The sequence below is a fragment of the Bos taurus genome, chromosome 28, assembly GCF_002263795.3.
Source record: "Bos taurus isolate L1 Dominette 01449 registration number 42190680 breed Hereford chromosome 28, ARS-UCD2.0, whole genome shotgun sequence".
Lineage (NCBI taxonomy): Eukaryota > Metazoa > Chordata > Mammalia > Artiodactyla > Bovidae > Bos > Bos taurus.
Window position 1 is genome coordinate 44,524,056 of NC_037355.1, and position 142,820 is coordinate 44,666,875.

General features: G+C 47.2%; 4 protein-coding genes and 1 pseudogene across 9 annotated transcripts; 1 reads left to right on the forward strand and 4 right to left on the reverse strand.

Annotated features, from left to right (window-relative positions):
• OR6D27P (olfactory receptor family 6 subfamily D member 27, pseudogene) lies at positions 23,816-24,709 on the reverse strand (annotated as a pseudogene).
• On the reverse strand, positions 55,375-60,444 carry ZNF22 (zinc finger protein 22). 3 transcript variants are annotated; one of them, XM_024986779.2, is made up of 2 exons: positions 60,403-60,444; positions 55,375-57,995 (listed from the first exon to the last, which is right to left on the reverse strand). In XM_024986779.2, the coding sequence occupies exon 2, from the start codon at positions 57,904-57,906 to the stop codon at positions 57,229-57,231; it is 678 nt and encodes a 225-aa protein (XP_024842547.1). In that variant the 5' UTR covers positions 57,907-57,995; positions 60,403-60,444; the 3' UTR covers positions 55,375-57,228.
• A 7,903-nt stretch (positions 60,445-68,347) lies between these two features.
• On the reverse strand, positions 68,348-102,267 carry RASSF4 (Ras association domain family member 4). Of its 4 annotated transcripts, none has more exons than XM_005226560.5 (11): positions 102,187-102,267; positions 91,722-91,812; positions 89,320-89,395; positions 79,945-80,078; positions 78,495-78,586; positions 77,445-77,602; positions 73,055-73,156; positions 72,735-72,786; positions 72,029-72,150; positions 71,108-71,205; positions 68,348-69,876 (listed from the first exon to the last, which is right to left on the reverse strand). In XM_005226560.5, exons 2-11 carry the CDS (start codon positions 91,781-91,783, stop codon positions 69,816-69,818), a joined length of 957 nt encoding a protein of 318 aa, XP_005226617.1. In that variant the 5' UTR covers positions 91,784-91,812; positions 102,187-102,267; the 3' UTR covers positions 68,348-69,815.
• Positions 82,702-84,126, forward strand: DEPP1 (DEPP autophagy regulator 1). Its single transcript, NM_001046515.2, has 2 exons — positions 82,702-82,897; positions 83,441-84,126. Exon 2 carries the CDS (start codon positions 83,468-83,470, stop codon positions 84,092-84,094), a length of 627 nt encoding a protein of 208 aa, NP_001039980.1. The 5' UTR covers positions 82,702-82,897; positions 83,441-83,467; the 3' UTR covers positions 84,095-84,126.
• A 14,423-nt stretch (positions 102,268-116,690) lies between the features above and the next one.
• On the reverse strand, positions 116,691-141,942 carry TMEM72 (transmembrane protein 72). Its single transcript, XM_003588002.6, has 5 exons — positions 141,366-141,942; positions 125,883-125,949; positions 124,113-124,184; positions 122,458-122,597; positions 116,691-121,116 (listed from the first exon to the last, which is right to left on the reverse strand). The coding sequence occupies exons 1-5, from the start codon at positions 141,433-141,435 to the stop codon at positions 120,686-120,688; spliced, it is 780 nt and encodes a 259-aa protein (XP_003588050.2). The 5' UTR covers positions 141,436-141,942; the 3' UTR covers positions 116,691-120,685.
• Between the last annotated feature and the right edge of the window lie 878 nt (positions 141,943-142,820).

A 142,820-nucleotide genomic window follows, 5' to 3' on the forward strand; every position in this document is an offset into this window, starting at 1 on the left:
TCACACCAGTCAGAATGGCTGCAATCGAAAAGTCTACAAGCAATAAATGCTGGAGAGAGTGTGGAGGAAAGGGAACCCTCTTACACTGTTGGTGGGAATGCAAACTAGTACAGCCACTATGGAGAACCGTGTGGAGATTCCTTAAAAAACTGGAAATAGAACTGCCTTATGATCCAGCAATCCCACTGCTGGGCATACACACTGAGGAAACCAGAATTGCAAGAGACACGTGTACCCCAATGTTCATCGCAGCACTGTTTATAATAGCCAGGACATGGAAGCAACCTAGATGTCCATCAGCAGATGAATGGATAAGAAAGCTGTGGTACATATACACAATGGAGTATTACTCAGCCATTAAAAAGAATACATTTGAATCAGTTCTAATGAGGTGGATGAAACTGGAGCCTATTATACAGAATGAAGTAAGCCAGAAAGAAAAACACCAATACAGTATACTAACGCATATATATGGAATTTAGAAAGATGCTAACAATAACCGTGTGTACGAGACAGCAAAAGAGACACTGATGTATAGAACAGTCTTATGGACTCTGTTGCAGAGGGAGAGGGTGGGAAGATTTGGGAGAATGGCATTGAAACATGTAAAATATCATGTATGAAACGAGTTGCCAGTCCAGGTTCGATGCACGATACTGGATGCTTGGGACTAGTGCACTGGGATGACCCAGAGGGATGGTATGGGGAGGGAGGAGGGAGGAGGGTTCAGGATGGGGAACACATGTATACCTGTGGCGGATTCATTTTGATATTTGGCAAAACCAATACAATTTGTAAAGTTTAAAAATAAAAAAAAAAAGAAAGAAAAATTATCCTTCTTCCATTGAACTACTTATATATCTTTGTCAAAAATCAGTTGGGCTTATTGTTAAAGGTCTATTTCTGGCTTATCTATTCTGTTCCACCAAGCTGTGTGTTTTTGTCTCCACCAATATCACACTGTCTTGATTCCTGTACCTACACAATAAAAATTAATACTGAATAGAGTAATCACTCCTATTTTCTTTATTTTTCAAGATTAAAAAACTTATTATATGGCCCAGGCCTTTCAATACAATTTTTAGCCTAAGTTTGTCTATGTCTACACAAACTTTTCTGAGATTTTGTAGAAAACTGCCTAAAACCTGTTGATCAGTTTGGGAAGATCCTACATCATTACTATGTTGAATCTCCCAATTCATAAAGACTGTATGTTTCCTCATTTATTTAGGCTTCTTTGATTTCTTTCGTCACAGCAGTCTGGTTCCCCACACATAGATTATGTGCATATCTCGTTAGACTTCTGCCTCAGTTACCTCAGTATTGTGTTTCCTATGGAGTTATTATAAATGGCAATGTATTTTAATTTGTTTCCACAATTTTATTGCTATTATATAAATACGTGGTTTTTCTTTTGTGTGTTGATCTTGCACCCTGTGACCATGCTGAAATCACTTATTCTAGTAATACTTTTGTAGATTGCTTAGGGTTGTCTGTGTAGATATTCACATAATTTCCCAACAGAAACAGTTTTATTTCTTTCCAGTCTTCATGCATTTTGTTTCTTTTTCTTGCCTTACTGCAGTGGCTAGAACTTCCAGAGTTGTCATGTTTTCTATCTCAGAGAGGAAGCATTTAGTCTTTTAGCATTAAGTATGATGTTACCTCTATCTTTTTCATAGATTTTTTTTGTGTCAAGTTGAGATGGTTTCTCTCTGCCCCTAGCTTGCTGAGAATTTATCTTTGTTTATTTTTTTTATCATGAACATGTGGGGAAGCATAAACCACTGCTCAACCTTGATGAAGAAGGTGCGGTTTTCCAGGTTGGCTTGAGGTTGGAGTAAGACTGGTATTGACAAAAAGTCATTTTCTATTAGGCCACTGTCTTCTCAGTCCTTTGGCTAGGGGGCACAGGCTCTTTTTATTTTTTTTGGAAATATTTTTTAAAATCTACCTACTAGCGATTCTATGCTGGAGGATTCTGCTGCACCCTGTCTGGGAAATACGATAGGCAATAAAGAAACTCAGGGAAAGGACTGACATGCTGTCCCTAGGCAGTCCACTGCCTTCTTCCTACTCTTCCAGAATCTTTCTATGGTTCTTTGTTGTGTTATGTCCAGGGCATTTTAATTACAGAAGGAGGACTTGGGAGAAATGAGTTACTTTACCTTGGTGAAAAAGTCCTTGATGAGCTTCTTATAAATCAGTTTTTCTTTTTAATGTGAAAGACATTCCTCATGCAGAAACCCATGTAAATTTAGATAAAGGATTGATTCACAGAAGAACCTTCATATTATTGTGTGTGTGTATGTGTGTGTGCACGCATGCGTGTGAGTGCTCTGTTGCTCAGCCAAGTCCAACTCTATGTGACCCCCTGGACTGTAGCCTGCCAGGCTCCTCTGTTCATGGCATTTCCCAGGCAAGAGTACTGGAATGGGTTGCCATTCCCTTCTCCAGGGGATCTTCCAGACCCAGGGATGGAACTCCAGTCTCCTGAGTCACCTGCATTGGCACATGGATTCTTTACCACTGAGCCACCAGGAAGCTATATTATTACTATGTACATGGGCGTGCTTGGTTGCACAGATGTGTCTCACCCTTTGTGACCCCATGGACTGTAGTCCACCAGACTCCTCTGTCCATGGGATTTTTCCAGGCAGGAATACTGGAATGGGTTGCCACTCCCTCCTCCAGGGGATCTTCCCAACCCAGGGATCGAACACATGTCTCCTGAGTCTCTTACATTGACTAGCAGATTCTTTATCACTGAGCCACCTGGGAAGCACCTATTATGTATATAAATATGGACAAAAGTTGTGAATTTCTGACTGTACCACATGTTATAATTATTAAAGCTCGGTTTTGAAACCAGAAAAAAAGTTGTGAATTTTTGAAGAAATGAACTAGGTAATAGAAGAAAATTCAGTGTCTGATTTGAATTAGTGAGAAGTAGACCTGTAAGCAAGGACTTGAAGAGGATTAGCTTATTTGCTGGAGAAGGCAATGGCACCCCATGCCAATGCTTTTGCCTGGAGAATCCCATGGGCAGAGGAGCCTGGTGGGCTGCAGTCCATGGGGTCTCGAAGAGTCAGACATGACTGAGCGACTTCCCTTTCACCTTTCACTTTCATGCATTGGAGAAGGAAATGGCAACCCACTCGAGTGTTCTTGTCTGGAGAATCCCAGGGACGGGGGAGCCTGGTGGGCTGCTGTCTACGGGGTCGCATAGAGTCGGACACGACTGAAGCGACTTGGCAGCAGTAGCAGCAGCTTATTTGAATGTTGATTCTATGATACACCAGTCAGGTGGAGAGAAAGTGACATAGTGAGAACTGTGCTTCATCAAGCCAGTTACCATTCTAGGAAACAAATTCAGTCTCACTGTGGCCTTCTGGGTGGTAGTATAGAACACCCTTCAGTGAAGTAGTTAATCTCCAGCATTTCTGGCTTGTCCTGTGCATGAGAAATGTACCCTCACAGCCAGAAGATAGTGCTCTGGCAGAGTCTGCAGGATTTTTGCAGTAAACCATCCGTAGGATGCCAATCAAGTTGAATACCAAGGTAATATTGGCGGGCTTCTACCACGTCTTCACTTCATCCATCACACTACTCATAGTTACTTGCCCGCCACAGTGCAAGTAAGTGTGACCTGCCTATTACCTATTCTTCAGTATGATGGTTGGTCATGTTAAAAAAAATAAACCAGACGTACAGTAGGAAGATAAATGTGTAAACTACATTTCATGCTGCTGTCATTGGTCTCTGGGTCAAATAAATGTTGCATCATGTCTTTCCATGATCATCCATATTAGATTTTTCCTTCATCCTTGGCCAGCACAACTCCTGGCTTAATTTGCTTGCCTTTTAAGTTAACATAGACCTTCATACCTGAGAGCTCCGAGTCCCTACTCACCAAGTCCTTAACAGATCATGAGCATGCCTGCTGTAATTTAATTTACAACATTATTACCATGGAAATAATGAGGAACATCCTAATGAATCCTATTAGTTCCAGATATATTTCTTACTTCCTTTGTTATTTCACAGAAGCCTTGTCTCCTTGGGCTTAAAAGGCCAATTGTTATTGCTTACGTATACTAACTGTTTTTTGCATGCTAGCCTATTCAGGAGATATACAAAGTGAACTGGGTATAGTGGACCTCTTCCTGGGTTCCCTTGTAGAAGCATTCTGCGACTCCCCCATCTAGAGAAATAGAACCTCTGTTACAGTAGAGCTTAAACTTGTGATTTTTGGAGATGCAAAAATCCCCAAGTCAAAATAAGTGGCCCAATCAAAAAATGGGCCAGACATTTGGGCCCCAAAATGGGCCAACTAAACAGACATTTCTCCAAAGAAGACATACATATGGCTAACAAACACATGAAAAGATGCTCAACATCACTCATTATCAGAGAAATGCAAATCAAAACCACAATGAGTTACCATCTCACACCAGTCAGAATGGCTGGGATCCAAAAGTCTACAAGCAATAAATGCTGGAGAGGGTGTGGAGAAAAGGGAACCCTCTTACACTGTTGGTGGGAATGCAAACTAGTACAGCCACTATGGAGAACCGTGTGGAGATACCTTAAAAAACTGGAAATAAAACTGCCTTATGACCCAGCCATCCCACTGCTGGGCATATACACCGAGGAAACCAGAATTGCAAGAGACACGTGTACCCCAATGTTCATCGCAGCACTGTTTATAATAGCCAGGACCTGGAAGCAACCTAGATGTCCATCAGCAGATGAATGGATAAGAAAGCTGTGGTACATATACACAATGGAGTATTACTCAGCCATTAAAAAGAATACATTTGAATCAGTTCTAATGAGGTGGATGAAACTGGAGCCTATTATACAGAATGAAGTAAGCCAGAAAGAAAAACATCAATACAGTATATTAACGCATATATATGGAATTTAGAAAGATGGTAACAATGATCCTGTATGTGAGACAGCAATATGTATATGTAAAGAACAGCCTTTTGGACTCTGGGAGAAGGTGAGGGTGGGATGATTTGAGAGAATAGCATTGAACATGTATATTATCATATGTGAAACAGATCGCCAGTCCAGGTTTGATGCATGAGACAGGGTGCTCAGGGCTGGCGCACTGGGATAACCTTGAGGGATGGAATGGGGAGGGAGGTGGGAGGGGGGTTTAGGATGAGAACACATGTATACCAATGGTTGATTCATGTCAATGTATGGCAAAAACCACTACAATATTGTAAAGTAGTTAGCCTCCAATTAAAATAATTAACTTAAAAAAATCCCCAAGCCAGTAAATTGATGAAATGGTAAGAATGGGCACTGCTTCTACCTCCTCGGTTTCAGATTCACACATTGTACCCTCAAGAGCCAGAATGTTACAGTGGCAAGTGGTTCCAACAGTTGTGTATGCAAGGGAGGCTGTCGTTTCCAAGCTAGCAAATGGCATAGCCTTGATTCAGAACCCGAAGTTCGCATGCTGTATCTCTCCTATTGTGACCTGCTCATATCTTACCTGGTGTTGTCTCCCTAATGCACAGCTTGAGAGTCACGAGTAAAGTGTTATCTGGGTCAAAATGAGGACTGCAGCCCAGGAGACATCATCTCAGATAGCACTGAGAAGCTGCTCCAAAGAGGCAGGGGCAAGGTCAGTATATATGTGATTTTAGTGAAGGGAGAGTACATTCAGTCAAGCACACATTTTCCCAGAAGGTTTTTGCTAGTCTAATGAAGTTTTCTGCTAATCACAGGGAACTGTCATCAGGAATTAATAGCAGGAATTAACACAACAGAGTAAAAAAATTATACTTCAGTGAAAAATCCATTATTGTCAATTAGTGTAAAATCTATGGAGAAGATAGTTATGCATAACAAGGTAAATGTAACTTTGAGAAAACAGAGATTTCATTTTCCTGGGGATGTGTAAACAGAGGTCATATGAGGTTGGCCACACACTCCACCAGGAACCCTATGGACTTCTACATTGGTTGGATGAAAACACATGGTTTTCTGAAAACTTCCACTCTTTCTCTGCCATATGTATCCTTCTCGTGAGTGCAGTATTGTCTTAAAGCAAACTGTACTTTGTTTTTCATTTAGTTTTTGCTGGGAAGGAGGTAGCAGCATTTATTTTCACCCCCTTTTATTCTCTCTTCCAGATTATAGCAGCTGGAATCTGGGGAAAAAGATCTTCATGACCCAGATAATCACAATGGTATGATCACTGACCTAGAGCCAGACATCCTGGAATGTGAAGTCAAGTGGGCCTTAGAAAGCATCACTACGAACAAAGCTAGTGGAGGTGATAGAATTCCAGTTGAGCTATTCCAAATCCTGAAAGATGATGCTGTGAAAGTGCTGCACTCAATATGCCAGCAAATTTGGAAAACTCAGCAGGGGCCACAGGACTGGAAAAGGTCAGTTTTCATTCCAATCCCAAAGAAAGGCAATGCCAAAGAATGCTCAAACTACTGCAGAATTGCACTCATCTCACATGCTAGTAAAGTAATGCTCAAAATTCTCCAAGCCAGGCTTCAGCAATATGTGAACTGTGAACTTCCAGATATTCAAGCTGGTTTTAGAAAAGGCAGAGGAACCAGAGATCAAATTGCCAACATCCGCTGGATCATGGAAAAAGCAAGAGAGTTCCAGAAAAACATCCATTTCTGCTTTATTGACTATGCCAAAGCCTTTGACTGTGTGGATCACAATAAACTGGAAAATTCTTCAAGAGATGGGACTACCAGACCACCTGACCTACCTCTTGAGAAACCTATATGCAGGTCAGGAAGCAACAGTTAGAACTGGACATGGAACAACAGACTGGTTCCAAATAGGAAAAGGAATGTGTCAAGGCTGTATATTGTCACCCTGCTTATTTAACTTCTATGCACAGTACATCATGAGAAACGCTGGGCTGGAAGAAGCACAAGCTGGAATCAAGATTGCTGGAAGAAATATCAATAACCTCAGATATGCAGATGACACCACCCTTTTGGCAGAAAGTGAAGAGGAACTAAAAAGCCTCTTGATGCAAGTGAAAGAGGAGAGTGAAAATGTTGGCTTAAAGCTCAACATTCAGAAAATGAAGATCATGGCATCTGGTCCCATCACTTCATGGGAGATAAGTGGGGAAATATGGAAACAGTGTCATACTTTATTTTGGGGGGCTCCAAAATCACTGCAGATGGTGATTGCAGCCATGAAATTAAAAGGCACTTACTCCTTGGAAGAGAAGTTATGACCAAGCTAGATAGCATATTGAAAAGCAGAGACATTACTTTGCCAACAAAGGTCCATCTAATCAAGGCTATGGTTTTTCCTGTGGCCATGTATGGATGTGAGAGTTGGACTGTGGAGAAAGCTGAGCACCAAAGAATTGATGCTTTTGAACTGTGATGTTGGAGAAGACTCTTGAGAGTCCCTTGGACTGCAAGGAGATCCAACCAGTCCATTCTGAAGATCAGTCCTAGGTGTTCTTTGGAAGGAATGATGCTAAAGCTAAAACTCCAATACTTTGGCCACCTGATGTGAAGAGTTGACTCACTGGAAAAGACTCCGATGCTGGGAGGGATTGGGGGCAGGAGGAAAAGGAGACGGCAGAGGATAAGATGGCTCGATGGCATCACCGACTCGATGGATGTGAGTTTGAGTGAACTCCGGGAGATGGTGATGGACAGGGAGGCCTGGCGTGCTGCGATTCATGAAGTCGCAAAGAGTCGGACACGACTGAGCGACTGAACTAACTATAACTATTTAAGGGCAGCCCTTGACATCAGGGATTTAATTCCTCTAATGAAAGGCATCATGGGATAGCTAGCAAGAAGGAGAAAGAAAAGTAAAGCCATTATTATTCCCACAGAAGTGTTTGGTATGTGGGCAGCAAGGAAAATGGTACCCAAGACTCAAGGCTGAAGCATACTGTGTGCTTGTGATACAACATTTAGCAAAATTATAAATTCCAATTAGGGCTTTCCTGTTGCTCAGCTGGTAAAGAATTTTCCTGCAATGTCGGAGACCTGGGTTTGATCCCTGTGTTGGGAAGATCCCCTTGAGAGTGGAAAGGCTACCCACTCCAGTATTCTTGCTTGGAGAATCCACAGATAGAGGAGCCTGGCGGACTACAGTCCATGGGGTTGCAAAGAGTCCGTTGCGACTTTCACTTGACTTGATAAGCTCCAGGTAATCAGAATGCCACTAAGTCCCCAAATCAGCCACAGTGATTTTGCTAATGTACAGTCATACCATTTCAGTTAAAAAGCATTGCTGTCTTCTAGCGGCCTCAGGTAAACTTATTGATTGGATGGCACACATACATGTCTTGCTATGTACTATACATAACCGATCTAATTCTTCACTTAAAGCTGATGCTCCCTTGTGGGCTTTCTGTTTGTATGATCTACCCAGTAATGTAAATGGGGTATTAAAATGCCCTGCTATTATCATGTTGCTGTCAATTCCTCAATTTAGGTCTGTTAATAATCACTATGTGTATTTTGATGCTCCTGTGTTGGATGCATGTATATACTATAAATGTTATTTCTTTATGGACTGTCCTCTTCATTATTATATATTTTCCATCTTTGTCTCTTGTTACATTCTTTGGCTTGAAGTTTATTATGATATGAGTATGATTATAGCTGCTTTCTTTTGGCTGCTCTTTGCTTGGAGTAGCGTCTTCCATACCTTCAGTTTCAGCCTGTATTTATCTTTAGAGCTGAGAAGAGTCTCCTGGAGGCAATTATCATTGGTTTTATCTTTTAATCCATCGAGCCACTCTGTGTCTTTTGATTGATGAATTAAATCCATTTATGTTTAGGATAATTGAGAACTTAATGCTTCAATTTTGTTTTCTGATTATTCTGACGGCATTGTTTATTTTTCCTTGTGATTCTATTTGCCATTTCAGTTTGATGGTTTCTATGATGCTTTTCTCAGTTTTTTTCTTTTTTCATGTTTAATGACTCTGTTCTTGATTTTTGTCTTGTCATTATCCTATATAAAAAGGTTTCAAAGATAAATTATAATAAGTCACCCACATACCAGTGAGTTCCATTCTAAGAGTGCGTTCAAAAGTCCAATTTGTTCTTAAGTTTAACAAGGTTAACCTAGGTACCCAAGTAACACAATCGGCTATATAATACTGTACTATTATAGGCTTATCAGAGAAGGCAATGGCACCACACTCCAGTACTCTTGCCTGGAGAGTCCCATGGACAGAGGAGCCTGGTAGGCTGCAGTCCATGGGGTCGCGAACAGTCGGACACGACTGAGCGTCTTCACTTTCACTTTTCACTTTCATGCATTGGAGGAGGAAATGGCAACCCACTCCGGTGTTCTTGCCTGGGGAATCCCAGGGACAGAGGAGCCTGGTGGGCTGCCGTCTCTGGGGTCGCACAGAGTCGGACACGACTGAAGCGACTTAGCAGCAGCAGCAGCATAATAGGCTTATAAGGCTTTCTCCACAAATAATACATAACAAACAGACAAGCACAAAAAATAAAGAAAACATTTTTGATCCTAAATTATGGGACCTTGAAAAGTACAGTGGTACAGTATAACAGTTGGCATACAGGAGCTGGCATCGAGTGAAGGGGCAAGAAGAGTTACTGACTGGAGGAGGGAGAGGGGATGGGAGATGGTAGAGCTGAAGGATCATCAGTAATAGGAGATGGAGGGAAAGCTGCAATTTCACTCACGCCTGTCATTGATGGCACAGGTTCTGGTTCCTTGCTGGGTTCAATTGTATCTACCCTTAATCCAGTGATGTCTGGGGAATAGCTCTTTTTTTTCATCATAGATGACCCAGTACCATGAGACTGCATTCTAAGCAGCTGCTGTAACCTTCAAGTACCATTCTAGGCTCGGTTCCTGTGCCCCAGAAACTAGCAGTGCCTCCTCAGATAAAGAAGATCCTCCTGCCATTTCCTGCATGTGACGCTCTTTGGTTCTTCAGTTACTTCTTCTTCCTCTTGTCTCTCTTTGTCCTGTCTTTGGGCTTCCAGTTCCGTCTGGTTTTCATTAGTAAGTGCCACGCTCACATCTTCGGACGTCGCGACTTGAAGCTTCATATGCGGGGGACTTACTGTAGTCCTTTTTCTGCTGGTAACATCTTATCTTCATCTGCCTATGCAGCTTCCGTCCTTTTTCTCCTCCTTTATCCATTTTTTTAGATTGTGAGTTCATTGCAGAGTTGAAGTATCTATTATTTTTAATGCTTTCCCCCTTTGATTTTTATGCTATAATTGTATTTAACAAACTATTCTGATATATATTTGCAATTTTCTGATTCTATCACCTACTCAAAGTTTTGTGTATCTTTGCCTTTTGTAGAAAAGCTCCTTTCAACACTCTTTGTAAGGCAAATCTAATGGCTACAAATTCTCTCATCTTCCGTTTGTCTGGGAAAGTTTTTATACTCCATATCTGAAGAATAACTTTGCTGGATAGAACATACTTGGCTGACAGCTTTTATATTTGCAACATTTTGAATATGTCATTTTTAGATTTCTATTTTTTAATTAATTTATTTTTATTGAAGAATAATTGCTTTACAGAATTTTGTTTTCTGTCAAACCTCAGCATGAATCAGCCATAGGTATACATACATCCCCTCCCTTTTGAACCTCCCTCCCATCTCCCTCACCATCCCACCCCTCTAGGTTGATACAGAGCCCCTGTTTGAGTTCCCTGAGACATACAGCAAATTGCCGTTGGCTATCTATTTTGTATATGGTAATGTAAGTTTCCATGTTACTCTTTCTATACATCTCACCCTCTCCCCTCTCCCCATGTCCATAGATCTATTCTCTATGTCTGTCTCTCCATTGCTGCTCTGTAAATAAATTCTTCAGTACCATTTTTCTAGATTCTGTATATATGCATTAGAATATGATATTTACCTTTCTCTTTCTGACTTACTTCACTCTGTGTAATAGGTTTTAGGTTCATCCGCCTCATTAGAACTGACTCAAATGTGTTCCTTTTTATGGCTAAGTAATATTCCATTATATATATATATATATATATATATATATATCTCTCTCACAACTTCCTTATCCATTCCTCTGTCAATGGACATTTAGGTTGCTTCCATGTTCTAACTATTGTAAATAGTGCTGCAATGAACAATGGGATACATGTGTCTCTTTCAATTTTGCTTTCCTCAGGGTATATGCCTAGGAAAGAAATTGCTAGGTCATATGGTGGTTTTATTCCTAGCTTTTTAAGGAATCCACATACTGACTTCCATAGTGGCTGTATCAATTTACATTCCCACCAACAGTGTAAGAGCATTCCCTTTTCTCCACACCTTTCCAGCATTTATTGTTTGTAGTCTTTTTGATGAGGGCCATTGTGACCAGTGTGAGGTCATTGTAGTTTTGATTTGCATTTCTCTAGTAATGAGCAACGTTTAGCATCTTTTCATGTGTTAGCCATCTGTATGTCTTCGTTGCAGAAATGTCTGTTTAGGTCTTTTCCCCACTTTTTGATTGGGTTGTTTGTTTTCCTGGTATTGAATTGTATGAGCTGCTTGTATATTTTGGAAATTAATCTTTGTCAATTGTTTCATTTGCTATTATTTTCTCCCATTCTGAGGGTTGTCTTTTCACCTTGCTTACAGTTTCCTTTGCTGTACAAAAGCTTTTAAGTTTAATCAGGTCCCACTTGTTTACTTTTGTTTTTATTTCCATGACTCTAGGAGGTGGGTCATAAAGGATCTTGCTTTGATTTATGTTATCGAGTGTTCTGCCTACGGTTTCCTCTAAGAGTTTTATAGTTTCTGGTCTTACATTTAGATCTTTAATCTATTTTGAGTTTATCTTTGTGTGTGGTGTTAGGAAATGTTCTAATTTCATTCTTTTACATGTAGCTGTCCCGTTTTCCCAGCACCATTTATTGAAGAGGTTGTCTTTGCCCCATAGTATAGTATTGCCTCCTTTGTCAAAACTAAGGTACCCATAGGTTCATGGGGTTATTTCTGGGCTTTCTATCTTGTTCCATTGGCCTATATTTCTGTTATTGTGCCAGTACCATACTGTCTTGATGACTGTAGCTTTGTAGTATAACCTGAAGTCAGGAAGCTCGATTCCTCCAGCTCCATTCTTCTTTCTCAAGACTGTTTGGCTATTCAGGGTCTTTTGTGTTTCCATATGAATTGTGAAATTTTTTGTTCTAGTTCTGTGAAAAATACCATTGGTAATTTGATAGGGATCACATTGAATCTGTAGATTGTGTTTAGTAGTATAGTCATTTTCACAATATTGATTCTTCCTACCCAGGAACGTGGACTATCTTTCCACCTGTTTATGTCATCTTTGATTTCTTTCATTAGTGTCTTATAATTATCTGTGTACAGTTTTTTGTCTCCTTAGGTAAGTTTATTCCTACATATTTAATTCTTTTTGTTGCAGTGGTGAATGGGATTGATTCCTTAATTGGTCTTTCTAATTTTTCATTGTTAGTTAATAGAAATACAAGTGATTTCTGTGTATTGATTTTGTATCCTGCAACTTTGCTAAATTCACTGATTAGCTCTAGTAATTTTCTGGTACTATCTTTAGAGTTTTCTATGTACAGTATCATGTCATCTGCAAACAGTGAGAGCTTTACTTATTCTTTTCTGATTCGGATTTATTTTATTTCTTTTCCTACTCTGATTGCTATAGCTAGGACGTCCAGAACTATGTTGAATGATAGTGGTGAAAGTGGACAGGCTCTTCTTGCTCCTGATCTTAGCGGGTGTGCTTTCAGTGTTTCACCATTGAGAATGAGGTTTGCTGTAGGCTTACCATATACGGCCTTTCTTATGTTGAGGTAGGTTCCTTCTATGCCCATTTTTTGAAGAATTTTAGTCATAAATTGGTGTTGAATTTTGTCAAAGGCTTTTTCTCCATCTATTGAGATTATCATATAATTTTTATCTTTCAATTTGTTAATATGGTGTATCACATTGATTGATTTGAGTACATTGAAGAATCCTTCCATCCCTGGAATAAACCCAATTTGATCATGGTGTATGAGCTTTTTGATATGTTGCTGAATTCTATTTGCTAAAATTTTGTTGCAGGTTTTTGAATCTATATTCATCAGTGATATTGGCCTGTAGGTTTTTGTGTATGTGTGTGTGTTGCCTTTATCTTGTTTTGGTATCAGGGTGATGGTGGTCTCGTAGAATGAGTTTGGGAGTGTTCCTTCCTTTGCAATTTTTGGAAAGAGTTTTAGAAGGATAGGCATTAGATCTTCTCTAAATGTTTGATACAATTCTCCTGTGAAGCCATCTTGTCCTGGGCTTTTGTTTTTTGATCCCAGCTTCAATTTCAGTGCTTGTAATTGGGTTGTTCATAATTTCTATTTCTTCCAGATTCAGTTGTGGAAAATTGAACTTTTCTAAGAATCTGTGCATTTCTTCCAGGCTATCCATTTTATTGCCATAAAGTTGTTCATAATAGTCTCTTAGAGTCCTTTGTATTTCTGAATTGTCTGTTTTAACATCTCCTTTTTAATTTCTAATTTTGTTGATTTGATTCTTCTCTCTCTCTTTTTTTTTTTTTTGATGAGTCTGGCTAAATGTTTGTCAATTTTGTTTATCTTCTCAAAGAACCAGCTTTTAGTTTTAGTAATCTTTACTATTGTTTCTTTCATTTCTTTTTCATTTATTTCTGCTCTGATGTTTTTATTTCTTTCCTTCTACTAATTTTTTTTTGTTGTTGTTCTTCTTTTTCCAGTTGTTTTAGATGTAAAGTAAGGTTGTCTATTTGATGTTTTTCTTGTTTCTTGAGGTGGGATTGTACTGCTATAAACTTCCCTCTTAGAACTGCTTTTGCTGCATCCCATAGGTTTTGAGTTGTTGTGTTTTCATTTGTTTCTAGAAGTTTTTTTATTTCTTCAGTAACCTGTTGGTTATTTAGAAACATATTATTTAATCTCCATGTGTTTGTGTTTCTTACAGTTTTTTTTCTTGTAATTGTTATCTAGTTGTTATCTAGTCTCTCAGTGTTGTGGTCAGAGAAGATGTGTGTGAAATTGATACAATTTCAGTTTTCTTAAGTTTACTGAAGTTTGATTTGTGACCCAAGATGTGGTCTGTCCTGGATAATGTTCCATGCGCACTTGAGAAGAAGGTGTATTTTTCTGCATTTGGATGGAATGTCCTGAAGATATCAATGAGATCCATCTCATCTAATGTATCATTTAAGACTCGTGCTTCCTTATTAATTTTCCATTTTGATGATCTGTCCATTGGTGTGAGTGGGGTGGTAAAGTCTCCTACTATTGTTGTGTTACTGTCGATGTCTCCTTTTATGTCTGTTAGTGTTTGCCTTGTGTATTGAGGTGTGCCTATGTTGGGTGCATAGATATTTCCAATTGTTATGTCTTCCTGTTGGATAGATCCCTTATGTGGTGTCCTTCCTTAACTCTTATAATATTCTTTATTTTAAGGTCTATTTTGTCTGATATGATGATTGCTACTCCAGCTTTCTTTTGCTTCCCATTTGCATGGAACATATTTTTCCATCCTCTCACTTTCAGTCTCTTTGTGTCTTTAGGTCTGAAGTGGGTTTCTTATACATATATGGGTCTTGTTTTTGTATCCATTCAGCCAGTCTGTGTCTTTGGGTTGGAGCATTAAATCCATTTACATTTAAAGTAATTATTGATATATATGTTCCTATTGCTGTTTTCTTAATTGTTTGGGGTTGATTTTGTAGATCTTTTTTCTTCTCTTGTATTTCTTGACCACATAAGTCCCTTTCACATTTGCTGTAAAGCTGGTTTGGTGGTACTGCATTCTCTTACCTTTAGCTTGTCTGAAAAGCTTTTTATTTCTCCATCAATTTAATGAGATCCTTGCTGGGTACAGTAATCTTGGTTGTAGATTTTTCCCTTTCAGTACTTTAAATATATCCTGCCATTCCCTTCTGGCCTGCAGAATTTCTGCTGAAAGATCAGCTGTTAAGCATATGGGGTTTCCACTTGTATGTTACTTTTTGCTTTTCCCTTGTGGCTTTTAATATTCTTTCTTTGTGTTTAGTCTTGTTAGTTTGATTAGTATGTATGTTGGCATGTTTCTCTCTCCAAAGAGTATGGGACTCTTTGTGCCTCTTGAACTTGATTGACTATTTCCTTTTCCATTTTGGGGAAAATTTCAACTATAAGCTCTTCAAAATTTTTCTCATACCCTTTCTTTTTCTCTTCTTTTGGGACCCCTATAATTTCCCAGAGGTCTGTGAGTCTATCCTCAGTTCTTTTCATTCTTTTTACTTTATTCTGGTCTGCAGAAGTTATACCCACCATTTTATCTTCCAGCTCACTGATTCATTTTTCTGCTTCAGATATTCTGCTATTGATTCCTTCTAGAGTATTTTTAATTTCAGTAATTGTGTTGTTTGTCTCTGTATGTTTATTCTTTTAATTTACTTTCTTCTGTATGTTTATTCTTTAATTCTTCTTTGTTAATTGATTCTTGCATTTTCTCCATTTTGTTTTCAAGGTTTTTGATCATCTTTACTATCATTATTCTGAATTCTTTTTCAGGTAGTTTGTCTACTTCCTCTTCATTTATTTGGACTTCTGTGTTTCTAGTTTGTTCCTTCATTTGTGTAGTATTTCTCTGCTTTTTCATTATTTTTTTAAACTTATTGTGTTTGAGGTCTCCTTTTCCCAGGCTTCAAGGAAAGTTAAATTCTTTCCTTGAAGAAGTTTGAATTCTTTCTTCCTTTTGGTTTCTGCCCTCCTAAGGTTGGTCCAGTGGTTTGTGTAAGCTTTGTATACGGTCAGATTTTTGCTGAGTTTTTGTTTGTTTGCTTGTTTTTCCTCCAATGGGTAAGGCTGAGTGAGGTGGTAATCTTGTCTGCTGATGATTGGGTTAGTATTTTTGTTTTGTTTGTTGTTTAGATGAGGCATCCTGCACAGGGTGCTACTGGTGGTTGGGTGATGCCTCGTCTTGTATTCAAGTCATTTCCTTTGTGTGAGTTCTCACTATTGATATTCCCTAGGGTTAGTTCTTTGATAGTCTAGGATCTTGGAGTCAGTTCCCCCTCTTCAAAGGCTCAGGGCTTGATCTATGGTCAGGAACAAAGATTCCACAAGTGGTTTGTTATGGCATTAAGTGGGATTGAGACAATATCCAAAAACGAGAAACCAAAGATGAACCCCAGACAAATGGCAGTTACAAAACCAGACAAATAATAATTAAAATAATGGAATATACACATATACATATACACCCATGAACAAAGTCAAAACAGTTCAAAAAAATAAAGTACAGCAAATTAGCCTGGCAGACAAAGGAAATAAAAAATTATATTTTCCAGTTAAGAACAAAACTAATGAAAGCACAAACTGGGAAACAAAACTAAAGCAAGGTGCCAAGTGGGAAATAAAGCAATGAAAACAAAACTAACAAATATTTTGATAGGAAGGAAAGAAAGAAAAGAAAGAAAGAATAGATATGCAAAGTTAAATAGAGATAGATAAAGAAGATTTAGATTTGTTAAATATTAACAGCAAGGGGAAAAGAACAGTAGGAAAAGCAAACAAAGGAATAAATGTAAAAAAAATAATAATAGGTTCAAAAAATTAAAAATTCGAATTAAAAAGAGAGAGAGAGAGAGAGAGAGAAAAAAAAAGGAAAACTCTACAGAACTGCAAAAGTCCAACATAGAGGCAGTGGTTTATAACAATAAAATATGTGACTGAGGAAAAAAACCTCAAAAGCTTAATTTGATTTCATAGTGCAAATAAAATTGACAACTACAACAGAGGGGGGAGGGGAAAGGGAAAAAGAAGAAAAAAAAATCCAAAAGGATCTATAGAACAAGTCAAAACACAAGAATAATAAATGTTTTTCTTGAGTTACTGCTGTTAGAGTCCTTTCCCTTACTGGGAGTCACAGTCCCCCTCACCTCCCTAGGATGCCCTCCAACTTTGTGCTGATCTCTGGACCTGCTGTGGGGGCAGCTCAGATTCTAATCTGATCTTACTCTTCCTGTGTGTTCTTGCCTCCAATGTCCAGAGCTATCAGAACTAGTGCATTTTCTTTTGTGGGAGCTCTCAATGATCTTTTATATAATCTATAGATACAGAGTGGAGAAGGCAATGGCACCCCACTCCAGTACTCTTGCCTGGAAAAATCCCATGGATGGAGGACCCTGGTAGGCTGCAGTCCATGGGGTCACTAAGAGTCGGACATGACTGAGCGACTTCCCTTTCACTTTTCACTTTCATGCATTGAAGAAGGAAATGGCAACCCACTCCAGTGTTCTTGCCTGGAGAATCCCAGGGATGGTGGAGCCTGGTGGGCTGCCATCTATGGGGTCACACAGAGTCGGACACGACTGAAGTGATTTAGCAGTAGCAGTAGATACAGAGTCTTCCTAGTTGATTGTGTGGATTTAATCTGCAGCTTGTACAGGTGGTGGGAAGGTTTGGGGTCTTCTTCCTTAGCCACACTGTGTCTGGGTTTCAACTCAGGGTTGAGACCACCTCTATATGTGGGTTGTCCACTGGGGTTTGCTCCTGAGGCTTCTCTGGAGGAATTGATTTGCCCCTGAGAGGGCCAGGTGTGGAGGTGGAACAGCTGCTTGGGTCAAAGAGGTTCTGGCAGCACCAGGTACTCAGGAGAGTTAGCAGCTAGGGCAGCAGGAAATATAGTGCTCTAGAAGGGTATGGCAACCAGTATTGGCCAATACACTCCAGTATTCTTGCCTGGAGAACCCCTCTCCCTGACAGAGAAGCCTGGCAGGCCACAGTCTACAGGGTTGCAAAGAGTCGGACACGACCAAAGCGACCCTGTGTGCACAGATGCAAGACTTTTTTTGCCTGTGGCAACTCTGCCCCAGTGAGAGTTGAGCGTAAAGGTGGCACACCTGCCTGGCTTGTGGGGACCCTGGTGGTGCCAAGTGCGCAGGGACATGGATTGCCTCTGCCTCAGGAGTTATAGCCCTATCAGAGTTTTTCTTTGAGCCTCTTGTAGCTGGTTATCCGGAGAAGGCAATGGCAGCCCACTCCAGTACTCTTGCCTGGAAAATCCCATGGATGGAGGACCCTGGTAGGCTGCAGTCCATGAGGTCGCCAAGAGTCGGACTCGACTGAGTGACTTCACTTTCACTTTTCACTTTCATGCATTGGAGAAGGAAATGGCAACCCACTCCAGTGTTCTTGCCTGGAGAATCCCAGGGACGGTGGAGCCTGGTGGGCTGCCTTCTATGGGGTTGCAGAGAGTCAGACATGACTGAAGCGATTTAGCCACAGCAGTAGTAGCTGGTGATCAGAATGCCTCTTTAACCAGTCTTTCTCTATTGCTCTGCCCATTCAGGCACTTAGTGGGCTCCCTTGCCTGGGGTCCTTCTCTGTTGTTTGGCACATCAGGCACATAGAAGGCCCCCTGACTGGGGTCCTACTCTGTAGATCAGCATGTCAGGCACTTAAATGGGCACCCTGGCTGGGGTCCTACTCTATATTTCAGTGTGTCAGGCATTTGATGGGCCAGCCTCTCTATTGTTAAGCTGCTGATGCTGGCATGTGGGGAGAGGGAAGCTATGATGATGGCTCCACCCCTACATGTGACTCAGCAGTACCGTTTTGCTTCCATGGCTGCCTGACTTTCCTCCACTGGCATTTCCCACCGGGATCTCCTCCCTCAAATCCCCTCAATCCATCTGTCTGTAATCAAGAGTAGCCCTTGTCCTGGGGTTGCTCCACAATCCCTAAACTGCAGCGCCCAGCCGCTGCGCCTTCCAGGGGACCAGCGTTCCTGTCTGTGATGGTATGGTTGCGGCAAGGACCGTCTGATTCTCATTCCATTTAGGCTGCCACAGATCAGCTGTTTCACTCTCAGTCTTAAATGTTTCTCCTCTGACTCAGACAATTGCCCTGATGTGGGGATCAGACCCCTGCTTCAGTTCCCCCACCCATCAAGGGCTGGTCCAGTCCTACTGACACTCCTGGTTTCCTCCCCTAGTTCCTTCTTCCTCCTGAGTTTTGTGTGCTTCTATATATTCTTTTCCACTGGTCAGGCACTCCTGTCCATTCTCAGCTGGTGTTCTGCATGCACTTTTGTGTCTCAAGGTGTATTCCTGATGTATCCATGGGGAGAAATGTACAGCACATCCACCTACTCCTCCACCATCTTCTAGATTTCTATTTTTGAATTTGCTAATTCTGTCTTCCATATGGTCTGCTCTATTTTCAGAGTTTCCTAATAACTCTTTACCTCATTTATCAAGTTCTTCAGCTCCAGAAACTTTGGCTGTTTTTAGAGTTTCAGTCTCTTTGGTAAGCATTTTCTTCTTTCATTAATTTTATTCCTGAGCTCATTGAACTGCCCTTCTGAGTTTTCTTACAGCTAATTGAATTTTTTATGACCACTATTTTGAATTCTATATCAGTTACATCACAACCTTTCATGACTTTAAGTTTGGTTTCTGAAGAATTGTCATCTTCTTTCTGTGATACTGTGGTACTCTGGTTTTTCATGGTGCTTAATGAGTTGTTCCTCAGCCAGTCCACATCATGCAATGAACATCAGTCTCATTAGGCAAAGATGTGTTTGCTTTGATTCTAACAAGTCAACAGGTTGGGAATTAGAGAGCTTTCTTTTGTTTTTCAGTAGGTGGCATTATAGCACACGTTTTTGGTTTTTCTTACCTGTGCTGCCCCTGGCCATATTTGAGAATCTGCACTTTCTACCTTCCAGTGTCTATGCAGAAGTGTTGCTCATGCCCTCATTGATGCTGCTTGAGCCCCCGGGGTTTCTGGTGCCTTGGAGGGGCAAGCAGCACTGCTGCCACCTGTGTTGGCACTGGGGGCACTGGGTTGGTAACAAGAGACAAAGAAGGCTATTCCATAATGATAAAGGAGTCAATGCGCCAAGATGACATAACAATTGTGTGTGTGTGTATATATATAATGTAAATTCTATATATAACAATTATATATATACACACTACATATGTACCAAACATCAAAGCACCTAAACATATTAAGCAAATACTAACAGAACTGAGGGAGAAATAGACAATAATACAATACAAGTAGTGATTTCAACACCCCACTCTCATCATTGTGATGATCTCATCAAATTCATGCAGACTGAAAATCAACCAGGAAACATGACTTGAACCATATGCTAGATCAAATGAACCTAACATACATTTTAAAAACATTCCATCCATCCAGGCAGCAGCAGCAGAATACATATTATTCTTAAGTGTGCACAGATCATTCTCCAGGATATACCATAGATAAAAAAACAGGTCTTAGCAAAATTAAAGACTGAAATAATATCAAGTATATTTTCTGATCACCATTGTTTGAAACTAGAAATCAAGAACATGAGGAAAATGAGAACATCTACAAATATGTGAGAAACAACCAACATATTCCTGAACACTCATAGTCAAGGAGAAGTCAAAAGAGAAATAAAAAATATTTTGAAACAAATTGAAATGAAAACACATACCAAAACTTATGACATGTTGGGAAGGCAATTCTGAGAGGGAAATGTGTGATGGTGAATGACTATGTTGAAAAAAGAGAAAGATATCAAATAATCAACCTAACTTTACAGCTTAAGAAACTAGAAATGAATAGACTAAGTTGAAAGTCAATAGAAGGAAGGAAATAACAATGATCAAAGCTGAAATAAAGGAAATAAAAAGAATGAAAAAGTTAAGCAAAACTAAGAGCTGGTTTTTTTTTTTTTTTTTTTGGAATGATAAACAAGGGAAGTCTGGCGTGTTTGTAGTCTATGGGGTTGCAAAGAATCAGACATGACTGAGCTACTGAACTGAACTGAAACAAGGGGAAAAGAGAGAACACTCTTCCCAGGTGGCACAGGGCTAAAGAATCTGTCTGCCAATGTAAGAGATGCAGATTTGATCCATGGGTCTGGAAGATACCCTGTAGGAGGAAATGGCAACCCACTCCAGTACTCTTGCCTGGAAAGTTCCATGGGCAGAGGAGCCTGACAGGCTACAATCCATGGGGTTGCGAAGAGTCAGACATGACCGAGCACACACAAGCATGAGCACTTAAGTAAATTTTATTCAGCCTTAAAATAAAAAGAAGACAATCCTGCCATTTGTGACAACATGGATGTACCTGGGGACATTATTCCAAGTAAGATCAGCCAGACATGAGAAGGAGCAACACTGTATGATTTCACGTATATGTGGAGCTTAATCAAATCCATAGAAGCTGAGAATAGAACAGTGATGGTCAGGGCTTGGGTGAGGGAGATAGAGGGAGGTGTTGATCAAAGGATACAAAGATTCAGTTATACGAAATAAATAATTTCTGGAGATACGTGCAACATAGGGCAATCCCAGGGATGGAGGAGCCTGGTGGGCTGCCATCCATGGGGTCGCACAGAGTCGGACACGACTGAAGCGACTTAGCAGCAGCAGCAGGGCCTATGATATATAATACAGTATTGTCTATGAACAAAGATGGCAAGAAGAAGCCTTTGGAGGTGATTTGTTAGTGATGATTTCACAGATGTCTATGTCTCTCCAAACACATCAAATAACATAACATTAAATATCTATATCTTTTCTGTCAGTCATACTTCAATAAAATTATTTTAAATGTTATGAATGGAAATATCTTTGATGCAGAATTAGGTTAGGGGACTTGTCTCAATAAAATGTTGTACAGCACCAGAGTCTGGTGCATTAATCTTCACATTAGAGTTTGTCCCCATTGGGTACCACGTGTAGCTAGCAATGACCAGGCTAGATTCATAAATTAAATTTTGGCTTTCTGGGTTTCATTTTCTATTTATCAAGTTCACCATTCAATCATATCTATCTTAAGTAACATAAAGTACATCTGAATAGTTTAAGCATAATAAATTATAATCAAATCTTGATTAAACCTAAGAAGGCTTCCTGTCATTTCTTGGTTCCTCGACTTATTAATAAAATACTAAACATCAACGATGTCAATACACTTTTCAGTGGCTTATCTCTCAGGTTGGAGCATTATTTCCATGCTTCTACAACATCTTGAGTCATTTTCAAGTTGACTTGAGATTGTCTGGCTCAGTCTCCACATTTAATGGATAACATGACTGAAGTATTTTGGGAAGTTGACCAGTTAGAGGAAGGCAGCACGAGCCTTAGAACTCAGGGCTTCCAATGCAAACTGTTTCAGAATCTACTAGAGGTCCCTTTGCATTCCATTTCTACTGCCAGTTCCTTAAGCCAGCATTCTCTTTCTCTTGATTTCTGCAACAGTCTTTGTATCCACTTTCCTCCTTTGATCTTGGTTTTTCCAATGTCTTTTTCATACAACATGAATTTGTATGAATTTTCATACGGCTATGAATTATAATACACAGCTAATCAGAACATACCTGTGATATTTTTAGAATGCATTTGATACCTCCTCATTGTCAGTAAGATGAAATCTGAAGTTTGTAATATGACCTTCAAGGCCAAGTATGATTCAACCATGGTGTAGGACATATTTCACAAAATTCATTTATGATTATTTAATCTCAGAGTTTGGGTTAAAAAGCAAACAAGAGAGAATAAAAACGGTATTAATCTAGAGGTATTTCCTCTGGAAATGAAACAGACACATTTCTATCCTGGAAATAAGAGCTAAAAGCATGCAAAGGATGAGAATTGAGATAACAGAAATGTTGGTTTTATAAGAAGTTATCGTTTAGAAGATAACCTTGTAGTTGACAACACAAGTCTACCAGAAAAAATTGTTTATTTTCATGAGTAACATGAAGTAAGTTGATAAGCAAATAACTTAGATTTCATTGCCTTGTGACTTTGGAAGCGATCAGACAAATGTGGATTAAGTGCGCCTTTTCACTGATGAGCACCCCCATTCTATAGTAACAATTTTAGGGTAAGAACCAATCATAAGTATACATTTTGAAACTGGTGTTGGAATAAATTATTTAGGAAATAGAAGCATTGATCAGCTGTGGAACGCTGTAGTTAATCCCCCTCCTTAGAGGATGCTCTAAGAGCTAACGCAGTTCTATTTCTTTCAGCATGAAAGTGATTCATACATATGTAGCTAAGCTATCTAAAAACAGCGATTAAGAGCACATCAGGTGCAAGCTATCTACATCCCATTATGAAGGGTACTATAACCCTTATTTCCTTGAGGCATGAAGGGCATGTAGACCTGAGCGCTGGTACTATAGTTATCATTTTCTTTATTGTTTTAATTATATGGATGCTTGGAGGGAGTTGCCATGCCCTTCCCGACCTGAGGATCAAACCCGCGTCTCCTATGTCTCCTGCGTTGCGGGTGAATTCCTTATCCATGCAGAGCCACCTGAGATGCCCCAAATAATTGTAATTCAGTTGAATGAAGTTTATGGTCAGATGGTACATATGTGCTAAGTCGTTTCGGTCGTGTCCAACTCTGCGACACTGTGGACTGTAGCCCAGCAGGCTACTCTGTCCATGGCTTTCTTCAGGCAAGAATACTGGAGTGGATTGCCATTTGGGCCATATGGTAGTAAAATCAAAAGAGTATAAGTTACTAAATTTCAGAAATTTCAAAACATGGTTTATATCAGAGGGAAGAATGAAAATGTAGTAAGGTATTTTACAATCAAAGTAAATGTCATCAGTATGTGGCATATTTAGGGAGAAAATATTCATGCACACCAAGGTGAAAAGTGGCCTTGAGAAAACAGGTCTTCATGATGGGGATGAGTTAACAGAGATCAGGTAAGGTCTGCCACAGACTCCCACGACAGCTCTGGGGACTGCTACAGTGTCTGGAAGGAAGACAAATGGTTTTCTGAAGACTTCCACTCCAAGGCCATATGATTTTTTTTTTATCTTGATATTTTCATCCTGAACATCATTTTTCTCAAAGCCCAGTGGACCTGCTTGTTCCTCAGAGTGTAGGTGACAGGGTTCAGCAGCAGGGTCACCACCGTGTTCACAAGGGCAGCCTCCTTGTTGGAGTCCAGCCTGTCCACCTGCCTTGGTTTCACATAAATAAACACACAGCTGCCGTACATCAGAGAGAGGACAATGAGGTGAGAGGAGCAGGTGGAGAAAGCTTTCTGTCACTCCTTGGCTGATGGGAGTCGCAGGACTGTGGCTACTATGTTGCTTACGCAATGATGGTTGTGGTGAAGGATGTCAAAAGGACCCACAAAGCAAGGATAAAAGCATACATTTCAAGTTTGGTGTCAGAGAGGAGAGATGGATCAGGGGGCCGAGGTCACAGAAGAAGTAAGGGATGACTTGGGGGCTGCAGAAAGATAACTGGGACACCTTCACACCAGACCAGAAAGAACAGCGAACCCCAAAGCACAGCAGGCTGTGAACAGGAGGCAGCAAGTGCTCAGGTTCATGATGGTGGTGGAATACAGAGGCTTGTAAATGGCCAAGTATTGGTCCAAAGATAACGCTGCTATGAGGAGGAAGCCTGCTGCCCCCAGAAATATTAACACAAAGGCTTGTGAGACAGGCGGCAAAGGAAATTGTTTGTTTGCCTAAAAGAAAGATGATCAGCAGTTTAGGAATAACTGTACCTGTGAAGCAACACTCACAGGTGTCTGTAGCCTGGAGTCAGCACAGCTGATGGTGGCTATGAGGGCACTGCCTGCAGCGGACGCCAGGTGTGCCAGCGAGGGCACCAAGAAGAGGACTTTGCCCAGGTGCTGGACAGCAGGGAAGCTCTCCAAGGTGAACTCTTGGACCGTTGTCCCATTTCTCATTACCATCAACATTTCTTTCCACAGCAGTCTCATCTGTGGGTCTTAGCCTACAATAGAGGCATCACAGCAAGAACAAAAGTTTTAGAGGAGCACAGGATCAAGCGCCTTAACCACCCAAGAAGGCAGCTACATGGAGGGCAAAGTAGTCCCATTCGCTGCTTATTGGATCAAAAAGACATGACTTCAACACTAGTTCAGTACTGAGTTCCGATCCCTTGAGAGATTGATGCTTTTGGAAAGTTATTAATGGTTAACATTTGTGAACTTCACTTTAACTCTATGTAAAAAGAAGACAGGATCTACAGTTCACGTACTGGTGAGAATTAAATAAAATGAAGGATGTAATTCACTTGTCATGTGATATCAATGATTCTTATGTGTTCCTCAAGGTCTAATTTTAATATTGAAATCACTAGTGTATTTTTAAATGTGGCATGATGAATAGGCAGTGTTGTTCACATCTGCAAGTTATATATTTTACAGTATTACCAATTTATATTTAAATAAAGACAACAGTAGTATAACAATATTCCCTTTGAATATGCCTTTTACAATATGCAACAAATTCTATGGTTCAGATTATAAACATCATCACTGTTGAAGACTTTACTAATGCTTGGTATTATGCTGGTCACTGAAATGCAGTGTTTCTCCTGCTCTACACAATAATCCTGAGTGTTAGATTTCCCTCACTCCTTCTGCTACACAAAGACAGTTTGAGACATAGAGAAGCTCCAGAGAGGTTAGGTCACACAGCTGGGACTTTAGTGACTTCTGTCCAAAAGCCCTTACTACTTCCAAATGCTATGAAAATAGAAACAAATCTCTTGGTGATGTCCTCTCAACCTTAAGTGAAAGTTTACCTTTATTGATCTTAATTGTTCATCATTCAGTTAACATCACTGATGAATTACTGACCGACAGTATGACAGGTCTTAGTTTAGTATAATCATTTCACAGAACAGATTGGAGACCAGGGATGTTGGGGAACTGCTCAACAACACGGCACAAATTGTCAATCCAGGATCTGCTCTGCCCTTTTAAGTCTCCAGGCTGGCAGGTCAGAGAGCTGGGGAATGACAGCAGCTCACAGAATTAGCATCCTTAGGAAAGTGACCTGGGGACGCGGCACTCACACACTCACTTTCGCATCAAAGCTCATTCCTTCAGTCTGCTCAGTAAATCACTTCTCTCGTGATGATGCTTGGCCCTAGCATCTCAATACTAAGCTAAAGATCTGTTGTTATTCAGTCGCTCAGTCATGTCTGACTCTTTTGTGACCCCATGGACTGTAGCCCATCAGGCTCCTCTGTCCATGAGATTTCCCAGACAAGAATACTGAAGGAAAAAAAAAAAAAAAGGAATACTGCAGTGGGTTGCCATTTCCTTCTCCAGGGGATCTTCCCAATCCAGGGATTGAGTCCATGTCTCCTGCATCGGCAGGCAGATTCTTTACAACTGAGCTACCAGGGGAGCCCAGAGGTCTGTAGCACAGAGTAAATGTTTCTGTCCTACCTAGATAGCATATTCAAAATCAGAGACATTACTTTGCCAATGAAGGTTCATCTAGTCAAGGCTATGGTTTTTCCTGTGGTCATGTATGGATGTGAGAGTTGGACTGTGAAGAAAGCTGAGCACTGAAGAATTGATGCTTTTGAACTGTGGTGTTGGAGAAGACTCTTGAGAGTCCCTTGGACTGCAAAGAGATCCAACCAGTCCATTCTGAAGGAGATCAGCCCTGGGTGTTCTTTGGAAGAAATGATGCTAAAGCTGAAACTCCAGTACTTTGGCCACCTCATGCGAAGAGTTGACTCATTGGAAAAGACTCTGATGCTGGGAGGGATTGGGGGCAGGAGGAGAAGGGGACGACAGAGGATGAGATGGCTGGATGGCATCACTGACTCGATGGACGTGAGTCTGAGTGAACTCCGGGAGTTGGTGATGGACAGGGAGGCCTGGCGTGCTGAGATTCATGGGGTCGCAAAGAGTCGGACACGACTGAGCAACTGAACTGAACTGAGGGGCTAAGTTCTCTTTAGTGATGCTCATGCAACCAAACTGTTTGCTCACTCCAGAGTGACACCGCTCCCAGGGCAGTCTAAAGGTACCCCTGCTTCTGTTCCAGTTATAGTAGCTAGTCCTCAAAGCTACCATGGCCCCTGACCCAGGAACACAGGAGTCACCTCACTGGGGCGGGGGCGTTCCCTCCTCTTACAGTCATTCTTTTTCAAGAAATCAAGAACTTTCTCTGCACTGAGGAAAAAGGAGAGGAAAAGGAAACTTGTCACAGCCTGCTGCTCCAGTGTGGGGGGAGTGTGCCTCCCATGCTCTCTGTGTCCCTGGCTGGCAAAACCCAATTTCTGTAGCCCATAATTTTTTATACCACGACAAGGCTACATGGCAGCCTTGACCACTGAAACCCCAGAAAGGAGCATATGGAATAAAACAATTGCAAATTGCTGCCCCCAATTCCAAGTGAAAGCTTGATTCTAGGACTGCTTAGCATTCTGATGAAAGTTCGGGCTCCGCTTCCCTTAGTTGGTAATTGCCCAGCCTAACATGAAACACTGTCATCCACCTCCTACACCAGCTAATGAGAACAGGCAGCTCCTTTTGAGTCCAGCTCTAGGAGCCGCTGAGACAAGTCTTCTGCTGAAGTACACTGTGGTCCTGGGCACCTCTGCTCCAAGACACCCTCTATTGCCTTACACTGCTCCATGATATCCTCACCTTCCCATGTGAAGAAGCATCCTTGTTCCACTGTCAACAACGAGAAGCTCCAGATGTGCAGGTCTGGGGCTCCTGTGATAGATTTTCCATAAGATTGTATTTGGGATTGTACCAAGCAAGATGGACCCAGTTGGTGAGCAGAGTGCAGGCTCTCAGACCTCATTAGCAGCCAAAGGGACAGGTTCAGAAAGTAAAGGCGGGCTGGTGCCTTGGGGACGGCTGATGGGTCACTGTGGAGAATAGGATTTACTGGCACAGTGCTTATGCTTATCCTTCCATTGTCTGTTGTTACAATGGCTCCCAAATTGTCATGGTGTTCTCTGCCGAGATTTTCAAAGAAATTAAATGACTTAATTTCCCATGGGTTTTTAAAAGCCCAATTTGAATGTTGCTACTTATTCCAGGTAAAAGTCCAGACTACAACTTTCTACATTTTATGTGTACCCTGAAGCCAGATCACAGAGGTTAAAAGAATATATTTTGTCATGAAAAATAGCTGGCTTACTGGCTTTCATCGGGCTTTGGGGAAGATCGTTTCTGAGGAAGGAAATGTGGGGAATCCACTTTCTTCTCTCAGCTATTCGTCAAGCGTCCACCAACGTTTGAATTTTTTTATTGGCTTTATTTGTCTGAAGAATATTTTTGTTGCCCTCCCCAACCCCTTTGAAAAAAAGGGAAGTACGTACTTCTTCTTTAGAGAAAACAAGGAAACTGTGGGTGTTTTCTGTGATATCTCTAAACTGGCCTGCCTCTCTCTTTTTAAAAGAATATATAAAGTGGATCCCTAGATTACTTCTTTTTTTTTTTAATTTTATTTTATTTTTAATCTTTACAATATTGTATTGGTTTTGCCAAATACTGAAATGAATCCGCCACAGGTATGCATGTGTTCCCCATCCTGAACCCTCCTCCCTCCTCCCTCCCCATACCATCCCTCTGGGTCATCCCAGTGCACTAGCCCCAAGCATCCAGTATCGTACATCGAACCTGGACTGGCGACTCGTTTCATACATGATATTATACATGTTTCAATGTCATTCTCCCAAATCTTCCCACCCTCTCCCTCTCCCACAGAGTCCATAAGATTGTTCTATACATATGTGTCTCTTTTGCTGTCTCGTACACAGGGTTATTGTTAGCATCTTTCTAAATTCCATATATATGCGTTAGTATACTGTATTGGTGTTTTTCTCTCTGGCTTACTTCACTCTGTGTAATAGGCTCCAGTTTCATCCACCTCATTAGAACTGATTCAAATGTATTCTTTTTAATGGCTGAGTAATACTCCATTGTGTATATGTACCACAGCTTTCTTATCCATTCATCTGCTGATGGACATCTAGGTTGCTTCCATGTCCTGGCTATTGTAAACAGTGCTGTGATGAACATTGGGGTACACATGTCTCTTTCCCTTCTGGTTTCCTCAGTGTGTATGCCCAGCAGTGGGATTGCTGGATCATAAGGCAGTTCTATTTCCAGTTTTTTAAGGAATCTCCACACTGTTCTCCATAGTGGCTGTACTAGTTTGCATTCCCACCAACAGTGTAAGAGGGTTCCCTTTCCTCCACACCCTCTCCAGCACTTATTGCTTGTAGACTTTTCGATTGCAGCCATTCTGACTGGTGTGAAATGGTACCTCATTGTGGTTTTGATTTGCATTTCTCTGATAATGAGTGATGTTGAGCATCTTTTCATGTGTTTGTTAAAATGCAGAACAGGAAGGAAGAGATGTGAGCCCCATGGTGGAAAAACTATTGCCATAGCAACCACTGGCTTGGAAGGTTGTTTCTCTCCCTCGGCACCCTAGCTGGGTTGCTGTGGCAAGACTGGCCCATTTTTGGTGGCCCCTGGCTTCCTGTTGAAAGCCGAGGAAGGGAACTAAACGCCCACGGTGTATCTGGAGGAAACCCTGAGGTATTCAGTGTCTGTCTGCAGATCTGTTCTGCCTATGTCTTCCCTTGCCTGTCTTGATCTTACAAGGTCAAGGCAAACGTTATAGAAACTTTTATGAGTATTCATGTGGGTCCCATGTTCCTACAAATAGTCAAAATCATTTTTGAAACATCCCTCCATCCACACACTTTGCTCTTAATCAAGGCTAAACCAAACCTGGATTTCATTTTCACACTTTCAGTTAGAAGGTAGGGAAAATAAAGAATAATAGATGAGTAACAGAACCTGGAACAAATTGAGACTAGTCATAGTAATGCCCTAAGAGTCGGACACGACTGAGCGACTTCACTTTCACTTTTCGCTTTCATGCATTGGAGAAGGAAATGGCAACCCACTCCAGTGTTCTTGCCTGGAGAATCCCAGGGACGGGGGAGCCTGGTGGACTGCCATCTATGGGGTCGCACAGAGTCGGACATGACTGAAGTGACTTAGCAGCAGTAGCAGCAAGGTTTATTTGGGCTTCCCTGGTGGCTCCCACTGGTAAAGAATCTGCCTGCAATGCAGGAGACCTGGGTTCAATGCCTGGGTGGGGAATATCCCTTGGAGAAGGACATGGAAACCCACTCCAATAGCCTTGCCTGGAGAATCCCATGGACAGAGGAGCCTGGTGGGCTACAGACCACGGGGTCACAAAGAGTCGAACACGACAGAGCGGCTAAGCATGTGAGGCTTATTTGCATGTGCTTGTTTTAATTTTGTTTGGCACCAGTGTCATGGTTCAGGAGCGCCTATCTCATCTGAGCAAGTCCCAGTGATACATGATGGTGTGAAGATGGGAAGAGGTCTAGCATGTGGCTGGACTGAAAAAAGCTTACAACAGTAACACTCATAGAAATGGGCAAACTAACCATATGCAGGAGATGAGGGTTCAATCCCTGCATTGGGAAGATCCCCTGGAGAAGGAAATGGCAGTCCACTCCAGTAATCTTGCCTGTAGAATCACATGGACAGAGAGGAGCCTGGTGGGCTATAGTCCGTGGGATAGTGACACAGTGACTAAACAATAACAACAAAATTAGCTATACTATGCCTAGCTTAAGGGATAGAGCCTGGCACCAAGAAATGTTTCAAAATTTTCTTGATCTATGTTTCTCTTTTCTGGATAGCTCTCCAACTGTCAGTAATTTTTTTGCTTTTGATGATACCTTGAGTATCATGTATCTTTGAAGTTTTTCTGAATTCCTTGTTGTTTGAGGGTTTAATTAGCCAGGTAGGGTAAAGAAAGGGATAATTCTTAAACCTGTGTTTGTGATCATCTAAACGTGGAAGGATGAGGCACACGCTGCTGTGTGGACTTTCCTTTACAGAGTATTGTTTTGTTTCCCAATCTGTCTGTGAGCCAGTCTTGAACAAATTAAGCTGCACCAATATTTGGGATCTAGATAATAAGAATATTTTGGGTTAAAATGTATATGATTAATGTAATCTATTCACAGCAAGGCTTTGATTTCGGGGGTTTATCCCGAGGAAGAAGTCTGCACGGGCCTGCAGGAGGTGCAGGTTCAACCCCTGGGTCAGGAAGATGCCTGGAGAAGGTGAGGGCAACCCACGCTGGTGTTCTTGCCTGGAGAGTCCCATGGACAGAGGAGCCTGGCGGGCTACAGTGCAAAGTCAGACTCCACTTAGCAGTGAACAACAAACAAGAAGGCTACGTAAGGACTGTAGAAAGGTAAATCCTACCGACTACGATACTGTGGGAGAGGGACTGGGGGATGATGTGTTGAACAGGAAGGGCGGTTGGGATGGGAGCAAGCACTGTCAGAAGTTGAAGCCCGGGGTGAGGGTGGACTTGGTATAAGACTGATAATACTTTGAGAACCAAACTGTCCCTTCATGGAATTTCCATTAAAATAAGCCAATAATCCAATCCCAAGGGGGACCCAGAACACATCAGTTCTGATCCAGTCCAGTTCAGTTCAGTTCAGTCACTCAGTTGAGTCCGACTTTTTGCAACCCCGTGGACTGCAGCATGCCAGGCTTCCCTGTCCATCACCAACTCCTGGAGATTACTCAAACTCATGTCCATCGGGTCAGTGATGCCATCCAACGATTTCATCGTCTGTTGTCCCCTTCTCGTCCTGCCTTCAATCTTTCCCAGCATCAGGGTCTTTTCAAATGAGTCAGCTCTTTGTATCAGGTGGCCAAAGTATTGAAGTTTCAGCTTCAACACAAGTCCTTCCAATGAATATTCTGGACTGATTTCCTTTAGGATGGACTGGTGGGATCTCCTTGCAGTCCAAGGGACTCTCAAACACAATTCCTTTAAAATGGGGGCAAGGTTCACATTTGTAAGTTCACGTGTCTCCTAAGATTCTCACAGTTTATCATACTACATACAGTTTTACCATTTTGGGAGGGGAACCTACTAGAAGGAAAAGATGAAAGATGTGCAATGGAGAGAGAAAATGAAGTTATATAATCCCCTTTTAGAAAATGTGGTCCTTGTGACATCACCTCAGCATTAACATTATATAGGTGTGTGTCATAAAGTCAGTTTCTAAAATTCTGTGAACCAGATAGATCTCTTTCCATATGTGGAACTCTGTGGATCTCAGGGTCCAGAGTTGTTTGTAAAGATGTTGGGGAGATATTCCTCAGAACAATAACATAATCAAATTCTGTCTTATTTAGTCATTGCTTAAAGGCAGTTTCTGAAAAGAACTCTCAGGAACTAGAGGAGATGTACTAGGATTCTTTAACATCCCAATATGATTGGACTGCTCCACTTTGGGTGGAGGTAGCTATTTGCCTCTTCTCCATTACTTGGGAGGTGAGGCCAGCCCCAAAGCAGTGACAGAAAGGGGCCAGTGCTGGCAGAGCGGGGGAGCCTGTGCTCAGGATGACGGAGAGACACACTTCCAGGGCAAGCACGTGCTATGCTGTCAGAAGCTGGGCTTCTCCTGGCAGTGCCTCTCCTTTACACGTCATGTCTGAGAAGGAGAAAGGCACATACAGGCAAATGTAAAGGAGCTGGCTGGGCACAGCTCTGCCTTCTGCATATATCTGTTTTAGTCTGACTCTGTTTTGAAAAAAAGGGAAATCTAATCAATCTTGGTCAATTGAAGGGGTTTTATTTCATGAGTGGCATCTCATTCATAGAAATAAAAAAAAGATGTCACGATAGCGTTGGTCCTCATGGACACTAAAGGTGGAGAAAAGTCCTAAGTTTAAGGCAATTCTAGGAATTTCAGCATCTGTGGTTTTGAATCATCTAATGCTCTCTCTAAAGCACTCTAGCCACATTCTTTGTCTGCCTCTTTATGGCCTTCTACCAATGGTATTTCTATACTCTTTTATTTTATTTTTTTTTTACTTTACAATATTGTATTGGTTTTGCCATACATCAACATGAATCCACCACGGGTGTACACGTGTTCCCCATCCTGAACCCCCCTCCCACCTCCCTCCCCATACCATCCCTCTGGGTCATGCACCAGCCCCAAGCTTCCTGTATCCTGCATCAAACCTGGACTGGTGATTCATTTCTTATATGATATTATACATGTTTTAATGCCATTCTCACAAATCATCCCCGCCCCCACAGAGTCCAAAGGACTGTTCTATACATCTGTGTCTCCTTTGTTGTCTCACATACAGAATTGTCATTACCATCTTTCTAAATTCCATATATACGCATTAGTATACTGTATTGGTGTTTTTCTTTCTGGCTTACTTCACTCTATATAATCGGCTCCAGTTTCATCCACCTCATCAGAACTGATTCAAATGTATTCTTTTTAATGGTTGAGTAATACTCCATTGTGTATATGTACCACAGCTTTCTTATCCATTCATCTGCTGATGGACATCTAGGTTTCTTCCAGGTCCTGGCTATTATAAACAGTGCTGTGAATGCGTTGCTTGTTTCGGCAGTAGGTTGTCTGAGCTCCTTCTATGTTTGGAGGTTAATGTTTTGTCAGATGCGTGGTTTACAAACATTTTCTTCCGTTACTTAGGTTACTTTTTAATTTTGCTGATAGTTTCTTTTGTTATGCAGGAGCACAGCAAAAAAACTGAAATTAAAAAGTTTATTGTTTAGAAACACAATCTTCTAAAACAAAGTTGGCCCTTGAACAATATGGATTTTAACTGCACAGGTGTGCTTATTCAGGGATTTTTTTTTTTTTTCAGCAGTGAATACTACAGTACAAAATGATTTAAGATTGGTTGAATCTGTGGATGTAAAACCACGTATATGGAGAAGCCAAGTATATGGAGGGCCAATTATAAGTTATACATGGATTTTTGACTGCAAGGAGGGTCAACATCCCTAACTCCTGCATTGTTCAGAGGCCAACTATAATCATCTTTGAGCTGTGAGTATATTTTTGTGCAAAAATTAAGTGTTGTAAAACTCTTTCTGATTTTAATGTTTTATTTAATGATATTTTAATGATTAAAGTGTTCATGGTATTTATGAGTAAAGTACAAAAACTTTCCTCTGACTCTAATGTTCACATCACTTCATATCTTGTTTTCTGACTTCGAGGAAACTTTTAGAAAAATATGAGTATTTTTAGATGCCAGTGTTTCTACTGATAGTGAATTGTAGTGTATTTAAAAATATGTATTCCTTCCTATTTCTTCAGTGGCTCAGCAGTAAAGAATCTGCCTGCAATACAAGAGATGTGCGTTCGATCCCGGGGTCAGGAAGATCCTCTGGAGCAGGGCATGGCAGTCCACCCCAGTACTCTTGCCTGGAGAATCCCATGGACAGAGGAGCCTGATGGGCTACAGTCCAAGGGGTCACAAAGCGCTGGACACGACTGAAGCAACTGAGTTCACTCTGCACATACCTTCCTACTCTTTATTTTCATGATGTTTAGATGGAAACGCCAATGTAGGAGCACCAGGATCAGTTTCAGTATTGCCATGGACATATTCCACTCACTCAAAATTTCTCTGCAGAAAGAACTTTTCTTATAATAGAAGTTTTGTTTAACCAGTCACCATGTCCTTATTTCCCTTGTAGATTACAGTGCTGTAGAGGAATGCTTCATAAAAAAGGACAGATTTTGTTCAGTTATAAATTCTAGTGCAGCATATAATTCTGTGTCCATCACAAGACATAGTGATTCAGATTTCAGATTATTTATGATATTGAAATAATTGTATTATGTTAACAAAAACCAGGTTTGGCTGAATAAAAATTTATGTGATGTTAACAACTGAAAAAGCCAGCCAAGAAGTCTCAGTGGGTTATTGAAGTAATACATGGAGAAGAGCATAGGGCCATATTTGTGACTTCTGATTATTAAAGGTGTGTTTGTCAAGTGCTCCCAGGACCTTTGAAGGAGGAAAACCTAGCAGAACAATGAGTGGGTTTCTATCAGAAAAGTGCCACTTGGGATAACTGCCAAAGTGCTTAGAGCAGCCACAGAGATTACTGCGCAAACCAGTAGATGGAGCAGGGAGAGAGATGGGATGAAGTCTTTGGGCATCGTCAGTCCATCTTGTTCAACATTTATGCTTTGTCCCCTCTCCCCACTCTGCCCAGCCACTTGCTAGCGACAAGTCTTCTTCCAAGCATTGTTGAGTAACCAGTTCAATAGGCCTTCACAATTTGACAGAAAATCCACATCAGGAGCACACTCTTCTTCGTCCTTCTGCCAGGCAATGATTAAATCAGCACTCGTGATGGTTCCCAAGTTTTGCACGCATCAGTGTCACTTGGCCTGTTAAAACACAGACTGCTGGACTACAACCCACGGGGTTCTGTTCTATAGGTGGGACCCAAGAGTTTGAATTTGTAACAAGTTATTGAGTGATATGTTGCTACTGGTGTAGAACCAATGAAATACTTCATTCCTCTGACATCATTCCACTTGTAGTAAGTGTAAGTTAGTCTTTCAAGAAGATTAGCAGTGAGAAAAATGACACTGAGGAAAAAATAAGCTGTTTTATGTCCAGGAACAAAGTGGAGTATAAGCAAATCAATGTAGTGGGAAATAAGCCTCAAGTGTGTTAGTTGCTCAGTCGTGGTCTGACTCTTTGCGACCCCATGGACTGTAGCCCGCCAGGCTCCTCTGTCTGTGGAATTCTCTAGGCAAGGATACTGGAGTGGGTAGCCATTCCTTCTCCAGGGTTTCCTCTTGACCTAGGGATCGAACCTGGGTCTCCTGCATTGCAGGCAGATTCTTTACCATCTGAGCCACCAGAGAAGCCCTAAAGCCTTAAACTAGGGGCTTATTAAAACAGCTCTTTGTGGGAAACGGGGACAGAAAGAATGAAGAGGCAAAAGAAAGAAAAATGAATTTTACTTTTTTATTTATAGTCACCTACTTTGTGTGTCAACTGACTCTGAGATCCATGAGCAAAACCAGCTAGTGGTAATTGTGATAGAACATTTTCAAGGAAGGGCTTCCCAGGTGGCGCTAGTGGGGAAGAATCCGCCTGCCAATGCAGGAGACACAAGTTTGATCCCTGGGTAGGGAAGATATCCTGATGTAGGAAATGGCTACCCACTCCTCTATGCTTGCGGGGAGAACCCCATGGACAGAGGAGCCTGGCGGTTACAGTCCGTGAGGCTGCAGAGTTAGACATGACTAAGCATAAGCATGCATTTTCAGGGGATTCTCCTGGACTCCACAGGACTCTCGTCATCCTTGGACACCATGAGTAAGGAGCCACCAAAGGGAATTTCTCCATATATTTGAACTTATTATTTCCTGGCTTGCCAGTCTCTCCAGTGATGATAAATTAGCAGAGAGTTAATTTGTTAGGGAGTACTTTTTTCATTGTTTAGTTCAACTTGGAAATGTTTTCTGTGAAACTTATACCCCTCTGGGAAATCATAAAATACTCCATTCCTGCTGATGTTCTAATGAATTAATACAGGAAAGTGGTTATCAGGCATCCCCTCCCCCCACACAACCAAAACTCAGTAAGTCTGCTCTTTGAACTCAGAGCAAAGCTAGACAAAGCAGTTACAACATAAGAGGCATTAATGTCATTTAATGACACTGAGACTTAGTCCTTTGACTGGGGGAGAAGGGAAATGAATCAGGATCAGAAGTATTCAGAAACTGGCAAGGCAGGATTGGATGTAGGTGATAAGCAGAAATAAAGAGTATTTAAGTAATTCTAGGAATTATTCCAGGTAAGTTGGAGAAAACATGTTCCACCCTATCTCTAGAGAGGCAGCTGTGCAGCTCTGAAGCAGAATGGATGGAGCAGCTATCAGACAACTCTGCAAAGTGAATAATAGCAGGAGGATTGGAGAGAAGACGAGTAAAGTGTCATCCATCAGCGGTGAATTCACCCTGTCTTTGTCCTCTGGTCCTCTTGCTGCTTACTCTATGACTCAAGTGAAATCAGCAAAAGTGAGCAGCAGAGAAGAGTAACTAAGGCCCCATGTTCCAGGATATGGAACCTAAGAGGCACTTCAAGGGAATGAAATATACTGAAGTGATTATGATGAGCCGGGAAACTCAGGAAAGAAATCCTGTTAAACTGTTAAATAATTCTAAGAATTACTCCCAAACTAAGTGTGACTAGATATGAATGATCCTAATCAGTATAATAAAGACTTTGAAAACTGAATTTCCAGGAAAATCTCTGGCAAGAACCCAGACTGCCATTGGATGGACATGTGAAACATCTGAACAGTCTGCGAAGCTTTCAAAACTGAGCTGACACTGGAATCACAGCCTATGGGAGATGGGAGGGAACTTATGGCCTGAGTTTAATCTGGTCAATTTTTTGGCAAAATAAACATATCAACATTTTTCAAAGGATTAAAAAAAAACCCTAAAGAGCCTGAAAACATGACATCCCAGTCCAAAATTACTTAGCAGATGAAGAAACTGGAAAATTTCAGTTCTCATGAGAAACAACAATCAACAGACACCAATACTGACAGGACACGGATGTTAGAATCATCTGACAAAGATTTTAAACTGGTTATTTAAAATATTCTATCAAGCAATTGAAAGCACTTTTAAAATTATTAGATAAGTAGAAGGACTCAGAAATGATGTGTAAAGAAGAATCAAATGGAAATGTTAGAACCGAAAAATATAATAACTGAAATATAAAACTCATTGAATGAGCTTAAAAACATAATGGAGATAGGTAAAATTGAACATTTATCAATAGAAATTATCTAACCTGGAAAATAAAGAGAAAAACTATTTAAAGCAAAGCAACAGAGCCTCAGCAACCTGTAGGAAGACAACAAAAGGTGTAACATTCTTGTCATCAGAGTCCGAGGACAGCGGAAAGACTTCAGTGCTGGAAAATAGTTTATACACTTGTTTAATTTGGCTGCGCTGGGCCTAGTTGCAGCACGCGGGATCTAGTTCTCTGACCAGGATTGAGCCTGGGCCCGCTGCACTGGGGCGTGGAGTCTTAGCCACTGGGACCACCAGGGAAGTCCCTAAATATATTTCATTTATTTATTTTATTTGGCTGCGCTGGGTCTTAGCTGCAGCATGAGTGCTGAAAAAATATATGCCAAGATCTAATGTCTGAAAACTTCCTAAGTTTGGCAAACCACCTAAACCTACAGATGCAAGAAGCTGAACAAATCTGAAACAGAACAAGCCCAAAGAAATTCCATGCTCAGATCAACCATAATCAACTACTGAAATGAAAGACAAACAAAAATCTTGAAATCACAGGAAAAGAATGGCACAGAATGTGTAGGGCAAGAACAATTTGAATGACTTAATTTTCAACCAGAAACTACAGAAGGAAGTGGAGTGACATTTGCTGAAAGAAAAGAACTGTTAGCTCAAAAATTTATATTTAGTAAGAAGGGCCTTAGGAATGAAGGTGAAATGAAGGTGTTTTCAGATGAAGGAAAACTAAAAGCACTTGCTGCCAGCAGATCTGTTGTAAAGGGATTGTTGAAGGAAGTTGGACAATTCCCCTTGAAGGGGAATGATACCAGAACAAAAATAGTACATCAGGGGTAACAGGCAAGAGAAACGGCAAACATCACGGTACATAATAGGTTATTCTATCCTTGAATTCTTTAAAATATATTTGATGATTGAAAGCAAAACATAAAACACCATCTGCAAGTCAAAAAAAATTTAAAGACAACCACAGCATATAGGGGGTAAAAGTTGTAAGACAAAATATCAGTTGTAAGACAGTTGTAAGACAAAATGTCACTTAAGAGGTAAAGTATTAATTCTATTAGGCTGTGAAAGTTAAATATGTAAATTGTAATTTTCAAAGTATTCACCAAAAACAATCTGTACAAAGAGATACACTAAAGCACACTCTGTCAATTAAAGTAGATTAATAAAAAGATACCAATAATTCAAATAAAGGCAAAATGTGGGGAAACAAAGGAAGGGAAGACAGGAAAACCACATAAATCATATAATAAAATGGTAGACCCAAATCCAAGCATATCAATAATTACATTAAATTGAAATGACCTATACTCACCAGTGAAAAGATAGATTGTCACAAAAACACTATAAGATTCTACTTACATGAGGAATCTAGAGGAGTCACTCTCTTAGGAAAAGAAAGTAAAATAGTGGGTGCCAGGAGCTGGAAAGAAGGGAGTTTTTCAATGGATATAGACTTTGAGTTTCATAAGAATAAAAATTCTACAGATCTGTTACACCATACTGTACATGGAGTTAACACTTTTGTTCACTTAAAACGGTTAAGATGGTAAATAGTATGTTTTTTTTACCACAATAAAAAGTTGAAAGTATCAGATTAATTTTAAAAATACAAACAAATAAAACATGACCAAAATGTATGTGATTTATAAGACACTAATTTCAAATATGATATCAGTAGTTATAAGCAAAAGAACAGAAAATAATATAGTATGTGGACATTCATCAAAATAATGCTGGAGTGGCTATATTAATATCAGAAAAAGGTATACTAGAAAACCAGGAAAATTACCAAGAATAAAGAGGAACATTATATACTAACAAACATTAATTCACCGAGAAGCAAAATGCCTAAATGTATGTATCAAAGAACCTCAAATGCATAGAACAAAAGGGGCAGAGTTAATGAGAAATAAATCCCCAAATATAATTGGATAATTCAAGACTCCTCTATTTATAATGAATTCAGCTAGGAAAAAGAAAGTCAGCAAGCATGTGGAAGAACGGAACACCACCATTAACTAAATAGATACAATTGACAATTACAGAATGCTTTTACTGGCTAAAGAGCAGAATATACATTATAAAATACTGTATCCAAAATATACAAAGAACTTATAAAACTCAATAATAATCTGATTAAAACTGGACAATAGATCTGAACAGATATCTCACTGAAGATTTTCAGAAAGCAAAAAAGCATATGAAAAGATTTCAACATCATTCATCATTAGGGGGCTGAAAACTCAACAGTGAGTTGTGTTAAATGACTAGACCATAAACTGATAATACCAATTGCTGGTGAGGATGCAGAGTAACAGGAACTCTCATTCAGTGCTGCTGGAAATGGAAAATGGTACAGCCACTTTGGAAGATAATTTGGGAATATTTTACAGTTTGCAATACTACCATAAAATTCAGCAATTGCACTCCTGGGTATTTAATGATTTGAAAGCTATATCCACACAAAATCCAGCACATAAATGTTTATAGTAGCTTTATTCAATATTGGCAAAAACTTGAAGCAACCAACACGTCCTTGAGTGTGTCAATGCGCAAACTGTGGTATATCCATACAATGGAACACTGCTCACTAATTGAAAACAAAGAGCCATCAAGCTACGAAAATACATGGATAAATCTTAAACGCATATTACTAAGTTAAACCCATCTGAAAAGGCTACATATTGTGTGATTCCTGTTATATGACACTCTGAATAAGACAAAACTATAAAAATGAATCAGTGGTTGCAAGGAGTCCAGGGGGAAAGTGGGAGGGATCAGTTTACCAGGTGAAGCTCAGAGGATTTCTTAGCACGGTAAAACTATTTTATATGATACTGTAAATGCAGGTACATGACAGACATATGTCAAAACTCACAGCACTTTACAGTACAAAGAATAAGTCTTGGTGTACACAAGTTAAAAATCATTAGGAGGTCAGAGTATCCCAGAACGGAATGTAGAATGTGACTAAAGAGTCTAACTGTAAAGAAATGCATATAAAAACTTCACAGAGGGGAAAAGCTGCTGACCTGAGAAGTTGTGACATGAGTATAATCTGTGAGGCTAAAGGCTAAAGAAACTACGTAGCACCCTACTCTAGGTGATAAAGTTGTCTGCCTCAGGGGTATGGGTTAACACTTCTGAAAGCAATACATATATATAATGGAATTGAACAATTGAGTAAAGGATTGGCAGATGGCAGGAGCCAGGTTATCTATTGTTGGAGTTGGAGATACAGATAATCAAGGGAAGAAAGCTAGGATGATCCATGTAGTTATGGATTAGAGTTGAAGAGATCCATATGAACTGAAGTTTAGCTTAATGAAGATATATATGGTTACACGTAGAAATATTTGTTTGTTTGGGGGTTTTAAACATGTTCCCTTAATCTGTTGGCTGAGAAGGCTTAGAAGCAGTGACACCCCAGTAGCACTGAACAGAGCTAGCCTTCCCAGATCATGGTTCCCACCACTATTTTCAGTAGAAGTCACCAGGGTTCCTTGGAGAAGTGGCTGATTCTAAGATTGGTACAGGAAATATACAAGATAAGCATAGAACATCTTGTAGTGTAAGAAAAAAGGACATGCTAAAAAAAATCCCCAAATGATAGGGATATGGCAAAGGGAAACAGAAGCCAACTGAAGGAGCTCTCAAAGAACAATGCTGGAACAATCTGAGCAATGACATAAGTGAAGCAGTGCTGGATAATAAGCCATGCTCGAGACAGAAAGCATGTTTGAGAAACAGCCACTACAACTGAGTATAAACTCAGAACTGGGATGAGACTCTCCGACGGTGAAGAGCTAAAGACAAAATGGTAAGGGATACAGCTCAGAAGAGGCAACGTTCATTTGAAATACACTGGTAATCAAAACATGCAAAGTAAATAATAGATATTGAAATAGCATTTTATCTCATATTGGCCAACACTTAAAAGAACAGTAACAGTAAGTGTAAGCAAAGGATATTGGAAAAAGGCCCATTCCTCTGCTGTGGATGTGTGAATTGCTACAGCTTTCGTGGATTTCTTGAAATAGAACTTGGCAATACCTGGTGACATTTAGAACATGCTCCAGCAATCACACTGGGAGAGCCATTCTATCAAACTTAAGGCCCATATGTAAGAATCTATGGGCAAAGGTCTGTACCCCAGGCACAGCCTCCACACTAATAAACTGTTGACGATGATGTGTACTTGAGGCCATTGCCAGGATGAAGGCTGGTATATAGGAAATACATTTTGCAAATTAGGTATCGATATTAAAACACACAGTAATGTGGAAACACCGTGAGACTTCCACAAGAGGACCTCAGCTTTCCTGCCGTGACTGCTCACAGACCACCCTCTGCACTCCGTGTTTCCCACAGCCCAGCACCCAGTGAAGTGGCAGGAGGGACAGCAGACAGAGAGGAGAGAAGTCTGCGTATCCCCAGCCCAAAACAGATTCACCCTGGAGACCTGCCCCTGGAGCTCTGGCTCTGAAGTTTATTGATGTTTCTCTTGAGTATTAATTACTCCCAGAAAGTGTGGGTTGAGGGCCAGAAAGAAGTCTCTGGATCTTGGAAACAGAGACTGAGTCCTGGCCATGTCTTCAGGGATCCTGGGATCCGGCCATTATCTGCTTGTCTCTGCGGGCTTTGTTATCTCACCGAAGCAGGTCCTCTGTGGGCTTTGTTATCTCACAGAAGCAGGTCTCCCAGTGGTGCTTCCAGGGAGTGCAGAGGCTCTGGGACAAGTTTTCAGGGACCATTTCTGGCCAGAGATGACTCTAGGAACCTTTGTTAAACTTCTTCTAGTAGATCAGAGACATATGGGTTCCAGGGGAATTATAGTTAAGAGAAAAGCCTACAGGCTGGAGCGAGTGCACGCCAGGAGAAATGGAGGCCCCAAAGGACTTTGCTTGGGGAATCATTTACCTTTGTGGTAATGATGCCCCAAGTCAGTGAGCAGGCTTTTGCAAAAGCCTGATCTGCAGGGGTTAGAATGCTCGCTGCTGACTAAATGGAGATGAGTAGTGCTTATAAGGGTCTTCCTCCTTGACCCTCACCTAAACTGTATTCCTCTTAGCCCAACTCCCATGTCTCTCTACCACCTCTCTGGCAATCAGAATGCCATGGCCCTTTAAAAACAGTAAATGTTATGAAGCTAGTGTGACGAGGTGAGGTCAATAAAACCCAGCTGGAATCAACTTAAAAGACCCTGTGTCTGTACAGAGAGTCAGAAAGATGCAGTGCATATGAAGTAGGACGACTGAGAACAGTTCTCAACTGCTTCTCATGTGCGTGTCACAGCGGCTTTGCCTCTGAAATCTCTCTTTTGTGAAGCAGTGTGAAACCACAGAGGAGCCCAGCATGCATTTGTTCCCTTTTGAAATAAAGCTGTGCTTTTGAAAGCTGGCACGATGGGTTTTAGGCTTTCCAGGTGTGCTAATGGTAAAGAACTTGCCTGTCAATGCAGGAGATGTTAAGAGATGCAGGTTCGATCCCTGGGCTGGGAAAATCCCTTGGATAGGGCATGGCAACCCACTCCAGTATTCTTGCGCAGAGAATTCTATGGACAGAGGATCCTGGCAGGCTACAGTGAATGGTGTTGCCAAGAGTTGGACATGCCTGAAGGAACTTAGCATGCACATACACATGATCAGCTGGCTGTGCCTTCCAGTGGTCATGTATGGATGTGCGGGTTGGGTCAGAAAGAAAGCTGAGCACCACAGAGTTGATGCTTTTGAACTGTGGTGCTGGAGAAGACTCTTGAGAGTCCCTTGGACTGCAAGGAGATCCAACCAGTCCATCCGAAAGGAAATCAGTCCTGAATATTCATTGGAAGGACTCATGCTGAAGCTGAAGCTCCAATACCATGACCACCTGATGTGAAGAACTGACTCATTGGAAAAGACCCTGATGCTGGGAAAGACTGAAGGCAGGAGGAGAAGGGGACAACAGAAGATGAAATGGTTGGATGGTATCACCAATGCGATGGACATGAGTTTGAGCAAGCTCCGGGAGTTGGTGATGAACAGGGAAGCCTGGCATGCTGCAGTCCATGGGGTCACAAAGAGTTGGACACGACTGAGTGACTGAACTGAACTGATTGTTTACAAATAAAATTATTATAATTTAATAGAAAAGTAGCCTTCAAACAAACTATAAATATTTAATGAATTAATATGTAGCAAATATAGCTTCACAAGTAAGTGTTGGTGTTTGAAGTATTTATAAAAATAGGTACTTACTTTACAATGTAACATTAAATCAATTCTATTTGAATTAAAGAGTTAAACACGGAAAATGAAGCCATGGAAAGGTATGCTGTCTATTTAACTAATCTCTTAATGGCAAATGGGCTTCCCTGGTAGCTCAGACGGTACAGAATCTGCCTGCAATTGGGAGACCTGGGTTCAATCCCTGGGTTGGGAAGATTCCCTGGGGAAAGGAATGGCTACCCACTCCAGTAGTCTGGCCTGGAGAATTCCATGGACAGAGGGACCTGTTGCAAAGAGTCAGACACAACTGAGTGACTTTCAGGTCACTTCACTTAATGTCAAATAAGCACAAAACTGAAGAAGGGGAAGGAAAATTAGTGAGATAATAGATTTAACTATGTAAAAATTTAAACCTCTGTATTGAAAACTACTGGGACTATATGAGAGACAGAATTAATATTATTAGCATGTAAAAAAGGTCGTCCAAGTCAGTAAGTAAAATATAAACACTCTAAAAGATGTGTTAATGCACATCTGGGCCTTTGCCATTGTATAGGCAATATCTGGATCTTGCTCTTTTAAATGATGTACAATGAGATGACTTTTTCACTTGTGTGTTATCACTTGAGATTCTTTTGTCATTATCTTCTGCTCCTATCCTTTGACCACATTTCCTTTAGAGTGTTTATATTTTATTTACTGGCTTGGATGATCGTTTTTACATATTAATAATATCAATTCTTTCTCTCATATAGCCCCAATAGTTTTCAATATAGAGGGGTTTAAATTTTTACATAGTTAAATCTACTATCTCACTGACTTTCCTTCTCCTTCTTCAGTACCGGGGACAGTGCAGACAAAGGGGGCCTGTGACCCCACATAGGGGAACTGCCCCGGGGAAATAAGGACTGTGGGGCAGCGCGCTTCTAAGAGGAAAGGGAAAGAAAAGGACTGGGACATGCCTGCTCAGTGTTTCCTTCAAAATTCACGAATAACAGGTCATTCCCAACCCATGCCTCTGTGGGAGAAGAGAGAATGAGATTGGAAGAAAGCAAATGTGTTACAATTGCAGGAGCTTTGCATGGATAGAAGCATCCGGGACTGAGAGGAAATTCCTCCTTTCAACAACTAGCAAAGCCTGTTTTTTTCAATTAATTACTCATGTTAATTTTCTATTGCTGAGTAACAAATTATCACAAAGTTAAAAACTTAAAGCAACACACAGTAATTATCTTAGTTTTTTTTTTTTTTTTTTGGTGGGTCAGGAGTCTGGGTACAGCTTAGCTAGATCCTCCAGTCGACGTGTTGCCCGGATTTGGTTCTCATCCAGAAACTCGACTGGTCATGTATCCACTCCCAGACTCAGTCAGGTTGTTGGCAGAATTCACTTCCTTGTCACTGTTAAGACTGAGGCCTGGCTTCTTGCTGGCTTTTAGCTAGAGGCCACTCTGAGCTCCTAAAGGTTATTTGACCAGATAATCACCATGGTGTGATCACTCAGCTAGAGCCAGACATCCTGGAATGTGAAGTCAAGTGGGCCTTAGAAAGCATCACTACAAACAAAGCTAGTGGAGATGATGGAATTCCAGTTGAGCTATTTCAAATCCTGAAAGATGATGCTGTGAAAGTGCTGCACTCAATATGCCAGCAAATTTGGAAAACTCAGCAGTGGCCACAGGACTGGAAAAGGTCAGTTTTCATTCCAATCCCCAAAAAAGGCAATGCCAAAGAATGCTCAAACTACCACATAATTGCACTCATCTCACACTCTAGTAAAGTAATGCTCAAAATTCTCCAAGCCAGGCTTCAGCAATACGTGAACCATGAACTTCCAGATGTTCACGCTGGTTTTAGAAAAGGCAGAGGAACCAGAGATCAAATTGCCAACATCCACTGGATCATGGAAAAAGTAAGGGAGTTCCAGAAAAACATCTATTTCTGCTTTATTGACTATGCCAAAGCCTTTGACTGTGTGGATCACAATTGTGGAAAATTCTGAAAGAGATGGGAATACCAGACCACCTGACCTACCTCTTGAGAAACCTGTATGCAGGTCAGGAAGCAACAGTTAGAACTGAACATGGACCAAAAGACTGGTTCCAAATAGGAAAAGGAGTACGTCAAGGCTGTATATTGTCACCCTGCTTATTTAACTTCTATGCAGAGTACATCATGAGAAATGCTGGGCTGGAAGAAGCACAAGCTGGAATCAAGATTGCCGGGAGAAATATCAGTAACCTCAGATATGCAGATGACACCACCCTTTTGGCAGAAAGTGAAGAGGAACTCAAAAGCCTCTTGATGAAAGTGAAAGAGGAGAGTGAAAAAATTGGCTTAAAGCTCAACATTCAGAAAACAAAGATCATCTGGTCCCATCATTTCATGGAAAATAGATGGGGAAACTGTGGAAACAGTGTCAGGCTTTATTTTGGGGGGCTCCAAAATCACTGCAGATGGTGACTGCAGCCATGAAATTAAAAGATGCTTACTCCTTGGAAGGAAAGTTATGACCAACCTGGATAGCATATTCAAAAGCAGAGACATTACTTTGCCAACAAAGGTCCATCTAGTCAAGGCTATGGTTTTTCCAGTGGCCATGTATGGATGTGAGAGTTGGACTGTGTAGAAAGCTGAGTGCCAAAGAATTGATGCTTTTGAACTGTGGTGTTGGAGAAGACTCTTAAGAGTCCCTTGGACTGCAAGGAGATCCAACCAGTCCATCCTAAAGGAGATCAGTCCTGGGTGTTCATTGAAAGGACTAATGTTGAAGCTGAAACTCCAGTACTTTGGTCACCTCATGCGAAGAGTTGACTCATTGGAAAAGACCCTGATTCTGGGAGGGATTGGGGGCAGGAGATGAAGGGGATGACAGAGGATGAGATGGCTGGATGGCATCACCAACTCAATGGACATGAGTTGAGTAAACTCCAGGAGTTGGTGATGGACAGGGAGGCCTGGCATGCTGCGATTCATGGGGTCACAGAGTTGGACACGACTGAGCGACTGAACTGAACTGAACTCTGAGCTCCTAAAGATTGTTTGCAGTTCTTTGACAGGTGGCTCTCTCTGTAGGTCCTCTCACAATGTGGCAGTTTGCTTCTTAGAAGCCAGTATGAAAAAGGAAGAAGTACTAGTAAGATAAAGCCTTGTACAATGTAATGTAATCACAAGAGTGATAACCATCATCTTTGCCATATTCTGTTGGTCACAAGCAAGTCAGAAGGGTCATCTGCACTCAAAGTTAGATCACGCAGGGCCTGAACACCAGGAGGTGAGGGTCATGTTGGCCATCTTGGAGTATATCCAGCACACTCCTGGAAAACAGGTGCTTCTTTGGAAGACAGTCTGACTAAACACTCTTATCATGTAATCCAGCAATTGTACTTCTGAGTATTTACCCAAAGAGGTTGAAAATGTATGTCTACACAAAAATACAGACATATATTTTCAACTTCGTCGGGAAGATCCCCTGGAGGAGGGCATGGCAATACACTCCAGTATTCTTGCCTGGAGAATCCCCACGGACAGAGGAGCCTAGCAGGCTACAGTCCATAGGTCACAAAGAGTCAGACATAACTGAAGCGACTTAGCACACACCCACAGTAGAACTTACATGCAGATATCCAAAGCAGCTTTATTCATAATTGCCCAAACCTGGAAGCAACGAAGATGTCATTTAATAGGTGAATGGAAAAGAAATTGTATTATATCCAGGGGAATATTATTCAGCACTAAAAAGGAATGAGCTACCAAGCCATGGAGGAATTTTAAATGCGTATTACTAAGTGAAAAGAAGCCAATCTGAATAATAGATTGATAACAGAATCTATTACATGTTGATATGAGCAATCTCAGTACCTTCCCCCTAGTTTTGCTCTGTGAACCCACAGGTGTTCTAAAGTCATAGTCTTAATTTTAAAAATGTAAATAGGAAAATTTAACAAAGCCAAAGTTAACTTTTTTGATAGATGAATAAAACTGACACATTTCTAGGAACACTGATAGATTACTAGAAAGGAAAACAGATGCAAAAATAGATTGCAAAGAAAGACAGATATCAGACTACGGCTCACTGGCAAGCATTCATTGTTGTTTTCCAGTCTTTAAGTTCTGTCCAGCTCTGCTGCCTCACGGACTGCAGCACGCCAGGCTCCTCTGTTTTTCACTGTCTCCTGGAGTTTGCTCAAATTCATGCCCATTGTGTCTATGACGTCATCCAACCAGCTCCTCCTCTGTTGTCCCTGTCTCCCCCTGCCCTCAATCTTTCCCAGCATCTTTCCCAATGAATTGGCTCTTTGAAATCAGGTGGCCAAAGTATTGGAGCTTCAGCTTCAGCATCAGTCCTTGCAATGAATATCAGGGTTGGTTTCCTTTAGAATTGACTGGTTGGATCTCCTTGTGGTCCAAGACACTCTCAAGAGTCTTCTCCAGCTCCACAGTTTAAAAGCATCAGGTCTTCGGTGTTCAACCTTCTTCATGGTCCAAATCTCACATCCATACATGACCACTAGAAAAACCACAGCTTTGACTGGACTGACTTTGTTTGCAAAGTGTGTCTCTGCTTCTTAATACACTGCTAGGTTGGTCATAGCTTTCCTTCCAAGGAGCAAGTGTCTTTTAATTTCATGGCTGCAGTCACCATCTGCAGTGATTTTCCAGCCCAAGAAAATAAAGTCTCTCACTGTTTCCATTGTTTCCCCACCTATTTGCCTGAAGTGATGGGACCAGATGCCATGATCTTCATTTTTTGAATGTTGAGTGTTAAGCCAGCTTTTTCACTCTCCTCTTTCACCTTCAAGAGGCTCTTTAGTTCCTCTTTGCTTTCTGGCATAAGGGTGGTGTCATCTACATATCTGAGGTTATTGATATTTCTCCCCGCAATCTTGATTTCAGTTTGAGCTTCATCCAGCCTGGCATTTTGCATGATGTACTCTGCATACAAGTTAAATAAGCAGGATGACAATATACAGCCTTGATGTACTCCTTTTCCTCTTTGGAACCAGTCTGTTTTTCCATGTCCAGTTCTGACTGTTGCTTCTTGACCTGCATACAGATTTCTCAGGAAGCAGGTAAGGTGGTCTGGAATTCCCATCTTTTTAAGAATTTTCCACAGTTTGTCGTGATCCACACAGTCAAAGGCTTTAGCACAGTCAATGAAGCAGATGTTTTTTCTGGAATTCCCTTGTTTTTTCTGTGATACAACAGATGCTGGCAACTTGATCTCTGGTCCCTCTGCCTTTTTAAAATCCAACTTTACATATGGAAGTTCTTGGTTCGTGCACTGTTGAAGCCTAGCTTGAAGGATTTTGAGTGTTACCTTGCTAGCATGTGAAATGTGTGCTGTTGTGTGGTAGTTTGAACATTTTTTGGCATTGCCCTTTTTTGGGATTGGAAGGAAAATGGACATTTTCCAGTCCTGTGGCCACTGCTGGGTTTTCCAAATTTACTGGCATATTGAGGGCAGCACTTTAACAGCATCATTTTTTAGGATTTGAAATAGTTCGGCTGGAATTTCATCACCTCCACTAGCAGACTGGTTCCAAATAGGAAAAGGAGTTCGTCAAGGCTGTATATTGTCACCCTGTTTATTTAACTTATATGCAGAGCACATCATGAGAAAAGCTGGACTGGAAGAAACACAAACTGGAATCAAGATTGCTGGGAGAAATATCAATAACCTCAGATATGCAGATGACACCACCCTTATGGCAGAAAGTGAAGAGGAACTCAAAAGTCTCTTGATGAAAGTGAAAGTGGAAAGTGAAAAAGTTGGCTTAAAGCTCAGCATTCAGAAAACAAAGATCATGGCATCTGGTCCCACCACTTCATGGGAAATAGATGGGGAAACAGTGGAAACAGTGTCAGACTTTATTTTTCTGGGCTCCAAAATCACTGCAGATGGTGACTGCAACCATGAAATTAAAAGACACTTACTCCTTGGAAGGAAAGTTATGACCAACCTAGATAGCATATTCAAAAGCAGAGACATTACTTTGCCAACAAAGGTCCATCTAGTCAAGGCTATGGTTTTTCCTGTGGTCATGTATGGATGTGAGAGTTGGACTGTGAAGAAGGCTGAGCGCCGAAGAATTGAAGTTTTTGAACTGTGGTGTTGGAGAAGACTCTTGAGAGTCCCTTGGACTGCAAGGAGATCCAACCAGTCCATTCTGAAGGAGATCAGCCCTGGGTGTTCTTTGGAAGGAATGATGCTAAAGTTGAAACTCCAGTACTTTGGCCACCTCATGCGAAGAGTTGACTCATTGGAAAAGACTCTGATGCTGGGAGGGATTGGGGGCAGGAGGAGAAGGGGACGACAGAGGATGAGATGGCTGGATGGCATCACTGACTCGATGGACGTGAGTTTGAGTGAACTCCGGGAGTTGGTGATGGACAGGGAGGCCTGGCATGCTGGGATTCATGGGGTCGCAAAGAGTTGGACACGACTGAGCGACTGATCTGATATGATCTGATCTGACTAGCTTTGTTTGTAGTAATGCTCCCGAAGGCCAACTTGACTTCACTGGATTTTTCTTTAGTTGGCTAAAATCAGTTTCAGCAACTTAGAAACATAGACTCATAAATGAAACAACTGGTTTAACTGCCAAACTCATCTTTATTTGATAGATGAGCAGATTCAGGACCAGAGAGGAAAAATGAATTGCTCAAGGGCACATGGGTTTTCCACAGAAATGGATCTAGAACTCAGAACTAATCATTCCAATGCAGAGGTATTTGTCTATTACACTGCCTCACTGCCTCTTATATTTAATAGCCCCTTTCTCCCTGCCCCACCCCAGATGTACACCACCTCTGAATAAAAAGTTTCCCACATGTAGGCTCTGTGATATAACTCAGCCTTTTAGAAGTGGGGGGAAATAAAAGTACCAGGAAAAGGATGCGAGGAACAAGTTCTAGGTGAGGTGGCAAAGTTATGCAGTGCAGTGCTACTTAGGACTTCGCGATACAGTGCCGGGCACCGCTCTGGGGCCGCACCGCCTATTTCCCAGCCGTTCCCCATCTCCATCTTGCTATGCAATGTAATTGGCTTCATAGTTACACGTAAACAGTAAGTATAATGCATTCACGAGGTAAAAAGTTCAAATAGTTGTGCTGAAACAAAGGTTCACACTGTGGAGAGCAACTGTTCGGCTAACTCTAAAACGTTCCCTCACGTTAGTCCTTCAGCTGCATTCTACCCTGCACGGGTTCCAGCCTTACCTTTGAGCCTTCCTCTTGGTGGCCTCGAGCCACTGTGCTGAATGAATTTTCAGAGAATCCTTGGAAACAGTTTTTCTGAGCAGAGAAGTGTTGAAAGCCTGATGGATTTTAACAAGGAATGGGCTAAGGAAAGAATGCCAGGTGTGTAAAGGGGGAAACATAAACGAACCAAGGAGAAGGCTGTAGAGGAGCGCAAAGAAAGAGGGGAGCACAGAAAATAGACACGATTTTCTTAAAAAACACTTTACATGATTTACCTTCCCCAAAATAAGAACGGGACTTGCTTAAATCCCTGTGCTTTGCATTTATTTAATGTCTAAGTTACGGTGGAAACAGAAATGACATCCAGGTAATTTGCCTAAAATATGCTCAATTTAAAAAATTAAGTTTGTATCCTCAAAGACATTTTACTAAATCCTAGCTTATTGTAAAGAGTGGCCTCAAATTTGTTAGCATTTTGAGTATGGTATTTTCAAGGGAAAATACAAGTTCAAAGTAGAGGCTGGTTTCCATTTTATTTCCTTTGCTGCCCTCTAGTGACCACTCCCGGTAATGTGAATAAATGAAGGCGTCCCGCGTCCCAGAAGGCGGCTTCAGGTGTCCTTTGCCCAGGCAGTGCCCTCATTGCCTGGAGTGCTTCTGATTGAGCCTCGGAATCTGATCTGCTGATTTGCACCAGTGTTGACACTTAACTCCTCAAGAGCACGCACTGAACGTGTTTCTGGGCCCACTATAAAGGCAAGCAGACCCCGGAAAGGGACAAGTGGAATTCAACTAAGCGCAAGCAAATAGCTATGAGGCCATCACGAAGAACAAACCCACCGCTGAACGGACGCACATCTGATTACACTGAAGCTAAACGTTCCCCGTGAGAAACGAGCCTCTTCGATAAGAGTTTGCTGCCGTGTATGTACATTGCAGCTCTTGTTACTGTATCTTTGGGACCAGTTCCTCCAAAGCCTAATTTCTAGGTCAAACAGTAAACCCATATATAAATCTGCTAGATATCGCCCAAATCCCCTCTGTAGAGGTTCCAATATTTTGTATCCCCACCAACAAAATGTGAGTTTGGCTGGTTCTCCTTAGCTTGGCCAGCAGAGCAGCGTTCACACTTTCTGGTAACACCAATCTGGTGGATAGAAAATGACAGATTCTTGTACTTTTGATTTGCTTCTGTTTTGACTATTGTTTCAATCAAAGTCTAGTGAGGAAAACAAAACTACACCAAATATTTTAATATAGAAAACTAAATGCAGGTAAAACGTTAAACAAAAATTGGACTAAAAAGGCAAAAAGAAAGCACAAGGAAATAGAGAAAGACTGCAAACTAAATCAGCTGTATTAAAACTCTTCATATTTGGAATATATAGAGTGACTTTGGCCTTCAACTGAACCTGACTTCTCTCCGTGACTCTTGCCCCCAGATCATCATGCTGACCTCTCTCTGACTTACCTGGTCAAACTCTGACACTTAGCCTTTTAATCTCACTGAATTTAGACGGGTTTCTTATGTGCCACAAGATTGCCTTGAACATAAAGATATGGCTGGGAGGGTTCTCTGAGATCTGAGAAAGATCCTCATCTCAGAAGCTTTGTTTAAGTCAACAAGCCCACCCCCAATCTCTGAATTTTTAAAAATCTGTGCCTGAGAGATCTCTTGAAAGACTAGAAGGCAGAATGGCACATTAAACAAGCCACTTCAATCCTGGCCCAGTTTCTCAAAAACTATGACGTGGAGTCATCAATAGCAATGTATTTTACAACAAAGATAAGATGTAAGAAAAACACTTACAACAAAGTTAATTCATGTATGCTGATGCAAAAACTCTGAATAAAACACTATCAGATTATAACGTTAATAATAAAACAGCACTAGTAACAAAATCCTATTACTTAGTAGGTATACTTTCTAGAATTTATTCAATACATTACCAAGTAAATGGGTCAAAGGAGAAAAATATCAATCACTACCTCATAAAATAATCACAAAAGATTTAATCTTGCTTATATTTAAATTTTGGAGAAGGCAACGGCACCCCACTCCAGTCCTCTTGCCTGGAAAATCCCATGGACGGAGGAGCCTGGTAGGCTGCAGACCATGGGGTCTCGAAGAGCTGGACACGACTGAGCAACTTCACTTTCACTTTTCCCTTTCATGCATTGGAGAAGGAAATGGCAACCCACTCCAGTGTTCTTGCCTGGAGAATCCCAGGGATGGGGGAGCCTGGTGGGCTGACATCTATGGGGTTGCACAGAGTCGGACACGACTGAAGCGACTTAGCAGCAGCAGCAGCATATTTAAATTTTAGACAACACTGCTATGCGTACTTGGTTTTTCTCCAAGGAACACGACCAAGAACTGTATCTCTAGTTTACATCTTTTCTCATCTTTCAGTAGCAAAATTTATGTTTCAAACGGGAGTGGATTATTTTGCACTTATTATGAAAAATGAAACAAAACTGATTATTTTACCAGATAGGCCCCTGTACTTTATCTAAAACTGACAGAAAGAATTTCTGGGTTATGAGTTTTACTGTAGAACTCTGAATTTAAGAAACAGCTCAATACATTTTTACCTGGAAAAAAAAAAAAAAAGGAAAGGAAATGGATAGCCCCTTTCATCTCTAGGGTGGTGAAAAATCCAGGCCCAATCCTGTTTTGTAGTCCCCTCAGCACCTTGAGTTGCATCACAACCCAGGGCCTTATGTGGCACCTGGACTTCAGAGGCGCGTCCTCTAGCCTTCACCACGGCTGTGGGCGGGGTGTTCCCTGTCCAGGATGACTCATCTCTTTGGCATCAGGTGAGGTGGCAGGTCCATCCCCCGTGCAATAAGGGGTCTTGCTCTTACAGGTGGGTCCTCCGGGTGCCTGTGCACCATGCTGTCACTGGTCGTCACACACACTCTGCATGTAAGAGGGATGCACACCCCTTTCTCCCGTGTCTGAAGAAAGTGTATAGGTCTCAGGACCATTTTCTAATTCCAGAGGTGATGTCAGCAACCCTGGATTTTCGGATCGCTGTGGTGACTGTGGGGATTTAGGACCATCCTCCCTGGATGAGTGTGCTGTCTGGAGAAACAGGGTAAGAAGGGATGCCTCTGGATCAGCAGCTGCACCAGGCCTGGCCTGTCTCTTCCTGCATGAGTGTGCTGTCTGGAGGAACGGGGTAAGAAGGGATGCCTCTGGATCACTGCTGCACCAGGCCTGGCCTGTCTCTTACTGGCCCAGGGCCCTGTGCGTAGACACTCGGTCATGTCCGACTCTTTGCGACCCCATGGACTGTAGCCCACCAGGCTCCCCTGTCCATGAGATTTCCCAGGCAAGAATACTGGAGTGGGGTACCGTTTCTTTCTCTGGGGGGGGGATCTTCCTGACCCAGGGATCGAACCCATGTCTCTTGCATCTCCTGCATTGGCAGATTCTTTACCACTAGCAAGGTCCAGAGCCCCACCAGCCAAAAGATTCACTCTCTGCACCCCCGCCCCCACCCCCTCCAAAGCGTGGCTCAGGGACAGAGCACTGCATCACACTGTCCTGACTCTCAGGGACACCAAATGTCAATAAGGCAGTCACTTGCTGTTCTCTGGGCGGATTCTTCTGTGCTGTGCAGCTTCCACTCCATCGTGTACCCCTACCTCTCACCATGCCAGGCTCTCCACCTCCACCACAGCCAGCCACACATAAGCCTTGAAAAGATGGCTCAGCTGTGGTAAACGGCTAAGTACTGTGAATTTTAAAATCTGGATTTCTGGTTTCTCTTGAAAATATCAAGATGTGGCGTACCTGGGCCTGATTCTCTGCATGGCAACAACTGAGTCAGGTTATCCTTTCAGACAGGCATGCGCACTTGAGGTTACAGCGCTCTCCTCACCTCACTCGGTTACACTAGCCACCTGACCTCCACAGACTTCTAGGGTTTCTATTCCTTGAGTGTACATGCCATCCAAGAGTCCTTCCTTCTTCCCTGTACCTGATGAAAATCCTCCCAATTTGAATGGCAATCAGATGGTATATTCATTACCTGTTTTTTACTTTCACTTAAAAAATTTTTACCTTTTCTACCAGTTTTTGGTAGAAATACACATGGCCAGTACTCAACAAGTATTTTATTTTCTCAGCAGAATGACAGCACCTTCCTTCCCAGTCATGGGGCCTAAATACCGTTTGTAGCATGCATCTTTGTTTTGAAGACATACTCCCAGTACTGGTGAAAAGTTCAAACAAATACTTCCGTCTCCCTTAGGAACTTACAAGATGGTTCTTGTCCTTTATAGCTGTACCTTTCTTTCAAGAGTACTGACTCAGTCAAAATAAAATTGAACTCACCTTTAAATCCGTGGGAGTAATACTTTTGCTGCTGACAATTTTAGATCTAATTCAATAGCTTTTCTGCGTCTGAAGACGTGATAAGTCAATCAGTAAAGTCTAAACATGTCTTTCGTAAAAGATAACTGTGATCACTTGTAAGGCATACTTTATTATGCTTTATTGCTTTAAAAAAAAAAAATGAAGGCTTGCGGCAGCCCTGCACCGAGTGCTTCTCAGTGCCCTTTCCCGACAGAAGGCATTCAGTGTTTCTGGGTCATAGTTCGGCAATCCTCGCAACATTTCAAACTTTTCCATTATATCTGTTACATGACAGGTGATGTTTCATGTTACTGCTATGATTCACCAAAAGCTCAGATGATGGTTAGCATTTTCAGCAATAAAGTATTTTTAATTACAGAATTCCATTGTTTTTTAGACATAATGCTATTGCAGTTAATAGACTACAATATAGTGCAAACACAACTTCACTACACACTGGGAAACCAGATGTCCTGTGGCTCACTTTCCTGCGGTATTTGCTTTACTGTGGTGCTCTAAGGCATGCCTGCACTCACACGACACTGTGAATGTCCTATCGGATCAAACTGCTGTTGACAAGGCCATCTTCCACGACTTGGCGCTCAAATACAAGGCTGTGAGGGAGGCAAAGTTCAAGTCTGAGGCAATCAAAGACAGGCAAAACAAGCGATTCTTCCCGGGCCATCTTAGATGCTGCCTCCTCATCCAAGCAACATCCCAGGGGAAAACAAACAGAAGGCAGTGATACGCAAAATACTCTTTAAAAATTTTTATGGATAACTGTCATTAATACAGCAGGATCAGATATGATCAGATATGATTATGAAAGATACAAAAAAAATCAGAAGAATGTTAGCATTTAATAGAAATTAAAACCTGAGCTGAAGGCTGATCAAAATGTTTGATACTTGGCACTGTTCTCATGAAAGATAAGAAACTTGTTTGGTCTTATAAATAAGACAGGTAACTCAGAAAAAGGTAAACTTAGATTTCAAAAAAGCTACAATGCAGTAACACTTGGCTTTTTAAAAACTTCACTATGCTACTGGCAAACATTTACGATAACCAGGGTTATATGAAGCTCTTGAAAGGGGAGGCAGGGAAGCATATAAATTGTAGATTTTTAATTTGCAAGTTGAGATTATTTTGAAGAAATAATTTGGGTTTATTCATTCATTTAGCTCTAAAAGGCTGGCTCAGCTTGTCAGAGCATGAGAGAGAGCTGGAAGAAGTCAAAGACATGAGTATGGACGAACATAAAGCCATCCCAACCTCTAAAGACAGGTGACACAGGGTCACACCATCACAAACGATGCATTCGCAGGGACAGGAGACCTGTGACTGACTCACTGCTCTTTGGCTTCCAGAGTATCACTTACTAAGAATTTGATGAAAAACAGGGAAATTCTCCTCTAATTACTAACTATCTATAAACAGGAGAAACGAACAAAAAAAGCTAACACAAAGTGATGTACTTCACTGACTAAAAATCTGTGAACGTGAATTCATTTTAGTATGCTGAATCTTGAGACATACTTACAAACCAATGGTTAATATACTACAAAACTTTAAAAACATAAAATCTCATCTACGACAGAACTCTAAAACTGATGGAATTAATTTCTCCCTTTTAATTATTCTTTCCAAGGAAAGTCCTGACACTGAGCAGTCACTGGAATTTCTACACTTTTACACGTCATCAAAACATGATTTTTTTTTTTTGGTCAAAATGATGCAGGAAGCAATTTTGAATGAGATCAAGGAGCTTATGTTCTCTAGAAACACATTTTCTGGTTTTTGTACTGCAGGTTACATAAAAAATAAGGAAGGGTGGACTCATAATTTCTCTGATCCCAATGTCATTAAACTCCCAATGTCCTCATGCTGGGAAAGGATACAGTATTTAAGTACACTATTAAATTTAAAAAATATCTCCAGTTCTAAAAGAAACACTTTTTATGTTTTGCCCTTTCCTCAGCGGAGCCCAGCCGCTGACCTCCTCCCTTTTCCAGCTTTCCAAGACGACAGCGAGTGTGTTTTTGCCCTAAGGCTTCTGCCTCGGGTTTTCCGGGGCTTCTCCTCTTCGTGCACCTTCGTGTGCTGCCTGAGGTGTGAGCTCTGGCTGAAGCACTTGCCGCATTCACTACACTGGTAGGGCTTCTCCCCAGTGTGGGTTCTCTGATGCTGAATGAGGTGGGAACTCTGGCTGAAGCACCGGCCACACTCATCGCACTGATAGGGTTTCTCTCCAGTGTGAATCCTCTGGTGCTGAATGAGGTTCGAGCTCTGTTTAAACCTCTCTCCACACTCATCACATCTATAGGGCTTCTCCCCAGTGTGGACGCGGCGATGCTGAATGAGGTTAGAACTCTGAAAGAAGCTTTTCCCACAGTCCGCACACTTGTGGGACTTCTTTCCAGTATGGATCTTCTGGTGTTGGAAAAGAGTCGAGCTCTGACTGAAGCTCTTTTCACATTCAACACATTTATAAGGTTTTTCATCCAAGCCTCTTCTCAGTCTCCTCAAGCTTGAGTCAAATCGGACAGTCATCCCCCATCTCTGCCGCTGCCGGCCGGTTTTGCGCTGGTTCTCATAGACTTTTCCTTGGCTTGAGCTCCGAGATATACCTCCTTTAGGTTTTCCTAACCGCATGGTGAAGAGCCAAATGTATTCTTAAGACAGTCTATGTCCTTCTTCTGAACGAGTGTTCCACTTCCTAGAGCTACACAGCTCAGAATTTTCTGTATAAAAGAAAAAAAAATTATAGATGATTTGTTAATCATTCAACTTTAACACCTCTTCAGCCCATCAAAATTCATGTTTTTAAATTATGAATGTATTCAATATATATATGAAACAAAGATAATTCTATGGAAAATAATGTGCAAAATAATTCTAATAATTGCAGTGAAAGTCGCTCAGTCCTGTCCGACTCTTTGCGACCTCATGGACTATACAGTCCACAGAATTCTCCAGGCCAAAATACTGGAGTGGATAGCTGTTCCCCTTCTCCAGGGGATCTTCCCAACTCAGGGATTGAACCCAGGTCTCCCACATTGCAGGCAGATTCTTTACCAGCTGAGCCAGAAGGGAAGCACAATAATTTCAGAGTCTAAACTTAATAAATACAACCAAATTTACCTTTGGAGTTCTTGTCTGTTGGGACAGGACACAAAAAAGTGATAATATATAATACAAAATTTTGTTGGGCAACAACAAATGAGTATGTAATTCTGAAAGATTAAAAAGTAGAGGCAACATAATATTTTACTGGGAATAAAAAATAGCTCCAAAAGACAATCAAAATTTGGGTAACAGATCATCATTATGTTTTAATATTTGCTCCCATATTAAGCTGATTGTCATTTATGGGTGGCTAATTAGGGTGCCCAAATTAGAAAGAAATGACGAATCATACTACTTTATTAAATATTTGTTTAGCCTTATTTGCTTAGCCATTCTACTTTCACAGCTGTGGAGGACAATTTAGTTCTAACTTTGTAGCATAAATTGTTTTGAATGTTAAGAACTATTCTATAAGGAGTGGAAAGTTTCTGTGAATCTATTCAACAAATACTGGATGAGGAGAATGTCAACAAAGAAATGTTTCATTATTGTTTCTTCTAGATTCCAATGATCCAAGAAAGGACAATTGTTTGAAAGCTTGATACAAGAGGATTTTTTTCTGGGAGGGAAAAATTTCCAAAGAACTTTATTTGACAGTGTAATGAGACAGAATAAAAGGTGGTGGTAAAACACAAGAAGAAGACAAGAAAGTAAGTTTACACGTAAAAATAGTGAGGAATTTTAAAAATACCTAAATGCTGCAAGAATCCAAATTTTCAAATAAATTAATTTCATTTAATTACTTACAAGGTTATTTAAAATTGTGGCCACAAACAAGCACAAACTCCAAATAGGTGACAAATGCAGGAGAACCTAAGACTGCAAAGGTAATACTATTATTGGAACTAATTTCCACCTCCTGTGTCAGCAAGTAGACTTTAAAATGGCAATAATCACCTTGGTCTCTGCATACAAGCTTACAAAGGATATAACTGAAAACAAAAATTATTTCACGGTTACTGCTTTTCCTTCATTATATTGTATAACTGAGACTCCAGCCCTGATAGTGCTGAGATTTTAACTGTGTATTTAACAGTTACATCTGCTGTAATTAAGGTAAGTGCCAGAAAGAGAAAACTGCCCACAACTCAAAATTAGAGAGCACTGCTCATTTCTTAACTTGGTAAATATTTGTGGAACATCTATTTCAAGGAGACATCTGTTAGGTACGTGATGTTGGTGTTCAAAAATAGCTATAATGGTAATTATATACTGAAAGAAAAACCCATATTTATTTTTCAATACTATAGAAGGCAGTTCTAGTAAGAAACTCTAATTCAGCTGGAACACTACAGACGAGGAAATCATACAGGTAGCCTGTATGGGTCACTGTGGTATCTATTTCATTCTCAGAGCAGGTTTATGGGATTATCTCCATTCTACTTCCATTTCTAAGGAAAGGGTAGGCATACTTTGGCCAGGTTCCCAGCCCCTAGAAGCCTGACCCCAGAACCTGTACTCGCAGGGGCAGAACTGACTGCAACCCCAACTTGCAATACCAAGTCCAGCGCTCCGACCGATGCTCTGCCAAACTCCATGGCAGTCGCGGGCATTAAGCTAAATTTGAGTGAATGGAACTGTTGGCCACGCGAACCAGCCTGGCTGGAATGTGCTTGCTTTCTCGCCAGTACAAACTGGGACGACAGTAAAGCCGCCAGATCATCAGGGGTTAGAAATTTACATGAGTCAACGTCTGTAAATTGCTCAGAACAGCCCTGCGCCACCCAGGCGTTTCTTCAATCTGTTTAATCCGGCCACGCGCCTGATGGACGGCGAAAGGAATGCGGCTCAGAAGCCTGGGCCGGTCCTCCTCTGGCCTCAATTCGCCGGGACTCCGGTTAAGGCCTCCGCCCTGCCGAGGCCTCCGACTGCCGGGCCCACCCACCCGCTTCGCCCCCGGCCGCGGGGAGCCCTCGGGGCCTCCCGGGAGCGGAGGCCCGAAGCCGCGCCCCCCACGCCGTTCCCGGGCCGGCGCCGCCCAGCCGCGGCCAGCTCGCGCCCCTGCGGGCTCGGCCCACTCACCGCCGCCGCCCTCGCTCGCTTGCCCCGAGCCCTTCGCGCTGCCGGAAGTGCAGGCCGCGCGGTTAGTCTGCGCCACGCGGTCGCTCTAGGATCTTGGCGGAGTGGCCCTCTATGGTCCCGAGCCCACCGGAAAAAACCGCTCTTCGTTCCTTCCTGTCCTTTTGTTTTCGTCTCGTATCCCTCGAAAGGCGTCGTGTGGCCTCCCAGGAGCGCAAGACCTGTGGCTGTCTCCCTTTGTGGTGGAGGAGCCACCAACAGGGCGGGAGCTGCAGCCAGAGTTTCAGGGCTTTTGGACTCAACACCAGCCCGTTCGACCCCGAGACTTCCTTGTACAAATAGTAATTACTGATTATATGGAGGTACTTCTGCAGAGCCTAAACTATTCCTGATACTTTTGAGTCACCTTATTTAATTATTCCAAAAACCCCCTACAAAATGGGAACGATCATACTCTTAAATTTTTTTTCCTTAAATGTTTTTATTGGAGTATGCTGCTGCTAAGTCGCTTCAGTCATGTCCGACTCTGTGCGACCCCGCAGACGGCAGCCCACCAGGCTCCCCGGTCCCTGGGATTCTCCAGGCAAGAACACTGGAGTGGTGTGCCATTGTCTTCTCCAATGCATGAAAGTGAAATCAGTCGTGTCCGGCTCTTAAGAGACCCCTGGACTGCAGCCTACAAGGCTCCTCCCTCCATGGGATTTTCCAGGCAAGAGTACTGGAGTGGGGTGCCATTGTCTTCTCCTTATTGGAGTATAGTTGCTTTTTTGGAGGCTTCCCCGATGGTTCAGCGGGTAAAGAATCCGCCTGCAAAGCAGGAGACATAAGAGATGCGGGTTCAATCCCTGGGTCGGGAAGATCCCCCTGGATGAGAAAATGGCAACCCACTTAAGTATTCTTGCCTGGAAAATCCCATGGACAGAGGAGCCTGGCGGACTACAGTCCCTGGGGAAATGCAGAGTCAGACACGACTGAGGGACTAAGCACACACACGTAGCTGCTTTACAGTGTCGTGTTAATGATCACTCATTTTACAGTTAAGGAAACCAGGGCTTAGATTAGCAGTTTGCTCAAGTTGAGACAGCATGTAAGTGGATGGCCACATATTGCAATGTGTCTTTTTGGCTCCAAGTCTGGTGATTTTCAACACACCACGTGTTTTTCTTTAGTAATGACCTCTCCTGGTTTTCATCTCTTGCAGCCAATCGCCTTCTTGTCCCACCTAGCCTGTGCTGGGTCACCTGATCCCTCCTCTTCTTCCTGGGCCCTCCTTTGCCTACAGAACACCTCCAATCTAATGGCTTCAGATACTATCTGTATGTGCTCAAGACTCTTGAACTTGTAACTCCAGTCTGAAGTTGGGATGCAGGTATTACTGAGCTCCAGACTTGTATAAACAGTTATTCAATGCCCGTCTGCATGTGTGGTATACCCCCAGATGAACTTACTGTATTCACCGAACATGTTACTTCAGCAGTCTTCATCCTGACAGTTGATGGCAACTCCAACTTTCCAGTTTCTCAGGTCAAAAATCTTGATGTCACTGTTGTCTTTTTTTTTTACCCCAAACCCAATTCCAAGCCATCTATAATTCTGTTGGCTCAATCTTCAAAATATATCCCGAATTGAACCACTTTCAACACCTCCTGCTATTAGCTCCACCAAGCTCTATTACCTCCTGTCTGCAAACTATATCCAGAATTGAACCACTTTCAACACCTCCACTGCTGTTAATGCTACCAGGCTGCTATTACCTCCTATCTGGATTATTGCATTGGCTTCCTCTCTGGTCTTCCTACATCTACTCACAGCCCCGGAGTGGTCCCCTGAAGAACAACTCAGATTATGTCATTCATTTTGTTCAAAATCCTCCAAAGGCTTCCTAAATTCTCAAAAGACTGCTCTTATTAGAGCAAAAGCTCCCCATGTTTCTAGAACAAGAGCTCATGACTTCACAGGGGCACCAAAGCTGTCGTGATCTATCTCCTGTTCTTTGTCATATCTGTAGTGCTCAGAAGGTAGCAGGCACTCAGCAAATATTTGCTGAATGAATGAATTTATAAGATTTCTCATTGCTCACAAAGTGCTTTTACATCTGTTCTCTGGTCATTCATCTTTATGTTTCTTAAAGTTTCTTACAGTCTCATGAAGCGGGATCCTAGTATCTGTCTTAAAGAGCAATAAAATAAGGCTGAGAGGGAAACTTGCCTGGAATACGTAGTGGGTTGATGGCCGAAGCAAGACTAGATCAAAGGTTCAGATGGAGCCTTCTGCTCTGCAGATGGCAAAGCATGAAACTGTCCTGGACAGGGACTATCAACTCAGTAATCTAGATGACAGCCAGACTGTTAAGATTAAATAAGATAATGTAAGGCACTCAGCACAATGCCTAACACATAGGAAATATGAGGCATGGTTTGTTGTTGCTGAGTTGCAAAGTTTGTGACCCCATGGACTGGAGCATGCCAGGCATTGTTATTTTACTGTTAAATTATCACTACAAGTGGTTCTAGTGGCTGGATGGGAGTAGGGTATGGGACAGTGGACAAAGATAGTTTACGTAAAGTTTCAAGAACAAAAGTGACCTGCTAGGACTGTTTGCTTTATGTGCATTAAAATAGTAAAAATTTATTCAAAAAATTTTACTAGTAAGAGAAGCGTTAGTTGCTCAGTTGTATCCGACTCTTCTGCGACTCCATGGACTGTATCCTGCCAGGCTGCTCTGTCCATGGAATTCCCCAGGAAAGAATACTAGAGTGAGTTGCCATGTCCTTCTCCAGGGATCTTCTCAACCCAGGGATCGAACCCAGGCCTCCTGCATTGCAGACAGATTCTTTACCGTTTGAGCTACCTGGGAAGCCCAGTTAAAACTACACTTCCCACGTAAAGGTGGATTATCCCTTTTGCCTGTACCTAAAAACAACTGGGCCAGCTACAGAAGGCCCAGAGATGTGTCAATGAGAGGAGTAGAAAAGTGGATGAAGAAAGATGAATCTTAAAAAGGAGAGAACAGAAGTCAGGAAATAAAGGGCTGTGGGTAGCCAAGAGTGAACAGAGTAGGAGGTGAGGATGGAGAGAGGCAAGAGATAGAAAAGGATATGGGTTGGAGAGGAGGGGGCGGAGTAAAGAAGAAAAGGAAGAAGAGAAAGAAAGCAGGCAAGGTTTTATGCTCTCGATTTGTCAGTATGATAATAGCCAACACCTACTGAGTGCTTACTAGGTTCCAGGTGCTGTTGGAAGCACTGGCAGTACCTCATTCTGTATCCCTGTGGTGTGATTGTTCCTGAGCATTTGCTCCACCCTTCTTGAGTTTTACATCCCTGCTTAAAGCGGTGTGACTTTCATTGTCTCCTAGTGAATGACTGTCCATTCCACTGATACTAACTTTATATGAGTAGCACTGGCCAGCTGCACGTGTGTGGATGCAACGTAGAGCCCGTTCCAGAAGGAGCTTGGGTCACTGTGTCTCTGCCACCACTCTTTTTTCCCTCTGCCTCAAGAATAACATGTCCCAAGTAGTGGCTGCTCCAGGATGAGAAGGCGTGTGGAGCGGAGCCACGCGAGCACACTTGGCAGCCACGTGCAGTCACGTGAACAGGCCAGAGAAATAAACGCTCTTGTTGTAACCACAATGTTTGTTGTTACTTGTTGCTACAGCAAAGCTCATACACCTTCCACAACCTTAAGGGATAAGAGTTGTTATAGCCCTGTAACAGTGGGAAAAGGGGGCGTGTAGCCTGCCTACGGCCACATGTTCACGAGTGCAGACACTTTGGTCTCAGAGCCTATGCTCTTCGCCCCTACCTAGCAGTATCTGTCAAATAGAATTCCAGGTCACTTTTAAACAGAATAAATGATTAAAATTGATCACACTGGGTATTACAGATCCAGTGTAAATATTTACAGATCTAGGGGATCTTCCCAACCCAGGGATTGAACCCAGGTCTCCTGCACTGCAGGCAGATTCTTTACCAGCTAAGCCACAAGGAAAGCCCGGATATTTACAAAGCAGAAAGGAAAAAGGCGGGGAAGGGAGAGGGAAGACCATACAGTCAGGGCCGCAGAGATGGGCTGTGTTCTCCTAACAGCACATCTTTCTGAGAAAACTGGGTCAAGACAGGCCAGCTCTCTGAATGGTTAGGGCTTCTGTGCGAAACTGCTCACAGCAGGGGCCAGAGTGTCCCTGGGCCCAGTTGTATCTGAAGGGCTCATTCCAGGAAGAAGAGGCTTCTGGGCTGAGAACAGTCTTGTTTTTTAGTATAATTGCTATACAGTGTTGTGTCACAGACAGAACCGTCTTGGCAAGGCAGCTTCTTTTTACTCTAGTTCTGTCCCTTGCAGACAGAGACACACCCCAGAAAGCACGGCCTCAACAGGGAGCGCTACTGCCTGGGGTCTGCCTCGGCAACAATGCAAAGGAGGCCGGTCACACGTGTGGCCCAGGGACCAAGTGTGGGAACAGGGGCCGTCTCTCTCCCACGAAGGGCCCCTGAACAATGGTTCTGCCCTCCAAGCCTGAGACTTTGCTTTCTGTTTCCTTTGGGTTCTCTGGGAAAGGAAACTCTGGGAATTCCCATTCCTGAGTTTGCAGAAAACATCTCTGTTAAAAGCCCAGCCAGGAGGGAGCAGAGTCCAAGGGCGGATCAGCAGCTGGCTTTCTCCCAGATAATCACAGCTCCTGGGGCCTGAAGACAGCGTGTGCACTTGCTGTTTTTACATTTGGAAAGGCTAGCGTCTGACCGCCTTTCCTGGGAGGGAGGAGCAGGGCGCCTGACAAACATACCCCACTGCTGCCTGCGGCTCTGGGCACCCGCTGCCCTGCAGCTGTGGGCACCTAATGCCTGTGGCTCTGGGCACCCACTGCCCTGCAGCTCTGGGCACCTGGATCCTGCCCACACGGCACGTTGCGTATTGCGAGCTTCTCCACAATCACCTGATCTGACAGGCTAAGCCTCGTGCTTTGTTTCCCTAGGACTAAGGGGCCAGGTGTGTCCTTGGTGAACCAATGGCTTTGTTTTAACAGTGGGAAGGTCTTTAATCCATCTTCTGGTAAACATTCTAAGCTGGTAGCAAATGGTTATCACCACAGGAAAAACAAGCCTTTTTTTTTTTAATTCCCTCTGCTCATTTGCTCTGGGCAAATTACCCTGTTTTTCCTGAGTTCAGATCTTTTGCAATCATGTTGATTTTATCTTGTGTTTATTATTTTCCCTGGTTCCTGGGGTCTGACCTGGGAAGACCGTCCTGATCTAGGAGAGGACGCTCATCACCGCAATCTTCACCTTACCTTTGGATACATTTTGTACCTGAGATACTAGTGAGTGAAGCAGGGTGTGACAAACTCTCTGAAAGCTCTAGGAGAGAGCACATGGAACTCCCACACAAGCCAGCAGGAAACTGCAGAGCCTAGGAGAAAATCTGGAATTGTGGTGTCCTGGTGAGCTGAATTAGCATCTTTTCAAATTGCCTCTGAAAAGCAAGTATCGTTGATAGAAAGCTTTGTAATCCTCAGATGGTCGTAGAAGTATGTATAGGCATACTTCGTTTTATTGTTCTTTGCAGACACTGCATTTTTTTTAAATTGAAGGTTTGTGGCAACCTTGCATTGAATAAGTCTATTGTGCCATTTTTCCAATAGCCTTTGCTCAATTCCCTGGTGGCTCAGACGGTGAAGTGTCTGCCTACAATGCGGGAGACCTGGGTTTGATCCCTGGGTCAGGAAGATGCCCTGGAGAAGGAAATGGCAATCCACTCCAATACTATTGCCTGGAAAATCCCATGGACAGAGGAGCCTGGTAGGACCCAGTCCATGGGGTCCCAAAGAGACGGACGCGACTGAGCGACTTCACTTTCCTCACTTCATATCTCTGTGTCACATTCTCAGTGTGTGTAATTCTCACTGCGTGGTAATGTGTGGTAATTCTCACTGCGGACAAAAAAATGTTGCATGTTGCCAGCCATTTCTGTAAACAAGAAATGTTGCCAGCTATCAAGCCATCAGTCACTGCCGCTGCTCCAAGGGTGTACCCCAAGGGGAATTCAGGATAGAGAAAAACAGGATACTGGCCCTCCATAGTTAAGATGCGTATCTAAGGAGTAATTTTAATGAAACCAGACTCTTGTATCTTCCATGCACAAAGGGCAGTAAAATCATTAACTTGAGATGTCTGTTTTTTTGTGATTAGCGTTAATCTTTTGATGTTTGATTACATGTTTTTTTGTTCTGTTTTTAAGCAAAAACTTCATATCTTGTTTCCTCCCTCAACTCTTTGGAACAGTTCTTCAGAGCTGTCTAACAGGCTCTCCCATGGGGTTTGGTCCTCGGTAAGTTCCCCAAATAAAACATAACTCAGGAAGGGGGTTCAAGAGAGAGGGGACATATGTAAATCAATGCCAATTCCTGTTGATGTGTGGCAGAAATCATCACAGTATTGTAAAGTAATTATCCTCTAATTTAAAAAGAACTCGCAAATTTTAGCCTTTTTTTTTTCAGTTGACATCGCAATTTTCAAGCCTGTCATTATTGTGTTTATAACAGTGATCTATGATCAATAATCTTTGATATCACTGTTGCAAAAGATTATGCCAAAGGCTCTGAGAATGGTTAGCAGTTCTTAGCAATAAAGTATTTTAAAATTAAGGTATGTGCATTGTTTTTTAGACACAATGCTATTGTACACTTCATAGGTGATAGTGGGGCTTAAACTCAACTTTGATATGCAGGGAAACCAAGTTGTGTGACTCACTTTATTGTGATCTTTGCTTTATTGCAGTGCTCTGGAACCAAATCTGCAATATCTCTGAGGTATGTCTGTACATTTTCCCCTTGTTAGAGATGTCTTAGCTATGTTATTCAGAAGTTAGCTTTGCTAACTTTTCTATTTCACAAGTGGCCCTTATCAAGACAGGCCTTAAATGAAGTAATATTGTAACAGCTGAAAAGAAAAAACAAAACCAACCAACCAACCAAATCCTCAAAACTGGGGAATGTTTACAGAAGGTTTCTTCATCTGACGGCTTTTCATGTGTCAGGCCCTGTCTGCTCTAAGGTTAGCGGGCGTCTTCAGGCTGGAATGTCTCCCACTCTGTCTTAGGCCAGTTGGGCTCAGCCTTGGGCTCCTTCCAAGGAGCGTCACCATCTCTGCTCTGCAGATCCCCTGGCCCTCCAGGGTGTGTGGCCTGGTCTCCCGGGTAGGAGGCCTCTGAATGCAGGCTACAGCAAGACTGTCTTTGTCCCTTTGGAGCTGAGCTGGTCTGGCACCAGGCAGTGGCCCCTCGATTGCTGCTGAACGATGGTCAGCCATTGTCCTTGACCTGAGCTTATAATATGGTCTGGGAGGCTGGTGGTGGCTTTATTCACCGTGTCCGACTCTTGTGACCCATGGACTGTAGCCCGCCAGGCTCCTCCGTCCATGGGATTTTCTAGGCAAGAGTACCAGCGTGGGTTGCCATTTCCTTCTCCAGGGGATCTTCCCAACCCAAGGACTGAACCCAGGTCTCCTGCACTGCAGGCAGATTCTTTATCGTCTGAGCCACCAGGGAAGCCCTCTGGGTAGCTATTTCACTGTTTTACTGGGAAACCCTGTTTGACCAGCTCTCTACCATCTCCTAGACCCTGTTGCCTCTCCCTGAGCCCCAGAAGATTCCTGAGGTGCTCCTGATGCTGGAAACTCTGCAATTCGGGGCGACCCTAATGCTTACTGTCCAGGCTGCCCAGACCTCCTCCTCTGAGCCCTACGGCTGTCACTGTCCTCAGGCCCCACAGCAATCCCAAGGCTGTGCCTGGAAAAGAAGGAGTCACGTCAGCGTCCAGAGCGGTGGGCTGCGTCCAGCGTTAGCTCCTCTACCAAACTTGGCGACGCGTTCTGTAGGACAAGAGTTTCAGAGGTCAAAGCAGAGGGTCAGGGTGGGCACACGCAAGCGAAAAAAAGAGCTTGGACCTAACTCCTTTGGTTCCACATGGCAACACCTTTATTGAGTACCTCGGAAACTGCTGACAAAGGAGACAGGAAACTGCGGCAGACCTCCCCTGGGCACCTCTGCACCTGCCTCTGTGAGCTCGGCGCCAGGTCAGGACAGTCCTGGTGTGGGGCTCACCCTGAACAGTGGGCTCAGCGGCATAGCTGCTCCCACGCTCTGCTCTTTATGGGTGCCGGTGAGGAGCTGCTGACTGAGGCAGAGCTGGAATCTCACTCAGGCTGACTTTCTGGCTTTGGGAGACTTTATAGTTTTCCCCTTTAAATCCACACTCCATGGGCCCCATGGGGAGAATCTGGTCTTGTTTGCTCTGTTTTGGACAAACACCTCACACAACTGCTGTAAACGGTTGCATAATTTTTGCAAAGGCCTTCTTGTTCATTCTAGAATTTTTCCATCAACTGGCAGGCCCAAATTGTTCTGGATTTGGCCCCAGGGGATTCAAAGCCCTTTCTCCTCAAACCGTTTTTCCCGGTGGTGGCCCTTGATGGGAAGTATTGACGCACACCCAGAGAGGGCGGGAGGCATTCAAGTGTCCGAGGAGAGTGACGGGCGAAGCGCGGCCTCCCCAGGCCGCTGCCGGCAGTTCCTAGACAGCTCCTGGCCTCTCACCCGCCCTGGAAGCATCCTTCAAGGTCATGTGGGTCACCTCCTCAATGTGATACGATTGGCATGTTTCTTTCAGCGAGCTCCCTATAAGAGTCACTTCAGGTGTTGCTGGGAAGTGCAGGGTGAGTGCCGCCGAGAGAAGAGGGGCCGCTGGTGCGCTTATTCTTGGTCTGACCTCTGCCGGCAGGGCACTGAGCTGTGCGAGGCTCATGGAGCGACATGAGAGGCTTGAGGACATCAGAGGCTTTACCTGGCACGCCACGGCACAGTGACAGCTGGGAGCACTGCACATCCCATTCCTGATGGCAGTTCTTGCTCTTCCCAGCAGTTTCTGAGCAGCGGCATGAGGCGAGGGTGGACAGGGTCCAGTGGTCCACGTGTTTCATGGGGATAATGGCTGGTGGTTCTGCAGTAACTCTGGGCCAGGCACTGGGAAAGTAGATGGAGCCCACACCCTAGAAGCAAGACCATGTTCTGCTCCCCTGATTTGGAGAGGTGTGGCATGAACAGGACTGGCCATGCCATCTAGCTCCTTAACTTGGCTCATGTCACAGCTTCAGGGCTGCTCACAGCCCAGGCCCACCTCACATGCAGACCCCACCCAGCAAGTTCCTGGGTCCTCAGGCTTAGGACTGGGCCCCTGAGTGCTCAGCTTGGAGCCAAGGGCCAGGGCCATGGGACTCATGCTAGCTAGGCAGGGGGACAGGCAGAAGCGCAGATGCTAGATTCCTCGACCGTGTGACCAATCTGGGTGACCCGTCAGGGCCTGGCCACTGGCTCTCAGTGGGCACTGGCTGCTGGGGGCTTCGGAAGGGGCAGGCGCTGGTGGGCTACTTGGCTTCCACCAGCTGCTCCAGGCGCTGTAACATTGTCAGACGCAGGGCTTGGAACCTGGAGGGAGACACAGCCAAGAGGATTCACTGGTACCAGAGGGGACAGGGAGCGAGGAGCACAGCAAAGGAGCCCAGAGATGCTGGGCCTGGAGACCCATGGCTCCTGACCGGCTGATTAGTGGCCAAGAAGGAAGAGCCAGGACCCACATCCTGCGAGGCCACTGGCTTCGGGGAGTAGTCAAACAGGGCTGCAGACTCTGTCAAGCTTCACAGGAGAATGCTCCTTCTATTCCAAAGAGTCTCCAGTACGGACAGGAGTGTGCTGGATTAGACGGGGTGGCAGAGGGGAGTCAGGAAGCCTGCGTCCGAGCCTGGCTCCACAATCACGTGGTGAGACTCCTTCCTCATCCCGGGCTGCTCTGCCCTCTCTGTGCACCGAGCAGACCTAGACCAGGTGACCCCCAGGTCCCTTCTCGCTACAGTGACACGGTTCCCCCTGATGAGGTCTCCGCTGGCTGCCTGAGTGGGGCCTGACTGTACACACAGAAGCCTTTTAAAGAGACATTCAGCCAAAAGCCAGGATTTACACAGTCCCCCGACCGCAGACTCTCACGGTGAGCGGCCTCCCTCCTTCCCTTCCTAAGAGGGACTCTGGGACCGAGTTTCCCTTGCAGAGGGAGACACAGACCATCGGGGTTTGCAACCTGACCTCACACAGCCAGGCCCTGCCAGAGCATCCCCCAGGAGCAGCAGGTGACACCCACTCACCTGCCCATTGAACTGGTCCCCTGTACTTGCCACCATCAGTGGGTACAGGCAGTCCTAACAACCGCTGATTTGGGGCAGGCTCAGCGCTCCTGCTAGCGTGAACGGGCACTTTTCAGACCAGGCTGAATGCGCACGGGCAGGCCCCCTTGGCGGCACTTTCAGGGCAGGGTTGCCAGCAGAACGCACAGCCCTGGGCCAGGGCCGGCCCGTGCTGCTGCCCGAGTCTCCTGCCCAGTTTCAGCAGCTCGTGTCCATCCCGTGATGGTGGGGCTGCCGAGGCTCGATGGGCGGCCTGGGCTGCAGGCCCCCATTTTGGCAGGCGGTCACCCCGGTCTGGTGGCACTATGGAGCAAGGGGCCGGGGGAGGTGCTGGGGAGCCAGGGTTAGCAGGCATCCCTGAACTGCGTGAGGACGCCTGGCACAGCTGCAGGGAGAGCTCTCCCAGCCACGGGCCTGGTGCTCTGACCGCAGACTTGCCCTCATGTTCCAGACCCACGACTGGCTACTTAAGTGCTGCTTACTTCATGGTCAGTTTGATTATTTCTCTTTCCTCCTCTTCTTTTAATTTTTCAACAAAACTGTCCAGCACCGGCATTTCAAACTTAATGTACTGAGCGACCTAGAAAATCCAAGAACATTTTAATGTGCTTTAAATTAGAGGCCAAAAATGTTTTCTTTTCCTTGTGGCCGATTCAGCAGGGTTTTGTCTCCAAGGAAGAGGCTGCCCGTCTTCCTCCCACCCCCCGACACAGCTTTGTGTGTACCAGGGAGGATGGAGCCCATTCTGACCCCAAAGGCAACTGTGATCCCTGGGAGGAAAGATTAAACTGAGTTTTAGGAAGACCATTCAATAGTGAGCAGAGTCACTCTGGGAGTTCTCTGGGGTTGGGGTGGAGATGGTGGGAATGCCATTGTTTCTAACAATAGAATGAAACTCACTAGTCTGCAAATGGCCCGAGGGACACAGGGTCACAGGCCTTCTTCTTGAGGTCCACACCCTAAGGCCTATTCTGTGTAGTGGAGTTTGAAAATGTGCTCTTTGCCCAGTCAGGACTCAAGATGTCCTGAGACACTTGGTCCTTTCCATAAGGTGCAGTTAGACCCTAGGTACGGAGCTTTTGTTGTTGTTTTTTTAATGTAAATAACAACAAAACACACTCCAATGAAGGAAAAGACTCTACCTGTCTGGAAAGAATGGAAAAGGCCAGGCCATGGTTTTCTAAGACCCAACTTCTTTTTCCCCTGAGCCAGCTGATGGATCTGGTGGTGGCTGATAGCAACAAGACAGGATGAAACCATCAAGACGGGATGGACTTTGTGATGGCCATGGGGGCCCTGGAAGCATTGCCCAAGGGGGCTCTGCCCAAGGTCACAGGAGTCCGCCACGCTGTCCCCCAGCCCCTCCCTCAGGAGAGGCCTTGAGATGCCGCAGCCCCACTCACATCGTGGGGGACCTCCTCGCCCAAGTCAGCTTCCATCAGGAATATCCTGGCGATCTTCTCACAGGGCCCATGCAGGATTCTGGCAATCAGTGGGTACTCACAGTCTTTTAATTTTGTACGCTCTGAAAAAGAATGTGGTAGACAAAATTTGTGGGGTGGTAGGACTGTGTCTCTTTGTTCTAGGATGGAAATGGGATGGAAGACAGATGTCCAGGGGCCCTGGCACTGCTGCCAGATGTTGTGTGATGGACACTGCCTTGATGTGGGTCGTGTCCTTCAGCGAAGGCCCAGCTCAGAGAGGAACAGTGGCTGGAGGAGCACGGCACGGGAAGTGGACTTGGGGAGGCCAGGCCATGCAGCGCTGGACACAGGGCTGTGTGGTACAAGCTCTGCAACAGCAGGTCCCAGTGGGTGAGGGGCTTCTCATCCATCCTGAAAACCCAGACGCACAGTCCTCCCCACCTCTCACTGAACCTACTGGAGAGAGCGGCTCACCATGTGGTTCTGGTGGGATTCCGAAAGGGATGACAAGTGTGCCTGGATATAAGCCTGGGAGGGGTGCCCGTGGTGGGGGCACAGCGTGTCCCAAGGCCAGGAGGGCACCTGCCCTGTGCCCACTGCACAAGCCAGCTCAGCCCTCAGAGAAGGAGCTCAGTTGGCGAGCTTGCCAAATGGATGGGGACCTGAGTCAAAGGCAGACACTTACCCCCAGACTCATGAACGACGTAGAGTGCAAACTCACTAGGGCCGTTTTCCACCTGCACAGGTAGTGACAGGAAGTCAGACCATGGCTTTTCAATGCAGGAGAGAGAGAAAAGGACCCCTGGCAGTAACCACATCCCCAGTGCCACACACACACAAATCCCCAGGACCACCCCCTTAAATTCCCAGAGCATTTCTCCTGCTAGCTCAGCAGAGGAAACCTCGTTCAGCCTTCTACCAGGAGCCATGGCTTTCACCAGCCCCCTCCCCAGCAAAACTGCAAACCACCAGCATCTGGGCGAGGCTGCCTAGGGCCAGACTTACTCGGAACTTGTTCAGCAGCAGAGTGAGCACCTGCAGGGTCGTCATGGTGCTGTTGACTCTCACGTTGGTCATGGACCCATAGGCAGGAGTGAACACGGAGGTCTGCACAGGAAGGGGGAGGCGGTTCAGGGGGAGGCCAGAGGAGACACAGGGCTGACGCCAGGCAGGGTATGGGCATCCTGTCAGCCCACTGGCACTGAGCAGCCTGGGACAGCAGGTGAGCCTGGGCTCTGCGATCACCTGTGTCTGTCCATCCACACAGATCCACAAACAAGCTGCGCCCAGGTCCAGGCATGAGCAGAGAAGCTTTGACAGCTCACATCATACAGAGGCCTCTAAGAAAGATGCCTGCAGATCTATAAGAGCCAGATTCTTTTTTCTAGGAACCAGGACCATAGGAAGCTTGGTGTGCTGCAGTGCATGGGGTCGCAAAGAATTGTGCACAACTGAGCGACTGAACATTAACCAGGGCCATGAGAGCCATTCACGAGGGGCTGGGGAACGAGTCTCTCTACTCTGTCTAGAACCAAATCACCAGTGTCTGCTGATTCTAAGGCTAAAGCTTCTCAAATCTGTCCACCTTGCTCTATTCTCCCAGCCTGCCTGCGGTGAGGCCCTGTTTATACTGCATCAGCTTCCCAACTTTTCCCCTCTAGTCTCAGCCCTTTCGACCCATTTTCCACCCTATTGCACAAAGGAACAACCTTTCAAACACTTTGCAACTCGAAGTGTGTTCTGGGCCAGCTGTGTCGCGTACAGTCTCAGCTGCCTGGTGCAGACTCCTGGATCAGCACCTGCACTTGAGGAGGATGTCCCGGGGTGCAATTGTAGGGTAAACCTCGAGCAGTACTGTATTACAGCGTGCGCCGCAGCCTAGACAGTGGCGTCCGCCGCTCCTCCCACACGCCCCCTCCCAAGCATCCCATGCTCCAGCCACACGGCTTCTGCACAGTTTCAGGGGCCCGTGATATTCTCGCAGGTATCCTGCCTTTGTTCATGAGACACCATACATGAAGTCAACCAGGGAATTTCCAGGGAATAAAGTTAAAGCTTATTAAGTCCTTAATGATCACCAATCAGGTAATAACCCTGCTAAATACTTTATATAGATTCTTTGATTTAATCCTCACAACAGTCCTTAGAAGTACAGGGAGCTTGGAGAGGTTAGTAGCTCATTGGAGTCACCCATCTAGAAAGGGCGGAGCTGCCCCAAGCCTCATGCTTCACCAGCGTGGCACAGGGTCCTCCCTTCGTGTCTGACTTCCCTGTAGGCAAGCTCCTCCTTGCTTTCTGAAACTGATTCCAGTTCACACATTCCTCCTGTATGGTCCTAGCTCTGCTTTCCCCAGGACGTACTCGGGCTCAGGGTACACGAGGGCTTCGTTCAGTGTCCCCAGCTGATGTCCAAGTACTGGAGCCAGCCTCAAACCCAGACCTGCTTTCTCCACAGTTGAGATGTAGAATGACTCTGGGTGGTACAGAAAGTCCAACTAGACTTTCGGTTTCTAAGAAATATGAAACAGAGGAGTCAGGCTATCTCTAGGAGAAGAAAGGTCATGTCAACAAGACATCGTGTTTCTTCCGCCTGAACTCTTTTCTCAAGAAGAGACCAAGCAGCTCCAAGTAGAAACAAGGGTCCCGTGGCTCCTTTCCTGTCTCTATCCACAGTGGTTTCTCCCGCCCAGGACACGCTTGAGTCCGACAGGCCAAGCACTGAAGACAGTACCAAGTTCACCCACGCTGGAAATCACGCATCACTGCTGTGAGAACTGTTGTAGAAAATAATTAAGTGGAGCAACAGTGTACAGTTCTAAGAAATAAACCCTGGAATAACAACTCCAGGAAGTTAATTCTAGGAATTTATTATTGTTATTATTTTTCAATTGTTGCCTGCGACTCAAGCACTTTGTTACCTGATTTCTAAGGACACATTCTGAATGGATGTGGAGCGAGGAGCAAAAAAGGGAGCCCCTCGCTCCTTCAGCAGATGTGAATCAACTGTCCAACATGGCTAAGACACCAGTTCAAGTCCCAGAAGGTACCCAGTTTGCCTGGAAGGATGGATCCACATGTGGCAGGTAAGTCTGTGGCTGGGGAACAGCCATCCTGACTAGCGTGTCGAGTGTAGGTCTGGCTGGCTAAGAAGGGCAGGATGGCACCAAGGGACGAGAAAGGCTGTGATGAAAGCCGTGACTCTTCACTTCGGTTCATTTCAAAGGCTACAGGCTGTTCAGACTTCTCCATGTCCCCGTGATATTTGCAATGACTAATGTAAGGTTTAAAGTGCCCAACACACCTCTTAGAGGAGAGGTGAATGTACTGAAGATAAAGCCCACGATTCAGTACCTTGAGTCATAAAAACCTTTTTTTTTTTCTTTAGGAATGTATAGAATGAGTCTACATCCATGCAAAGAATCTTTCTAAATTTTCAAATAGTCCCTTAAAGTAGCATATCAATATTTATTCAAATATTAGCAAATGGTGCTTAATTAACACTTTGCAGACTAAACCCCTTTGGAGCAGTATTTAAAGAATACCCAAGTCAGGGACTTTCCTGGCAGTCCAGTGGTTAAGACTTTGCCTTCCAATGCAGGGGGCTGGGTTTGACGCCTGGGCAGGGAGCTAAGATCCCACGTACCTTGTGGCCAAAAAACATCAAACATTAAACAGAAGCAATATGGCGACAAATTCAATAAAGACTAAAAATGGTCTACATTAAAAAAAAAAAAGAATACCCAAGTTAGATGGCCGGTCCTTTGGGTAATCCAGACATTCTTAATCTCTGTTTAACTTCTGCCCTGTCTTCCCCTTCCCCTGTGAGGAAACTACTCTCAAATACTCTGGTTTCCTAGATTTGGGCTTCCCTGGTGGCTCAGATGGTAAAGAACCTGCCTGCAGTGCAGGAGACCCGGGTTCAATCCCTGGGCCAGGAAGATCTCTTGGAGAAGGGAATGGCTACCCACTCCAGTATTTTTGCCTGGAAAGTCGCATGGACAGAGAAGCCTGGCAGAGTATAGTCCACGGGGTCACAGAGTTGGACATGACTGAGTGACCGACACACTCAGCCTCCTAGATTTAGTGAAGATAACCTATTGTTCCTCAGTAACACTCCCTGCAAAGCTAGTGTGGAGTGGAGGGAGGTCCTGATGATGGAGCGGGGGCCCTTCAGCCTGCCTTGTTGAATTCTTCATCCCCAAGTGCAGGGTACCGCAAGAGTAGTTTGAATGGCTCCGAGCAGACCTCACCTGTGTGACTGTGCTTCAGATCTGACCCAAGACCTCCCTTCGCCCAGCTCCCCATCCCATGAGTCACCCACCACCTATCAGGAAGGGCAGCTGCTGAGCCTGGAAGCCCTGGCTTCCAGCTTCCCAGCGCTGCAGGATGTGTTCTATGGCAGGACGCCCCATTCCGGGCCTCACCCACACTGCCATGGGTGCCATTTAGAGTAACAATCCACTTCTCCTTTTCACAGTTGGATTTGTTTATGGAATGATGTCATCAGGGGAAGGAGATCTCTTTTTCCTGAGGTCAGTACAATACATACTTGGACAAAAGGCTAGGACAAAAGGGTAAGTGCTGGGAATCAGGAGCTGTGCGAGTTCTCTGGGACCCATCACACATGCTCCGGGGCACACCCGACCCAGGTGGCTTAATCTACCAAGCGACAGTGACAGCAGGGTACATGACACTCCCGTGAAACAACAAACCGACCTTGGGGAGAAACCGTATAGAAAAGTGACTTGTTGAAGACAAATGTAGCATCATTCTCCAAATATTCATGCAATCTGTGAGAATGAATTGACAGTGAGCGTGTGATGGGAAAAATACAGGCTTTGTGGTCAGGAAGTGAAATGTTATTTGGGGCAAGACAATTGTCCTCCTCAGCCTGTTTCTCCATCAGGACACAGGCACAGCCTCACCTGTATACCAGGGCTGTGCATGCTAAGTCGCTTCAGTTGGGTCTGACCCTTTGCGACTCCTTGGACTGTAGCCCCCCCAGGCTTCTCTGTCCATGGGATTTCCCAGGCAAGAATACTGGGGTGGGCTGCCACGCCATCCTCCAGGGATGCAGGCTGTGTCTCATGTCTTCTGCATCGGCAGGTGGATTCTTCACCACTAGCACCGCCTGGGAAGCCTACCGGGTTTTGCTGAGGGTGAGTTCAGGCGTGACCACCGAGGGCCCCACTAGGGAAGGTCCAAGTTTTGCTGAGGGTGAGTTCAGGCGTGACCACCGAGGGCCCCACTAGGGAAGGTCCAAGTTTTGCTGAGGGTGAGTTCAGGCGTGACCACCGAGGGCCCCACTACGGAAGGTGCGATGCGTGCATGGCGCTTGGGGCTGGTTCCCCAAGCCTGGCTTCGGGGCCCAGGGAGAGGCCGGGCGGGCCATCACCTTGTGGTTGTAAAAGTGCCCGTTGATGGAGAAGCGGTGCCTCCGGGTCCTCTGGGCCTCGCCGGGCGCCCGGCTCCTGGGCCGCCTCTGGATCACACAGGCCGCATCGCTCTTGGTGCGCAGCAGCTGTGGGGTCTCCTCGTCCTCCTCCACTGGCTCTGTGGCAAGAAATGGGCAAGGGGTCAGGCTCAGGACAGGGGCTGTGACAGAAGAGCCTCTGTGGCGGTGCCGCGTGAAGTGTGGCTCCCTGGCGCCCTGGGCTGCGGGAGACGGCAGTGTGAGCACTGTCCCTGTGATGGAGGCTGGGGTCCAGCCAGTGTGATACCCACTTTGCAGACAGAAAAGGTGACCCCCAGACAAGATAACCTGTGTCACCATGCCACACGGCCATAGCCTCTGGACCTCCAACTCCAGGGACCCAGAGCAGGACTTTGACAGCCCCAGCCCTGTCCTCTGGGACAAGCCCTTCACTGAGTCAAGAGGAGGTGCAGAGAGGACAGACACCCAGGCACGGATCCTGGCAGGTGGGGGAGAGATCCCAGAGGCCTGCAGGGCCAGGTGAGAGCCGTGTTCTCTGCAGATGTTCTCCTTTTCAGAAGGCAGCACGTTGCAGGGATTCAGACAACCATATCACCTCTGGAAGCCTCTGCTTCCTTGTCCTTGGGTGAGGAGTCAATAAGAATACCTTGGGCTGAAGAGAGATTTAGCAGGGGCTGGGCTTCCCTGGTGGCTCATTGGTAAAGAATCTGCCTGCAGTGCAGGAATTGCAGGAGATGTGGGTTTCAGCCCTGGGTCAGGAAGATCCCCTGGAGAAGGGAATGGCAACCCACTCCAGTATTCTTGCTTGGAGAATTCTATGGACAGAGGAGCCCGGTGGGGTCGCAAAGAGTCGAACACGGCCAAAACAGCTCAGCGCACACGCTCGTGAAGGCAAACAAGGCCACTCTTTGCTACTCCACAAAGCTCATCTCCAGAGATGGCGGTCATGAGCCAGCACCCCCACCCCAGATGAGTGGGACTGGGTCGCGGGCTTCTTGAGGCCCCACCAACCTGATCTGTCTCTGGAACTCTCCTCCTGGGGCCCAGCCTGAGAACTGGGTTCCTGGGCAGTGACTCTGCCATCTTGAACAGGTGGCTCCTTCCTGAAAAGAGACAGTCATGGTGCTGAGAGGGCTGCTGGCAGAGAAGGGTAGTTCAGATCAAAGAAAAGGAAGCTGGCTGCCTCTGTGGGCCAGACACAGGCCAGAAGCAGGACAGGCCGAGTTGAGGCCAGGATTTCACACATTGTCAACGTAAAAGATAAAAACAAGAGCAAAAGGTTGCCAGTGTCTGCTGGAAGGAGAGGGAGTCTGCCCTGCAGACCTGCGTGGCCTGTTCTAAGCCCTGGGGTACGGACAGAGGGACACACACAGACCCATGCTGGGCACCAGGCCGAGGCGGTTGGCTTCTGTGGCTGTGTGCCAAGTGGGCTCTCTGGGCTGCCTTCTGGCCCGGGGGAGGAGGGCAGCAGCACCCTCGAGGGGGCTAACCTCCAGGCCCCTGCGAAAGGTGGACTCCAAGCCAGGGCAGCCAGCGCTGGACTGGAGGAGGGATGGGTGTAATGGGAAGTAGCCATACCGGGAAAGGAGCCTGGGAGGAGGAGACAGAGGAGCCAGGCCGGCACCGAGGGGCCTCCGAGGGGCCTTGTCTGAGGCGGCTCTTGTGACCACTTTTACCCTCCTTTCTAAGGAGCCCGTCCAAACTCGAAGCTCTAAGGCCCAAATCCAGTATGAGTGACTAGGGACAGCTGGAGATGAGCCAGGGGCATCGGCGTGCAGAGGGCCACGAGAGCAGCAACTTTACTTGCATTTTTGAAGGGGAAAACGTTTTGAATTTCCGACTCTTAGAAGGATTTATTATGTGTGAAAGCAAGCAAAACTCAGCAGCTTGCTGCCCGTCTTTGGGTGTGAAGTGGAAACAGGCAAACGTCTGTTAAGACAGGTAGAAAACCATTTTATCCCTATCAAAACATTCTTAATATATTCAAATAAATCTGATATAAATAAATTCTGATAAACTTGTAAAAATAAATTCTGATATTGAAATAAAAGCAGAACCGTTGGAGGCTAAACCTGTGTGTTTCAGGACAGAACAGACTGAGAGGCTTGGCTTGCAGACAGAGGCCTCTTTCTCTTACAGACGAGGAACGTCTGAGAAGCACAAGTGGAGGTGAGGGCAGCCTGGATCGCTCTCCAGGAGGGGGTCGGGGGTGACTTGGTTGTCATGGAGAAGAACCACTTGGGGGTGAGGCTTCAGGTTGGCAGCTGAGGTCCTGGGCTGAGGCAGTCAAGGGGTGACTGACCAGGTTGAGGGTGGGTTACCCTCCCACCTCCTGCCCCAAACAGAAATGGGGCTTTCACTCAGAGACAGAGATCAACCTCCTGGCCCCGCACACTCCAAGCAGTAGCTTTAGGTTGTCGTGGAGACCACTGGGCCCCGCCCCACCCAGCGGGACACTCACGAATGGCAGCTGGACTGTCCGGGTGTCCAGGAGAGGTGCACGCGCTCCCTGTCATCCTGTATCTGGAGCCGGATGGGCCGCTTCAGTCCCCAGGAAATGTTGAGGAGCCCCTCGATGATCAGAGCCCCTTCTTCCTGTGGGGACCCACACGCTCAGCCTCTCCTCTCAGAGCAGCCTCACTCAGGGGTCACTGACCACCCTCACACCCACCTCAGAAGTCAGCCCCCGCCCACGGGACCCCCCTGTGCACTCAGGCCTCCAGGTGCAGCCTCTCATCCCTAGGGTCCCGTCTTCCTCCAGGGGAAGGCCCACGAATTTCTCTGTGCTCTAAGGCACGAGGCCCGGGCTGGAGAGGAAGCCTGAGGCGTGCCCTTCCACCACTCGGGAGCAGGGGCTGGGGCAGGGCGCTGAGTCAGGTGTCCCACAGGAACGCAGCTGCCGTCCGGCAGGCACGTCCACACAGTGGCAAGGAAACACGTTCCAGGGAAGCACAGCTGTGCAGACACCGGTGCGACACGGGACAGCTTTCCGTGCGGCGCTGCGCCTGCTCAGGGGGCCCATAGTCACCTGCTCCTACTGGGAATGTGCCAAGGGCACTGGATCCCATGCCCACTAGGGCTGAGCAGGACCAGCATGGTCCCCACCCCCAATTTCCAAGCTGGCCTCTTTCCTGAAGGCCAGTCTTGCCTTCCTCACCACCTGGGGTATGGCCAGTCCTGTGCCCCACTACTGGCACACACACTCAGAGTATCTGCAACAGCTCCCAGCCGGCGATCCTGACCAGCCCTAATTCTCCAAGGTCTGCAGATGGCATGGCCACTCATCTGCTGCCAAACCCTGAGGTCCTAATCAACAGAGTCCTCCAGAAGCACTCCCAGCCAGCTCCCACTTGCTCCCCGTGGGTCCTTGATTCTGTTTCTTGACCTATTTCAGGCTTCTGTCTGCACACAACCACCTCCAACTTCCCTGTGCCAAGCTAATCAAGCCCACACGTGCTCCTGGCCAGGCTGCTTTGTCTGTACCCTCAGAGCACCTGCCAGGAACCTTCTCAGCCTCACCCTTCAGCCGAGTCAGGTCTCCCCAGCTACATGCTCCTAGTCTGCTCTGATACTGGTCTTTTGGCAATGAACTTAAAACATCATTCTCCCAGTGCTCTCTCAAGCACCATTCTATTATAGATTCATCAACACCATTTCTTTCTCCTTGTTGGCACTGAAAACTGTAAGAACAGAGACCCTGTGGGAGTCTCACATCCCTGGCAACACTTATAGGGCTGTCCTGCAGTACTGATCTCATGGTAGTTAGTAACATTTTAAAAACACCCTGCCATCCACAAAGAAAATAGTTCTCTTCTGTTCAAGGTTATCAAAAATACACATAACTTTCTGGAACGGCCTTGCACCATTTGCTAAAAACAAGTGACAGCAACAGAAACAGCCAGAGCCGCTGATAACCACTGACGCTGCACAGAGAGGCGACTCGTGTCCCTGGAAGCAAAGACTATGGATTCAGGGAGTTAGAGGTCCCGTGAGGACAGTGAGAAAACCCAAAGTGGGAGGTGAAGGAGGTCCCCTCCTCTGCTGTGGGTTTCCTCTGATAAGATCAGAGAAAGCTGCAGGCCAGGAGGGTGTTCCCTCCATCCAGGGAAGGGGAGCTCAGGCTGGGGGCACCCCTGCTGTCTGCGCAGGGACATCAGACATGAGCCACACGAGGCAGCTGGTCCCCAGCACGGCTCAGCCCTGACCTCAGAGGCAGCAGCTCTCCCCAGCCCCTCGCTTCCCCAGACTAAGCCCCTGCATCTTTCTTCACAGTGGGGTCCCCAGAACTGTCTTTGAAGGCCTGGCCTCAGCATGTCCAGCTTCACAGACTCCGCCCCAGCCTTGCCCCAGAGCATCAGCTGGTCTGTGGCTATGGTTTTTTCCATGTTCCTCCACCCAGAGTCCGCCGTGGGGCGGGTATCTATGGATAAACATGTCTGCAGGTGGACATGAGCTGTTCCTGGTGAGCGGAGGCTCTCTCCAGCAATGTGTCAACATCTGACAGTGGTGTCTGAAGCTGAGTCTGAAAGCCAAGACCTGAACCGCATTTTGGGTGAAGGACATAATGCCTCGCTCATTGCCACGTTCTCTACCTAGAATAGCCACTGCTGCAGAGGTGTGCTGGTTAGATAGCCAGGAACAAATACACAAGCCCGTTCTCATCCGACAGCTCCTCATCTGTGAAGCAGCAAGACCAGGACCCCGCAGGCTGCCCCCGGTCCCAGAGGAAGGTGGGCATAGCCCAAGGCTCAGCAAGCCCAGGGAAGCCCGGCCTCGGCCATCTCCAGGCTGAGTTCCACATTGCTGTGTCTGACGGGGTCCCTGTGGGTGCAGGCCTGGAGCTCAGCCAGAGCCAGCAGTGGGCCAGAGTGACGTGGGGTGTCGGGGTGCTGGTGTAAGGTGTACCAAAGAACGCTTCCAGGTGGAGATGGCGGAGACTGGGGCCGCTGTGGAGGTCCAGTGGAGGCCCTGGCCCTCCCAGTGCCCTGAGATGGCCAGGAGCTGAGGCTACCCCACCCCTGCCCTGTGGAGTAAACATTCCCAGAACCTCCCACGGGCGCAAACACTTGCTCCGAGCTGGCAGCTGGGCCAGACCCCGCCCGCCAAGCTGTTTTCCTCTGAGAGCCTTCCTGAGCGCTGCTATTTTTGGCCCCGTGTGACAGTAATTGATTGCCGGTGGAAAGGTTTATAAAAGCAGCGGCCAGGCCCCAGGCTTGCCAGACAGCTCAGGGAGCCTTTCACTCTGGACAGAGGCCCGGAGCGTCGTCCTCCTTGTCCCTCTCGCAGAATCTGGCTCCGGACACCGGCTCCAACTGCTCGACCCTGGGCCCTTGGCCCTGAGTTTCCTGGGCGCTTCCTGAGGACTTCCCTGCTCGTCCATCTCCCCTGCTACCCCCAGACTTCCTCAGCTACAGGTAAGGGAGGGCTACTGCTCTCCGGCTTGAGGTAAAACAAAAACGCGTTGGGTATGTCTGAGGGCAGTTCTCAGCCTGGGACGTGCCCTGCTCACTGCGGGCTAGCGACCAGGGTGCGGCTAACAGCGGAGGCGACAGCTGCGGAGGCTTTATATTCAGAGGCGTTTCCCCGAGGGGAACGTGCCATATGTTTTCCCAGCACCCTGGAGAGGTGTATTTATAACCCTATTTTACGGAGAAGTGGAGGCTTGGAGAGGTGACTTTGCCAAAGAACCCTGGGTCGGGAACGGCTGTCTGGTTTTGAACCCAGGTTTCCTCGGACTCCAGTCCCACGAGGCTGGGCTCTTGACCCACAGTAATGATAGGGCCTTAAGGGATGTTAGCAGACAGAGCCCAGGAGTTCGAGCCTGGTCTTGGATCTGCAGACTTTAAACTGCTCTCAGGCTTCTGATTCACCCAGGCGACCTCAGACAGGGGAGGGGTCAGGGGAGGGGTGTCAGGATGGCCAGCAGTCTCTCACCCAAGCCCTCTGTCAACCAACAGGCTGCTGCCTCCCTGTCACCGGCAGCCATGAGGTCCCGGCTTTTGCTTTCTGTGGCCCTCCTGCCCACAATTCGGGAGACCTCGGAGGAGATGCTACCCGGAGGGGCTGGAGAGGAACCGCCCGCCTCCCCCAGCCTGGATGACTACGTGAGGTCCATTTGTCAGTTGGCACAGCCCACCTCAGTGCTGGATGAGGCCGCAGCCAGGGTGCGAACCAGCAGACCCCACCGGATAGCCCGTTCCTGTGCAAAGAGCTGCCCCACTGGGTCTCTACAGGACATCACCACTCGCTTCACTGGCCAGCAGCCCTCCCTGCCCAGGACTGGCACTGTGGACCCCCTGGACTGGCTCTTTGGGGAGTCTCAGGAGAAGCAGCCAAGTAAAAGGGATGTGCCAAGGAGGACTGGACCCTCCGCTGATCCCTGGGCTTCTCGCAGACAGACGGACAGTGGCAAGGCGCCAGGGACCCCCAGAGGGAGGCTGAGTGATGCCAAGGCTCCAGGACACTCTCTGCAGAGAACATCGAGGGACTGGCACCAGTGCTCCCAGGCTTCTGGGCAACCTGGACAGGATGCGGGCTCCCCCACAAGCCCTCGCCACAGCAGCATCCTCAGAACTCTCTCTCTGCACCTCCCGGTGATCCATGAACTCTGACGCCTCCCCAATAAAGCCTTCTGTAAATAGCACACAGGTCTGCATTTCCTCCACACCTCCTCTTCCTATCCAACCGCCCCACTCCCGCCCGCAACCCAGCTGGGCACTGCCCCTGGCAGGTCTCTGGGAGGGAACCACCTCTCTGCAGGGGCTCTCTGCTTTGGCAAGTCGTAGTGAGACCCCTAGGAGAAGGCGATGGCGCCCCACTCCAGTCCTCTTGCCTGGAGAATCCCATGGACAGAGGAGCCTGGAAGGCTGCAGTCCGTGGGGTCGCGAAGAGTCGGACACGACGGAGCGACTTCACTTTCACTTTTCACTTTCATGCATTGGAGAAGGAAATGGCAACCCACTCCAGTGTTCTTGCCTGGAGAATCCCAGGGACAGGGGAGCCTGGTGGGCTGCTGTCTATGGGGTCGCACAGAGTCGGACACGACTGAAGCGACTTAGCAGCAGCAGCAGCAGTGAGACCCCTTCTTTGAAAAACAGCCTATCCCACTTGTGGCTCTCCTAACTGGCTTATCACCTTCGGCAAGTTATTTAACATGTCTGTTCCTCAGTTTTCTCCTGGGTAAGCTGTGATTAATGAGACCTGCCTCCTAGGTTGTGCTAAAACCCGCACGCATTCAGGGGCGCAGGTTACGAGCCCACACGTGGAGCAGCTGCTGCCTCTCTGGTGGTCTCACAGGTGGGGAAACAAAGAAGGTTGGGGGAGAGGAGAAATCAAAGTCTTGGCCCTCAATGGTTTCACAGCCTAGCCCTGGACACTCCCAAGTCCCCCCACAGGGACAATGAGCAAACAGAGGGGCTCAACCAACGCAGCTGCTGTGCTTCAGGGGTCTGTCCCTGGGGCTTCCCAGGGAACCTCAGGGGTCCCTCCGTGCAAGTCCTGCTGTGGCCCCAGGAGCATTCCCCCACGCTGATGGCCAAGACAGAAGCTGCCCCGGCCAGCCTGCAGGGCACCGCACGCCAGACCACACGGTTCTGTCCCCACTCGTTCCCACCCCCCACCGCCTCACCCAGGGCCTCTCATCCGTGGGGTGAACGGCAGGGTCCAGGGACCACAGCCTCATTCCACATGTCCATGGGTGCCCCCCCCAGCCCTGGGTCCCCACAGCCTGGCAAACCTCAGTTCCCAGAGGCGTCTGGCAAGCAAGGGGGTGAGCATGAGGAACAGGGAGGGGGCAGACTGCCTTCCTCGGGGAGGAGGTCGGGCATCAGAGCAATCAGAAGACTCAGGCCCGAGGCCTGCTGCTGGGTTCTCCTGGGCCAGGCCAAGGCTGGCTGCCCTCGTCAGGGTGGGAAGGACGGACAGGCAAATGACAGAGCTGGGGCCACGGGCGGGCTGGAGGCCCGCTTCAGTTCCCCTACCTCCTTGCTCTGCGGACGAGCAAATTACTCTCCCTCCCTGCCTCTCTTTCGCCCTTTCTTTCCTTCAACTTTAAAATATTTACAGAAATCGCTTTGGACGTTTACGGCGCTCATCAGTCCTCTTTATTGTATGTTCTCTGAGGAGGCAGAATGTAAACCATACATTAAGAAAAAATTATTAGAATGATAATTTAAAATTTTAAAAGAAAACGTTTCAGACAAGTGGTTAGTTTCCTGATCTGTAAAGTGGGGACAGCAAGGCCCATCCTTCACATTCTACAGTGACTGGGGAAACAGTACAAGTGAACTCAGAGATGGAATTATGAACACTATATACGAATTCCCAGCGGTCATGACCTGCCGTGCTTCTGGCTGGCTCACACCTCTGGGTCCCTGACCTTCTGCAGCAAATATGTGTGGAAGAGGCATTGGTTGGAACTTCCTTAGGAGGTGATGAGTAGGGCTGACCTACTGGGGGGGTGTGTGACTGGTGATGGGATGTGCTGGGCTCACTGGGCCAGCCTTACAGCGAAGCGGCAGAAATGAGGATGACGCTGCTAATCCTACCAGCTCAGAAATCACACTGCTGCATTTCGGGAGATCACACAGGGCCCCGGAGAGCCCTGGGCTCTGGACTTCTCTATTTCCTGGATGTAAAAGAAGCTAACGGCACCTTCAGGAGGTACCCCCTAAAAAGAAAACAGAAAAGTTCTGGGGGAAGTGGTCTCCAGCAGCGTCCCAAGCTCCTGAGGACAGGAGCTCCAAGCCTAACAGAAAGTGCTCCTGGTGAGGCCCTAGTGAGCAGTCTCATTCTTCTCCCACCCAGCACTGAAGCCAGGGAAGGTACCCGAGTGCCCCTCCCACCTGGAGAGGCAGCCTGGAGCACTCAGAAACTCCCAGGGAACACGGGCCTAGTACTCACCAGGGGCCGGTGGTCTGTCAACCCCTGTCATTCCGGCCTTCAGGCCGTAGAGGAAGGGGGATCATTGTAAGGGGGAAGGGGATCCCTGGTGGAGGAAGGTCCTTCTCTTAAGCAGAATGCAGTGGCTCAGGGGCTGAGGTCCCACACTGGGTGTGATATGTGCTCAGGCCACCAGGGGGAGCTCTGCGTCCATTTAGAGCTGAGCGCTGGGCAAGGTGGGAGGCTGGCTTTGGAAGTTGGCTGCACACCACACCCAGTGACCCCAGGGACCTAAGGCCTCTAGCTCATAATGTCAGCAGTGATGTAGCTGCCCACTGGCATTTCCTGGTGGTCCATTATTCTCTACAGGAACCAACCAGCCTGGTTAAAATGCTTTGCTATTTTTCCAAAAGGCTCAGATTGCTCCTGGTTATTCCCACTTTTCATTGTAAAACAAGCAGAATTATCCTATCCTAAAGGCAAGGTTTTCAAAGAAGGAAGCTAGTGCTTCAGCCTACTGCACTGGGAATCCTTTGCTCCTAGCCCTTTAGAAGCTGGGGGAAAGTTCATGGGGAAACGCTTGTTCCAGGTGCAGCCCCTGCCCATTGACAACTTTCATCTCTCTAAGTTCAAGGGACTGCGGGTGAGACAGTGGAAGAGAAGGTGCCCCAACTGCAGCAGCCAGGCTGAGGTTGCTCCATGGCAGGCCTGGTGACCATAGGGGTGGGGAGGTACCTGATGCTGAGCACCCTGTGCTTAGCTTGGGGGTCGAGCCTGGGGATCACAGGTAATGAACAACCCTCTGAGTCTCTAAGCTCTGGTGAGCCATCCCCAACAGAGACCTCCAAAGGTCTCCAGAGCTTAATGCTGACCCTGCTCTCACTGTATCATACACTTCTCTGCTCAGGTCTTGGAGCCACACCAGCATCTCTGACTTACTTCAATGTCATCATGGACCAGAGACTCATTTAAGAGTCTCGGTTTCTTTGTTGGAAAATGCCCCTCCTCCCTCATCAAGTTCTAGGACTACAATGAACAGAGTTGAGGCCAAGCTCCTCCTGTCTGTCCTGCCCTTGGGGCCTGCAGGGCCAGGAGAGGCCAATCTCAGGTGGCCCTGTGGCAAGTTATGAGGACAGCGAGTCCCTGAGGCCCAGAAGGCCCCAGGTGAGCGATCTGGGGAACTGCAGAGGCCCCGACACTGGGTGTGGGTGAGTCACTCTGAGACGTGGTGATCCAGGAACCAGTCATGCATTTCAGTATTAGAACTCCCTGCCTCCCAAGCCAGTGACCTGTCTCGATGGTGGCGGTCACCTCCAAAGACATACACTCCCTCAGGCTGGCATACCTGGATGGTTAAAGCTTCAGAAGTTTCAGGAAAAGTACTTTCCAGCTCCAAGAAGATCAAGGCAGACCCCCCCACCTGCTTTAGGGTTAGAAGAATGAAAATCCCTGCCTGTGGGATGTTAACTTCCTGCCTCTGGGGAACCCCAGGGGCTTCTCTTCCTGATGCAAGGTCCTCTACTCCTCCACGGGGACTGTCCCATCACACAAACAGGGCTGGGGCTTCCCAGTCCCTCTTCCCACTCAGCTGTTCCTAAAGAGGGGAATGTCCTGGGGAATCCCAAGTGCCAAGATCAAGCTCTTAAATTAGCTGTTCTTAAACTTGGCCATCACCAGAATTCCCTGGAGGAGTTGTCAAAACAGCTGGGAGGCTGAAAGAGTTTCTGATTCAGCAGGCCCGAGAAAAGGAGGGTGGGAGGCGTCTGCCGGCCCTTCTCAGACACTGATGGGCTGCAGAAAGTCCAAGAGCCAACACGATCTCAACCCTGTATTCAGTCTGTCTGTCATGTCCAGCTCTTTGTGACTGTATGGACTTCCACCCGCCATGTAGCTCCTCTGTCCGTGGCATTTTTCAGGCATGAATACTGGAATGGGTTGCCATTTCCTTGTCTAGGGGATCTCAGCCGTGGTAACCCCCAAAATAAAGCTTAACCATGATCACGATAAGACTTCCCATTTGGCTTTTTCAAATGTCCCACTATCCCAACCAGGGCTCCCCTGTGAAAGATCTGGAAGTTCTGGATGGTGGTTAAGACCACCTCTACTTAATCTGCCTGGTGAGCGGCTCCCTGAGCCTTGGCCATGCTGGTCACTCCCTGGAGTTCAGCTGGTGCCCATGGGCTATGTTCGGCTTACAGATGTGCTTTGTTTAGCTCACATAGTGTTTTGAGGTTTGGAAATTCCACATGAAATTCCGGATATCTAGCTTCTTTTGAAAAATCAGGAAGAGTTTGGGTGTCCCAATCCCAGAACTCCACGCGGCTACCCTGGGCTGGATCTGACAGGCAGCGGTGGCCTGCCAGTGGGCTGATGATGTCCTGTCTCACCACGCCCACCCTGCTTTTCACGTTTGGACCTGCCCGGCCCTGTGAGCATCGTTTGGGGAGCCGGGAGCCCTCCTCTGCTGCAAGGCTCTCCTCTTGGTTGAAAAGCAGAGAGGCTCTGCCTTTACTCCTGGATTGCTGTGAACTTGGGCAAACCAGGGCCCTGTGATGAAGGACGGGCAGAGGAAGGACTGGGCTGGGTGAAATCTCAAAGATTTCAAACCCCAGAATCCTGACCTTCACTGAGACAAAAGTCCCAGGAGGAAGGAGAAGACCCACATTTTGAAACCCATCGGCTCTGCATTCTCCTGGGGATGGTCCGACCCTCAGGACCCCTTGCAGGGACCTCAAAGGAGATAATTTTGTCCCCAACTCAGAGAATGGGAGACCTGACAGTTCATTATCCTTACTGGACACTTAAAGTGAAGGAAACATCCCTTCACTTGGTTAACAGGTATAAAGAATGGCCCTTGGTTAACAGGTATATGGCAGTTCCAAAAAAGACTGGCCGAAGTCTTTTTGGCCAGCCAGGATGAATGGTGACCTGTGGAAAAGGAGAGAAGTGGCCTCACCTCCCTGCGCCTCAGCTGGGAGCTCTTGCCCTCATGGTAGCAGTTGTAGGTTTTCAGCAGGCTTAAGAGCTCTGACCTGAAAAGGAAAAGACACACATGTGATCTTGGGATGTGGCCGGGCCTTAGATAAAGCATTTGGCTTTGGTGGCCTCAGTTTCCTCATTTATAAAATGGGGAACATGCTTTGCCAACAATATATATTCCATTGAGAGGCTAGACTTTGCCATCAGACACATGTCTTTTAATCTTCTAGGGAATTTCACATGCCAGCACTCCTGGAAAGCCTGAGGTGGGGCCGAGAAGGAAGCAAAACTCACAGAGGGGTCCAGGTCACACTGCTGTACTTTGAGGGTGTTTGCACAATTTCACTGTTATAGATAAGAGTTCCTGACAATCTCTCTACACTTTACTTCTGAGTCACCTCCTCAGAATAAATCACTTGGGCTTGGATAATTGGCTTTTTAAAAGCTCGCTTTTTCCCCCCATATGACTTCCTGTAAGGGTCTGGGGTGGCTGCTGTGGGAGTACCAGCACAGATGTCTGTCTCTTCTTCCTCCTGACTTTCTGGACGTGGTCAAGGGATGAGAGTGACAGCTGCGAGGGTCAGATCCTGAAGGCCCCAGGAAGGCTACTGTATCCAAACGCTTTCTCCCCAGAATAAAGGGAAAGCCACGGCTTGTGCCTTGGCCGAGGTGTGGCAGAGAGAAAGTGACTCCTGTTTGCGGCCCCCAAGCTGGGCTCTGCAGGCAGTGCGGTCCAACAGACAAGACATGAAGGCCACACCCATGATTTTAAATGGCCCAGTAGCCTTATCGGGCTTTCCTGGTGGTCAGGTGGTAAAGAATCTGCCTGCCTGCCTGCACGCAGGAGATGCGCAGGAGACCCGGGTTCAATTCCTGGCTGGGGGAGACCCATTAGAGAAGGAAATGGCACCCCACTCCAGTATTCTTGCCTGGGAAATCCCATGGACAGAGGAGTCTGGTGGGCTACAGTCCATGGGGTTGCAAAAGAGCTGGACGTGACTCAGGGACTAAATCACCACAGAAGTCATGTTACCAAGGAAAATAAAATAGGGGAAATTATTATCAAAAATATTATCATGTAATCTATTAAATAATGAGACTTTGTTCATTGTTTTATTTTGTAAGAAATGTTTGCCACTTGGAGCTCCTTGTATATTCAGTACACCCTTTCAGCCACAGGCTACGTGCTTAGCAGCCACTGTGGCTGGTGGCTCCCTGCTGGAAAGAGAGGCTCTAGAACCTCTCGGGCTGTGCTTTCACGCAAGCAATCTAGGGCCTGGATGAGCAAAACACGCTCTGCTGCTCTGGTGTACAGCCCCGTGTGACCTGGGATGATGGGAACTGGCGAGGTTTTACAACGTAATGGTATTAACAATGCAGGATTCAATACTGCATGTCCAGTGTGCTTCTAAGTGTGTGAACACGGAATACAATTTTGTTAGAATATATTTATAGCACATAATTAATAGGATATATGTGTATATATATGCATTACACATAATAGGGCTTCCCAGGTGGCGTGAGTGGTGAAGAACCCGCCTGTCAATGCAGGAGACGTAAGAGATGGGGGTTTGATCTCTAACTGAAGCGACTTAGAATTCATCACATTAGGGTTACTATTATGACTTTTTCAAAATATTTAGTATTGTTCATTGTTCTTATTATCAAATATAAATCAGGAAACGATCTTGTAGGCAGCACTGCTTTTTTCAGGGTCTCCGGAAGGACGATCCTAGGAGCCAGGTCCTCAGTAAAAGCTAATGCATTTTAAGGAGACTTGGTTTGCCTTCAGGACAACAGACAGGAGCTGACTAAATTTAGAAAATATTTGGACTCAGGACTCGAAATAAGAAATAAGATAAAATGAAAAGAAAAAAAAAAAAGATTTTTTCTTTAGTTCAGCAGTGAACTTTGGAAAGTTTCCCAGTTTTTCTTTTTTTTGTCATGAGACAGACAGGGAGTAAATAAAATAAAAGGAAGCAGAATTAAATCATAATGTCAATAAAATATACTTTTTCAATAAAAACTCAACACCAGTTTTGAGGGTTCTTTCCATGAACTGTTTAACACAATATGAGTTTAGGGTTGCTCTGGTTTTTAAATAAATTAAATGCCATCTCTGCAGAGTCACAATAGGCAGCCACACTTTCCTGCCTTCCTGGGCCCTAGGGAGGTGGGGGTCAAATGCATACCTTGATCCTTGATCTCCAAAGAGAAAGACTTCAGGAAGAAGCACCCCCATCACTGTCCCTGGGGCAGGCCCACCATCATACTTATTAAAAGTGCCCAGAATCCTTTCCCACCAAGGCTGCCCCCGGCAGGGGCGTGGCCATGGGGAGGGTGGGCATGGAGGCCCCTCTCTGCACACAAGTGACTTACTTCAGAATGGACTTGCTGTCGCTGATGGGCACGTGAGAGCTGGGGGGGCAATCTTCCTTCATCTTCTCTTGTCTGCAGACTTGGAAGTTACCTGCTAGGTAGACAAGGAAGGGCCCACAGACGGGTAAGCCAGGAGGAGCAACAGCCAGTGTGGGGCCAGAGCTTTGGTGTAGAGGCCTGAGACCACTTACTCCTACTGCACCGCATCCCGCACGCCCAGGCACGGAGTGGCTGAAGTGTCAGAGCCCGAGGACTTAATGGGACTCTGCGCCCACATGCGCCAGCCCGGGCAGGGCAAGGTCGGAACTACCGCTCAGCCCCTGTCCCAAACCTCTTCACAACCCCTAGGAATCAGATCGCTCTCCTAAGTGTTTCAGGCTACATCCTCTTCCTTTTAAGGGCACCTTGGATGATGTCTTCCACCTCCGCTGCTCCCTCAGACCTCTAAGTCGCCCTGAGCCTTTCTTGACCATGCCCAAGGGTCCCGGGGTGGTTGCCCCATTGCTGCCTTTGGGGTCAGCACTCCTGGGCCAGCCCTCTTAGTGACAGGCTAATTGGTACCATGGTCACTACATGCCGGAGGCCGTTGAGAGTATTCTATGAATTATTTATTCCTGACAGTACTATTACGAGGTAAGGACCGTCGAATACTCATTTCACGGATGGGGAAACAGGGACAGAAGTTCGTGCTTCACCTAAGATTCCCGGCGAGTCGACGGCAAAGTCACTGATCACAAGCATCTAGCCCTCGACTCTGGTCTTTCAGCCCTTCTCTATACTGATCTTGACAGTGACTTAAACCCTCAGACCCTTCATTTTCTCTTTGGCGCGTGAAGTAACATCTGCCCTACAGGGCTGTTCATAGACTCATCCATGAAACTGTCTCTTCTCATTCACAACCTGGAAATGTTTGTGGAGCTTCCCAAACCCTCTGGGGTTCCTTTCATGGAGGGTAAATCTAGAGCTTTCTCTATCCTGTTGGCATCCTGTGCATAGATTCCCACTCTTTTCTGTCTCTGCATTATTCTGGCCAAGTGCTCTGTTATCAACGGCCCCTGCGCTTTGGGCTCTAAGCCAGCATCTCTCTCTCACACACACACACACACACTCTCACCTCGATCCTGCTTCTGCCCCCCTTCTCCCAAGGTGCAGCTAGGAATGAGGAGTTTAGCGACCCTGGAAGGTGGCACAGACCTGGGAGGGCACACAGCATGTCTTTCACATCATGGAGCGCCTTTGGCTTCTTAAAAAAAAAATCAGAACACTCCACATCTGTTCACACAAACCTGGTTCAGCCACATCTTCCTGACCTGTGTGCGTGCCAGTGCTACTGTGGGGCTCAGGGCCTGCTCCACTGCTGTTGCGTGGAGGACCTCGCCGCACTGTGCCCCGGGCGTTGATCCCAACTAGCCCAGCACACTGTCTCCCTGCTGGCTTGATCCTCCCACACACAGGAAGAGCCAGCCTTCTTGCAGCCACATCAGCCCTGAGCGCCGATGCTGGCGGCAGGGGACACACGGTGGGCACGGAGAAGGGGAATGATCTGGGGGTGGTGAGTTTCCCAGTGACATCAGAGTCATCCCCGAAACGCCTCCCCTCTGCCTTGGTCTGCAGTGTGGCAAACTGGCCCGCAGATGGGGCAGACTCCCAGCTGCGGCCGCAGCCGGCCCTGCCTCCATAGGGCATGGGGCATTCGCACCGTGGGGCCCTGGAGCTGGGGGCCTTCAGCAGCCTTCTCCTTGGCCTATTTCAAAATAGGGTTTCAGTTCCTCAGCACTTCAGCTCTCCTGTGGAAAAACTGACCTGCCAGCTTCTCTTTCCGGGTACTTCCGTAAATGCTACCAACACAGAAGCTGGCTTCAGCCCGGGGCAAGGCTGAGTCTCTCAGCCAACACTGTTCCTGTTCCTATTGGGTCAGTGACCCGACTGTCTTGTTTTAAGCAAGCTAATAATGGGAAGGGCTGGATTTACCCAGAAATAACCCGAGGGGCTTTTTTTCCCTCATGCCTTGCTCTGCAGCCAGCTTCTCTCTCACTCCTCCCCACTTCCTGCTCTGGAGCACAGCTGCCTGAGCTGCTCTCAGGTCCCCTAATGGGTTCGAGGCTTTGTCCTCCCTTTGGGCTTTTATGGCCATTCTCTCTCAGAATCCAGCATCGTCCTCATCCCAGACTCTGCCCTTAGCTGTCCAGGAAGCCCTTCCCAGATCAGGCCCCTCCTCCAGCCATCAGCTCCTCTCTGGGCCAGCACCTGTGCCCCGCTCTCCGTCACAGAACCTGCCTCTCGCTTTGATTCTCCCAGAAGAGCAGGAGCCTAGCATGGCAGAGATGTTATGTTTATGCCTCACCGCTTGTTTCCAGCACAGATCACAAGACTGCATGCTGCAGGAGATTCATAAATGGCTGTTAAATTATTGAATGAGTACAGAAAGCCTCATGAAGTCCAACAAAGTCAACTTTCCCAGAGTTGTGTATACACAGCCGGAATAAATCATGGAAAAGTCTGTAGGGGCCAGGGACGTGACTTGGCTGAGGGACACTGGTCAGTGGAGTCTATGGGGCTTAGGGACACATTCTTCTTCCGGCGGGGCAGCTTTTCTGGTGTTTCATGAGAAGCCAGAAATCTGGATTTTTACAGATTATAGTTCATTTTAAAGTTGGGTGACTGTGGTGGAGACAATCACTGCCCCTGGACTGACCGTGTGATAGTTCCCTTGCAGCTCCTTGCAGCCACAGGGCCATGTGACTAGCTCTGCAAATGGAAGTGCTGAGTGTCACTCCCAGGCCAGTGCATCTGGGCCAGCGTGTGGCCCGGCAGCTCTCCTGTTTCCCGCCATGGTGACCCGGAAAGCCATATAACCCAGTTAGTATAGCTTCTTGATGGTCAGCCTGGGTCCTAGAGTATCTCTGGGGACCAGAGGCCTCTGCCAATCCACAACAGATGTGGATGGGGGAAGAGAAATAAACCTCTCTGTTTCAGGGATTTGTTACTGCAGGATAATCTAGTTTATTCTAATGCAGTAAATAATTCAATTAAAATGAATATACATGTCAATGTATGGCAAAAACCACTACAATATTGTAAAGTAATTAGCCTCCAATTAAAATAAATAAATTAATTAAAAAATGAATGTGTATATATTTTTTAACTTTCCAGGTCGTGTTAGTGGTAAAGAACCAGGCTGCCAATGCAGGAGACACAAGAGATGCCCAGTTTGATCCCTGGGTTTGGAAGACCCCCTGGAGGAGGGCATGGCAACCCACTCCAGTACTCTTGCCTGGAGAATCCCCATGGACAGAGGAGCCTGGTGGGCTACAGTCCATAGGGCTGCAAAGACTTGGACACGACTGAGCGACTTAGCACTCATGCATATGCATATATATGTAAAGCTTGCAGATACATGACAGTTTATAACACTTCATGCTTTCACTCTCCACAGCCTGCGAGGAATATGCCCATTTTGCTCTATTTAGTAGGGACACTTCTAAGTGGAATTCTCTTCTAAGAGAATTCTCTTCTAAACAGTGATTAGTTATTAATAGAAGATGCTTCTTAAAGTGTTCTGGGCTGGGAGCTGCTAAAAACCCATATAGCTTAAGTTGCATGCTTTTTCCTCTCTGGGTCTTGATTTTTCCATCTGTACAATGAGAATATTGATTTCCATTGAGTTAGAAATTTTCTTAGCTGTGGAACTCTTCATTCAAATGGAATATTTATGCAGATTAGATTAAAGGGGGTGTTCTGGCTGAAGGTGAGGTGGGTGGCGGAGAGCCCCCATCCATGGCTTTGTCCACATGTGTGCTCATTGCTAAGTCGTGTCTGACTCTTCAGGACCTTCATGGACTGTAGCCCACGGGGCTTCTCTGTCCATGGGATTCTCCAGGCATGAATACTGGAGTGGGTTGCCTTGCCCTCCTCCAGGGGATCTTCCATCTCTGGATAATACTGTGCTGCATGACAGAGGAGATGCTCTCCGCACTGGGCTTCTGGAATACACTTTACCCTAGAGAGCCTGCTTATTTAAAGGACACGATTAACAAGCTGAGGGACACCAGCTGGGGTTGGCAGCTCAGAGGGAATCAGGAGCAAAGTGCAGAAGGATCCTAGATGACACAGAACGAAGTGAAAGGAGAAGGTGGCTTGTTGAGTAAACAGCTTCTGTGTCAGGGAAAGAGAATGGAGGACACCATCCCAAGTAAGGGAAGGAGGGATGTGAGGAAGGCTGGCGGAAGCAACAAAGCTGCTTCCAAATTGCTGGGCGAGGCCTGAGCCTTACAGGGCGGGAGCCTCCACCCCAGGGAAAAACCGTCTCTTCTTTGAGAGAACCATAAACTGCTGTGTCCTCTGACATCCATCATGCGTATGGCCTGAAGCCACTCTCATGGTCTCTGATTCTTACATGTCTCATCCCGTGACTCCCAAGTTGGGCACTCCGTCATCTCCTTGCATTCCAGACCTGAGCGCTGGGGTCACTTTAGAATTCCACTCCAAATGCCGATACTGTGTTTGTGCCTCATTTACCCGACTGGAGGTTGAGACAGTTTTCATTCCCAGGGTCTTGTCCAGTTCTCAAGTGAGCTGCACGGGTACCTACGAGGCACCCTACAGATAACGTGAATGAGAGCTTGAGAGAGCGGGGACACAGGCCCAGGAAGAAAGCCAATGGAGATGTCTCTCTGTTTGGAACATGTTCCTGAAACCTCCCCTTAAACACTCGCTGTCCTCATGCATTGGGCAGGAATTAATGAACTCCAATAGAATGTTTTTCTACCTTTTATAAAAAGCATGATCTTATCTTTCAATAAAACCCCAGGAGAAGCCTAATGCACAAACGGGCCGCTCTGGTCGAGGGTGGGGTCGGGGAGAGGGTGGGCTGGCCCCCCGCCCTGGCGCAGTCTGCAAAGTACAGAGTGAGATGCAGCTGGGCAGGCCAAGCCCTGTGGCTCTTTGGAGCCCAGCTTTCTTTGTCCTGGCTGGCTCCCCTCCCCCAGGCCCCAGGGCACACAGATCAGGCTCCACTCTTGCTTCCCTGGCTGGAGGAGGCTCTGTCCCCAATCCAAGGACTCAGGCTGCAGCCCAGGTTCCCTGTCCCCAGAGGAGGGGCCCCAGGGCAGCAAGCCAGCCATGGTTACCTGTCCCAGTGAACAGGCAGGGAATTGTTTTCGCTTTCCACTTCAGTAGCTGCTCTGCCAGCCGTGAGGAGGGGCCGTGAGGACAGTGGGCCGGCTGCCTGCCCTCCCCATTGTCCCTGGTCTTTCGTTTGGAACAAAGGCCACTGGAGGTTTTCAGCTGCCTGGTTTGGACCATCTTTCCTCTTTGGGGTTGTGGAGCCGGTTATCCTGGGAGAAGGCAGATGGCTCTTCAGGCCATCACTATAGCCCACTTCCTATGGGCCAAGGTCTGAAGCAGAAAAAGAAGGCTAATGCAGTGGTGTTTTCCTGAGGCTAAATCCACTGCATCGGAAAGCCTTTGATTTCAAGATGATGTGCTTGCCACAATGCCCCCTCTTTCATAAACTTGTGGCAACAATAGATGGTCATTGTCCTCACTTGGCAGAAGGAAAATGTTATCAGTGTGCAAATTAAAATGTGCTGAGGATGTGTGTGAAATCTGAACGCTTGGTAACCTCTGCTCTTACGTCTTATAAAATTACGAATCTGATGTTCCTCCTTGCGTGAGTGCTCAGTTGTGTCTGACTCTTTGTGACCCCACGGACTGTAGCCTACCAGGTTTCTCTGTCCATGGAGTTTTCCAGCCAAGAATACAGGAGCGGGCAAGCAGGATGAAATTTAAATATGTTAAGGACCATGACACGATGAGCCAAAGAAAAGGGACAGGGCGTGAGGGGCACGGCTGGGAGCCTCTGAGCCCAGGCTACTCAGACCAGAAGGAGGAAGGCGGTTCTCAAGAAAAGAGCAGGTGCTGGGACACTGCCATGCATTCCTGGGAAGCCCGAGGCCCCTGTTCTGCAGCCCAAGGCTACAACTTTCGATCACCAGCCAGGGCCAGCAGGAAGGTGGCAGGGAAAACAATGAACCTTTAAATGGGCCCTCGAGAGCACCTGTTAGCCAGCAAATGGCAGGAAGTTGGCCAAGGAAGAAATTGTAGTGCCTGCTGGTACCAGCTGCCCCTGATAGGGGGTCTGGCCAGACACAGGCCACTCCCAAGCAACAGATTTTTGCCAAGAGAGCCAGCTGTTGGGATGCGGGTGGTGAGCAGGAACACAGCAGCTGCAGCTCCCGTCCCCTTCCACACTGCTATCTTGGCTCTTCCTCTCTCCTCCATCTTCACCCCACCCTGGGCTTGACCACACCCTCCCCACCCCAGCCCTGGTGGCCGGGAAGCCCACGGGGACATTGTGCAGTCCAGCTGGAGTCGGGCAGAGCAGGAGAGGCCACTGCAGAGCCCCTGGCACCTCTCCTCACCACCCTCTCCTGGGTCCATCCTCTGACCCTGGCTCACCTTTACTGTATCCTCTCCTCCCCCAAGTCTTGGCCTTCCACCAGCTCTCTCGCTCAGACCATCCCAACACCCAGTCCTCCATGACACCATTGACCTTCCTCTGAAGAGCCGAGCCCTCTGCACTTAGGCAGCCTGGCCCTTCTCATAAGCTTTTTGACAGCTCCCACTTAGAGGTGGTGCTACACCCGGACTCCTGCAGCCAGATCTCCGGTTTCTGTCCTTGATTTCAAAACATGGCAACCTGGGGCAAGAAAGCACTTCCAATCCTCCTGCTCCCTCTCACATATATGTACTCCCTGGCCAAAGTCCTTACATACACCTCTTCCTCCTCAAACTGGACCCGCCCCTTGCCTATGGAAGAAGAAATCTAAGGAAACAGGAAGGCTTCCCAGGTGGCATTAGTGGTTAAGAACCTGCCTGCCAATGCAGGAGACATGAGAATTCAATCCCTAGGGAGGGAAGATCCCCTGAAGGAGGAAGCAGGAAATGGCAGCCCACTCTAGTATTCTAGCCTGGAGAATCCCATGGACAGAGGAGCCTGGTGGGCTACAGTCCATATCATCACAAAGGGTCAGACACGACTGAGCACACACTCATAGAAACAGGAATCCTTGCAGCCGTGCTTTTTGGGCCAAATAGCTACTCAGAATGATCACTGACCAATATCCCTCTGGCCTGGGGTTAGAGGGGCAGGCCCTCCTATTATTAAGTGCCAAGTGCTGTGGGGCAGCACTGACGCTCTCTATTGCTGCCCCCACCCCCTGCTCCCTGACGCGCCCTCCCGCCCCAGCCAGCGCTACCCACTGCACCACACCTGCGTACCGCATGCAGCTGCTGAAGGCGGCTTCCTGCAAGACTCGGTTCAGCTCAGAACCATGGGTCATGGATCCCTTTGGAGTCTCTTGAAAGCTTAACACACTCTCTCCAGAAAAATGCCTGTGTGCGCGTGAGTGTGCACACATGCACACATGAGATCTGCATACCATTGCAGGGGATCGGTAAACCCTTATCCATGTGCCCCGGGATCCCTAGGTCCAGGTTAAGAACTTCTGCTGAATGCGTCGCAATAAGAAAGAGGAGGCAAGGGGGCGTCCCAGAGAGAAGGCAGGTGTGAGCTTTGCTCGGGCATTGGCTGATGATTTCAGCATGCTGCTGCATCTCTTGGGCCTCAGCTTAGCCAGGATTGTAGCCAGGCAGCTGGACAAGAGTGTCTTTAGGTCTCTTTCCAGCTCTGCAGCTATGGGGCTGTATGACACCTTCACTTCTACCCTCCAAGGTCAGGCAAGGCTGTTGTTGTTCTTGTTGGGTCACTAAAGTTGTGTTCAACTCTTTTGTGAACTCATAGATTATAGCCCACCATGCTCCTCTGTCCATGGGATTTCCCAGGCAAGAACACTGGACTGGGTTGCCATTTCCTCCTCCAGGGATTTTCCCAACCTAGGGATCGAACCTGCGTCTCTAACACCACAGGCATATTCTTTACCACTGAGCCACCTGGGAAGCCCAAGGAAAGGGGAAGGGGCTCCAAATCTCTTTCAGCAGTGCATCCTGGGGAAGGAGGTCAGAAGCCAAAAACAGGAGGGAGCCGAATGCAAGTTCCCCTTTAACAGGAGTGAGAAATCTGCCGAAGCTTCGGAAAGTGCAGCCGCTTCCCATTTGATTTTGATTTACTTTAAAACAACTTGAAAATGTTTTCTTCAGTGTACTCTGTGGCAGGGTAACCACCAGCCTTTGCAAGAATCTGGATTTAGAGCTCTGCTCTGGGATTCTGATGCTGAAGCTGAAACTCCAATACTTTGGCCACCTGATGCGAAGAACTGACTCATTTGAAAAGACCCTGATGCTGGGAATGACTGAAGGCGGGAGGAGAAGGGGACGACAGAGGATGAGATGGTTGGATGTCATCACTGACTCAATGGACATGAGTTTGAGTAAGCTCTGGGAGTTGGTGATGGACAGGGAGGCCTGGCATGCTGCGGTCCATGGGGTCACAAAGAGTCGAACATGACTGAATGACTGAACTGAACTGAACTGGGATTCTGTAGCTGTGTGACCTTAGGCAAATCCCTTTCCTTCTCTGACCTTCAGATTCCTCAGTTGAATCACTGACTGCTGTGAAGGTGAGTGAGGGAACAGGTAAGATGGGCTTCACCCATGATAAACAAAAGTTCCCAGCAGAAGTCTGAATGGAGTCCAGGGCTCCAGAGGGACAGTGAGGCTCTGATACAGGAATATGGTACTCAGAGAGGATGACGGTCCTTAGCAGGAGCGTCTATGAGCCATGGTATTTGGCTGAACTCACTCGCAAAACCAGGGCCCAGTCCAGAGTGTGTTCTGTAGCTCCCATAGTCAGAGCCTCCCCTTTGAGCCTCTGCATTTATAGAACCTGAACTATAACACATGCCTGAGTTCTGTTCATATTCTGTTGTTACGGGTCATTGTCCAGCTGACCCTGACCCAGGGGGACTCTGGACCTTTGCTCCATTCTCCAGGCCACCCGCTGGAGTCTCCTGGTGGAAATACATGGCTCCACCCATCTTACTCCCTAATCCCCCACCCCCTCCCCTCCCCTCATCCCCCCCCACCCCCACCCTTGCTTTCACACTGACACTTTAATCTGTGGTCTCAATCTCACTTTCCCTGCAAAGTCTTGAACCACCAGCACTACGCACAGAGGGGATAATGACAAAAACTAATGAAAATGTACTGACAGCAGTGAAACACGACCCGTAACAGCTTCTGGCCAGCAATTTTTTGACCTAGGGCTAAGGCATTCATATTCTCTTTCTTCCTTCCCCTTCCTCCCCTCTCCCTCCCATCCGTCACCCCCTCCTTAGCACCTCCCACCCTGCTGGCAGCAGCTCAGGAATTACTCCAGGGAGTTGGAGGCAGGCAGATCGGCATTTTAGTTGTTGTTATTGTTTACTCATGGCTTCTGCCAACAAATCTTGATTGTGCCGTGAGCAGTTAAAGAACAGAGAAGCCTGTGAGGGTCCTTCTTGCAAGTGTAAGTGCACGGCTTTGGAGTCCAACTCGCTGTTCAGTCACTAAGTCATGTCCCACTCTGCAGCCCATGGACTGCAGCGTGCCAGACTGCCCTGTCCTTCCCCATTTCTGGGCACAAATTCCAGACTCCCAGCCCTCACCTGTTATGACCGTACTTAATTCCTCTGTGAAGTGGGTTATTAGAGCTTTTTCAGTGTTTTAAGCAAACACTGTCACTGGCCTAGGACTAACCCTGGTGCGAGAGGTCACACACAGCCCTCCCCCAGGGCTGCGACAGATTAATAAAAAAAAGGCATCTGTCCAGAGTGGGAAGTGCGGGACAGTCAGGAGCACGGTGCAAACAGGGTGCTGAAGTCATTGGGGGAAATGAAAGAAATCTGGCATAATAAGCCCTGGCTAAAAATTCTGACCCTATCCCTGACTCATCCGGGTAAAACCAGACAACTCTGTAACTTTTCAAGCTTCAGTTTTCTCATCTGAAGATGAGGACACTGAAAGTATCAAGGCTGTGGGAAGTGTGAGAGACATATTGTGCTAAAACTCTTAGCACAGGTCTGACAACAAGGCAAATCCTCTGTAAATAGCGATTGTGAGGCCCTACTGCTGCTATTATCTCGGTGTTCGTGGTCTTCCATTCATGAAATCTGAGGGTTGTGGCTGAGGCACTTCCAGCCTCTCCCCACAATTCTAAGATCAATGCTGCCAGGATATTGGCCAAGATGAAACAAGGTGGGCAAAGGTGTAGCCGGCGGCCGCGCACGCACCTGCTTCGCTCAGGTTCTAGCTCCTTAAGTGTCCTCTCATTGGAGCAGGTGCCTGGCGCAGTGCCCACTCTCAGCGTTGGGCCAGAGGCCCAGAAAGTGCCAGGCTGGCAGAGGGAGGGGACTTAGCACGAAGCAGCCACAAGTGCCTAGACTCCAGAGCCCCTGGCTGGGGAAGGTCCTGGGCTCGCGCGGTGGAGGGAGGTCGGAGTTCCGCGGACGCCCCATGCATCACTCACCGACCACTCATCGCGCAGTGCAGAACCGGCTGCCGGTGCCTTGCCCTCGCAGTCACCCGAGATGCCTCCGCAGCGCCTACTGCCCGTCTTCCAGGACTTGGAGCGTCAGGCCCGCCCCTCCCCGCCCCTCGCCTCGCTCCGGCCAATGGCACAGCCCCGTTACTCCCTTTCCGCCCCGCCCCCAGGCTCTTCCCGCCCCTCCCCGCCTCTCGCCCAGCTCTGGCCAATGGCATCACGTCACCTTGACGGACCCGCCTAGCCTCTGGCACACCCGGGAAGGTAGGGGAGGTGCCGAGGGGACTCGGGGAAGGTTTGGGGCATCGGCTGTGTGGGCTGTCCCGGGACCACCCCGAGGGCGCCTTAGGAAGACTCAAGAAGGAAGCAGCCCCGACTGGGTCGGCAGGATCAAGCATGCGGGCCAAGGTCAGGAACCCTGCTGGAATAGACACTCGGGTTTCCAACAAAGGTCGCTGTGCAAGCCCCGCAATTCCTAGTGTGCCTGTCATGAGAGAGGAGGTTATCAGTAGAACCCGAACGATGTTAGCTTTTGCTCAAGGGCCACCCGTCTGTAGTTCGGCTGCAGGGTTGGCGTTGCCTCTCAGAGCTTCACCGCCTTTAAGAAATCAGATCCTCAGATGATGAAGAGGAGACAACTTCTCTGCCAGTTACCCCGCCTGCTGCAGGAGAATTTATCTGCGCGGGGGCAGAGTGACCACGGCCTTTTGGGGAACTCGAATAGTTCAGTAATTCTGGGGTGTGGGGGTGGAAGGGATGGAGAAGGGGTTGACAAAAACAATTCCGATTTCTGTTTCATACCTCCATCCCAACCCTGACCTTGGGACTTCCCCTTCCCTCCCCCCAGCATGAATCATTTTACTTTCTTCTCAATCTGTGGTTCCTAATATTTTTAGAGTCATATGGCCAGTTTAGAATGTGATATGGACCTTTTAGAAAAATGCAGGTTCCCACATAGGCAAAAATCAGCCTGGGATTTGAGTCTATGAGCCTCTGGACCCCATTTGAGGGAGGCTGTACTAATCCTTGTTGTTAGGGCTGCTGGATATGGGGTAAAGAGATTGGGCTCTACCATCGACTTCCTGCATAACCTCGCCCTGTTGCAATGGCTCTGGGCTTCAGTTCCCCCATCTGTAAAAATCAGGGAGCTAAAGACGACCAGGCCAAGGATCTTTCAGCTCTGTCTTTGCACGATTTCATGAAGAGTAGCCCATCCTCTGCCAATTCAGGACACCCCTGTGGTCAGGGACCTCTGATCCTGCAGAGCCCAAAGGTCTGATCACCAAAGCTGAGGACAATAATTGGGTGCTTCAGAAGTAGTTTTTTTTAAAAAAAATCTTTTCAAACAGTAAGTAAAATTCAACGTAGCCCTCAACCTCTGAGCATTCATTCATGCCCAATAGGATAAGTGGACAGAGCACCTAGGTAAAATACAATTTCCCTGGGGCTTTCCAGCACTTGCGAGTGCTGATCAAGCTGACGCTATCTTCAGGGCCAGGACTGGAGTGATGACTGGTTTTAAGGAACAGCTTGATGTGTCCTTCACTCCCACTGTGTGCCAGGCACTCTCTATGGGCCTTACCGTGGGGATCCCACCCAACTCCTGCAACCTCCCTGGGAGTGGTTGTTACTAACCACGTTTTACATAGAACACAAGGGTCCATCCTCAAGGAGCTTCAGAAGGACAGTCACCTTTTCCCTCAGTGCTCACCAGTGCCGTCTGTATCTGGCCCCCAGATCACTCATGGTGGGTGTTGTGTAGACTCTTAGGTGCCAACCCAGTACCCACTCTCTGCTTTGGAAAAAAGAAAGAGGAGAAGAAAGGAAAAGAAAGGAAAATTCATGCAGCCACTATGGAGAACGGTAAGGAGGTTTGTCAAAAAACTAAAAATAGAGTTGCCATATGATCCAGCAATCCCACTCCTTGGCATATCAAAAAGATACATGGACCCCAGTGTTCATAGCAGCACCATTTACAATAGCCAAGACTTGGAAACAGCCTAAACATCATTGACGGATGGATAGACAAAGAAGATGTGGTAAATACATACAATGGAATATTGGAAAAGAATGAAATAATGCCATTTGCAGTTACATGGGTGGACCTAGAGATTATCATACTAAGAGATATAAATCAGAAAGAGAAAGGCAGATGTCCTATGATATCACTTATATGTAGAATCCAAACGGTGACGCAAATGAACTTATCTGCTAAACAGAAACAGACCCACAGACGTAGAGAACAGGCTTGTGCTTGCCAAAGGGGAAGGGGGATAGGGGAGGGATAAACTGGGAGTCTGGGATTAGCAGCTACACAACTACTCTATCCTGCATAACATCAAAGTCCTGCTGTGGAGCACAGAGAACTACATCCAATATCCGGTGACAAGCCATAGTGGAGAAGGACAAGAAAAAGGAATATGACTGAATCACGTTGCTGTAAGCCAGGAACTAACACAACATCGTGAGTCAACAGTGCTTCAAAAAGAGTCGAGAGGCAGACAGAGCGAGAGGAGAGAGAGCAGGGGTGAGCGACGTGTTTGGGGCAGCAGTGTCCCGCTCCCTAGTACTGGTCGTGACCATTTGTGTTTTTCATGCTGTACTTACAGCTGAACAGTGTGCCATGAAATTAAGTTAGTACGCGATTTGACTAGTGTTTAAAAATAGAAAGTATCAATGCATAGCACACAGTCAATGAAAGCTGTGTCTTACAAAGTTTGTTCACCTTGTGATTCATTTCGGTGTGTTAGGCTGTTCTATAAAATACATTTCTCACTGTGGGCCTCAGTAAAAAAGGTTGAAAGTTACTAAGTCAGTCTCGACAACCTTTTACGTAGTTTCCTCAGCTCCCTTTGAAGCTATAAGTGGTCATGTGACCCACTTTTGGGCTAAGAGATAGGGAAAACTGCTGGAGGGTGAAGACAACTTTTGCTTCCGTGACAGAAGGAGCAGATAGATTCCTCTTTTCCCTGCCCTTCTGTCTCAAATGTGGATAATGTGTAATGTCTGGAACATTAGCAACCATTTTGAGGTTATGATACAACATGCCCACATACTAAAGCTGCTGCAGCACAAAGAGAAAAGGAGTCTGGGCCTTTAGCAACATTACGGAGTTGCTGTGCAATGCCTTCACTGCTGCCTCTAGACTTCCAGGAGGATTCTTTTCTTTCTGAGCCACCAGGAAAGGCCCCCAGATAAACTACTATTTGTTTAAGCCCCAGGTTGGCAAGTCTTTTCTGTAAAGGGCCAGATATTCAATATTTTAGGCTTTGTGGGCTAAGTGATCTCTGTCACAACTACTTAATTCTGCTGTCGTGGTTTGGAAGTATCCATAGATAGCAGGCAAATCCAAGGACATTGGTGAAGTTCCAGTAAAACTGTTAACAAAACAGAAGGCAGGCCACATGTGGCCCCTGGGCTGTGGTTTGCTCACTTTCCCTGGATGACCGTGCCCTTTTTATTGCGTCTCTGACCTCGTCTCCTTCCACTTCCCCTCCCTGTCTCTGTTCTCCTTCCCACACACCAGGCCCACTCCCACCTCGTGGAGTTGCCCTTGCTGTTCCCGCAGCCTGGCAGGCTCTTCTCCCACGTATCTGCAGGACTCGCTCCTTCGCCTCCTTCAGGTCTTACACACAGCTGCTCCTCTCTGCAGTTTTCCCTTGCCCACTGTCCAGAAGGCCAGTCCCTGGCCTGCACACACTACTCTCTGGCATGCTGTGCATTTCATGTCTTTATCAGGAGATCCTTGAGAGGGAGATCTTATCTGTTTCCTTAGATGCTAACTCTGCCTGTAATGTGAAGGTGTTTAATCAACATTTGGTATAGGATTGATTTTTTTTTTCCTGACTGTCAAATTCAGGTAAGAAAACAGACATAAGGAGGCTCATTACCCCATCCAAGGGGACAGAGTGAGTAAAGTCGTAGAATCTGAGTCTGCCTCCTAATTGCCCTGATGGTCGTATTTGTGCCCCCAGAGAATGAGAGTAGAATAATATCTGCCTCTGTAGGGGGCTTCCCTGATGACTCAGTGGGTGAAGAAACTGAGCGAATAAGCATGTACCTCTTCTGGAAGATTGGGCTCAGGGAAGCAGGGGCCACAGAATTTTCTGGAAGACTTCTTCCCCCAGGGAGTTGTCCCAATAAAGGGGGCCTTTGGGAGTCAATAAGGAAATAGGGCATTATCCTGTTATCTTGGGCAGTCTCATTTTTTATAGCATTCCTGCTTCAGAAAATCGTTAGGGAAAAAAACCTTTATTTTGTGAACAGTCCAGACTGACTTGTAAGATCCATAAAGTGTTGGAGGGAAGCACTCACAACCCAACATTTTTAGCCAAGAAGGAGCCACAGAGAATAAACTTACATTTGACTTGTAAGTGTGGAAACATAAAGGAGCCCAAGTCTGATCAAACACATGTGATTTCTTGCATCAGATAAAGCTGCTCCTGGGGCACTGCACTCTGCTTGGCTTTCCTTGAAGCTTCTTGGCACCATTCCAAGAAGGCGGAGAAATTACCTTCTTCCCTCTGGTGTTTTGAGAGGCAAGTCATGAAAATGCCTGGGTATAATCACATGCTGTTAAGATTCAGTTTAGATTTCTCTGAGTCTTGAAAGAAAATATACATATATTTTAACATAAATATTAACAATGAAGATGATTGTCAAGGCCATTCTTTTAAAACAGTAAAGTGGAGTTTGAATTAAAATTACTGGGTAATTTCCTAAGGCTTTTTGTGGGTGACTTTGTATGATTTTTCCCTTTTACATTCTCTGACAGAAGATTCTGGACAAGTGAGTTTTTAAAGCAAGTTTTCAAAAATTCTGCAGATTTTGAATGCATATCTTTGGAAAACAACTGGATGATTGTACTTGATTGAGATCAGTAAGATCTAGTTTCAAGTAGATTTTCTTTACTTTAGTGGGTTCTGTTTCATTGAACCCATTAGCAGGATGATTCCACTTACTGAATACTTCTTGTACTATTCCGTTGGTCGAATCCTTGAGTAGCAACGTCATCCCATTAATGTGCAACAGGATTTGCCAGTTTTCAGACAATGTCTCAGATAATTTGTATACCATCTACATTTCTTTCCTATATGAAATAGTTTTCATTAACTCCATTTGTTAGCATATGAGTAATAACTTCAGGTTAATATATGAAACTCTGCAACCCATTCCAGAGGCAGGCTGAGAATGAGAATATATTCTACAGATGGACGTGAATTTCATTGATTTTGCCATGTGAGAGCCTTCTTTCTCCTTAAATGGGCACACACACTTAACATATTATTTGTCCTTTAAGTTAGGCTTTGGAAAAACATCCCATGCTACAGATCTAGTAAGTGTTAGACACTGGGTTTCTTAGAAGGATGAGAGTTTGCTTTAAAAGGTGATATATTAATTGCTCAAGATTGCTGCTGAAATTTCCTTTGGGGAAAAATAACTGCTTAGCTCAAGCCCTTTCTCCATTTGGCCCCAAGAAGAGGATGTAAATGTACCCAGAACCGCTCGAAAAACATATGTGAGGACAAGGATGGCATGAACATCTCTAGGCAGAGAGCATACTCAGGTCTGGTTGGCTGATCAGTTACGACCTTTCTCTTCACACTCTCCTCCCTCTCTTCCTGACACTGGACATGCAGACTTTTTTTTTTTTGGTTCATCCAACAGTACAAATCAGAAAGTTAGGGAAGGGACATCTCTCCACGTGTTCTTGGATTCTCCCTGCCTCCCCATGCCTCCCCCAGACCTGTGTCACCTCCCCACTCACCCACATCTCATACGTTCTTCCACCGTCTACGTGCCTCTGGAGGATGCTGACAATATGGGGTTGCTATAAAGCTGATTATTATGAATGGATATTGTAATGATCAGGAGTTAATAAGATCTTAACAATAGGATGAAAATAACTTGCAAAGCAAAACTCCTAGACAAACTGCATTTTCATTGTAACTATAATTTTAATAATAGAAAATGACTTGAAGTTGTTTAATATTTTGATTCATTTAACAAAAAGCAAGACTGTTTACTGAACACAATGGCTGGACATGACAGAGTATAAGGGCAGGAGGATTTACCAGACAATGCGTTTCAAAGGAGAACGTCTTAATTAAGGATTTCCCTCCACAGAGAGTCTGTGTTGCTTGGGAGCCAGCATCTCTATGAATAACAAAATACTGACTGATACTCAAGGCTGAGAACTAAGGAGTGTCAGGACCTTCCCTCAAGCCAGGATATTAAGCAGCCAAAGGAAGCCGAGATCTTCCAGATGAAAAATAGAGCATTTGACAAACAAGGGCCGTTTGTCCAGCTCCTGGGCTGTGAATTTCAAAGGGATCCTCCTCAGGCACTTTGGGGAGACTCCCCGGCAGAGAGAATGTGGCTGCTTCTGTGTCTGGAGGGAAGAGTGGCCTCGGCTACCTTGTCTTCTAAGCACGCAGCTTCCCGAGGAATGGAAAACATCCCCAGCGGGGAAGGGGCAAGTTGGCCAGACTTGACCTGTTAACCCTGGGTTTAAAAAGATGTTTCAGCTGAATTGACCTTACCTCTGAACCTGCTATCAAAGCCACCTCTGTTTCGCCTCTGGTGTGACAGAGCTGCCCATTCCCAAGCTTCCTTCTCAAACTTTGTAAACTAAGGAGCTGACTGTTTAAGAAAGGATGTGTGTGTGTGTTAGTTGCTCACTCGTGTCGACTCTTTGCGACCCCATGGACGGTAGCCCCCAGATACTAGAGTGGATTGCCATTCCCTTCTCCAGAGGATCTTCCCGACCCAGGGATTGAACCCATGTCTCCTGCACTGCAAGCAGATTCTTTACCATCTGAGCCACCAGGGAAGCCCTTAAGAAAAGACAGCACTGCATAATTACTAAACTTCTTAAATTGTGTGTCCATTGGAAATTGTTTCTTTTTTTTTTTTTCACTTTGAAAACGCTCCCTCATTGTAATAATTAAGATGTCAACCTAACACCTGGGACAGAATTAGAATGATTGTGTAATAGAGTTCTCAGGAGAAACACAGATAGGAAATTATATTATCTTATCTTATATTATATTATTATATTATGTATCCTATTGTGATAGGTGGATAGAGATTTATTTATTATTGAAATTAGCTCATTTGACAGTTCCAATAAGTAATTCCTGGGGGCTGACAGGTCCAAAATCTTTTGTGCAGGCCAACTGGCTAGAGATTCATGTAAGAGTTGATGTAGCAGTCTCGAGTCTAAAATCTGCAACCAGCAGTCTGGAAACTCAGGATTTTCGTGCTACAGTCGAAGCAGAATCGTCTCTTCCTCAGGAAACTTCAGTCATTGCTCTTAAGGCATCCTTAAGGCCTTAAGATTGGCTGTGTGTGCTTGTGTGTGAGTGTGTGTTGCTCAGTCGTGTCCGACTCTTTGCAACCCCATGGACTGTAGCCCTTCAAGCTCCTCTGTCCATGGAATTCTCTAGGTCAGAATACTGGAGTGGGTAGCCATTCCCTTCTCCAGGGGATCTTCCTGACCCAGGGACGGAACCCTAGTCTCCTGCATTGCAGGCAGATTCTTTATCGCCTGAGCTACCAGGGAAGCCTCAAGATTGAATGAGACCCTACTCAGAGTCTACTGATGTAAATGTTAATCACATCTTAAAAAAAAATACCTTCACAGCAGCATCTAGACTGGTGTTTGATCAGACAGCTGGCACCATGGCTTAGCCAAGTGGACACAGAAAATGAATCATGCCCCTCTCAGAACAGGCTCCGTGGCCAGGTGCGGCCTGGTGCTCGGAATTTCAAGACACTCTGAAATATGGCAGTGCCTCCTTTCCCAGCGATTCCCCGTTTTACTGTGCCTCTATAATCTGGGGCAATTTTTGAAGAACTTTTGCCTCTCCATTGGCCTACGAAGTCTAACTGAGGGGTTGGCTGCTACTGCTAAGTCACTTCAGTCGTGTCTGACTCTGTGCGACCCCATAGACGGCAGCCCACCAGGCTTCCCCGTCCCTGGGATTCTCCAGGCAAGAACACTGCAGAGGGTTACCATTTCCCTCTCCAATGCATGAAAGTGAAAAGTGAAAGTGAAGTCGTTCAGTTGTGTCCGACTCTTCGCGACCCCATGGACTGCAGCCCACCAGGCTCCTCCGTCCATGGGAGGAGTTGGCTAGATAGTAAGTATTTTCTCATTTGTGGCCTGTGCCCTCTCTCTTGCCACTTCTCAAGCAGAAGCAGTCACAGATGACCTGTAAATGGATGGTATGGCTGTGTTCTGATAAAACTTTATTTACCAAAACAGGACGAGGGCCCAGTTTGGTCCGTGAGTAAAGAGAGAGGTGGGGTTGAGATAGGACACTCTCCTTATGCAAAACCTAGCAAAGGGTGTGGGCAAGTTACACTCTAGCATGGGAAGCTTTCATCTGTAAGGAACAAAAACCCTAAACAAAGGGGATTTCATCATCTTACACCGGAAAAAGCCCCAGGGATGGGGGTTGCACTGTTGTTTAAGTCGGGGTCTCAGAGACCTTTTCAAGGACCCGGGTTCTTTCCATCTCTGCACCCACCCTCACACTTTTTGTTCCCCCTTACACTCGGAAACGGTTCTTATATTTCTCAGCAGTCATGACCACATTGAATGGAAGGAGAGGAAGGGAGTGATCGCTTGAGGCTCATGAGAGTAGCAAGGAAACCTTTCTGAGAAGGTATTGGGACACCCCTGCCACCTCTCACCTCTCGTTGTCCAGGAGTGGGATATGGGCGCCCTGCAGAGGACGGATCCAGGTGACGGGACCCAAGTGACCCAGCATGTGACTGGCAGAGGGGAGGAGGGTAGATCAGCTATGAAAACTCAGGCTCTACCAGCAAGCGAGGGATCAACAGTGCCCCTGGAAAGAAGTCCGTCCATGCCTGCGGTGACTGCAGAGTCACAGCAGACAAGGAGAGCCCATTGTGGGGGCAAAGTCACTGCACTGGGGTGAGTGAACTGGGTCTGAAGCGAGAAGGGAGGACAACAGCTGGAGAGAAGTTGAGGAGAGCAGGGTCCACTGTGGAGCACCCGGGAGGTGGGGAGGAAGCTCTCATAATGGGGAAAGGACCCCGGCTAGAGAAAAGTGGCCTGGCTGTGAGCACAGGCAGCTGCCCAAACCTGAGAAATGGGAAGAGCGGCCCTGGGGTCCTGAGGCTTCAAAGACTCCCACCAGCAACTGGGGGTCTTTGGCCATGGGCTCAGGGCTCAAGGGAATAAAGAGGCCTTTGGGAGGCGGTGCTGGTTGGCCTCGCTCTGCTACCTGTTTTTATAAACCCTAGAGACTGGAACACAGCGAGTTCAGGTCAGTCACTCAGTCATGTCTGACTCTTTGCAACCCTGTGGACTGAAGCACGCCAGGCCTCCCTGTCCATCACCAACTCTTGGAGCTTTCTCAAGCTCATGTCCATAGAGTCAGTGATGCCATCCAACCATTTCATCCTCTGTCGTCCCCTTCTCCTCCCGGCTTCAATCTTTTCCATCATCAAGGTCTTTTCCAATGAGTCAGTTCTTCACATCAGGTGGCCAAAGTATTGGAGCTTCAGCTTCAGTCCTTCCAATGAATATTGAGGACTGATTTCCTTTAGGATGGACTGGTTGGATCTCCTTGCAGTCCAAGGGACTCTTAAGAGTCTTCTCCAACACTACAGTTCAAAGCATCAATTCTTTGGTGCTCAGCTTTCTTTATAGTCCAACTCTCACATCCATACATGACTACTGGAAAAACTATAGCTTTGACTAGATGGAACTTTGTTGGCAAAGTAATGTCTCTGCTTTTTAATATGCTGTCTAGGTTGGTCATAACTTTCCTTCCAAGGAGCAATTGTCTTTTAATTTCATGGCTGCAGTCACCATCTGCAGTGATTTTGGAGCCCAAGAAAATAAAATCTCTCACTATTTCCATTGTTTCCCCATCTATTTGCCATGAAGTGATGGGACCAGATGCCATGATCTTCGTTTTCTGAATGTTGAGTTTTAAGCCAACTTTTTCACTCTCCTCTTTCACTTTCATCAAGAGGCTCTTGAGTTCTTCTTCACTTTCTGCCATAAGGGTGGTGTCATCTGTGTATCTGAGGTTATTGATATTTCTCCTGGCAATCTTGATTCCAGCTTGTGCTTCATCCAGCCCAGCATTTCTCATGATGTACTCTGCTGCTGCTAAGTCATGTCCAACTCTGTGTGACCCCATAGATGGCAGTCCACCAGGCTCTCGTCCCTTGGATTTTCCAGTCAAGAATACTCTAGTGGGTTGCCATTTCCTTCGTCAGTGCATTAAAGTGAAAAGTGAAAGTGAAGTTGCTCAGTCGTGTCCGACTCTTTGCGACCCCATGGACTGTAGCCTACCAGGCTCCTCTGTCCATGGGATTTCGAAGTCAAGAATACTGGAGTGGGTTGCCATTGCCTTCTCCGAATGTACTCTGCATATAAGTTAAATAAGCAGGGTGGTAATGTACAGCCTTGATGTACTCTTTTTCAAGTTTGGAACCAGTCTGTTGTTCCATGTCCAGTTCTAACTGTTGCTTCTTGACCTGCATACAGATTTCTCAGGAGGCAGGTCAGGTGGTCTGTTATTCCCATCTCTTTAAGAATTTTCCACAGTTTGTTGTGATCCACACAAAGGCTTTGACATAGTCAATAAAACAGAAGTAGATGTTTTTCTGGAACTCTCTTGCTTTTTGGGTGATCCAGTGGATGTTGGCAATTTGATCTCTGGTTCCTCTACCTTTTCTAAATCCAGCTTGAACATCTGGAAGTTCATGGTTCACGTACTGTTGAAGCCTGGCTTAGAGAATTTTGAGCATTACTTTGCTAGCGTGCGAGATGAGTGCAATTGTGTGGTAGTTTGAGCATCCTTTGGGAACACAGCAAGCAGGAACAGAAGGAGACCTGAGCCTCTGGAAGGAAACCAGAGCGTAGCCTGGGGATTGATGAATCTCTCTAAGTGTCAGAGAGCTGTTTACTTAGCTACTGCTTACTTACTTACCTATTGCACGGAGCAGGGAAGACCCTGCTGAGGCTGCGATTCTGTCCTGAGCTTGAAGGCAGGCCATGTGGGAGGGCTTGGCACAGCTCCCAGGCTCTGCTCAGGCCAATCAGCCACCAGGGAAAATCTCAAAGGTGCCAGGCCTCTGGCAGGGTGAGTAACTCAGCACTGCTTGCGCCTCGAGCCGGAGTCAGGCTTTGCTCAGGCTGTGCGTTGAGGTGGGAGGGTTTAGTGCTCAGTATAGAAACTGTTCCCGGGCATGCAAACACAGGTGGAAAATGCTGTAAACACAGGCAAGGCCTCAGTGGGGAGCTGGTCTTCTGCCTCTCCCCACCCAAACTCCCTAAACTGCCCTTATCCCTCCCTGTTCCTTTCCTCCTCTCAATCCACCCCTCAGAAAAATGAGTGTCAGAGGACTCAGATGGAAAGGACCTTAGGGCTTTCTGGATAACACCCTTCTCATTCAAACCATGGGGGAGACAGGTCCAGAGGATGGGGCAGGGTCAAGGTCATGGGCTGACGAGGTCTGTGGCCAAGCTAAGACTTTGTTCTCCTGAGGCTTGAAGAACCTCAGCTCTGGAGCCTACGATGAATACTGGCTCGACTGCTTTTTAGCTGTGAGCCAGTGTTTGTGTTCAGTCACTCAGTTGTGCCTGACTCTTTGTGACCGTATGGACTGAAGCACACCAGGCTTCCCTGTCCTTCAGCACCTCCTGAGCCACTGTGCAAGTTACTAAATTCTCCGTGCTATAATTTCCCATTTGTAATGTGTAATTGTAAAGACCCTGCCTCATAGGCTTCAAGAATTAGAGAAGACGGACTTGCAGAACGTTGACTGCCCCGCACACACTCAGGCCTCACTTCTACCCATTGTTGTTGCCTTGCTGACAGGGGTCTTTGCCTTGAGCTCCTTCTACTGCACAAGAACCTTCTTTGTTGTGTATGGAGAACGTATCTTCTGGCTTCCGATTCTGATGGACTTTGCCCTGCTTCTCCTGTCCCAGAAGAGACAATGATGTACCTGGTAATACGCTGGTGCTTCTGAAGCTCAACATGAATCTCCCTTCCTAGGTCTCCCTCTGAGTTCATCTCATGGAATATTGTCTGCAGTTTCATTATAATGCTTATATCCGCCTCATGTCAGCCACACATCCACCTATGGGATGAGACAGTAAGCCGGACTCATCCCTTTAGCCCAGCACTTCACATGGTGGAGCTTAATGGATATTTGTTCCTTAAATGGCCTCTTGTCCCTAGCAACCTGATCTCTAAGTTTATACTGGTGCTGCTGGCCAAAAAGAAAGATGTAGTTCACATTGAGAAGGGGAACCCGAGACCTGGGACCTGTTAACGTCTCACTGGGTCTCCTGGAAACTGAAGCGATCATGGGCTTGTGGCAGCCTCAGCCCCACTCTGGACGGCATGCAGCCTCAGTCAGAGGCAGTTGTTTAGAGACAAATGAATCATCACAAGCATTGCCTATTTACTTGACTTGTCATCTTCTCTTTAAAGGGGAATTTGATTTGAGACTCACAAAGGCTTTCAATATCCATTAGTTAGTAAGCATTTCATTGGATGGGCTCTTGCACCTGCCTCAGTACATGTCAGAGCATGTCCACACTTCTGACACTCCCACTGCCCCAGATCTCCATTCTCTATCTTCAGAGACTCTACGAATTTCCCAGAAGATCCAGCTTTTTAAAAAAACAAACAAACCACACAGCCTATCTTTAAACTCAGTATTGGATTTTCCCTGGACTCACTTTGAAGTCTGGGCAAATCCTCCCTGTTAATGTGCCCAGCTGGGCATTGCTGAAGCTTGGAGCTGGGAGAAACTTTACAGATGACCTCATTTCTCAGCAGAGCCCAGTGGGACCATACTCCTGGCTTCCTGGAAGCTTCCTTTTATAAAGGCTGTTTTCACTTTTGTCATAATATGAAACTCACAGCATAATGTTCCCCTTAAATGAAACTTGGCTTCTCAGAAATCCACTTCCCTCTTGTGCAAAGGTCTTTACTAATCAATTCTTTCTTCTTCTCCAGACAATGAGAAAATAAGCAGCCAGACAAATCCCACAGGAGCAGCCCTCATCCAGCCAATGGGGACACTACTTCTTTGTCTCCCAGGAATGTTAGTTTTTCCTCCCGTCTCCACGTGGCCAAACAGCTGGGTCTCCATTGACAGGGCAGCAGCTCAAATCTCCAGCTGACCCCAGGGCTTTGAGGGGAAGAGGCGGGCTGGATGACTGGCCAGTTTCAGAGAGAGGCTGACGTTCTGTGCAGGTGGTGGATGGCACGACGTGCTCTCCCATTTGAACACACCAAATAGCACATTTCCTTTGAGAGAACAGTAAGGTGTGGATGGGGTAGACCTCCAGAAAAAGAGGTTCAAGTCTATTCCTGGGACATCCATGTCGTTGGCAGGGTTTGGACTGCACGCTGAGCTGAAAGGGGCAGGTGGGGCTTTGAGACAGTAACACCACGCCTGCAGAAAGACAGCTACATTTCAGCGAAGCTGACCAGGGAGCCAGCAAAAGGTTCCAGAATGGTCATAGGCACTCATGGCCTAAAAGAGGAGCGTCCAGAGGCTGGAGGTCCCTGCCAGCAACCAGGCGCTTTACCTCATTTAAATCCTTATATTAACTCTCAAGCAGTTCTTAGAGGTAGGTACTCTTATTATTTCCTTTTTCCAAATGGGGAAATGGAGGTTCAGAGGGACTCCATGAACTCTGCCCACATGGCGGGCGAGGAGCGGAGGTAGGGCTCCAGACTACACCTCGTGCGCCCGATGGCCAGCGTCCTCCCCACACACGCCATGTCTTCATGGCTGTGCCACAAGCAGTTAGGAACAGGACTCAGGGACTGGCAGCATAAGGATCTCGGGGGACACTCTCCCTACAAACCAACTATTTAGCTGGGGGAAATTAAAAGTATCCATTATTTAAGATCTCTGGAAATTGTCCTAAGGGCATATAGCAAATGGACACATGTTCACTCAAGAAAATCTATTAAATCCTGGTGAGAACAGAGAGGGTGTGTGGCATTTGAGCCACGACCCACTGGCTTACTCCCTCTCAGCTCTCTGTCTTGGATATTACGCCAGGTACCTGTAGTCCACTCTGGGCAAGGATGGCTAAATGGCTGATAACACAGGGGGGCCCTCTCCCTCCAATTCTCACTTTACATTACAGTTTTCCCTCAAGCATTTGATAAATCCACTAACCTTTCATGATAAAATCATTCAACAACTTGGAAATACAAAGAAACTTCTTCAACCTTGTAAAGACATCTACAAAAAACTGAATTAACATCATACTTGATGGTGAAAGATTGCTTTCTCTACGACTCAGGAACAAGATAAAGATGTCTGCTTTTACTCTAGTCAATGTTGTACTGGTGGTGGTAGCTAGGAAAATCAGGCAAGAAAGAGAAAAGGCTTCAAAAGACACTTCAAGAAAGAGAAAAGGCAATCCACAGAGTAGGAGAAAATATTTGACATTTCATACCTGATAAAATTCTAGTATCCATAATATATTAAAAGCTCGTTTCTTACAATTCAAAATAAAAAGACAAATAGTCCAGTTAAAAAACGGGCAAACCATTTGGGTGGGTGTTTCTCAAAGAAGGTACAGAAATGGTCAATAATTACATGGAAACTTGCCCCAAGCCACTAGGAATTAAGTAAATGCATATCAAAACCATAATTAATGAATGACTATAATAAAAGAAATCAGACAATAACAAGTGTAGGTGAGAATATGGAGGAATCAGAACCCTCACACACTGTTGATGGGAGGGTAAAGTGATGCAGCCCCTTTGCAAGAGAGTTTGGCAGTTTCTCAAGATGTTAAACATAGATTTACCACTTAACCAAGCAATTCCACAGCTGGGTATGTATCAGGGAAATGAAAATACATGCTCACCCTAAAACTTGGACCTGAGGATGTTCACAGCAGCATTATTCATAACAGGCACAAAATGGAAACAATGAAAAGCCCATCAGGAGATGAGTGCAAGCTGAACCTCCATATAAGAGCGTTCAGCCACGGAAGGAATAGAGTGAAACACGTGGTACGACATGGACGAACCTTGCGAACACTATGCTAAGTGACTAAAGCTAGTCACAAAAGACCACATAGCATATGATTCCGTCTGCATGGAATGTCCAAAATAGGAAAACCTAAAAAGACAGAAAGTAGATTGTGGTTGCTTAGGGTAGGAGTGGAGTAGGGTGGGGAATAATTGCTAACGAGTAACAGACGTTTTGTAGGGGTGATGAATATGCATTATCTTAGTTTGTAGTAAACCCGATTATGAATATAACAAAGAACATTCAATTATACACTTTGGTGAATTGTGTGGTACTTGAACTATATCTCAATAAACATATTTTAAAAATTAAAAAATAATCCTTTAGTACTGATGGGAGAGATACTAGAATACTAGGTCACCCCCCACCCCCACCGACCCCAGAGCATGGCTCCTCATTACTGGGGGTCTGCTTTGACTCTCTGCTGAAGCTGGAGTGTGGTGTCTGCACCCTCTCCAGGCTCAAGCCCTGGAATCTGCAGCTGCGACCTGCATTGGCCTTGCCCTGGAGACAAGCCTTGTTGATGTTCTCTCACTGCGAGGCCCCACAGCAACAAGCACTCACACTGACTTGGGTGATATGTAATCTGAAAAAGCACTTTCCCCATCTTTCTTGGAAGACTCTGCACCTGTTCTGAGAGAAGTGCTGTTATTCCTACTTAATAGGGGAACCTGGAACCAGACAGGTGAAGAGCTTGGCGGAAGTCAGTCAATGTGTTAAGGGCAGATTTAAGAACCACCCCCATCCCACTCCCCACCTCAGCCCAGTGCTCCACTTCCAACAGTTCCTAGACATCTACGCTACATCTGCTCTGCCTTCTGCTGAGAAAGTGGGGCAGGCTGCCGCAAGGTCAGCCCTTCTACTCTTTGTCTCTCAGTGAGATGGAAGTCAGGACATCTTCGTAAGGACGGCAGTAGATAAGGATGCGGGTTAGTGTTTTGGACTGAGAATCAAATGGGGACGTGGTGATTGCCTGCTTTTGAGGAAGGTGCTGCTTTCTTGCCTGGTCTGTGGACAGAGATGAGGGCTCTGGGCTATTGAATGACCTCACCAAGCCTGTTTTGGAGGGGGGGTGGGGTCAGCAAGAAGAGTGTTGAAGAACTTTGCCTTGTTAACCTGGGTGAGCTCATGGTCACCTGAGCCCCCAATGCTCCATTCCCAGCAGATTCCCTTTCTGACTGCAGGCACCAGGAAGCCTTAATGTGCTAGTGTTTAGTCGCTCAGTCATGTCTGACTCTTTGCAACCCCATGGACTGTAGCCTGCTAGGCTCCTCTGTTCGTGGAATTCTCCAGGCAAGAATACTGGAGTGGGTAGCCATTCCCTTCTCCAGGGGATCTTCCTGACCCAGAGATCAAATCCAGGTGTCCTGCATTGCACACAGATTCTTTACTGTCTGAATCACCAGGGAAGCCCACCAGGAGACCTAGAGGTTTCAGAATATCACCCGGACCTCCCAGTGCCCACCTCGCGGACAGTGCCATAGCAGACATTTATTAAACATCTCTTAATAAACTGAGGGGTCTGAAGGCTCTGAGATTGTGCTTCCCAGCCGCTTACTGAGACCGAGTCATGGATCTAGCTCAGGTGACTTGGGCTGGGAATGGGGCAGGAGCGTTGTGTTCCCTAGAGGCCTGTGCAGTGAGGGTGTCTCTGCCTATCACCTCTGCCCCAGCCCCCCAAGACAGGTGGGGACCTTAACTCCTTCCCACTTGGGCTCCCTGGGTGCACAGCAGGCCAGCCTGAGAACCCTGGCCCATTACAAATCCAGCACAATCCCTGCCTACACATACCCACGATCCATATTACTCATTCTCCCCAGACAGTGACTCCTGAAGTTCCTCCTTGGTGGCGGCTAAAGAAACAACTCTGCAGCCTCCACCTTTGAGGGCTCATGAGAGTATCCTTTCTCACTTGGTTTTACAGAAGAACTATTCCCCTCCCCGCCCCGGAAGGAGTCTACTTGTTTGGGACACTTGCTGCGTTTAGGCACCACACTGATGCCAGCTTCTGTTGGCTATTTCCGTACATTTGTGAAATAACCTGTAGGAAATGTGGAAAAGTGTACAAGAATAAGCACATGTTTCTTACCTAAACCTCAAAGCAGGTGCTCTAAGGTTTATTCTGCAGAAGCCTAGTGTTTGCTCACACACACGAATGGGGAAGCATTATAAGGTAACTGCTCATTAATTAAGATTGCTTATGAAGGATAACACGTCTGTTCTGCCTTGCAACCACCTGAAGGACCAGAACACTTTTTAGAAATATATATTGCAGTTTCCTTAACTGAATATTTGATTCAACTTTATTTGTGCATTCTGGGTTGACTGTCATTTCCGTGGCCCTGAGGTGCAGAGCTGGGCTGTTGCCTGCCCACTCCCCTATCCTCCCTCTTTCTCCTGCTCTTCCTTCCTTCTCTCCCATTTTGAACAAACATACATTTCTCACCTCTTCTGCTACCAGTCAGCAAGCAGGCCAGAGCCGTCTCCAAGCTGTGTGAGTCTGCAAGACACCACCTGTGTGGCCCCTGCACACAGCAGGCTTTTTGTCCTGTATGTTGGCATTCATGGCTGAAGACTGTCGGCTCACAGTCTCTTTTAGTTTACATCATCTGCTTGGAATCTTGAGAACCCATGTGGTGGGGATACGGGGAGCCCTCAGTGATGCTTCTGGAATGAGCATCGCTCTCCCAGCCCAGCTCTCCCTGCAGTGAGCACAGAGCTGCATTGTCTCCCTGAGTGGCTCTGTGACTTCTGCTGCCGGGCGCCAGCACCGGAGCACGCAGAGAATGCGGCCTACTGCTCGGTGCTGCTCCCACCCTGGGGGTTTGCCAGCTTGCCTTCCTTCCCCGCTTCCCGTCCTGAATACTCTCAGTTGGAGTTTGGGACCACAGCAGTCGTCAGCACCTGCCTTTGAGATGTATGAGCTGCCAGAGCACTGCTGGGCCTGCAGAGCTGAGGTGTGCCATCAGAGAGGAGCTGGGCCATGTCAGTGTAGAGTGTAGGATCCGGTGTCAGGAGCCAAAGAAGCCCCAGGACGTCTGGGCTGATGCCTTGTGTGAGGTGGGAGTGATACTGTCCTTCAGGGAAGCACCAGGACTTCTCTGGCTTGGGTCCAGGAGGGAGGAACCCGTGAGGGCTCGAGGCAGCGTGAGCATCATCTGTGCTGCCCCCACGGTCTCCACAGGACCTGTCCTGCTGCCCAGTGGCCCCAGAGGCCCAGCCACCATGAGGATGTCTGGTAACCCCTGAAGAGCTGACCGGTGAAGACTCTGAGCTCCCCCGAGGGGCCCTGGACACCAGGAAATTCCTGGAAGGACCATCTATCTATGCAGACTCCTTGCTGAGCATCCCCTAGCCTGGAAAAAGCAGCTCAGAAGAGGCCAGGGCTCGCAAGGGCAGAGAGGAAGAGTGGGGTCTAGGGGGGCGGGATGATGGGGGTGGTGTCAGAGGTGGTCTCCTCCGGCTCGCTGTCCCCATCATCCGGGCCTTCTGCCAGGGCCGGGCTGATTCTCACCACGCTGTCCTCAAACTGCACCTGCTTCTTGGCCAGCGAGCCAGCTGGCTCCAGAGGCAGCTCCGTCGGTGTGTCTGGGTGCTGGAGCGCACTGGGCTTCCTCGTCCCCTTCAGGATGCTCTTCATGTGGATGAAGAGGGAGCCAGGTCCCTCCTTGAGGGCTCCGTGGAAGGTGTAGGTCTGCTCGGTGTCCCCAGAACCGGTGGTGCTCACCACGCTGCTGGAGGGGTCTGTGTACTGCTCAGGAGGGGCCAGCACTTCTGCTGCAGGTTTGCTCTTTTTCCGCTTGCTCAGCAGGAAGTAGGCCAGACCGGTGATGATGAGCATAGAGCCTGGAAGAGATCTGGGAGGTCAGGATGCTGGACACATCCTCGAGAAAAGCCAGATGCCCACCGTCCCTGCGCAGGTGGCCTGCGCAGCCACACTTAGGCCCCCAGAGCTCCAGCCCACACACCTAACTTGTCCTCACACACCCACATCAGACCCTGTGGCAGGCTGCTGCCTGGCCAGCGGGGGATGTCAGTGGGGCCAGCCTGTGCTGGGGTCTTCACCGTGACCATTAGCCAGGAGGCCCTGTGCCTGAGGCCCTCTTGGTGCAGGAAGTGGATCCTTGTGCTGTTCCTGCCTGTCCTCCCTGCACTGTGCTCGGCCTCCCTCTCAGGGATGGCTTGCTGTCTCTGGACCTGCAATGCCTTCAGCAACCTGGACTCTAGGTTGGATCAGAGCTGCCTTCTATTCCTGGGAGTGGGGACAACCTCCTTTACTACCACCTGCCTCCAGTAAACACAGGGAGTTGCAAAGCCCTTTGGGTGCAGCCGCCACAGTGTTCCCTGGCCCCTCACGCAGCCTCCAGGCCAGAGGCCCCCTGTCTCCTGCTGGGAGCCCCTCTATGTCCAGAGGAAGGCGTGAAGGTGGCTCTCCTGCCTGCCAGGGCCGGAGCCGCCTGTGTATCTCACCCTCTGTAAAGGTAGGAGGTTGTGGCTCACTCTGACCGTGGCAGTGCTGAGTCTGACTCTACTGAAGGCTGCCTGGAGTGGCCCTGAGAGAAGGCTCTGCCTTTGAACCTCGTTTCCAAAGGGGTTCAAATGCCAGGAATTTTAGATGGCATTTTAGATGGGTATTGAGGAGGGGTGCAATTTTCACAGCTAGGGAGGAGAGAGAAGTGTCCCAGCAGAAAAAGTCATCACTGAAACCCAGGAGGTAGAAGCATCCATTTCTGGCTTCTGAGGTCAGAAAACTGGGCTGGCTAGCAGGGTGAGTAGAGGGATAAGAAGAGGGGTTTGAGGGCCTTTGGGGGTCCCATTTAGTGTGCCTTTCAAACCAGGCTGAGGAGTTTGGACCTGAATGGGTAGGGGCTAAGGAGACACAAGGGTTTGGATGGAGAAGTGATCATCTCGCTCCCTCTGAAAGCTCAGATCACACACAGGAATTGGAGAAAAGGTCAGTTCGCTTTTGTGGGTATAACCTCTGGACATTTGCAGGGAAAATGCGTTTCCTGGGATGTTCCTGCCTCTTGATCAATTCCTCATCCCTGCGATCTATGCCAGGAAGAGGCCAGTGGGGCCCTAGAGCCAGCATCGCTGGAGGCCCATGAGAGGGGGTTCAGACCCTCCTGCTCAGAGCCTCCCCTCGGCCGGAGTCTGCCTGCCTCCACTACCTCCTGGAGCTCCTACCTGGGATAGTCACATGCCAGACCAGGACAGGGTGGAGGAAGCAGGCCACCGAGAGCAGCATGTAGGCCAGGAACCTCTGGAAGCAGCCCAGCCAGCGGGCCTTCTCTCTTGCTCTGTAGGCCAGGGACCCTGGTTGGCACCTGCGGGGAGGAAGTCCAGGATTGGCAGGAAGTAGGGAGGCGCCCGGAAAAGTCCCCGCAATGTAAAAAGCCCTGAGTCTGGGGTTGGGTTCCGTTATGGCAGTGTTCTCTGCAGCAGCCCCTGGTTGAGGTCCTCCCAGGACGTGAACTCCTCACTGTGGGTTTCAGTTAGGGGACCTTGCCTGAGCCTCCAGAGGGTCTCCAACAGTTTTTCTGAAAGGCCGTGCAGCCACAGCTGTCTGGTCTAGCGGGAGGAAGCTAATGCTCTCAGGAGGCTGCAAAGGCGGTGGGAAGAGAGGAGGAGTCTCAGGGGCTCCCTGAAGTCCCCAGTGTGGTGGGGACGGCGTGCAGCCCAGCGGACCCCTGGCTGGGACGGTTGGAGGGCTGTGCGCTGTCCTCGACACATGGGCGACCGGGCTGGAATCCAGCTGCTCCCCGCTCAAAGGGCCTTGCCTAGACCTGAGGTGGCATCGGCCTGGAGGGGCTTCTCTGTTAACCGGCAGCAGGGACCCCACGGGCCTGGCGGTCTGATGCTGCGCAGGTTTCCTTGAGGATGCTCCCGCCAAGTTGCAGAGGAAGTCAGTGTTTGCGTTTAGCTCCACCTCCTTCACCTCTGACGTGGCCTGAAGCCGGCGTCGCACACAGCCCAGGCTTGCACGGGGTGGCGGGTTACGTGGGACCAGAGCCTTCTGCCGTGGTCCATTGGCGCCCCCTGGTGGTCATCATTTTGCTACAAACCCAGGGTGGGGATGGAGGAAGTCCAGAGAGGGTAACGCGCCCCTTAGGGTGAGGGCAGCACCCTGCCCTGCCCCCAGAAGCTGCAAGGGTCCCTTAGCAGTGGTGTTCCGCAGGAATGGGGGAAGGCTTCTGCCTCAGGGCTAGTGCCCCTGGGGGCAGCCAGTGGCCTTGCAAGATGCCAGGACAGCTGGATTGAAGCCTGGCTCCTCACGCTGACCACCTAGGGAGCCAGCCCTGTAGGTCCTGGGGACGCGACCCAGCACTGCTCCTCGGCCACACTGGCGACGGCCTCCGTGAGCTGAGCGCAGGTGCGGCCGGCGGCCTCCCCGCCCCTGCCAGCTCGGCCGTCCTCCCCACAAGTGGGCCTGGAGGCCAAGGCCTGGCCTCGTCCCTGCGTCCTGGCAGGAGGCAGAGTCAGTTCTCAAACCCAGCTCTGCGTGCTCCAAGCTGGCCTTCTGTGGGGTTCTGCCCCCTGGTTGCTGGCAGGTATGGTGACCGGCTGTTTCCGGAGGATGAGGATGACTCTGCAAGGGGACTCTGGGTGGGGTCAGCCCCTGATGGATGTGTCAGTCCACTCCCTGGCTGGGGGAAGGGTAAAGGGGGCCACTGAGCCCCATGAGCCTGAGCCCAAGTCTGGGCTGGGGCTCACTGCGGGGTCGGCAGGGAACCATCCCCCGCTGCTCCAGGAGCGGAACACTTCGCAGATGTGTGCTCGCAGGTGGAGGCCTCTGGGGTGTTTGGGAAGGAGGTGTTGGGGGAGCTCCAGCGGCTACTTACTGGAAGCAGACAGACAGCAGCTGAGCCACAAAGTAGGCCCCTTCGCTCACGGAGACGGCGGCTCCTGTAAAGCTGTGTGGAGACAGGTGAGGGAGGCCAGACACGCTCTTCACATTCCTTGGGAGCGTCCTCACAGCGCCCTGGCCTCCTGGGCTTCTGTGCATAGCTGAACAACTGACCGGGAGTTTCTTGACCGAATCCTGCCATCCAGCCAACAGCCACTAGGAGCTGCCTGGATGCCAGGCCCTGTGCTGGGCTGCGCTGGGCCTTAGCTGTGGGCGTGGGGTGGAGGCCGGGGCCCAGAGGGCGGTGAGGGACCCACAGGCCGGCGGGACCACCTTGACCCCACACTGCTGCTGGGACGCTGGCAGGCACATCCATCCACCCAGGGTCACCAGGACTGTGGGTGAGCGAGGCAGCCATGTGGACAGGAGGAAGGCCTGCTCTGCTTCTGGGCTCCGGGAGGACTGTGCACAGTGGCTGGGGACAGGCTCAGTGAGCCAGGGAGGGCCTTCGGAGCCAGGGAAAGCCGCTCTGTCTGGTGGGGGCTCCAGGCTCGGGAGGCATGCAGGGAAAAATGCCATGCTCTGGGAATGCTGGAGTGACTGGGAAGGTGCTCTTGTGCTCTACAGAATGGAGTAACGGCTTAGAGGGGTGGTGACATGGGTGAGTTTGAGAAAGACTCAGAAGTTCCTGGGGTATAAACTGAGGGATAAGAAATAAGGAAGAGGCCAGAGGATGACAAAGGAGTGTGGGCTGGAGGCTGTGGGATCCACTGAAGATTGTCAGAGGGACCTAGTCTTAAGTGGCTGGAGTGGTAGAGTGGAGACGGACCGGAAGGGTAGGATGGGATTGGGAGCTGATGGGTGTGATCCATGTATTAACTGCAAACCAAGGAGGGTGCCCTGAGGAGCAGCCCTGGGGAGGGCTCCTTAGGACACAGACCAGGGCACAGTGATGCGGGCAGGTGTGGCTGCGAGCAGGTGGGGCGGGGGATGCAGCCTGGTGATGCTGCAGGCAGATGGTGGTCCCTCAAGGTGGCCTGCTGAGAAGCTGGGCTGTCAGGACCGGCGGGGAAGGGACCCCAGGCTCTCCTCACCCCGCACAGGTTTTTTTTTTCCCACTAGGGGGCGTTTGCAGAGGCATCTGGCAGAAGAGAAAGGCTGAGGTTGAGAAACTAAGGGGCCCCGGGTGGATCAATCTGGGCCCTGCTGGTCTTGGGCTTGGTGATGTGGGCTGAGCTGCTTACTCCTCTGAATTCTTTTAATTTGCAAAGCAGACTGTATAATGTGCACTTCCTCTATAACTCTGTCAAAGGTAAAGGACATAACATAAATAAAACATTTAACTGTGCCTGGCATATAGAGGAGCTCAAATGGAGAGTCCTTTGAACTGATTCCCATCTCTCTAAAAAAAGAGCTTGCTTAATGTTTGCTGAATAAGGAAATGATTGATGAGATGGACAGATGGATGTATGGATGAGTAGGTGGAGGAGTGGGTGGGTGGAGAGATGGACGGGTAGGTGGAAGGATGGGTGGATGGGGGGGTGGATGGATGGAATGCTGACTGGTTGGTTTATGGGATGATCTGTCTAAAGTCCTTTCCAAACACGAGGATATTCCAGAAGCCCCTGATACTCCTCTCGCCTTTGGTACAGAGTGGAGCTCGTGTGGGATGCGGGGAGGTGCTGCAGGTGAATCTCTGCAGAAGGATTGGGGTAAGCTGGACTAGAACATACTGGCAGGGAGGGGCCCATGCACACATACTCACAGCAGGTAGAAAGCCAGGCTCTTGAACTCTCCCCGGAGGAAGGTCTCAGTGCCCACGCCGATCAGCACTAAGGGAGGAGGAAGAGGAGGGAAGTGTGGGCCTGGGGGCTCCAGCCATGGCACTGCCTTGCGGAGGCTCCTTGGCCATGGAGTGAGCCATCTCCTGGGCACAGGGAGTCAGGGGATCTCTTCTCCATGTGGCACAGGGAGCTATGGCTGGGAAGGAGGGCAAGGAAACTTCCGGATTGGTCTCTGGGAATGGGAGGGCATTTATGCATAAGCCCAGAGGCTTTTTAATCTAGCCTCCCCAGAGAAGATGCCCGTCCTCTTCCACACTGGTCACGCTGCCACCCCGAGTGCCCCCTGAAACAGCCCACAGACAGGCCCCGAGCCCCAGGCTCCTCAGCTGCCCTCCATGTGGAGTGGCTTCAAGGGCCTTCACCATCCTGTAGACCCACGGGTGCTGTGTGTCTGGGCCTCGGCGCTTGGCCGTGGGACCCGCCCCCACCTCGTTCCCTTGCCCAGATCACTGTTCTTGCTGTGTTCATGGCCTCGTTCTCACTTGCTGGCTTGGCCGCTGTATTGAACACTCTTGGCTCATCGTTTTGGACCCAGTGCTGATGAAGTCCCTGGAGTTTTGCTCAGACACAAGATGCGGCTCAGCCTCGTCTCGCCTCCTCCCTTTTCTTGGCAGTTGGTGTTTGTGCTCAAATACTTGAACTCCCATTTGTCCGGGATGAATCCATCTCAGACCCAGCTCTGTGGACTTGCTGGGTCCTGGCTGTCTCCTCACTCTCATGGCTTCACTCAACCAGCCATGGCGCCAACCCATTTGCCCGAGGAAGGACACACGCCACAGACAGCATACAGGTTGTCTGGAGACGTTCTTCCCACCGTAGTGACCCATGGATCAGATCTCTTTCTGGCCCTACCTGAGTACAGTCCATGCACCCTATTACAGTCCCTGCATCCCATGTTACAGCCCATGCACCCTACATTTCTCTCTGTAGGCTCTGATGACCCACACTGGTATTTGCAAAGTTGTGGCTTCACCTCGCTGCCCCCCAGAGAGTGAGGGCCGGGCTGCTGCTCTTAGCTGCTGGCGTGTGGCCCTTTGTCTCTGCTGCACTGGGGGCGGCTTCCCTGGGCACTGGTGCGTCTTCCCTCCGCTGGTGGATTCCCTGTGTAAGCTCCCATGCTTGGGCCACCTGAGCTCTCGATCCACTGCAGAATTCTGACTTTTGACACGCAGGGTTCAGTCTCTCAGCCGCTAGCCCTCCACCCCTCACTTCGCGGTGGGATGCAGAAGTACTTTAGGGAGAAGGGGACAGAGCTCTTCCATCTAGGAAGGGGATACCAGTGTATCCTTAGGGATTGGGTTCTGGTGCGCCCTGTGCTTGAGGGCCAGGGCGGTGGAGGACACCATACCTCTGTCCTCGTCAAGTTGTAACTGACTTCTGGCTTGTCCCAGGTTAAGGGTCAGGGATACCCTGAAGCGTCATGACCCTCTGCAGTGTTAACATAACCTGTGGAGCACTCAGTGGATTACTTACAATGCGTGTACACGCTCTGCTTCCCCCCAGGGCCCCATGACTCAGGGAGTTCCACGTGCCCCCTTCTACAGAGGTGGAGATGAGGCTCAGTGACCTGTGTGGTTCTCCCAAGGACGCATCTAGAAAGTGAAGGACCTACAAAACAAAACTGAGAATTCTAGCTCCAGGCAATGGACCATTTCCTGGTTTCCACTGCGGACCTGTGTGTGTGTGTGTGTGTGTGAGGCAGTGTGTGTGTGTGTGTGTGTGTGTGAGGCAGTGTGTGTGTGTGATGCAACAAATATTCATGTATTTAGTTTTCACTATGTTTTCTGTCCTGTTTCCAGCATTTGCATTTATTAACTTATTTAAGGGGCTTCCCAAGTGCCTCTAGGTCAGGAAGATCCCCTGGAGAAGAGAATGGCAAACCCACTCCAGGATTCTTGCCTGGAGAATCCCATGGACGGAGGAGCCTGGTGGAGTACAGTCCATCGGGTCACAGAGAGTCGGACACGACTGAAGCGACTTAGCGTACCACACAACTTATTTAGTCCTCACAACAGTTTTATGTGAGAGTACTCTGTTACCCTCATTTCATGTAAGAGGTGATGGAGGCGTAGAGAGTGTAAGTAAAGCCAACCAATCAGCCAGCCAGTCATGGATGTCTAAGTCAGATCCCGCATTTCAGTTTCACACTTGCCAGCTAATAGTTCTGCTGATCTCTCTGAGGACTCAGTGAGTTAATTAAAGCCAAGCACATCACAGGTGCTCAATTTCTGGCACAAGAACACAGCCCAGCCCAGGTAAGGATCTTCCCACCCAGGGCCTGGGGGAAGGGACCGTCTGCCCAGGGCGATTCTTACGGTTGTTCACCTCTGGGGTGAGGCAGGGCCTTCATTCACCTCTGTGGTCTTTGTACGTTTGCACGGGGTCCTGGTGGATGACCAGCAGATGGCAGGAGAAGGTCTTGGGAACTCAGCCCCTTTCCCTAACTTGCACCCCTTTGGCACATGGAGAGCTATTTTGATGTCTTTAAACAGAGCATCAGTAGTCAAAGGGGCATTTCAGGAACACTCTAGAGGCAGTGCTTGTTTGTAGCTTGAAAAATGAGAATAACAGGGACTTCCCTGACGCCCTAGTGGTTAAGATTCTGCACTTCCAGTGCAGGGGGTGTGGGTTTGAGAACTGGTTGCAGAACTAAGGTCTGCCATGCTGCATGGTGAGGCCAAAAAAGAAAAAGAAAATTTAAAAAAATGAGAATAACAATAGGAAAAAGAGTTGGGTTGGGATCCTGGTTCTGAGTGGGTAATTGTGGATAGTTAACCCACGGGGCTTCCCAGGTGGCGCTAGCGATAAAGAACCCACCTGCTAATGCAGGAGACATAAGAGAGGCAGGTTCCATCCCTGGGTCAGGAAGATCCCCTGGAGGAGGCACGGCAACCCACTCCAGTATTCTTGCCTGGAGAATCCCATGGACAGAGGAGCCTGGTGGGCTAGATCCATAGGGCCACAGAAAGTCAGACATGACTGAAGAGATTTAGTGCACAGGCCCTCCCTAGCCCATCTGGTCTGGGTTTGCCGTGTGAGGAATGTGTAGAATTAGTTATATCTCCCAGAGTCGTTGCTTGGATTGGGGAAAATAATGCGTTTTGTGCTGAGAGATGTCAAGTGGTCCAGACACATGAGTTCCTTCCTCCCTCTGACTCTGGCCTGTTCAGCTCTCCCAGCCTTCAGATAGCCCATTTTGGAGCAAGGGAAGTGAGGTCACCCTTCTAAGAGCTCTCAACCAACAATAAACATGCTAGCTTTGCAAGCCCAGGGACCGAGGAATGGCCTTTGGTTGGAGGAGGAGAGCGGGGGCCGGCGTTGGGAGCATGACCCCTCAGGCCAAGAGATCCACAGGGGATTCTCACGGGAGGCCTATAAGGCCCGTCGACACTGGGGCCAAGGTTCCCCCGCTTGGTCCTCCTAGTTTTGGGGCTCATGCTCTCAGAGGCAGACCGCTGACACTGCGGCAGTACTGACACATGTGAAGTCTTTCCCCCGCTTGGTCCTCCTAGTTTTGGGGCTCCTGCTCTCAGAGGCTGACCGCTGACATGGCGGCAGTACTGACACATGTGAAGTCTTTCCCCCACTTGGTCCTCCTAGTTTTGGGGCTCCTGCTCTCAGAGGCTGACCACTGACATGGCGGCAGTACTGACAGACGTGAAGTCTTTCCTTTCCTCTGTGCCCATCTGTCTGCTTGTGGCCTTGACCCTGCTTCTGCCTGGCTGCTGCCTGCCCAGGCTGCATGGTGTCTCCCGGCAGCTATTCCTAGACTGTGCTTCCATCTCATCTTCAGTGGTTTTGCAGGGCTCTGAGTAAATGGGCCAACCTACATCAGCCACTCAGCCCAACAAATGACGCTGCGGCTCTCGCCATGAGCTGGGGATGGGGACGGAAGAGCTGAGGATGCAGATGGGGGACGAGTGCCATCATGCCTCCCGAATCAAGGCTTCATTATGACAACGTCTCCATAAGAAAACTTGCCCCAGGCCAGCCTTGGTCCTGAGTTGCATCGTTCTTCGTGCTGCAGGTGGTAGGGGTACTGGGTGGAGTGGTATGTGGGCTTTCACGTTCCCACTGAGGGGCCTTAGACTCCTTCCGTCCCTCCTGGTCACCCATCCTGTAGGGTCCTCTTGCCCTGGTCCCAGCCCAACAGAACCACTTTCCAAGCCCACCCCGACACAGCCTGTCCCACCGCTCCATCTCACGTTCCCTCACAGTCCCTGGGGAGGCATCTTTCCTGGAGTCTTGTTATAATCAGCATCTGTGGACAAGCCTGGCCTCTTCATCTCATCCCCTGGCCTCTGATTTCTCTCCGTCTTGTCTGGTCTGTGTCCAACCTCAGTACAGTATTTTCTTCTCCCAGAGGCCAGGGCTTTCTTCTGAGTTGCCATCCTGAGCTGTTTGTTCTAATTAGCCTTAGCAGGGATCAGAGATTCTACACCTGTGGTTCAGGCCTGGGCCAGGCACACAGCAGAGCGTATTTCCAGGCATCTCAAAGCTCTGGTCCCAGAATGTGGTTGGACAGAAGTGTGGGTGGATGTGCTGGGCTGCGGCAAAGAGAATGGGAGGCTTGATCAGAAAAGCAGCATCCGGTTCCTCACGCAAATGGTAACTCCCTTGTCTGCTTCCTATTCCAGAAAATGGGGATCATAAAACATGATAACTGGCTATGAGCCTCAGTAAATTATAGAGTGTTGTGCAAATGTAGTTGATGGTTAATAGCATTATTAGGAGAGGCAGGGCATTCCTATCTGTAGCCATGAGGGAAGGGGAGGGTTTATTCTTATCCTTTCCTTCCATTAATACATGTTTTTATTGTGGCTCAAGAGCTCTTCTCCGTATACAAATGTTGCTCATTGATTTTCCTGTCTTGCAGATCCCTTCTGCAGTCTCACCTGATATAAATGGTCCAAAGCCCCATGTACCTTTACATCTCGCGTGTAAGCCTCTCTGTGCATCCTGCTAAGTGTCCATGTGCTCCTGAGGCTGGGGCCTGTCTGGGTTGGGTTAAGGTTAATGGCCAAGAGGCTGTCTCCACAAATTCTGACCTCTGCTTCCTTTGCTTCAGGGCCAGCGTCATGGCTGGTTGGAGCTTATCTGTTTGGACTTGGCCACTGGGTTGGGTTTTGACGCCTGTCTCACATTCAGTGCAGGCTTCCCTGGAGGCTCGGACAGTAAAGGATCTGCCTGCAATGAGGAGACTTGGGTTTGATCCCTGGGTTGGGAAGATCCTCTGGAGAAGGGAGAGGCAACCCACTCCAGTAATCTTGCCTGGAGAATCCCGTGGACAGAGGAGCCTGGTGAGCTACAGTCTGTGGGGTCACAAAGATTTGGACACGACTGAGTGACTTGACTGCACTCCGTGCAGTGTCCTGGCGAGAATGCAGGACACTCCTCAGAGGTCACTAGAGGCCGTGCTGACTGACCTCAGAGGTCACTAGAGGCTGTGCTCACTGACTTTCCACGCCAGGCAGTGGCCTTGGCCCTGGATGCCTGGGGAGTTGGGGGAGAAGGTCGTACTCACTGCTGCTGAAGGTGCCTCTTAACACCCCGCGTTGTGTTTATTGATTTTCTTCGTCCACAGCAATGGCATATCTCCTACTGGTCTTAATGTCTGTAGGGACATCTCTGTAGGGAAACACTGGTCTGACGGCAACGGCTGGGGATGGTTCAGAAGGGGTCACAGCTGACTGTAGACCTGAAAGCTATATCTGCACCATTTCTAAGAACCCAGAGATGCAGGAACTAGCTGCTAAGAATCCAATGAGACAATAAGGGAGTAGTTGCAAGCTTCTTAACTCAGAAGGAATTGTGGCAGATTCTAAGTATGGCGGGGAAGTTTGCTTGGGTGTTGAGAGACATTCAACGGACACCTAGGAACCAGGGTTCAGAGACCTATGAGAAGAGGCCAAGATTTTATAGAAGAACATTTTAGATATTCAGTAGAAGAGATTAGAGTGCAGGGTGGTCCTTCGTGCCCTCCATCACACTCACATGCCTGCTTAGGCAGAATGTCCTGAAGGCAACAGGATCCTCTTTCTCTACCAGATCCTCTGTCTTAGACTACAGTGGACCACCCAAGAAGCCATTTTGTCTGGCCTTGTAGGTTGGCCAAAGCACCTTGGCAGGTTGCAGTGATGCCTCCCCAGTCTTCATCCCCTTGGGATCCACACCCTTTGTTATATGCCAATGCAGTCCCTTGCACTAAAGAGAAGTCTGTTTCCTCACCCCTTGATTCTGGGCTCAGCACTGTGTCTTGCTTTGGACAGCAGGATTGTCAGGTAACAGGGAAGCACAGATGTGAAACGGACTTGGGAACCGGACCTACCCTCTCGTGCCCCTGCCGTTATCATAGGCTGTCTATGCCAGCCTGCTGGAGCATGAGCGGCCTTATCAACCCAGCCAAGGCGAGTGTAGATGGACCAACAGCTGTCTGATCCTCAGAGAGGTGAGCACACTCAGTCTGCATGAGCAGAGCCTCCTAGCCTCCTCGCCCAGATGTGCGAACAATAAAAGCTTATTTCTGGGGACTTCTCTTGCCATCCAGTGGTCAAGACTGCTTCCATTGCAGGGGATGTGGGTTTGATCCTGGGTCCAAGGACCAAGATTCCGCATGCCTTGCAGACACACACAGCTTATGGCTGCATGTCTAAGGTTTACAGCATTATTGTGGCAATAGATAGCTGACACATCTACTAAAAACAGCTTTATCATGGCATAGTTAACATGCAGTGAACCGCATGTGCTTAAATGTGCAACTTGCTAAGTATTATTATATGTATACACCAGGGAGACCATCACTCCACTCAAGATAATGAGCATGTGTATCACCCAGAGGCTTCCTCGTGTCTTGTAACCCTACCCTCCCACTTTTGTATCCACTCCCTTGCGTACGTTCTTGCCAAGTCACTTCAGTTGTGTCTGACTCTTTGGGACCCTGTGGAACGTAGCCTACCCCTGTCTCCTCTGTCCATGGCATTTTCCAGGCAAGAATACTGGAGTGGGTTGTGTGCCCTCCTTCAGGGGATCTTCCAAGCCCAGGGATCAGACTTGCGTCTCTTAAGTCTTCTGCATTGGCAAGTGGGTTTTTAATCTCTAGTGCCACTTGGGCACCCTCGCATCCACTCCCAGGGAGACACTCATTTGTTTTCTGTCACTCGAGATTAGTTTGCATTTTACGGAAGTTTATACAAATGGGATCGTACAAGATGTACTCCTTTTTTGCTATCTACTTTCATTCATCATAATTATTCTGAGATTTATTCATATTATAGTATCAATTGCTCATGCCTTTCTATGGCTGAGTACTGTGGATATATACTTTGGTTTATAACTTATCTGTTGATTGGCACTTGGGTTGTTTCTAGTTTGGGCTATTGCAAATAAAGATATTATGAGCCTTTATGTACAATCTTTGCATGAACATAGACTTTCTTTTCTCTTGGATAAATACCTGGAAGCAGAACGCCTGGATCATGCAGTAGGTGTATGTTTAATTTTTAAAGAAACTGCCAAACCATTTCCATAGTGAGTGTACCATCTTAAATTCCCATCAGTGTTGTATGAGAGTTCCACATCCTTGCCAACACTTCAGCATGTGGTATAGTGAGTCTTTTTAATTTTAGCCTTTCCGATAGGTATGTGGTAGTATCTCATTGTGGTTTTAATTTGCGTTTTCCTAATGACTACTGATGTGGAATATTTTTTCATGTACTTATTTATCATCATGTCTATGTTGATTTATTTTTCATTCTTTTAACATTATATTTTCAAGACTGCTGTTTTTAAGTTTGAAGTTATGCAGTTTATCAATTTGTTCTTCTATGAATTGGGCTTTTGATATTGTACCTAAAAACATCTCTGCCTAACACATCACTAAGGTTTTATCCTATTGTCTAGAAGTTTTATAGTCTTGGGTTTTACATTTAAGTCTAACCTTTTTGAATCATTTTCTTTGTGTGTATCCTTAAAAAAAAAATTTTTTTTTTTGGCTACACCAAGTGGCATGTGCCCAGTCAGGGACTGAACACGTGCCCCCTGCCCTGGAAGTAGAGTCTTAACCACTGGGTCACCAGTGGTCTTGTGATTTCTTTATCTAGTTTTGACAACACAATAATGCCAGTTCATAGAATAGCTTGCGAACCATCTTCTCCTTTTCAAATTTCTGGAAGGGCTGTGTAGCAGAGTATTAACTCTTCCTTCAGGGCTATAAGAGTCAAGGTTAAGACACCACCTGGGACAATATACTGCCTTTTGCCGGTGACATCGTTTACACGGAGGGACATACGGACTTTCACTGACACTGCTGACGATATTGACCTGGATGCAGAATGACATCCTTCTTGTAGAAACCCACAAAAGAAATTTCTTCTAGGTTTTGATTTCAAATCAAAGTGTTTGGCTCAAGTATTTGATTCTTAGGCTTTCTTGTATTCCAAGAGAATGTATCTGTTCACTCACCTTCCATATGGCAGCTTTCCTGGTATTAGGAAACAATGACCATGCCTCCAATTATTCTCTGTTCTTGCTGCATATACCATGTTTTTTTTTTTTTTTTAATCGGATCTTTACTGAGGCCTATGGCAAGCTAGAAAGGCTTGGGGACAGCCCCAGTGTCAGCCGTTAGTTTCTGGCTACCTTCCTTCTTGATGACAATTCTCTTCAGTTGGTTGCACAGACTAAAGAATAATCTTAAAAGAACGGTTAGTCCTTGAAAAGTATAATGAGGCTACCATCTTTCCTCTTGGTTTCATCACTACACATCGTGTAGGAATAACCAGCGTCCTGTGGGGTGACCTCAGTGGCCCAAGCTCAAAACGTGAAGAAAAATATGACTCAGGGTTAGAGCTTTCACAGTATAGCCCCCTTTTCCTTTCTAGCCTCAAGGATCATATGTTAGCTTATTCCTTTCCTCTATCTTTCTTTTCCATCCTGCAAGGAGATCCCACAGCTCACACTGTGCAGTCCATACATCCCATACATCCCTCTAAAATTAGACGGTGCTGAGTGAGACTTTACGTGCCGTGAAGGTTGCTGCTCTAGTCATTGTTTCTTTGGATGCTCATGACCCCAGAAGGCAGATGAACTTGTTATCCTTATTTCATAGATGAGAAAACTGACATTTAAAATGACTAGGTGACATGGCTAAGGTCATATGTCTAGTAAGTGGTAGAGAGGGACACAGATTCACCCTCCCAAATACTATGCTTCGGAGTTAGGCACTGGGATATGTATTTACTAGCTTGTCCCCCTGGTCAGATCACACACGTCTCTAGGTTAGAGGTCACACCATTCTCATCTGTGTGTCCACACTGTGCAAAGCGGGAACTCAGCCAATGGTTTCCAGATAAATGAGTCTTAGGTGGACTTCTGGATTTTTTGTTCTAACTCCAAGGAGGAGGAAAGTGAAGTGAAAGTGTCTGTGGCTCAGTTGTGTCTGATTCTTTGGGACCCCATGGACTGTAGCCCACCAGGCTCCTCTCTGTCCATGGAATTCTCCAGGCAAGAATACTGCAGTGGGTAACCATTCCCCTCTCCAGGGAACCTTCCCAACTCAGGGATCGAGCCTGGGTCTCCCGCTTTGCAGGAGGATTCTTTACTGTCTGAGCCACCAGGGAAGCCCCTAATAAGGAGGTCATAGGCATAAAGAAGTAAAGAGAGAAATGCTTGGACCAAATTTATTATCTCCCAATGGTAGGAGCATCTTCCCTGGTGGCTCAGACGGTAAAGCGTCTGCCTACAATGCAGGAGACCTGGGTTCAATCCTTGGGTCAGGAAGATCTCCTGGAGAAGGAAATGGCAACTACTCCAGTATTCTTGCCTGGAAAATCCCGTGGATGGAGGAGCCTGGAGACACCACTGAGCTACTTCACTTTCACTTAATGGTAGGAGGGTGGAGCAAAGATGGGGATATTTCATTTGCTCATTGGGACGATCAGAGTGGAAAACAGTCTATATCCACCTATAAGATCTGAAAACAGTAAGGTCTTGCTTGGGTAATAAATCCACCTGCAGACTGTTGGAGTGTGTGAAGCTTCCCGAGGTGGCAGGAGGAAGGCCACAGGGACATCCATTTAAGAAGGGTGGACATTAGTATGAAGGGCCCAAGATGATTGTCTCAGAAGCATCAGTTGTTTTTCTTCCAAAGGCTTTAAATAGGACTAAAGTCAGACTATGCATTTGCTGTACTCTTTAAAAAATAATGAGAACATCTAGGTTTAAATGCTTCCTTTATCCTCTATATTAATAAGCCAAGTCTCCATTTGAATGGGCTATGCAAGGCATGGGCTGTCAGGAATGCAGCTCCGTAGCTTATGTAGAGAAGAGGTTAACGGGTCAAGAACCTGGAACAGAACAAAATTCCCAAGCGACCCCAGGTTGATCCCACAGTGATTTGTGATCAGCAGGATTTGCTTAAAATGGCTTTGTCTCAAGCCAGCTCATTTTCTTGTTGGCCGTGTGGTGTCTTTTTGGGAGATGTGTGCGGACAGCCCCCAGACACACTTCTCCAGGCTAGAGGTCATGCCATCTTAATCCACGTGCCTACATTGCACAAAGTGGGGACTCAGTCAACGTTTGCCAGTTGAATGAACCCTAGGTGGACTCCGGACTTCTTGTCCTGCTGTATCACTGCGGGGTGATGGGCAGACTGGGGCTCCAACACCAGACCCGCTCTGTGCAAGTGTGCTCAGTCGTGAAGTCATGTCCGACTCTTTGCAACCCCGTGGACTGCAGCCCGCCAGGCTCCTCTGTTCATAGGATTTTCCTGGCAAGAATACTGGAGTGGCTTGTCATGCCCTCCTCCAGGGGATCTTCCTGAGCCAGGGATCAAACCCATGTTTCCTGAATTACAGGCGGATTCTTTACCACTGCGCCACCCGGAAGACCAGACCTGCTGTTCACTGGCTGTTTAACCTCTCCCAAATTACCTGAACATTCTAATCCTTCACTTCCTCATTTGTCAAATGAGATTTAGCTCAGCGCTGGGTCCTCATGGACACTGGTAGGTCTGCGACAGTGACTTTAATTAATAATTGACTTTTGAGTTTGTTGTCAGTCAGGTATCTCTGCACACATACATGGAAGTTCCTACTGTGATAATTCCCTCTGGAAAGGTGTGCAGATTTGTCTGTCCCCAGATGAGGTCCAGGAGGGAGTTTGGCTGGAGATAGTCATGGTGGTGCTGGTCAAACATGCTTGGTAATCATTCAAAGACAGAGCGTGAGTAGTTGGATTCCATATCAGTGACTTTACAAACATAGAGAACGAATGGATGGCCACCAGGGGGGAGACAGAAGGGCGATAGGGGAGTAGGCAAAAGAAACACAAAGGGTTACTGTGGAATTGTACGAAATCATGTGTGTGAAACTTTTGAAAGTTGTAAAGTGCTATAGAATTTAACAAATCTTTCATTCCATAAAATCGATCATATAATATTGCAGAGAAAAAGAAGGCCAGTCTTTAGAGTTAGGAAGTGTTTGGTTGACCTCCCTTTGTTCAGTGTAACTCTATCCACTCTCACCGTGACCGCACCTGCCTGAGGCTGTGCCGGGTCAGGATGGACCGGTGGTGGAGGCACTAGGCTGGTAGGGTGGCCTCAGCCAGTCACATGTGCTGAGTGCCTGGTGCCACATCTCAGCAAAGGAGGGACTCCCCGTGCCTCCCATGGCCAGGGAAGGGGCACCGATGAATGATGCTAGCCAAGCGCATGGTAAACGGGGAGAAGGGGGTCTGCGATGATCTGGGAAACTTACGACTGATCCACAGGCAAGAACAGTCTCATTTTCTGATTTTAAAAAACGCTTCTGTCTGGGGTGAAATCTGCGAAGCCTGGGTGCCCTTGTTTGGCAGTGGCAATACTCTGTGCACTTGTGGGGCTGGCCGGGGGTGGGGCAGCAGTGGCCTGTGGGACCCCTGGACAGCCTAGTGGAGCTTCATTTAGAGGGGCTGAGTGGGGAATAAGAGGCGAGCTTAGCCAAGAAGCCCTGCACAAGGCATGCGTTGGCCACAGCTGCTGGGCTTGCCACCCTGGTGTGTGTCCCCAGGGCCAGGGACCTTCTGAGCTGCTGACAGCCTCAGATCCTTCTGCAGAGGGAAAGGGAAACCCGGGAGGGGCTGCTGGATCAGGAGCTGCCTGGGCCCTGCAGGTGACACTCCGGGTGACCTGGGTCACACGCTTTTCCTGGTTTCCAGGAAACTCAGGCTCCTCGCACAGGGGGACCAGGGCTACTTAGGTTTCCCAGGGTTTCTGCAAAGTGACAGCCTCTGTCTCAAGTCTGATCTCCCCTCTAGCAGCAATGGTCCTATTCACAAGGCCTGGACCTCTCAACAGAGGATTTCAAGAAAAAAAAAAAGGCTTAAGGGAATAAGGAATTTGCAGATCTTACACATTGGAAATAGGTCAGCAGTTCAGGCATGCTGAAAGAAACTTGAGATTTTCCTAAGATAACTAACACCCCTCTTTCTAGCTTCCCACCTGCTCCTAGCACTCTAGAAAGCCCCAAAACACCATTTCTGGAAAGCCTGGACATTGGAAAGCAATATGGTGGCCTATATTTAACCTGGACTCTATATCAAAACCAAGCGGGAGGCCCATCCTCTGCATTAACAGTGGCTTTCTGCAAGAGATAAGGGTTGTGGTTCAGAGGTGCAGTTTGTGTGTGTGTGTGTGTGTGTGTGTGTGTGTGTGTGGGTGTATGTGTGTGTGTGTGGTGTGTGTGTGTGTGTGTGTGCTATATGTGTGTAGCTGCAGACCCTTCCACTGGCTGAGATAAATCAGACTTTTAAACTGTCTGCAGCTAATCCATTAGAAGTTTATAAACCTCTTAAAACAGCTTCCCAACAGGAGCCAGGCCTCCCCTCCAGGCAAAGACAGGGAGAAGTGTCACTGTGATTTCTGACAGATGAAAGGGGTGCATTTCACATATTTGGAAACCCAGGCTTAGAGGATGGCAGGGTCTCCACCAGACCAGCAGTGGTAGAGGGTCGAGCCCCAGACACAGAAACCCTTCAGGTTAACCTCCCTCCCCGAGGCTGGGTGGGAAGGCGGCCTGGGGCTCTTTCCTCCAGGTCCAGGCCATCCCTCCCCCAGGCTGGGTGGGAAGGTGGCCTGGGCCTCCTTCCTCCAGGTCCAGGCCTCATGGCGGTTCCAGCCTCCCTCCCCCAGGCTGGGTGGGAAGGTGGCCTGGGGCTCTTTCCTCCAGGTCCAGGCCTCATGGCGGTTCCAGCCTCCCTCCCCTAGGCTGGGTGGGACGGTGGCCTGGGGCTCTTTCTTCCAGGTCCAGGCCATCCCTCCCCCAGGCTGGGTGGGACGGTGGCCTGGGGCTCTTTCCTCCAGGTCCAGGCCATCCCTCCCCCAGGCTGGGTGGGAAGGTGGCCTGGGGCTCCTTCCTCCAGGTCCAGGCCTCATGGCGGTTCCAGCCTCCCTCCCCTAGGCTGGGTGGGAAGGTGGCCTGGGGCTCTTTCCTCCAGGTCCAGGCCATCCCTCCCCCAGGCTGGGTGGGACGGTGGCCTGGGGCTCTTTCCTCCAGGTCCAGGCCTCATGATGGTTCCAGCAGAGGTTGGAGCTGAGGCCTCCGTTTGTGCATTTACCCAGAACCCTCAGCAGAGCAATTCTGGACCCTCTAGTGCCCCTGGGGCACAGGGCTTCTTACCCTGGGAAGAAGGAGCTCTTTGGCCAGAGTCCTGGCCTTTTAAAAAGTCGAGGCATCAGGGTTCCAGGTCTGCTGTCCCCCTGGCTTGTAGCATGACCTTGAGCAAGGTCACTACCCCTATTTGAACTTTAGTGCTCTGTTTTGTAACAGGATGGGTGGGATTAGACCACTGACGACAGCCCTCCCTGTGCTAACTCAGGGTTACATGCGAGAAAAGTCTGTTTGCTAGCATATTACCTTGGGAATGACACAGATCCCCTTGGAGCTCTGAAGTATGTCCTGGGGCTTCTCTCAAGAGGCTTATATCCTCAGTTCCACTTAGCTATGCTCAGTTCATGCATCCTTGATCTTCCAAAACACCTGGCCAGCAGGTCCAGTTATCTTTATCATAAAGACCAGAAAGCACGACCCGGAGCACCCAGGTGGCTTTCCCCAGGTCATGCATCGGTGAGTGACAGGGACTAGCGCTGTTTGAGCTCAGCTGGGGTCCACTTCCCATTTGCCAAGATGCATGCGTAAGACTGTGAGTCGTAGTGGGAAGGCAAGGACTTGATCAGCAGTGAGATTGTGAGCAGCAGTGGGAAAACAAGGACTTGATCAGCAGTGAGATTGTGAGCAGCAGTGGGAAAACAAGGACTTGATCAGCAGTGAGATTGTGAGCAGCAGTGGGAAAACAAGGACTTGATCAGCAGTGGGATTGTGAGCAGCAGTGGGAAAACAAGGACTTGATCAGCAGTGGGTGTCTCTTCCTGGTCTTTAAAGTTCAGTGGGGCGCAGAGCTAGGGGTTCAGAGTGCTGCTTGCTCACTTTCCCAGCAAAGGTCCTGACCACGCAGAGGGCACCGGGTTCAGGACCAGGTTTGAGTTGGGGAAGTGAGCAGGCAGAGCTCAGAGTCACAGCTACTCAGGTTCTTCTGTAACCATCTGTCCTCCCAGCAAGCCAAGCAGCCCCCAGATTGGGTTGGGTGGGGAACAGCAGCCCTGCAAGGGGAACTGTTTCTTCCCCAAACCCATGGTGCTTTAAGGGAAGCCTGGGATCTCCGAGTGTAGCTTCCCTCTGTGAAGTGGGTTGTGGTTAGAATAAAACAAGGTGCACTCCGTTGACCATTTCCATGCCCATACAGTGAGGAGTCCGGTTCTTACCTTTGCCTGGCCCTTTACACTTTCACCTTCAGGTCTCCCCCATCCACCTCGCAACAGCCCCCAGGAAGCGGGGGCGGGCCCTCAACTCATTTCACAGATGACAATGCTGAGGGTTCCCAAAGTCCCATGGATGGCGGGTGGCCCTCAACTCATTTCACAGATGACAATGCTGAGGGTTCCCAAAGTCACATGGATGGCGGGTGGCCCTCAACTCATTTCACAGATGACAATGCTGAGGGTTCCCAAAGTCCCATGGATGGCGGGTGGCCCTCAACTCATTTCACAGATGACAATGCGGAGGGTTCCCAAGGTCACATGGATGGCGGGTGGCCCTCAACTCATTTCACAGATGACAATGCGGAGGGTTCCCAAGGTCACATGGATGGCGGGTGGCCAAGCCGGGATTCTGTACTGTGTCCCTGGACCCCAGCCCCAGGCTCACCCACTGCATCTGCCACTGCCCTGAAGAGCCGTTTCTGGGGTTTGGGGGAAGAAGGTGAAGATGTGGCCAGGTGTTTCTGCCCACCCCCCATGGCCGGCGCCCACCCCTTGGGCAGCCCTGTGTGCTGTGCCCCATGCGCGGGGGCCGGAGGGGGAGGCAGGGTCTTACCTGCAGCGGTGGTGATGCCCAGGAGCCGGCAGGTGTACTCCAGCCCCGTCCAGAACACCTGCTGCTTCATGGTGCCCAGGCGAGGCAGGGTCCCAGCAGGGCGGGTGGTGGAAGCTCCGGCCCGAGAGGCTGCAGGTTGCCCGTGACCAGCGGGAGGCTGTGGCTGCCAGCTCTGGGCTTGTGCACCCTGGGCCTGCCTTCCCAAACCAGTCCAGGCCACCTCAGCCTGGCCGAGGTGTGAATAGCGCTCACCTTCCCAGCTTGCCAGGTGCTCGGCTTAATCATTACCTTGGAAGAATGCCCTCACCGCTCAGCACAGCCAGGGCCTGGTCTGGAGCTGCCGCGGCCCCAGCGTGGCCGCTGGAGATCAGGCCGATTAGGGCTGGGCTGGAGGCAGCCTGAAGCTGGCAATTAACTGTTTCTGGCTGGGAGGAGGGAGTCAGCGGAGGAGCCAGCCCAGGCTGTTCCTTACTGGGCAGCAGAAAGGCCCAGAGAGAGTCACACCTGGGCCTCAAGCCTGAGGGTCTGAGAGTCAGTGTCTGGTGGGGACGATGTGCAGGCAGCTTCGTGTTTGTGTGTGTGTATGGGAGAGAGGCATGTGTCTTTAAATCCCAGAAACAACTTTTGAAAGGAGTCCCAAGCTTCTGTTCTTCTGTGCATAGGTGGATTAGAAAGCTTTCAAGTCTGTGGCACGTTCGGACTCTGACCAGACATGCTCTCAGGCCCATGCCACACACAGAATTTTCTTCATCCCTGATACGTACCCCTGACAGGTGATGTGGGAAATTACTATGATTCTTTGGGAGGTGAGTTTCTATGTCAATAATTAACTGAGTGACCTTGGGGAAGCCCAGAGATATGCGTGTGCCTTGGTAACTTTTGCAGGAAACAAATGAGAGTGTTTGCTGGATTGATGGTCCTCAAAACATGTTCAGAGGGAGGCTTGGAGGAGACTGTCTTCTAAAACTGGACAATGGTGGGCTTTTACTAATTTTTAATTTACTAACTGACATAGATCAATTCTATCAAGTCTTCGTCTTCCTTCCAGACATTTTCCTGAAATATTTTATGCCTCTGCCCCTGTGGGATAGACAACAAAAACAACCACTAAATTAGGAGGAAAAAAACCCTCAAACCAGTGGTCTGTGTTGACCTAAATTGGAAGGAAATCAAAAAAAAAAAAAAGGAGATATATGTGTTTGTAGAGCTGACTCACTTTACTGTACAGCAGAAAATAACACAACATTATAAAGCAACTATACGCCAAAAAAACAACAACAAAAAGCCAAAACCCAGACCAAATTCTAGTAACAATAGAAAATCAGGCTTAGTCTGCTTTGCTTTTCTCTTTGTTGAAAATGTATGTACCCTCATATAAGGAATATTCTTTCTATTAAATTATTTTAATTTAATTAACTTGACTAAGATTTCATAAAGAACTTGTATTTTTCACAC

Coding starts and splice junctions, on each gene's coding strand:
- ZNF22 (XM_024986779.2), bottom strand. CDS start 57,906: ATGCGGTTAGGAAAACCTAAAGGAGGTATATCTCGGAGCTCAAGCCAA.
- DEPP1 (NM_001046515.2), top strand. CDS start 83,468: ATGAGGTCCCGGCTTTTGCTTTCTGTGGCCCTCCTGCCCACAATTCGG.
- RASSF4 (XM_005226560.5), bottom strand. CDS start 91,783: ATGAAGGAAGATTGCCCCCCCAGCTCTCACGTGCCCATCAGCGACAGC. Junction 89,396..91,721: donor GACAGCAAGTCCATTCTGAA/GTAAGTCACTTG, acceptor TTTCCTTTTCAG/GTCAGAGCTCTTAAGCCTGC. Junction 78,587..79,944: donor GGACAGTCCAGCTGCCATTC/GTGAGTGTCCCG, acceptor GTCTCTTTTCAG/GAAGGAGCCACCTGTTCAAG.
- TMEM72 (XM_003588002.6), bottom strand. CDS start 141,435: ATGAAGCAGCAGGTGTTCTGGACGGGGCTGGAGTACACCTGCCGGCTC. Junction 124,185..125,882: donor AGCCTGGCTTTCTACCTGCT/GTGAGTATGTGT, acceptor GTCTCCACACAG/CTTTACAGGAGCCGCCGTCT. Junction 122,598..124,112: donor CTGCTGTCTGTCTGCTTCCA/GTAAGTAGCCGC, acceptor TCCTCCCCGCAG/GTGCCAACCAGGGTCCCTGG.